Source organism: Suncus etruscus, chromosome 9 (genome assembly GCF_024139225.1).
Source record: "Suncus etruscus isolate mSunEtr1 chromosome 9, mSunEtr1.pri.cur, whole genome shotgun sequence".
NCBI lineage: Eukaryota > Metazoa > Chordata > Mammalia > Eulipotyphla > Soricidae > Suncus > Suncus etruscus.
In genome coordinates this window covers 69688357-69832535 of record NC_064856.1, presented here as the reverse complement: position 1 = coordinate 69832535, position 144179 = coordinate 69688357, and the positions used below count along the sequence as shown (strand labels likewise).

At 40.9% G+C, this 144179-nt stretch overlaps 2 protein-coding genes and 1 pseudogene across 2 annotated transcripts in view; 2 read left to right on the top strand and 1 right to left on the bottom strand.

Annotated features, from left to right (window-relative positions):
• Window positions 1-23634: 23634 nt before the first annotated feature.
• LOC126018574 (DNA polymerase epsilon subunit 2-like) lies at window positions 23635-53557 on the bottom strand (annotated as a pseudogene).
• A 21092-nt stretch (window positions 53558-74649) lies between these two features.
• Window positions 74650-93102, top strand: E2F8 (E2F transcription factor 8). Its single transcript, XM_049781011.1, has 12 exons — window positions 74650-74664; window positions 76865-77143; window positions 77532-77688; window positions 80534-80845; window positions 81074-81235; window positions 83574-83711; window positions 85444-85644; window positions 85942-86029; window positions 86484-87015; window positions 91761-91893; window positions 92034-92425; window positions 92920-93102. Exons 1-12 carry the CDS (start codon window positions 74650-74652, stop codon window positions 93100-93102), a joined length of 2592 nt encoding a protein of 863 aa, XP_049636968.1.
• A 40969-nt stretch (window positions 93103-134071) lies between these two features.
• CSRP3 (cysteine and glycine rich protein 3) overlaps window positions 134072-144179 on the top strand; it is a 10493-nt gene continuing 385 nt past the window's right edge. The window contains exons 1-4 of the mRNA XM_049781094.1: window positions 134072-134183; window positions 138385-138553; window positions 141106-141238; window positions 143007-143100. Coding sequence (XP_049637051.1) covers window positions 134072-134183; window positions 138385-138553; window positions 141106-141238; window positions 143007-143100 — 508 coding nt within the window. The remainder of the gene's footprint in view (window positions 134184-138384; window positions 138554-141105; window positions 141239-143006; window positions 143101-144179) is intronic.

Below are 144179 nucleotides of genomic sequence, written 5' to 3'. Positions count from 1 at the left end.
TGTGTTTCTTAATAGAAAGGTCTCTTACCAAGAAGTTATTTGTTCACATTTTTCTTAAAACCAACTCAGAACTGAATCTGATCAGTCTGGAAGCTTCTATTTTATTAACCCAGGCAACTCCTCCCCCATATACAAACTGTTGTAAGGCACAGTTAAGATCACAAAATGATTTACAAAACAGCTTTGACTGGCATTATGGTGCTCACAGTTGAATGATGAGAGTTTAAATTGTATTTTTACCCTTAAAGAATTTGAAAGAATTAAAACCCAACAGCAATCGCAGCAGTTTCCATTTGCATAAAACCCATCAGTATCATCAGAAGTGCACAGCAAACACTGTCACTAAGACTTTATGTCTCTGTGTTCCTCCTTATAATGTATTATTCTTGCTCATCTAATATTAGAGTTTGCAAACTTAATAAGGCATCAAGTTGCAAAGAGCCCTGATCAAGAGGTGGTTAAAAGCTCCTGCCTTACAAATGTGCCCTTGCATTTGAACCCAATGCCACACATATGCACAAAACACAGAGTCTGTCATCTGCAATCTGGGATCACATCTCCACTGCCCCACCTTCCCCCATTTTCACGACACAATTGAGCGTAAAATCTCAATGATAGCCTAGTGTGTGTGAGTACTGACACTAAAGTGTGCAACCTTAACAAGGAATAAGCTGAATGAAATATGTGTCCATCACAGCTAGGGGTACCACCAAGTGAGCATACACTGTGAAAAAGTATGTGCAAATCTGAGCCATGGAAGCAACAAAGCAAGAGAAGAAGGGGATTGGGGAAGGGAGAGAGAGATGGCAATCTGACAAAGGTCAAACACTAGTAAATATTTTATTTAAAAAAGTAAAAGCTTTATGTAACCATCCAAAATAAGGTGAATAAGAAATCAAGGAACAGAGAAGGTAAATAATATGTTAAGGAAATGCACATGAGGACTAAGAAGATGACTCAAAGGGCTAGAGCATGTGACTTGCATGTGGAGGCCCCAACCTTACACTCTGACACCAAGTAGTCTCTTAACACCAGGGGTATGTCTTTGATGTTTCACCCAAAATAGGGAGACCTCCCAAATATACATCAAAACACTAATTCAAAAGGATATATGCATTCATGTCATCAGTATTCAGATTACCAAGATAAGGAAATAGTTTGAGTACCTATGGATGAATAAGTGAATAAAGATGTGTTCAAATACTACTTTTAGGGATATGCCCTACGAACACAAAAATTCAATACAAAAATGTTTTCTGCAGGGACCAGAGTTGTGGCGCAAGTGTTAAAGCATCTGCCTTGCCCGCACTAGCTTAGGATGAACCTTGGTTCAAACCCCCATTGTCTCATATGGTCCCCCAAGCTAGGAGCGATTTCTGAGCACATAGCCAGGAGTAACCCCTGAGCATCACCGGGTATGCCCCCACCCCCCAAAAAAGCCTTGTGCATTTCTGTATTTGTTGCAGTACTATTTACAATAGCCAGAATCTTTAAACAACCCAAGTGCCCAAGAACAAATGACTGGCTAGAGAAGTTGTAGTACATGAATACAATGGAATACTATGCAATTATTAGAAAAAATGAAGTCATGAAATTTGCTTATACATAGATGGATATGGAGATTATTATGCTGAATAAAATGAGCCCAAGGGAGAGTTATAGACAGAATAATCTCACACATTTGTGATATAAGAAAAATAAAAGATAGTATAGTAATAATACCCAGAAACAATAGAGATGAGGATCAGGAAGACTTTCCACAGAGTGGTGAATGCAGGTAGGGTAGTGAATGGTTGACTGTGACAATGACAGTTGGAAGTGATCACTGAACAAGATCTGGGTGCTCAAAGGATAAAGTGATATGCATGGTACTCCTTTATTAGCAATAGTACAAATCACAGTGTCAAAAATGAAAAGAGAGAGAAGTAAAATGACTGCCCCAGAAGCAGATGGCAGAGGAAAAATGGGGACATTGGTGACAGAAAATGTGCATTGGTGAAGGGTGGTATAAATTCTGTGACTGAAATTCAACCATGAACAATTTCGTAACCACAGCGCTTAAATAAATTAATTATATAAAAATTAATTAATAAAAAAGTAGAGTTCCCCCCAAAAAAGATGTGCTACAAATATGCAAAGGAGTACTACTAGAAATGAGAAAGACAAAACCTTACCATCTGTGATAAGAAAGAAGAAACTTAAGGAATTGTGCTAAATTAAATAGCTCAAATATTTATCATATGATTTCATATCTGAAAAAATAATAAACAAAGTAAACTAAAAAACAATACAAAAGCAAAACCTTACATCCCGATAACAAAGGACTGGTTACAATGAAGGGGAACAGGCTGTGTCAATGAATCAAAATGGTAAATTGTATGCTGATGAGTGAAAACTACACTTTTGGTGAGAATAATAATATAGAAAATATGGATGTTGAATTATAATGCTCTATTTTGAACATCTAAATCTGTCTAATGTGATAAACTAAAATTACTTCAAGACAGTAAAAGGAAAAAATAAAAGAACAAAATGTGTACAGGAGACACATGTCACAGTTAGAAGAGCAGGCCCTGTTAGGATAAAAAAAACCTTACCTTTGAGATGGATTAACACATGAACTAATGTTCACAGTCCTAAGAAGGACGAGGTAAGAGTAAACACAGAACTACCACTGCAAGTCCATTAGGTCACCAACCAGTACCAGCTTAGAACTGCTGACAGAGTGGCTAGAAAGACTACACTCCTCCATTCAACTTGCAAAAGTCATCCCAGGAATGGAGAACTCCAGGGAAGACTCCCCCTCTATTCTTGGTGAGGACACCTATGACTCTCCCCATGGGGGCAGCTATATTACCCCTCTGGTAACTGGTAGGGTATAAGCTTGTTACTCAGGGAAAGAACATATTTGTTTAAACTATCATGGATGTGTCCAGCACCATTTACCGTGTACCAAAAGGAGACCTTGTATAACAACCATTGAGCTAGATCTCTAATGACCATTTTAACCAAAGAATAAATAAATTGAGCCTAGAATGCCAGGCTCAAGATGAATTTAGATTCTAGCAGTTGGAAGCAGTGGCAGATAATATGCCGAAAATCACCTCTTGGGAATACTCACTGATACAATTCTAACTCTTCTTCACCAAGGATGCAAGACCAAGTAAGTTTCACTTACTTAGGAATGCCCACTTGCTATGGAACCCCAGTTTCTTTGCTCTTGTTCTGAACTGACCCAAAGGTCCTGAATTCCCGAAATCAGTCCATGTCTTATAGGCTGACAGCAGCAACTAAATAATTTCATCTTACAGAGCTCAATAGCAAACAGGAGCCACATTTTCTTTAAATGTGAGATGATTCTTGTTCACTGGGTAGCACAGATTCATACATTTGCCTGTCTCTCCTGATCACTTGACATCTGTCATTACAGCACTCCAGGCTGTTGGTTGATAGGAGTTGAAAACAGAATTCAAAATCCTGCTGACTCTGAATTAGGTTTGCTATCTCCTACTTAAGCCATCAAGTTAGAGCTAAGGACATGTCTCAGTGGAAAATCATCTCTCCTTAAAGAGTGTAAGAGCAGGAGCCCATATATGGCTAAAACAGACAGCAATGAAAATTCTACATATGAGGTGGGAAAGGGTATGGTTTTCCCATGATTCCTTCCTTGGAAGTGTACAAACACTACGTTGGGGGCTTCTAAATAACACATACTAATTTCCATGAGGCTAAATGAGTCTAAATTTTTTTTGATGGGTCTCGTGTGCTGTCATCGCTGGCTGAAAATCACTATCCCAGTCAACCAAAATATTGACCTAACCAGCCAATGGCTCTAAAAATAAAGAAATAAATATAAAATGATTCCTAAATGCAAAGCCGTCTGTGGCGAAAGGCATAAGTCATGCATAGTGATGAAAGAAAATTCCATTTCAACTTGTTTCAGAAAGGCATCTTGGGAGTAGAATTCTGAAGGCCAATGTTGTCAAAGACAGATAAGGAGGGGGAAGAGCACTCTAGATCTCACCAAATAAACTCTGAAACGCCTTTTCTTTATTGTCCCATGAGTCCTATATTCTTTTGGCTTGATCTAAAATGATTTTAATATCAGAGCTTAATTCTTTGTTCTTGTAAAAAAAATCACTCTAGAATAGGAATCAGATGAAAGTTTAAAAATGACAGATTTATGAGAGAATTTTAAAGCACTTTTATATAAAGCTTTTTTATTTGTTCCTAGAAAGGGCAAAAGAACTATAACCAGCAGTTTGCAAAGGAAGTCAGGAGTTTCTGAAGGCCAGTTATTCGTTCTGCTTACCCTGGCATGACTTCCCCAGGGAATACAAAGCTTAGTCGCTTTAGAAATATAAAGAAAAATGCTACAGCATACCCTCGCCCAGGCTCAAGAGACAAAGATAGAAATCGCCTGTGTATAGTAGACTTTCACATCTGTTCATTAAACTAGACTAAAACCACACCTAAAGTAAAATTGAACCCATGGCAGCTAAATAAGTGGAGAATCACATTAATCTGTAGAATCTCTGTGTCTTAAACCACAGGAATGATCAACGCAATATACATACCAAAGATAATTAGTCAACCATCTTAATTGATGGTTTTAAGGAAATTTTATTCATCTAGAAAAATACTTTCTCTGTACTTTCAAATAAAATTAGATATGAGTTGATAACATTAAGAATTAATTTAGTCCAAGGGGCCGGCGAAATGGTGCTAGAGGTAAGGTGTCTGCCTTGCGAGCGCTAGCCAAGGAAGGACCGCGGTTCAATCCCCTGGCGTCCCATATGGTCCCCCCAAGCCAGGGGCAATTTATGAGCGCTTAGCCAGGAGTAACCCCTGAGCATCAAATGGGTGTGCCCACCCCCCCAAAAAATGCAGGTCTTAAGAATTAATTTAGTCTTGGGGCTGGAGCAGTGGCTCAGTGGTAGGACGTTTGCCTCTCATGCAGCTAACATAGGACGCACAGAAGTTTGATTCCCCAGCGTCTCATATGGTCCCCCAAGCCAGGAGCTCTTTCTGAGTGAATAGCCAGGAGTAACCCCTGAGCATCACTGGGTGTGACCCAAAAACAAACAAACAAAAGAATTAATTTAGTCTTTCAACAAATGTGCTAGACACTGTTCTGGATAGTATATAATTAGTGGTGGAAAAATACAAAGTTTACCTTTTGTCCTTTTCTATAAGGGAAGAGAGACAATAGTCACATAAATAAGGGAAACACAGAGGGTGTCAAATAGTGTTAAGTACATTTAAAAGAAATGAATCAAGAAAAGACTGATAGGGGCTAAAGAGAAAGCACAGGGATTAAGGTGCATGTTTTATATGCATGCAACTTTGATTCAACTCCCAGAAACATATAGTCCCATGAGCATTACTAAGTATGTCCCAGAGTTGTATTTTCAGAGTTGCTCGGGCAATTGCCTGTACCATAGAGCTCAAGCAGCACAGCATCCTTGGACACTTACATTGAACAGCCAGTCTAGTTGGCCAAGAATGTGTTCTCAGGCTTTCTGAATAACTTTGGAGGCACACCCAAGAAGAAAGGAAAGAAAATAGGGAGGGAGATAGGGAGGGAGGAAGGAAGGAAGGGATAAATGAAGGAAGGAGAGGGAAGGAAGAAAAAGAAAGGAAGAGAAAGGAAGGAATAAAAGAGAAGAAAGGGAATGATAGCAGAATAGTCTTCATTTATGCTTAATGTGTTTTTTAACACATATTGTTACAATTAGAAGGCTACATTATTCAGTCACAAGAGTGGCTGAATTAAGAGTTGAGGTTGGCTCATAACTTGAACCCCCAGCTGAGATTCACTTATGTGATTCTGTTGGTGACAAGTGGACAGATGTCTTCTTGCTAGGTGGGGAAGACAGATGCAGGCAAACGGAAGCAGGCACCTGGCCCTGGGTGACCCAGGGGACTGGGCCAATCTTAAGGTTGACTTGGTTCAAGAATGTGACATCTGTGTTCTTAGAATTAGGGCAGTACTTACAAGCAGCCCCAGTCTCAGCCCCACCCCAAAATTATCAAATGTAGAAGCTGGAGTGGTGGTACAGCGGTAGGTCATTTGCCTTGCATGCAGCTGACCTAGGACAGACCATGGTTTGATCACTTGGCATCCCATATGGTCCCCCAAGCCAGTAGTGATTTCTGAGCACATAGCCAGAGTAACCCCTGAGCTTCACTTGGTGTGGCCCAAAAACAAACAAAAAAAATTATCAAATGTATTTGTATTTGTGCTTTGCTAAGCAAGATCAGGCCTAATCTCTGAGCCAGAATAGAAATAAGCACCTGTATAGACCTGAGGGGTGTGTGTGTGTGTGTGTGTGTGTGTGTGTGTGCGTATTAGTAGACAGTTCTAACCCAGGCTCTTGACTGGTACCATTAATACTATAAAGTTCCATGTATCTCTCTATGATCTTCCTACATGTCTTCTTCTGGGGTTGTCTTTCATCTTAGTTTTGTTCCATATCTAACAGGTGAGTAACATAGGCCACTGGGCCCAAATAGAAGCCCAAAGTCTGGGAAACATAGAGCACAAATAAGCAATTTAAATGGGGCTGATACTAAAAGAGGGTTGAAAGTTTGAGAGATAGTATAGGGGTTAAAGCTTGTCCTGCATGTTGTTGACTCTAGTTCAATCCCTGGCATCTATACGGTCCCCCAAAACATTCTAGGAGTGATCCCTGAATGCAGAGCTAGAGCTAGGAATAACAACCTGAGAATACCTAGCATGGCCCAAAACACCAAAAAACAAATTGGGGTGGGGGTTGAGAGATGACTGATCCAGCCCATATGCTTCCTTGGACCAGCCCACAGTTGGCCTTTGACTCCCTGTCTTACCTTGCTACAAGAGCTTCATAAGGTGGACATATGTCCCCAGACTTTATGAGAAATTCAGTTTACTGAGACATTTCACCTCTATACCCATCATTAGGGGAAACTAAAGCAGTGCTGCTTCTGATTTTCCCCTGCCAGGGATGATCTATAAACATATGATTCATGAGTTGGCTGGAAATGGAGAGAGAATGAGGAATGAGAAAACAACTGTTCCAGGAGTTCACATTTGCCTTCTCCTAGGACATCCTCAGGCCCAGTACCCTCCCTGTCTCCTTCTTCGAAGGACATCATAACACAGAGACAGACAAAAGTCCATATTTTAGCTTAGCATCTCAACAGTGTGATCTTGGACAAGTTGCTTAACCATGCTCAACTCTGTCTTTCATTCATCATTAGAGATTTGCTTGCCTCCGAAGTTTTGGGGAGAATTAAAAGATAGAGCACCCCAGAGGGTAAATGATATCTATCTCTCTTTTCATTATTCTGCTCCTATTCTCAGAGCAGCTGAGCATCCAGCAAAGGCTGTTCTCTACCTAAATCCTAGAAGTCCCCCTCCCTCTGGCCTTTCTTGCTGTGCAGTGAGCCATAACACTTGTTTGGATTACTCTCTTAACAATGTAAGTGCATGGGATGTGCTTAACAGGGGAGAAGAGTCTAAGAATTGTTTATATATATATATAATTACTTTATTTAAATACCATGGTTATAAAATTATTCATGGTTGAGTTTCAGTCATAGAATGTACACCACCATTCACCAGTGCACATTTCCTACCACTAATGTTCTCAGTTCTTTCTTCTTCTTCTTCTTCTTCTTCTTCTTCTTCTTCTTCTTCTTCTTCTTCTTCTTCTTCTTCTTCTTCTTCTTCTTCTTCTTCTTCTTCTTCTTTTTCTTCTTCTTCTTCTTCTTCTTCTGCTGCTGCTGCTGCTTCTCCTCCTCCTCCTCCTCCTTCTTCTTCCTTCTTCCTTCTTTTTTTCCTCCTCCTCCTCCTCCTTCTCCTTCTTCTTCGACACTGTGGTTTGCACTATTGCTAATGAAAGGATACTGTGCATATCACTTTATCCCCTTTAAACACCCAGTTCTTGGGTAATCACCCAGAGTGATCAGAATTGGGTCTGTCCCCACCCCATCCCCCATTCCCATTTGGGGTTATCCAAGACATACTGACTCTTCTCTGCTCTCTAATACCCCCTGTTGTACAGAATATGAAGACCCAATTGCCCTATTAAACTACCTTTTATGTACCCTATTTTCCGGCGTATAAGACAACTTTTGAAACAAAAAAGTCAACCGAAAATCGAGGGTCATCTTATATGCCGAGTATATCCCGAAAAATGTTTCAATATGCCACTAAAGGAAATTTGTCTGAATATTGCCACAAAACGAATTTTCCAACTCGATCCTGCACCAATCACTGCAAGGCTGCTCGGACCGCCTCTCAAACTCAGCCAATCCAAGCAGGCTTTATAACCTTTGGACCTTTGCTTGTTGTGATTGGCTCACTGTGGAAGATACACTTGCAGCAAGGAACATTCTGTCTTATACAGCAAATATAGGCCTAAACCTATGTTTTAACTATAAAATTAGCAGGTTGTCTTATACGCCTGGTTGTCTTATACGCCAGAAAATACGGTAGATAAAGATGGAAAGGCAGCAAGTAGATTAACAATTTCTGTTATTGAAGCATACTAACCCATATATGATATGAGTTTTAATCTTTTTTTGTGTGTGTGTTTTTTTTTCGGTCATACCCAAATGATATCTATCCCTCAGTGCTCAGGGGTTACTCCTGGCTCCATGCTCAGAAATTGCTCCTGGCAGGCACGGGGGACCATATGGGATGCCGGGATTCGAACCGATGACCTTCTGCATGAAAGGCAAACGCCTTACCTCCATGCTATCTCTCCGGCCCCATGAGTTTTAATCTTGACTCAAGATTTAAAAATATGACCTCTTTGGGACTTGAAAGCACCACTGAGCCTAAGAATAGCAGATTAAAAAATGTAGATGGGGGAAGAGAGATAATATAGTGGGTATTATGCTTGCTTTGCATGCATGCAGCCATCCCAGATTCTATCCCTGGTACCACATATGATGAACCAAATCCCTGGAGCCCTACTAGGAGTAATGACAGCATAGAGAACAGGAAAAAGCCTTGAAAACAGCTGGCTGAATGTGGTCCAAACACCATAAGCCCCCCCAAAAACCAAGGTAGATGTACAAAATGAACTGAATGTATAAAATGAACCCCTAATATAGCTGGGAACTCCCTTTCTGGAAGTTTCTAAATTGGACCACAAAGTCCCTGGATTTATTTAACCACATAGAGCACTAAGTTCTTTACACAGCCAAGTCTGGCCTTATAAGCATGCGTAATCTGACTGTCCAAGACACATCATACCTAGAATCTCTTTCTACAGAGCAGGAGGAATCAGGGCTTGTGGCCTGCCCTTTGCCTACATGCTCAGCAGGGCACCATGAAAGACAGGCCTCCAGCTGCCAGCCAGGGGGCAGTAGATCCAAATCTGAGTGTCTTGATACCAGTTTACCTGCCTATTGGTACAGGGCTAGCGCCCAACCTGAAGAAGCTCCTCAAAGTAATGCTTAGTTCTGGGCTCCTCCAGGGTCCATTGGATCAAACACATCTCTGGGGGGGAGTCCCTGGATTTAACACTGCTTAAATCCTCCCCTCTATAAACTGAGCCTCACCATCTGGTTTTCATCTGCAATTGCCCTTCTGTCCTTTTTTTTGAGTTTCTAAAAGTAAATCCTTGTCCCCACACAACAAAAAGGACATGCCCTTTATGTGAACTGACCTTACTGGGATATGCTTGCCTGAATCAGTGTGTGTACAGTGGCCAGAACAGGAAGCGGGATCTCTAAGCACTGTCTGTCACAAGACCCTCGAGAAGGAGAGGCCACAGAAGAAGCATGTGTCAGTTAGTCCTCCTGCCAAGACCTGTTCATCCATTCAAAGTTTCTTCATTCCCTAGGTTAGAAAGCTGGATGCCTGCATAAAGAGAAGAAAAGGGAAGACCTGGGCTCTGAAGGGCTCTAGTTGGTGCCTGAATTGCCTGCCCCCAAACTGAAAAAAAAAAAAAAAAAAATCATTGGCGTTTCCTTGGGAACTACTAACAATGAAAAATACCTCAGACTGTGGGAGTCTTACAAGTGAGGTCATCAAGTGTACCAGCTGTGAGACTGTTTCAACTGAGCACTGAAGTTCCCTGTCTAGGAAAACCCTTGATCTCAGGCAATCGTAGATGAAGGGACTCTCCACCAAGATAAATGCAAATCTCATCTTTCCTGCCCTCCACCACAAACCCTCGGCTGATCTCGTAGCATAGCAACCAGGAGATACACTCCTCTCTGGAAAGAAGCAGGAGCTGGAAGTCCATAAAGGGCCTGTCACTGGGGACATTCAATAGCTTTCTCATCAATTAATGACCTAAAATCCTAAGGACTTTTTATTCCCAATGTTTCCTTGTGGATGGCTAGAACTGGAGACAATCTGTAGAAGGAAGTTTTGCTATAGAAGAAGTAATGGGGGACCGTGCTGAAATTTCCTTTGGGGATTGCTGTCCTTCATAGCCCATCCCTGTTCCAGCAAACAAAAGCTGGGAGCTAGCATGCAAACAGCAAATAATGATGGACTCAGGTCACAGAGTAAAAATAAAGGCCCCAGATGCCCTAGTCCTGGTTCCGACCAACATCCCTCCTACTCTCAGAGAGAACAGCTTCATTCTACCTCTCCTTTCTCTAGCTCTGCACTTCAGTAAGGAAAACAAAACAAAACAAAACACTTTTATTGTTTGCTTTCACCCAGTAAACCACCTGAATGTTCTCAGGAGCACAAGAGACTTTCTGTGTCACTGGTAAAGAAGCAAATATTCTTCCTTGCTTGTTTCTAATAAATGCATGATATATACACAATGAATACCATTTAGCTATAAGAAAAGATTAAATTGTTCAATTTGCTACTGTGAGGATGAATTTAAAGACTATCATGCTGACTATCAGTCAGAGGAAAGAGACAGACACAAATATCAAACACAAATATCTCTTATATGTGATATGTAAAGAAATAGTAAGAGATAACAAATGCTCAAGGGCAACTGAGTCAAAGAACTGGTCTTCACAAGGAAGCTGACCACACAGGAAGACCAAGGTATAGGATAGGTGGGAGGACACTGGGATAATAGTGGAGGGAAGTAAACATTCTGGGAGAGAATGTGGCATTGGAATATTGTATGCATAAAACCCTACACTAACAGTATTTACAAATCATGATATGCCTAAAATTAAAAATAATTTTTTTTTGGTGGAGGGCTTTGGGTTTTGGGTCACACCTGGCAGTGCTCAGGGGTTACTCCTGGCTCTACGCTCAGAAATCACTCCTGGCAGGCTCAGGGGACCATATGGGATGCTGGGATTCGAACCACTGACCTGCATGCAAGGCAAATGCACTATCTCCATGCTATCTCTCCAGCCCCAAATAAATTTCTTTTGAAAAAGAACTTTTCAAAGTCAAGAAGAAAAGGAAGAAGGGAGAGAGCAGGGTACAGAGTAAAATCACTTACATGGGTCAGACATTCAAAACTATTCATGCAAAGGAGAGGAGGAAATTGGAATGAAAATGCGACTCCTGGATTGCATCCTTCCTGCCTTGAAACTTGCTAGGAAGAATCTTCCCTTGCACTCCGCTCTGTGGGCTTGTGGTGACATCTGTCAACTTGGGAGTTTAATTGTTGGTAATAGTATTTCCTTGTTATTCAGGCACCACACAAATAGCATAAATATGATTTAACCACCCTTGCCAGCAATCACATATTCTGTGTCGTGCATGCTGAACACTGAGGCTGATTAGCACAAAATTTAATTTTCGTTAATATCAGCCCAAGACAAGTCGAGCATGAAATTAACCTGATGTGTTAATATTGTGCTTCACAGTTCCAACTGTATCCTGTAGCTGCTCTTGCTGGAGTCCGTGCCCTTGTGCTTGGGGAAGAATTCTCATCATCAGCCTGTCTGGGGGAGAAAGAGCTGGCCTAGGAGGTGATATCCCCCCTTGTCCCCACTTTCCAGCTGCAGGAACAGAAGGCATGCATGTCATTAATTGGCAAATAGAGACCATCATTTTGGTTTTTGTTTTTAATTTTGGGTTAGGGGGATTGAAGGGAATACTCTGGTGGTACTCAGGACCAACTCTTTGCTCTGAGTTCCAGGATCACTCAGGACACCATACGCATTACTGGGCATGGAACCCAGGTCTGCTGCATACAAGGCAAGTGCCCTACTCATTGTACAAACCCTCCAGCTTGCAACTGGACATTATGGTGAGAATGAAGAGCAAGCAGGTAACCTCTGAGATTCTAGCTAATCCTGGGGTTCTAAGAGTTTAAATTTTAGAAAAACTCCTGCAGATGAGATGTTATCTAAGATAGGGATCATCAAACAAGTTAAATCTAGCCTGTTGCCTGACTTTTCATTGCCTATGAGCTAAGAATAGTTTTAAATGTCTTTAAATCATGGAGAAAGGTAAAAAAGTTGGATACTATGTTGTAATGTAAAAGCTATAGGTAGCTAAAAGTTTAGTGATATAAATAAACTCAGCCATGTCCTTCATTATATTTTTTAATACTATTTGTTTATAGCTGAATTGGGGCACCCACTGTTGTCATTGGAACAGAGACGAAATGAACATGAAATATCTAAATATCTCATGTGCTGGCTCAGTACTAGAAAAATGTACCAGTCTCTATTCTAAGACAATAATTATTTTCAAATTTTATTTATTTATTTATTTATTTTTGGTTTTTGGGTCATACCCAGCAGCGCTCAGGGGTTACTTTTGGCTCTACACTCAGAAATCGCTCCTGCAGGCTGGGGGGACAATATAGGATGCCGGGGTTTGAACCATCGTCCTTCTGCATGCAAGGCAAATGCCCTGCCTCCACACTATCTCTCTGGCCCCCAGATGCTATTTCTGTAAAAGGATCCAAAGACTTCAAAAGAAGATTGGCTCCAACATTTAGCTCTTTATTAGTTATATGTAATATACTTTTCTTTGACAAAAGTGATTATATTCTATCAAAATTTAGAACAATCAATATTTCAAAAGGTATTGAAATTCCCCTTGGAGTTTTTTTCTTTCTTTCTTTCTTCTTTATCTTTTTTTGGGGGGGGTGTTTTTTGTTTGCTTGTTTTTTTTTTGGTTGGGGGAGTCATATCTTGCAGTGCTCAGGGGTTACTCCTGGCTCTAAGGTCAGAAATTGCTTCTGACAGGCATATGGGATGCCGGAATCAAACCAATGTCCTTCTGCATGGAAGGCAAATGCCCTACCTCCATGCTATCTCTCCAGCCCCCTCTTGGAGTTTCTTGTTATATTCTGTGAATGGTGAACTGAAGATGGTTCCATTTCTCCAGATGATCCCAGATTAGGGCAAGTACAGTTGCAGAAACTAAAAGTGTGTGTGTGTGTGTGTGTGTGTGTGTGTGTGTGTGTGTGTGTGTGTGTGCATGAATATACAATCAAGGGGTTTTCTGCCTGGCAAATGTGTAGGAAAAATACATTATAAACTTAATTCATGGATCACATTGTAGCACTTCTTTATATAAATTATTCTCTATAAATAAATGAACTCATATATTATTCATTCCATAAAGGATTTGAAGTAAACTACTATCTACATCAAATTCCCAGAATCTTTGAATGCTACCTTATTTTTTAAGGGTCTGTACAGATTAACTAAGTCATGGAACTTGAGATAAGGTGATAATGCTGGAACACTGGGTTTGGCCTTGCCATCCCAAGTGACACACAGAGGAGAAGCCAATTTGACAAAAGTGACAGCTATTGCACTGGCATGTTCATAAGAACAGGAATACCACAACAGCTACTCACAGCTGGAAGAGGCAAGGAGTGGACTCGTTTCTAGAATGTTCAGGGAAATGGTTCAAAGACCAAGAATTTGCTCTGCAAGTGGGAGGGAGGCCAGGAACTGCACCCTGGTGTCTAGCATGCACCAAATACTAAGAGTCCTCGAACACCTCAAACCATCTGCAGCCACACCACAGATGTGGATGTGTAAACACCACAACTAAAAGGATGTGACCTCCATGAGCACAACTAAACAATGGTATTAGTACCACATCAAAATGAAGCATGTGCCTGAGCTCTGCAGTCAAACATGTACGACTCTGGTTATTGCATCAATATCAACAAAGGGAAGGGAAAAAAAGGGAAAGAAATAAAGTATGATTAACAACCCTGGGTTCAGACTTCTAGCCCCCCAAAACATTAGAGAATAAATTGTTGTTACATTTGGCCTTCCAGTTTGGGTGAGTTCATCACAACAGCCTCTGAAAACAAATACTCCTTTATAAACAGAGTTTATTGCAAATGATTTCTTCCATACTCCTAACTCTTGTGTTGAATCTCTTTGTAACACTCCAAAGCTTTCCTTTCCTATAATCAGTGATACGTTATGTGAATTGCTTGTGGGGTTAAGTCAGGTAACATTTTAAAGCACCTGTTACATCCATACTCCTCTCTAGATGGAAAATTATTTTCTCTCAACAGAATCTGCTGCTGCTCCCTTGGTGATCCCAGGGCAATCCCTATTTAATTGAAGTAACACTTTCCTTTCTCAATTATACTTTTGGACTTCCATGTAAGTCATTCTTTACCTACCACTTGTGGATTCTAAACTTCTGGGGGTCAATGAGCATATTCATCTACTTTTCTCTATATTTACTTTTGTTGAGGTTTAACTTATAGTCAAGTCATTAACTTTCAGGATAACTTGCAATAAAGTTGCCATATTTTATGTGTATAGTTAAAGACCATTACAGACATTTACCTCTGGGTAGCAACCACCAAATCAAGATATAAAGCACTCTAGCAATTATCCTATGTCCCCTGCCACCCAAATGAAACTTTCCCATAAGACCAGTCACTGTTCTGATTTCTATTAACATAGGTTAACTTTAATTGGTTTTTTGAACAGCACATACATGATGACACAGAGCATACCCCTGACAGATCTGATGATTTTCACACATGTGGTGTTGATGACTTTTTGTTTTGCTTTGTTTTAGGTTCACACTTGATGATGGTTGAGGTGATTTCTGTCTCTGTATTCAGAGATCACTTCTGCTTGGCTCAGGGGACCATGTGGGATGCTGGGGATAACCCAGGCCAACCACATGCAAGGCAAAAGCCTTATCCACTCTACTATCATTCCACCCCTGGTGTTGATGATTTTTATCCTTGCTGCTGTGTGTAGCAATTCACATTCTTTATGACCATTTTCTTGTAGATAAACAGTAAGAGTAAGTTTGAAGCTATTCCAACTTAGTAATATTGAGAAATTAATGCCTACATACAACATTAGAAAAATGATTCATTTCTCTTGAGCATTTGAAGGGGAACTTCTGGATTATACAGAAAATTTGTGCAGCTTTTGCAGCAACTGCTGAATAGTTTTCTAAGAACTTGTACACTTTTCATTTTGTGTTTGTTTTGTTTGTTTGGGGACCACAACTGGTGATGCTCAAGGGTTATTCCTGGCTATGTGTTCAGAAATTGTTTCTGGCTTGGGGGACCATATGGGACACTGGGAATCGAACCGTGGTTCGTCCTAGGTCAGCCGCTTGCAAGGCAAATGCCCTGCTGCTGCGCCACCACTCAGGCCCCAAACTTGTACAGTTTTCATCTACTTCAATAATGTATAAAGCTTAGAACCATATACCAAATTTTAAACAAACTTTGGCATCTTTTTATATTTTTTCCATTCTAATGCAGCTTTTCTTTTTAGCTTTATTTAGGTAGAATAGATATAAAAATTACAAGATATTCAAATTGTTCAATATGATGATTTGACATATACGTCATAGATATGGCAAAGTGCACATATATAGGAGGACTTTACCATCTAGTTAATGAGCCATCTATCAACTCATATATATTTAGGTTTTATTTTCTATATTTGGTGATAAAATAAGTCCTCACATTTAAGTTCCACTTTCTTAGCAAATGTCATTATATAATGCAAGGTTTTTGTTTTTTGTTTTATTGGTTCTTTTGGGTTTTGGGCCACACCCAGTGATGCTCAGGGGTTACTCCTGGCTTTGCGCTCAGAAATCACTCCTGGCTAGGGGGACCATATGGGATACTGGGGATAGAACCAGGTCCATCTTGAATCAACCACGTGCAAGGCAAACGTCCTACCACTGTACTGTCACTCCAACCCCTAAAATGCAGTATTATTGCTGGAGAGATTGCATGGAGGTAAGGCATTTGCCTTGCATGCAGAAGGACAGTGGTTCAAATCCCAGCATTCCATATGGTTCCCCGAGCCTGCCAGGAGCGATTTCTGAGTGTAGAGCCAGGAGTAACCCCTGAGCACTGCTGGCTGTGACCTCCCCCGCCAAAAAAATAAATAAAATGCAGTATTATCAACTATAATCACTATGTACCTAGATGTATATTAATAACTTCATACTTTAGATCTCAAAACTGATAATAGGTATTCTTTTACAAATTTTACCTAGTTTATCCACTCCAGTCCTTGGCAACCACCATTTCTGTTTCTATGTTATTGGCTTTTGTTTATCAAGATTCCACATTTAAGTGGTACCTTGCAGTATTATTCCATTTTAATTCATCTTTCTTCATAACTTTCATGTATACTAAGCCAAAATGTGTTCTATGTGACTCCAAATTCTTTCTTTGCCAATAGTGAGTAGGTAAACCATAAGTCAGTATGGATTGATATTAGTTTGCATAAAAAAATAAGACCAATGAAATTAACTCCTTCAGAGGATCTCATAAATTAAAGCAACAAAGCAAAGAGACCTGATCTGTTTTTAACAACAGTCTTGAATGAGAACAAATAATGAGAATCTGAATACAATAAATACAATACAATAAATTAATACAATAAAAAGTTAAAAGAAAACAAGAAAACAATAACAGAGATAATATATAGAGGAGGGGAGGATGTTAAGGTCAAGACAGAAAGAAGCAGGTTCTGTGAAATTAACAGTGAACCAGAGCACAGAGTCCAGGGTGGGTAGAATCACAAAGCACCCACCATCCCTTGCACCATTATCAAGTAGCACAAGGTAGGTGTGGGCCTGTTTATAAATCATCATTTCTTTTTACAATAAATATTCTTTACAAAAACCTCCTCACTTCAGTTGAACTAATCTAAATGAGCCTTTTTCTCTTGCAAACAAAAATTCTTACACACCACATCTGGTATGTAGCATCATGGTATGCTGGTATGTATTCAATAACCAATTTTCTGATGATAAAAGGGTTTGCCAGTAACTATGGAGTAAATACTCCCCTAAGGGTTAATTTCTTTTTTTTCTTTTTTCTTTTGGGTTTTAGGTCACGCCCAGCAGTGCTCCGGGGTTACTTCTGGCTCTATGCTCAGAAATCGCTCCTGGCAGGCTCGGGGGACCATATGGGAAGCTGGGATTCAAACCACCATCCTTCTGCATGCGAGGCAAATGCTCTACTTCCAAGCTATCTCTCCAGCCCCATCTAAAGGTTAATTTCAATGTACTTAACACAGATGGAAAGAGAGGGGACTAACACAACATAATATAGTATATGTACCAGAATTACCATACAGATGCAGCAACAAATGTAAATAAACTGAGGAGCATAGAATTAAATGATTTCTGTGTAATTATAATACACTGTATATAGATTGAGTCTTTTTACTTTTAATATCACTTAATTGTAAGTCTAACAATTTAAATATTAAGTTTAATCTGAAACCAATTTTAAATTTTAAAATAACTGCTTAATTGGCTCTCAAATTTCATCATAGATCCAACTCTGTTTCACATCAGCATAATATTTAATTCTTTTCCTGCTTTATGTGCAAGCTGTGTGACAGCAGGTTCTCAATGCACAGGATTCAGTTCTCAGGCTCCTCTGTCAGTGGCGTATCCAAACATGAGCAAAACACATCATGTGATGAAACTGTTGTATTCAATTTTCCGCTGAAGATTTCCACTGCTGATATGCTAAACCATGGAAATAAACATGACATGGCTATATTTATTCAGTCAAAAGTGCTGTAGCCTCTTGGTTTAGAAGTTATTTTATTTTGTTTTTGTTTTGTTTAACAGCAGAACACAGCAAGAGTGCTGCATGCATGATCAGTGGTCACAAGAACTCTTGATACACCTGGATCAAAAAATCAGAAAATCTCTAAACTCCTTCCAATGCCTACCACCATGTGAATATAAAAAGTCTTTCATTCTAACCTTAGAAGACTTTCAGCAAAAATGATGCAAAATATGAGAGGTGACGTTTTATGTGATTACTTTATGAAAAGATTCTTTTCCAAGTGCTTTTTGTAACTTAACTCAATCAAGCATCCCTTTCTGGAAGGAACTATATTATGCTCCCTACCTAAAAAAAAATAAAACTAGAAAGGCCAAATAGAACTCTAAAGTTAAATATAGGAATCTATGCCAAGCAGGTGGCTCAGAAATAGAGCACATGTCTTACATAGATGAGGCCGTGGATTTGATCCTGATGCTCCCAACACACATGTTAAAAGATGTAAACCCTGAGGCTGGAGAGATAGCACAGCGGTGTTTGCCTTGCAAGCAGCTGATCCAGGACCTAAGGTGGTTGGTTTGAATCCCGGCATCCCATATGGTTCCCCGTGCCTGCCAGGAGCTATTTCTGAGCAGATAGCCAGGAGTAACCCCTGAGCGCTGCCAGGTGTGGCCCAAAAACCGGGGGGAAAAAATTGTGGACTTTCAACAAAAAGAAATTAATTCTGTCAGGAAATGATCAGGTCATGTTAAAAGAGGTGAAAACACAAACAAGGTACTGTCTCAGACTGAAAAGGTGTGGGTGCAGACAGTATCAGTCTTAAAAACTGCCACAGATGCTGGAGTTTACATGTATAAAAATTGGATACTATATTTGGGTTTACACACACACACACACACACACACACACACACACACACATATATATATATATGTAAACCCAAATATAGTATCCAATTGCATTAGAATGAGATAAGGAGGTTGAAAGTATAAATTGGATCATTCCCAGAGATTAAATGCTCTTTTATTGAAAATACGACTGGGGTGAGAGAAAGGAAGTTAAAAGATAGGACAGTGGTATGGCTAACCACCTAAATAGAGACTCAATAGCACTGAAAACTTGAGATCTAAGCTACAATCACCAAATTTTGCAATGTACCTTCCAAGATGGCAGATAAGGAGTGTTAGAAGGGTATTATAGAGTATGGGAGCACTTTAGAGTTTTATTTGGCCCCTCTAGTTTTATTTTTTAGTTTGGAAGTATAACATAGTTCATTCCAGAAAGAGATGCTTGATTGAGTTTAACTACAAAAAACATTTAGGGGGCCGGAGAGATAGCATGGAGGTAAGGCATTTACCTTTCATGCAGAAGGTCATCAGTTCAAATCCCAGCGTCCCATATGGTCCCCCGTGCCTGCCAGGAGCAATTTCTGAGCACAGAGCCAGGAAAAACCCCTGAGCACTGCCGGGTGTGACCCAAAATCCACCAAAAAAAAAACCAAAAAACATTTAGAAAAGAATTTTGTCAAGTTGAAGGGAGTTGAAATGGTAATAGGATTGGTGTTAAAATATAGGCCTAAAGCTCAACCTTCAATAACTATGTAAACCACTATTCTTTAACTAAATTATAATAAAATGTTTAATCAAAATAAAAGATAGACTTGAAGGATCAACAGGACTTGGATAGATTGAATTAATGAAGTGAGTAACTTTGGGGGGAAAAAAAAGAGCCTAAGAAGAAGAACATGCACACTGATAGGATAAGTAAGGGCAGGGTAAGTAAGGGCAGAGGCAGGTGTGTCCAAAGTAGTGGGAGAGGAGGCAGATTGAGGCCAGATATCAAAAGGGAAGGATCAAGAGTGAGCATAAGGATTCACTTAGGAAATGACTATGTGTGCTGTGATGTTTGAAGTGATGATAGCACAAATGACCACATAGGCAAAGACATTCTTACTTATCTGATTGCACAGCTAAGAACATACCATGTTCAATTATACTGCAGTTGTTCTGCTTTAAAACAAACCACAAAGGCTACATACTATGTGTTTTAACGTATAGAAGATTCTGTATAAAGCAAAATTAGGCTCCCCACCCCCATCCAAAAAATCTCTTGGATAATAACTGCCAGGCACCTGAGAGGAAAGTTACCAACAATGGAGAAAGAGTGAATTTAGGGGAATAGGATGATAAAAATGTCCACATCTGTGTTCTGTATCATGACTACAGTGGAGATGATATGATCATACACTTGTCAATACTCAGAACTGTATAAGGTTGGCAAGATAGTATAGTGAATAAAGCACTTGCCTTGCATACAGTGGGCAAACACTGCATATGTTCCCAGAAACTGCCAGAAACTATCCCTGAACACAAATACAGGAGTAAGATCTAAGCATCACTAGATGTGGCCCAAAACAGATTTAAAAGGTGAATTTTACTTCATGTAATATTTAACAATATATCTGACTCTTGGGAAACAGAAACATGGAACTGGAGAGATATTACATATAGCAGGTAAGGCGCTCACTTTGCACACAGCAGTCCTGAGTTTGATTCCTGGCACCACATCTGGTCTCCACACACTACCAGAAGTAATACCTAAGCATAAAGTCAGGAGTAAGCATTGAAGTGTATGGCTCCAAAACAAAATAAGCAATAAGAGAATTAATTTCTAAGTCAAGGACAAGAGCATTTCTGCTCCCAAATCAGGGCTACTTGGTGCTAGGCCTACCCAAATCCACTAGGAGAAGCTGCCCTCACTCTGAGGCCATCTACCTCATCCCCCATACCTCAGCTCATTGAACTTAAGGAAAAGGTATTCTGGCTATGTAGGGGTTCAAATATGTAGGGCTATTCTGGCTATGTAGGGGGTCAAAGGGCAATTACAGCCTCCTCTGCAGCTCTCTTGATGCCTCACTGATGGGTAGATTTGAGTTAGGCAGGACCACACCACAGATGTGCTATGGTGGGGGGGGGGTCTCTTCTGAAAACATGGAATTTTCAGGGTTCTCTGAATAAAAAATAAAGACGTATTTTGTGTATGTTTTGTGTGAATGAGTGAGAAAAAGACAGACAGATACAATGAGACAAACCATAACAAGTCCTGAGCGAGAAGGTTATGGAGAGTGACCTGAGACAGGCTTCTGGAAATAATCTCTCAGCAGGGAGGCAGCAAGTCCTTTTGGAAACCAATGAAGCAGCAAAGTGGTGTTGACCAATCTTTTGTGCACATTTGTTTTATTATGTGTAAATAAATGAAAGGCTATGCTGCCCGATGGTACCTTAGTGACACTATAGGTCTTTCTCACCCCCTGACTTTCCCAGCCCCAGTCTCTGTCATCCTTTGAGGACTAGCTTTGCACCTGGCTCTCTGTCTCACCTGCATCTTCCACTGAAACCTTTTTTTTTTATTTTTTTTAACTTCTGTTGGGTTACCACAGTTCTCTCCTCTTCATTTTTCTCCTTTCCCCTTATTTTTTCCTGGCCCATCTGAAAAGAACATTTCACTTCTCAAACATGGCCACTCTGGGGGCATTGGTGGCCTGGAAAACCCAGTCTTAATTGTCATGGCCAAAGGGATCCAGTCCCAGGTGCTCTTGTCAAGACTGTACAGGATATCAGAAAATACTCTGACTCCCTCCATTCAGACCCATGACCCACTCAAAAACTTGTTAATTTCCTTCCCAGTTAACTCATTAAAGAAGAGCAAAATGTGTGTGCATGTGGTATGGGGCAGGGCCCATTCAAGAAACAGAAGCCACATCAGTTAATTTAACAGAGAGAGTCTGAAAAACTTCACTAAGAGAAAGCAAAAAAAAGAAAACTGATGTCTTGGTAATATAATTGCAGGCAGAAGCTATGTTTCTCCCATTAAAATCTGGGGAACAAGGGGAAATGAGGCAGAGAGGAGTGAAAAACCCAGACCTCTGAGAAAGGCCAACTGGCCTAGGATTGGGACAGCCTCCCAGTAGCAATTTCTGAGAGCAGAGCCCTGAGTAACTCCTGAGTGTGCCTTTGAATTGGACTCAAAAACAACAATAATTAATAAGTAATTAGCAATATGTCAATAGAAACAGAGAAGAAAGGAGGGATTTAAGTATGAGTGATATCAGTAGTATCTCTAAGTTTGATTATAACCATTTAAGTGAGCAAGTTCTCTATTTCTTACAAAAGCATAATGTTTATTAAGAGCTTTCTAGATATAAGTAATCCTAATTCTTCACATCATTAATCGAAAGCAGTGCTAAGATTCCAAGAAGATAGATATCAGAAGAACTTTCATTTTAGAGACAAGGAAATCAAGGTTTAGAAAGGTTAAGTAGTTTACTTATAATGTTCAGAAAGTAGTTGTTTTAAGATCAGAAGCCATGCATCTCTCAGGTATCACCTCTTTCATATTGGGTACCATTGCTTCTGATATTTCTCCTGCCTCACTGACATTGTCTCTGACATATAAAGATTAAAGAATATTATGAACTGACATGGTAAGATTAAAAGCAGCTCATGTTAATAAGGAACAAATTCCCATGTCCCGTTCTCTAAGTACAATGTTATGGGACTTTTTTATATAAACATATAAGATCATGTATATTATCATGCCCATTTTGCAGAAGTGAAAACTGAGACAGTGAAGTTAGATAACTTGTCCAATATCACACAGTTAGACAAGCACAGGTTCAGGATATAAAGCAAGGCAATAGAACTCAGAGGGGCATCCTTGTGATTCTAGGCTGAGTCTCAGCACTGCTGAATCCTTGGCAGTCACTTCTACACTCCACAAATCACCACTATGTCAATGGCCCAACTTCATTGTTTCACAATTAATCTTTGCAGAAACCAAACAGACAACAACTTTGGATATACCATTTGAGGGCTATAAACTCCGTGATCTTCTCAAACTGGAGGCAGGCAACCTGTCCTGTCTCCTCTGGACTTTTGGAAGCCCCAGCATTCACATCCAGCTCCCACAGCCAATGCCATATCAACCTATTGGCCTAGCATTCTAAATAAAACGATTTGGTCTCTCACAACATCCAATATTTCACTACTGGATCACATTGTGGCAGAAGCTATGATATTATCTCTTTTCATCCATAATATTCTCTCCAACTTTCCCAAGTAATGCATCGCTCCACAGATCCTGGAGTGCATGCCCCATATGTGGCTGCACAACAGTTCCAAATTCTTCAATACTGACACTTCAGTAAGGACATACCAAAGTAGATAGGAATGTAATGTAGCACAGAAGAAATCTAATCTCCACAAACAAAACCAATAACACAGAATGCTCAACTAGAAACAATTGCTTAATAAACCTAACAATGAAAACATTGTCTTAGTAAACCAGACAATGAATAAATGACCCCATTGTGGATACAATTTTTACAAATATCATTTTATTGAAGTTTTATTTTAAGTTTACTATAATTTGAGTGCTAGAGCAATAGCTCAGCAGGTTGGATATTTGCTTTGCATGCAGCTGACCCGGGTTCAATCACCATCATCCCATATGGTCCCCCAAGCATGCCAAAATGATTTCTGAGGGCAGTCAGAAATCTGAGAACTGCTGGATGTGTCCCCAAAACAAAATAATAAATTACCATAATTTTATTGTAACTTAATACCAAAATTACATCAAATAGCACATCAAGCAGAAAAAAAATCAGTGAAATTTATTTTTTCAAGTGATCCACACAAATTTAAAAACATTGAAGCTTATTCTCTTCTGCTGTCTTATTGAAAGAATAAAAAGCTTTGAATGAAAATCCACTTCTTGGAAATAAGACAGTTTATGCAAAGTATTGGTCAAAGTATTGGTCAAAGTGAAAGTACCATGTTTGTCTATAATGACAAGTAGATTAGGCACATTTATATTCTCATATACTCCAATATACTGGGCACACATATAGAGGCAGAAGAATGAGGTGTATATAGGCAAGGATGGTTTTTACAAAATGATTAGGAATATCCAAATTGTTTCCAGGAAAACAAACACAGTTTCTGCACATTTTATTTACTAAATCTTTACCAAAAATAATAACTTATGTGCATAATATTGAATTCTGTGGAAATTAGTAGTAAAAACTAAAAATGATTAGTTTGAATTTAGTACTGAATCAGTGATCTTGATTACTGAACTTATTAATGATACTTTCAGCAAGTGGTGGCCTTGGTAGGAGAGAACCAAATTCAGGATCCTCTAAGCCAGGAACAAATACAAAATGGCTACTTTTGTGAATATTTGTTTATTAATGTATCTAGCAAAATTTTTTTTTGTTTTTTTGTTTTTTGTTTTTTGTTTTTTTTTTTGGTTTTTGGTCCACACCCGGCGGTGCTCAGGGGTTACTCCTGGCTGTCTGCTCAGAAATAGCTCCTGGCAGGCTTGGGGGACCATATGGGACACCGGGATTCGAACCAACCACCTGCGGTTCTGGATCTGCTGCTTGCAAGGCAAATGCCGCTGTGCTATCTCTCCAGGCCCCGTATCTAGCAAAGTTTTTAGGAAATCTTTCAAAATTTAAATTTAGTTTTTCTCATATGGTACAAATGAAAAATCACCACAAAGTATAAATCAGGTCAGAGGTGCTGGTAAATTGCCAGTAAATATGGTGTGAAAATTTTCCAATACTTCCACTTGGTCTAACCAAACATCAGAAAGAAAAATAAACATGATGTCTTTCTTCTCATCTTCCAGTTGTTTGAGTTTTGCAGGACTTTTCACAGATGTATTAGAAGGCCCTCCAAAAAATATTTCCACAGTAAGCCCTTCTGCTAAGACAAAGCACAACTGTGTAGAAAACACTACGAAACTGAGCTTTACTGAGATCTACTAGTAGCACTGTTCTCGTTGGATCTTCCAGAAAATATTTGCCTTCCTTTAACAGAACAATCACATTTCCATTGGTTGTACTGCCCGATAGGGTTTCTACTGATTTAAGCTGGTATTTGCTTCTGCTTTCATCAGTGTGAGGAGTATCATAAGAGGAATAAGCAATTCAAGTCTGTGTGTCCTCAATAGGGCTTCAGTCAATTGGAAAATGGAAGACTTGTCATTTCCGTTTTGGATGTAGGAAGTTCTCTATTCTGGGTGCCACTGTTGGTGGCAAATAGCTTTCCCCAATCTCTGGCTGTCTATGACTTTGTGACATTATATCTCTATTTTAAATGTATACATATTTTTCTAGGGGTGGGGGTGGGGGGACAGTGGTTGGGTCACTCAGTGTTGTTCAAGGGCTATTCCAGGCTCTGTGCTTAAAATTTACTCCCAGGTGGTCACTCAGAAAACCATATGATGTGCAGAGGATTCTAACTGGGAAGGTAACCACTGTACTCTCTCTTTTGTTGTTTATTTTTATTGGGGGACACACTCAGTGAACTGGTGATGCTGGTACTATGACATGTATAAGACATGTGTTCTACCTTGAACCATCTCTCTGGCCCCTTCATAATTTTCTTCATGGTCAATGATGGGTCTTTAGATATATCATTTGTTACCTATTCTAAGGTAATATTATTTTCCTCTCTGAGTTGTTTTTTTTCCTTTAGATCACTTATCATCTGTTTTATGCAGTATATATGTGTGTGGGTATATAATCTAATTTTGTTTGTTTGTTTGTTTGTTTTGGTTTTGGTTTCTTTGGGGGTCACACCCAGCAGTGCTCAGGGGTTACTCCCGGCTCCACACTCAGAAATCACTCCTGGCAGGCTGGGGGGGGGGGGGACCATATGGGATGCTGGGATTTGAACCAGTGACCTTCTGCATGAAAGGCAAATGCCTTACCTCCATGCTATCTCTCCAGCCCCATAATCTAATTTTATTTTACTTTAGATATGGACAATCCATTGCCAATAGACACTTTCAAAAGTTGTGATGAGCCAGAGAGATAACTCAATGGATTGAGTATTGGCTTTGCATTCAGAGTTGCTGGGTTTGATACCTGGTGTAAAATGATGTAATGTTCACAAAACAGCTCACTTTATCTCTTGATATTTTAAAATAAAAAAGTGGGTAATGGTTAGTCAGTAATAGAGGAAGAAATTTTTCCTGGTCTGCTGCGTCCATCACAGATCATTCAATCATGTTTGATGAAAGAGCTGCTTTTCAACTGCATCAATAATCTTTTTCAGTGCATCCTCAAGTTCCACTTCATTGATACACTAGAGAGCTTCTAGTACTTAGTAACTTAGTAACGTCACTCCAGAGCAGAAAGCCTAAGGCATTCTCTTACAGAAGTTTTTCAACAATTTATTACCTTTTAGTTGTAACAAGTAATATAAAGTAAATTACTTTGTGCCTGCCAAGAGGGCAGGCTTGGGAGTGGGTGGAAAGCCTGTGAATATGGAAGAAAATGTTACACTGATGGTGGGACTGGTGTTTGTACATTGAATGCAGAAACAACTGTATTATGGACACCTTTGAAAACCATAGTGTTTAAAAAAAGTAGTAAAGTTTATTGTTTTTTTTGTTTGTTTGTTTTGGTTTTTTTTTGGTTTTTGGGTCACACCCGGCGGTGCTCAGTGGTTACTCCTGGCTGTCTGCTCAAAAATAGCTCCTGGCAGGCACGGGGGACCATATGGGACACCGGGATTCGAACCAACCACCTTTGGTCCTGGATCGGCTGCTTGCAAGGCAAACACCGCTGTACTATCTCTCCGGGCCCAGTAATAAAGTTTTTTATAAAAAAAGCCTGAAGCACATAATGTCTGACCTAGTTGAATATAAACAATTTATAATATACTATTTAATTCAAAAGAAATCAGGTTATGGTATATCTAATATGATATTGAATTTTCTGTATCATATATGTATGTGTACACCATTTTTATTATTTTTGGATTTTGGGTCACTTTCAGCTTGGTGTTCAAGTAACCATGTCGTGTTAAGGATATAACCTGGGGCTATGATATGCAAAGCATGTGCTCAACCCTTTAAGTTATCCCCCAGCAGCACATTTTTAAAGTTTTATTTCAAAAGGGATATTCCAGATGGATTTATAATAAATTATTGATAATGACTATTTCAGAGTAGTGGTTTGAGTTTTTTACTTTCTTGTCTGTAAATAACTCATATTCTCTGGGCTATCTACAACTCTTCTTGTAATAAATATTCTAAGTTTTATTTTTTTTAGGAAATAGATGTGATTTGGTTGAAGGAATCTGGATATTAGAACAGCTTCCTAATATGTTGAATGACTAAGGAAAGGAAACTTGGGATCTGATCCCTCTAGACATGTATGATAGAAAAATGATTTAAGAGCATTAACATCATCCTTAAGCAGTAATAAAGCATCTCCCATATTACCCCATATCCAAATAAAACAAGGAGCCAGGTCCCAGGCAGTGTTTTCAGCTTGTTTCCTGTCTCCACTGCTCTGTAGGGAGGGTTTGCAAATTTACTAAACACAAGCATGTTTGTTCCACTTTGAATCTCTTGCCACCCATATTCTAAACAAAATGATGCTATCCCTCAGAACATCCAACATTTGAGTGCTGGATTGCATTGTTGCAGAAGCTGTGATATTATTCCTTTGCATTGAGACTATTCTCTTCAATTTCCCCAAGCCATATGTTGCCTTGGAAACAACATGATTCTCATGGAGATCTAAGCAAAGGAAAATAATAAAAATAATAAAATCTTACAGTTGAAGTCTATCTTTCATGCCACTGAGGCGCCTTGCTAAACCCTTCCCCAAGACAAAAAGGCAACTGGGCAGAGTCGCTCCTACAATGTGTCATCCTGATAATTAACAATTAGAGAAAACACATTGATCTCTGTTCTCTGGCTAATTCAGGTCAAAGCAGTTTGCACCTGAATTAAACAAATTGCCAAAGCCAACAATTTCATGCACAGGAAGATTTAGTCGCATATCTAAAGGCTCTGGCATGAAAGAGTCCTTTGAGTTGGTAAACAACAAAGCCTCTTCCATTCTGGCAGGAACCCAAGTCAATGAAAGGTTTGACAGAATCCAGGAAATCTTCCCTTTAGAGCAAAGGTGACAAACTTTTCTAAAAAGCGTCAAGCAATTTGCAGGTCAATATAGTCTTTGTTTCTACTCCATGCTGCCACTGGAGGATGAAATCAGTAGGTAATACAGAACAGAACAAGCATTTCTGTGTTCCAATAAAACTTTATTCATAGGATCAAGGAGATTGCTTAAAGTAGAGTGTGTACCTTGCAAGCACAAAGTCATGAGTTTTATTCTTGCCACTGTGTGTCTCCATAAACACTGCTAGGGCAACCCTACTGGCTACAGACCACCAAAACTGAACAGCATTATATTGACCAAGCATAAGGTCAAAGTTTGCCAGATGTGGCACCAGCATTGCTCAAGAGTCTTGTTGAAATAAAACTTCATTTATAAGGGGCCAGAGAGATAGCATGGAGGTAGGGCATATTTGTTGCATACAGAAGGACAGTAGTTTGAATCCTGGCATCCAATATGGTCCCCTGAGCCTGCCAGCAGCCAGGAGCGATTTCTAAGTGTGGAGCCAGAAGTAACCCCTAAGCGCTGCTGGTGTGACCCAAAAGCCAAAAAAAAAAAAAAAAAAAAAAAAAAGAATTTCAGTGAATAAAAGCACAGAGGGGAAAAAGAAAAATTTAAATGAATGAATGCATGAATCTCCAAGGTGAAGGATTGATACCTTGTAAGCCCAACACAATGAAAGGCACTAGAATATCTTAGAGTGAAATTCTAAACCACAGAAATAAAAATGAAACCCTAAAACTTTGAGAGAGAAACAGAGCATACTTATAAAATACTAAAATCAAACCCATGCAAGAATTTCTCAAAAACTCTATTATATATTAAAACAATGCTTCAGAAAATAAATAGCAAAATATTTTTTTCTGTCCTCAAACTGTCACTGACTATACTAAAGTACAAGATTACTAAAAAATTAAATTCTAAAAAATATATAAATGAATAATAAATTTATTAACTTCCATAGGATACATTATGAAACAACTTTCAGTAAATCATGTAGTCAAAATCTTATATAATCTTTGAAATGTTAACTATTTCTTATCATAGATGAATGACAAATATCTTGTGCAATGACACTGGTCCGTGGATGATACTTTGAGTGGAAGAGAGGTCATCAAGATTCCAGATCTCAGCCCAGAATTCTATGCCCAAACTATCAGTCATGCTGAGCACTTGGTCACAGAAGACTGAAATTTGCAAAAATTAAGATGATTTATCTTCTTGAAACCTGTGCTAGGCAATTACTAACAGACATTCAAGCCTATGGAAAGAGCAAATCAAGAAAATGTAAGATTAATTCCAACAAGTAGTTATTGAGAAATCCAATCTACATAGGAGGTGGGCCTCTGGTATGAAGGGTCCTTCAGCAGAGTTCCTCTGCCCAGCTCTTAACAAACACTTCACCCTTTCAAGTTTGCACTCAAGGTGGGAAGCTACCATGGGGTTGCACTATATATAGACTTATGTCAGAGATTAATACAACAACCCAATAACACAGCAATGAAAATACCAGGAAAAGAAGGTCCAGACATCACCTGCCTTTTCTATCTGGTCTTTCTAATTTACTTGCATCTATTCAATGAGTCTATTGGGCTTCCATCCTTCCTCCATAGTCTCAGGTTAGCATGGGACCAAAAGTAGATATGCATCATCCTCCCTGATGGTCTCTTCCCAGTTTGTTGAGGCATCTTTCTTTCTTTGCTTTCCACTTGGGTGGTCCTGAAGACTAATATAAAACCTAAAATATTTGCATTCCATTCGAGTTAACACTACACTTTCTGTAATTATCCCCACTGCTGACATCATTTTCTTGTGTGCTTTTTGAGCAAGAAGAAAGTGAAAGGGAGGGGGGCAAATTAACTCCTTAGCAACAAAAATCTAATTAATCAAAGACTCCTCTTACTCATTCAGTGCCTCTTCAGCCTTGAAAACAGCAGGCAAAAAGGAACAAGAGCTCTCAACTTGGTGATTGGGGAAAAAAAATCAGATAATCCTCGAACCAGCAGTTTTTATGAATGTTCAGGTGAAAGCAGATAGCAAAAAAAAAAAAAAAAAAAGCCCTTTAGAGTCAGGCTGAAATGAACTTGCATTCAAACTCTATCACTTCATGGCTGCAGAACTTTGAGTAAATTCCTGTCTCTTTGGTCCTTAGCGCTTCCATTAGTAAAATGGAGATAATTATACTCTTTCCTAGGGTTGGGGTCATGGAGAAAAAGATTCACTGAGATAGTGAGACAGTGCCCATAAAGCCTTTATAGTATCATAAGAAGAATATTAAGTGTTGGTGATTTATTGGTATTCTCAAGCACTGCTGCTCTTACAAAGTTTTAGAAGATAGTTTATTTCAGCTTTTCAAAGGTCTTTAAATACATTCAATAAAAGAGATTCTATTTCTAGAAATATATGCTAAAGAAATCATAAAAGATGCCCAAAGACACTTTATTATAGAAATGTCTACCTCACTGCTGATTCCAATAGAAGAAAATCCGAATGCTCTAAAATCGGAATTAATAGGAAAAAAAAAGTCACGGTACTTCCATGAAATAAATTTACTCTTCAAAGTGGATTACAAAGGGAAATGTTTACTGATAAAAATATGGAGGGGAATTTGGAAGATATAAAAGCCAGCTGTAAATTAAGAGCACTGATTATTTGGTAACTCTAGATAGATTAATTGACGATGATAGATGGTCAGGGTTTTGTGTCTATTGTTTTGCACTTGTTTTCTTCTTATGACCACATGCATTTAAATTTTTTAAATACTGAGCATATTTCTAGTGATCTAAGCATTTTGAAATTTTACTTTACTTGTTAAAAAGGAAATCATAGATTCCTCTAATTCCTGTCAACCTCCTAGTTCTCTGGATGTGACTGCTAAATGATATATTTAGTTTTCAATTTTCATTGAGGCCAAAATTTATAACCCTCTTAAAATAGTGTCAGGCATGCAATGTTCCAACTTTAGCCCCACCACCAAAGTATCAGAGTCCCTCCACCAATGTCTAAGGGTCACTCCCAGTCCTGTTCCATCACAGAATCCTTTTTTATAGGTTGGTGCTCAGAATCTGCTGCAATTGGCCAATTGTTACTCTCCTATTTTGTTTCTTTATATCCCACATATGAGAGATAAGAGTGCATCTTCCCCTCTCCCTCGGACTGATTCCACATGATTCCCTCATGTTTTATCCATGTAGTAGCAAATTGCAAGATTCTGTCTTTTCTTACAATCAAGTATTGTGCATATGCCAGTTTCTTTGTCCACGCATCTATTCTTGGGCACTTATGTTATTTCCAACTCTTTCCTTCTGTGAACAGCACTACAATGAACATATTGCAAATATTTCAATACAGTGCTTGATGGTCTGGAGATATGTAAAGCCAGCCTGGCAACTCTGTCAACAAAAAAGATGCCAGTTCTGTTATCAGGGATCCCCTATTGCCAGCATGGCTCACCCCTGGGTTCTATAAAAGCTTCAGTGCTGTCCAGGCCTCCTGGTGAATAGGCTTCTTGCCCATGAAAAGGATAATTCCACCTGATTGTTAACTGCTATTCCCAGCAATGGGGTGATATGGGGTTTATTTGCTGAGCCACATCTGTCAGCTTTTGTCTTCTTGAGTGAGAAGGTTCAAAGCAGTTTTCCTGCACTTTGCTTATTTTTGTACCTCTAAAAATGGTATGGGCTCACTGTCACCTGTGTCCTTGACTACCACCTGACTACATGAGCCTACTCTGCTAGAAAGCTACAGTCCCTGCTCCCTCTAGCACCCTTCATCCAGTGCACTAAAAGTGCATTATGCCTTTACCTTTCACCCCTGCCCCATTCCTGGAAGGGATGGACAGACAAATCCGATCAGTTATAGGACAAGCTTCAACACTATGATATTAGGCTCCCTGTTGCCTTGTATAAATAGTCTATGAAAAGTGCAAGAGAGGACCAGGAAGCAGGCTGTGAGCATGATTGTGCAAAGCAGAGGACAATGCTGTCTATAGAGTGAAAAGTTCTGGTGAAAGTTTGAACTTAGTTTTTTGACTAGAGGTTTTAGTTCACCTCGCAACTCCCTTCATATTCTAATTTGTAAAAATAGGAAAGGATACCTACCAGCTTCCTCCCTACCACTGTCAGATGTAAAGATTGAAGGAGACCTTAGATAAAAGAGAGACTTTGTGAATTACAAAGGTGCCTTTGAGGCCTTCAAGAGCCCTCCCCATATACTCCTACAAATCAAGAAACCCTGGCCCTGATTAAAAGGCTCCTGATTAAATCTCTTATGTGGAAGTAAAACACCTTAGTGAGGGCCAGATTCCCCTTTCTGAATGAAACCACAGCAATCCAGCACCATACCCTAGACCCGCCAACAATAAAAGCCCAGTTCCACAATTTAAGCTTATCAAACTGCCAAGCCACCAAAATCTGTCTCAGTTCTATAGATCCTGGATGGCATGACACCTCAAAATTTCACAGTAGTATCAGCCCACTGTGGGTTGGGAGTGGTGATGTTATGCAACGAGGAAGGCAGAATTAGTTCCTGAATAGAGTTCAAGGACAAATTCATATGTAAAGAAATTGAGGTCCCCCACCTCTAGTGGAGTCAGCCTCCACTAGAGACTTGGGCATGAATAAACATACTTTCAGTTTTCTAGCTGACTCTAGGCACAGCACTGTGGAACCAAGGACTCTGAATGTTTAAGTGAGCACAAGAAAACATTGTCTTAGACTACCACATTTTAAAGAAATGTGTTGCTCTGCTATAACAGCAACTTCTTAGTGTCCTGCATGGAGCCTTGGGAGACCTACTCTTAAATCATAGCCCTGCCTTTCGCAGCTGAGGGATGCTTACTAACTTACTCTATGTCTTGCTTATAAAGTGACTTATAATCCTGTCTACGTCTAACTCATTTTTCTTCTCTGCAAAATAGAAATGTTATTCATCTACATCACCAATATGCTTTGAAAAATAAATGCCAGAGTGGATAAAACAGTTAGTCTGGCACTGTCAGACCATAGAGAAACTGCAGTGAGCTGGCTGAATGTTGGGTTGTCAAACATCATCGAAAGAGCCAAGGTGGAGGGAGGGACTACAGAGCATGAAAACCGGCTAAGCTTTGCAAAAGCCGGCTCCCTGTGTGTGACACCAGGCGGGGAAAATCCGCGAAAGTACACCGGCCCAGTGGGGCCCAACTGTGGAAAACTGTGAGTGTGACCTGTCTATGTCTGTCTACTGTCCTCTTGCGTGAAACTCTTGCGAGTGGGGCAAAAAGAGGCTCCAGAAACCTTGCTCGCCCAGACGCCATTTTCAGGGAGGGACTACAGAGCATGAAAACCAGCTAAGCTTTGCAAAAGCTGGCTCCATGTATGTGACACCAGGCAGGGAAAATCTGCGAAAGTACACCAGCCCAGTGGGGCCCAACTGTGAAAAACTGTGAGTGTGACCTGTCTATGTCTGTCTACTGTCCTCTTGCGTGAAACTCTTGCGAGTGGGGCAAAAAGAGGCTCCAGAAACCTTGCTCGCCCAGACGCCATTTTCAGGGAGGGACTACAGAGCATGAAAACCAGCTAAGCTTTGCAAAAGCTGGCTCCCTGTGTGTGACACCAGATGGGGAAAATCCGCGAAAGTACACCGGCCCAGTGGGGCCCAACTGTGAAAAACTGTGAGTGTGACCTGTCTATGTCTGTCTACTGTCCTCTTGAGTGAAACTCTTGCGAGTGGGGCAAAAAGAGGCTCCGGCGGAGCACGGCAGCTCTGCTTCGCTACGCGGCCGTGCACTCTTTCTAAGGAAAGAACTCCATTGCAACAAGAAGGAAAAATCACACTAAGAACTGTGCTATATCACAGAAGCAAGCATTTCTCTCTGGACTGTCTTCTCTGTTGCATGCTCGGGCCTAAGATTTGACCCAGTGTGAGGCTTCATCCACGGAGGACTCCCCTCCTTTAGAGGCAAGTCAGCCCATCCAGAAAGGAGGAGCCAGAGGAGTGTGCTGCCTGCATCATATAGACAATGAATACAACCACAACACGTAGAAAAACCCACAATACAAGTGTGACAATGGGGAAACAACGCAGGCCAGCATCAGACATAGAGAATGAAGATGACAATTCTGAGGACCAGATAATGACCAACCAACTAATCAACCTCTCAGATAAGGACTTTAGACTAGCAATATGGAAGATGCTCAACGGACTCCAAGAAACCATGGATCGAGTTGAACAGAACACTAATAAGAACCAAGAAAATATGAAGACAGAAATCACAAAACTCCAAACTGAAATAACATGTCAACTAACAGGACTGAAAAAGTCAGTAAACGAAGTGAATGACAAAATGGATAAGCTCTGGGACAGGGTATCAGAAGCTGAGAATAGACTTGGTGCAGTGGAAGATGAGATACATAACAATTCCATACAGCAGGAGAGATTGGACAAAAAACTTGAAGCAAATGAGCAGACAATGGAAAAATTAGTCAAAGAATGGGAACAGATGAAAATAGAAGTCTATGATAAGATCAACAGAAACAACTTAAAAATCATTGGAGTCCCAGACACCCAGGAAGAAAATTTCCAGGAAGAATCAACTGTCAAGAACATCATTAAAGAGAAACTTCCAGAGCTAAAGAATTTATGTGATCAAATCCTGCATGCCCGAAGAGTACCAACCAAAAGAGACCCCAGAAAAACCACCCCAAGACACATCCTAGTCACAATGACAAATCCCACAGATAGAGACAGAATTCTAAAAACAGCAAGATCAAAAGGGGAAATCACGTTCAAGCAAGCTTCCCTGAGATTTACAGCAGACCTGTCACCAGAAACACTCAATGCCAGAAAGCAGTGGTGGGATATTGTGACAAGACTGAATGAAATGAATGCTTCACCCAGAATACTATACCCAGCAAAACTCACTTTCCGGTTTGACGGAAGAATACATGGTTTCACAGACAAAAAACAGCTCAGAAACTTCACAGACACAAAACCAGTCTTAAGAGAAAAACTGAAAGACCTAATCTAAGACAAGACTACCCAAAAGACTCACCAAATTTTGAAATAAAGATGGCGTTAAATTCCAGGACAATTCTTTCTCTCAACGTCAATGGACTAAATGCACCAGTTAAGAGACACAGAGTGGCTAAATGGATCAAAAAACTCAATCCAACCTTCTGCTGCCTACAAGAAACGCACCTGAATAGTCAGAACAAACATAGACTCAAAATAAAAGGCTGGAGAAAAATTATCCAAGCAAACAACACCCATAAAAAAGCTGGAGTGGCCATACTAATATCAGATAATGCAAACTTTATACTCAGGAAGGTTGTAAGGGACAAAGATGGACATTTTATATTAATCAAGGGGTACGTAGAGCAGGAAGAATTCACTCTCCTAAACATATATGCACCAAATGAGGGGCCAGCAAAATATTTAATACAACTGTTGACAAATCTGAAAAATAATATCAACAACAACACAATAATTGTGGGGGACCTTAACACGGCTTTGTCAACACTGGATAGGTCAACCAGACTGAAACCCAACAAGAATATACTAGACCTGAGGAGAGAAATGGAAGAAAGAGGCCTAGTGGATATATATAGGACACTCCATCCCCAGAAACCTGGATACACATTCTTCTCCAATGTACATGGGACATTCTCCAGGATAGACTACATGCTGGCACATAAAACATACCTCCATAAGATCAAGAGGATAGAAATTTTGCAGACTACCTTCACTGACCACAAGGCTCTGAAATTATTTGTGAACTCCAAAGGGACTCAGAAGAAACACTTTAACACCTGGAAGTTAAACAGCCTCATGCTCAATAACCAGTGGGTCCTAGATGAAATCAAGGAGGAAATCAAAAGGTTCCTGGAAACAAATGACAATAAAGACACAAACTATCAGAACTTGTGGGACACAGCAAAAGCAGTACTGAGAGGAAAATTTATAGCTTTGCAAGCACACATCAGGAAGGAAGAAGGAGCTTACCTGAGTAGCTTAATGACACAGCTAATAGAACTAGAAAATGCTCAACAAAAGGACCCAAGAATAGGAAGACAGAAGGAAATAACAAAGCTGAGAGCAGAAATCAACGAAGTGGAAACTCAAAAAACAATCCGAAAGATCAACGAAAGCAGAAGTTGGTTCTTTGAAAAAATAAACAAGATTGATAGACCACTGGCAAACCTAACAAAGAAAGAGAGAGAGAGAAACTTGATAACTCGTATCAGGAATGAAAAAGGAGAGATCACTACTGATATGACAGAGATTCAAAGGGTAATCAGAAACTACTTTGAAAAACTCTACGCCACTAAAAATGAGAACCTGGAAGAAATGGATAAATTCTTGAACTCTTATAATCTTCCACAGTTGAAGGAAGAGGATGTAGCATATCTAAACACCCCCATCACCATTGATGAAATTAAAACAGTAATCAAATGTCTGCCGAAAAACAAAAGCCCAGGTCCAGATGGATTCACTAATGAATTCTATCAAACTTTCCAAGAGGAACTACTGCCAATCTTGTCAAGACTCTTTCATGAAATTGAACAAACAGAAACACTTCCAAATAGCTTTTATGAAGCCAACATCACCTTGATACCTAAACCAGACAGAGACGCTACCAAAAAAGAAAATTACAGACCAATATCACTGATGAATGCAGATGCAAAGATCCTCAACAAAATCCTGGCAAATAGGATTCAATGCCTCGTTAAAAAGATCATCCACTACGATCAAGTAGGTTTCATCCCAGGAATGCAAGGCTGGTTTAACATCCGTAAATCTATCAACATAATACACAACATCAATAACAAGAAAAATTAAAATCACATGATCATATCAATAGATGTAGAGAAAGCATTTGATAAGGTCCAACACCCATTCTTGATCAAAACTCTCAGCAAGATGGGAATGGAGGGAACCTTTCTCAATATAGTGAAGGCCATCTACCACAAGCCAGTGGCAAATATTATCCTCAATGGAGAAAAACTGAAAGCCTTCCCTCTAAATTCTGGCACAAGACAAGGCTGTCCTCTCTCACCACTCCTATTCAACATAGCACTGGAAGTACTTGCTATAGCGATTAGGCAAGAAAAGGATATCAAGGGAATCCAGATAGGAAAGGAAGAAGTCAAGCTCTCACTGTTTGCAGATGACATGATACTCTACTTAGAAAACCCTAAAGACTCTATCAAAAAGCTTCTAGAAACAATAGACTCATATAGCAAGGTGGCAGGCTACAAAATTAACACACAAAAATCAATGGCCTTTCTATACACCAATAGTAATAAGGATGAAATGGACATTAAGAAAACAACCCCATTCACAATAGTGCCACACAAACTCAAATATCTTGGAATCAACTTGACTAAATATGTGAAGGACCTATACAAAGAAAACTATAAAACTCTGCTCCAAGAAATAAGAGAGGACACACGGAAATGGAAACGCATACCCTGCTCATGGATTGGCAGGATTAACATCATCAAAATGTCAATACTCCCCAAGGCATTATACAGATTTAATGCTATCCCTCTAAAGATACCCATGACATTCTTCAAAGAAGTGGATCAGACACTTTTGAAATTCATTTGGAACAATAAACACCCTCGAATAGCTAAAGCAATCATTGGGAAAAAGAATATGGGAGGAATTACTTTCCCCAACTTTAAACTGTACTGCAAAGCAACAGTTATCAAAACAGCATGGTATTGGAATAAGGATAGGTCCTCAGATCAGTGGAATAGCCTTGACTACTCAGAAAATGTTCCCCAGACATACAACCACCTAATTTTTGATAAAGGAGCAGGAAATCCTAAATGGAGCAGGGAAAGCCTCTTCAACAAGTGGTGTTGGCACAATTGGATAGCCGCTTGCAAAAAATTGAACTTAGACCCCCAGCTAACATCATGTACGAAGGTAAAATCCAAATGGATTAAAGACCTTGATATCAGCCCCAAAACCATAAGATATATAGAACAGCACATAGGCAAAACACTCCAGGACATTACAGGCATCTTCAAGGAGGAAACTGCACTCTCCAAGCAAGTGAAAGCAGAGATTAACAGATGGGAATATATTAAGCTGAGAAGCTTCTGCACCTCAAAGGAAATAGTGCCCAGGATACAAGAGCCACCCACTGAGTGGGAGAAACTATTCACCCAATACCCATCAGATAAGGGGCTAATCTCCAAAATATACAAGGCACTGACAGAACTTTACAAGAAAAAAACATCTAACCCCATCAAAAAATGGGGAGAAGAAATGAACAGACACTTTGACAAAGAAGAAATACACATGGCCAAAAGACACATGAAAAAATGTTCCACATCACTAATCATCAGGGAGATGCAAATCAAAACAACGATGAGATACCACCTCACACCACAGAGAATGGCACACATCACAAAGAATGAGAATAAACAGTGTTGGCGGGGATGTGGAGAGAAAGGAACTCTTATCCACTGCTGGTGGGAATGCCGTCTAGTTCAACCTTTATGGAAAGCGATATGGAGATTCCTCCAAAAACTGGAAATCGAGCTCCCATACGATCCAGCTATACCACTCCTAGGAATATACCCTAAGAACACAAAAATACAATACAAAAACCCCTTCCTTACACCTATATTCATTGCAGCACTATTTACCATAGCAAGACTCTGGAAACAACCAAGATGCCCTTCAACAGACGAATGGCTAAAGAAACTGTGGTACATATACACAATGGAATATTATACAGCTGTCAGGAGAGATGAAGTCATGAAATTTTCCTATACATGGATGTACACGGAATCTATTATGCTGAGTGAAATAAGTCAGAGAGAGAAAAACGCAGAATGGTCTCACTCATCTATGGGTTTTAAGAAAAATGAAAGACACCCTTGTAATAATAATTTTCAGACACAAAAGAGAAAAGAGCTGGAAGTTCCAGCTCACCTCAGGAAGCTCACCACAAAGAGTGATGAGTTTAGTTAGGGAAATAACTACATTTTGAACTGTCCTAATAATGAGAATGTATGAGGAAAATGGAGAGCCTGTCTAGAGTACAGGCGGGGGTCGGGTGGGGAGGAGGGAGACTTGGGACATTGGTGGTGGGAATGTTGCACTGGTGATGGGTGGTGTTCTTTACATGACTGAAACCCAAACACAATCATGTATGTAATTAAGGTGTTTAAATAAATTTAAAAAAATATATAAAAAAAAAAGAAAGAGCCAAGGTGAACAAAATCTTGACATAACTATAAATGAGCTGGGGTGAGAGCTAAAATGTCTGGTGTGCATGGTCTTGGGTATGTGAGGTCCCTAAATTTGATCTTTAGCATCATATGGCTCCCTGAGCACTGCCCATTCAGTAGAATCTGGTGGAATCCAGCACCTCTGGTCTCAAGCATTGAATGTATCTGACCCAAGGGCCCCTGAGCATCGGCTTAGTATAACCTCTCCCCAAAGGAAAATTCTAGACAGAAGAATGAGGGTCAGGCTTCCAACTGGACCCTAAGAGTGATCTCTCAGGAGCCACTCTCATTGAAAATAGGACTGGATAAACTTGCCCTGCAACCTGCTCACCCCACCCCAGCCCAGCCCTGCAGTCTCTGATCTACAACTAGTTAACAGCCATCTGGATTTTTTGCTTTGTTCTTGAAACAATTCTGACCTGAGGCAGGGGCAGAGCAATTTATGTGCCCCAGATCCTGCTCACGTTTTTTATCCACCCCACTTCAACCCCACCTCTGAAACTGCAGAAAAAATTCTGATTGCCTAGATAAAGCCTGGATACTCCACAAATCATTGATGTCCTGCTTGCTCTGAGCTGTGTCCCACTTTCAGTCTCTGCCTGCTTTCCGCTTGTGTGGAAGCAATTTGATTTTCCCCCAGTAGAACTTAGCATTGCCTAGAGGACTGGTTGTGTCTGTCTATCTAAACTCCACAAACAGCCTAACCATACTACTACGATAATTACCACCACTACTCTACCACCACCATGACTGTCACCACCACAACTTCATCATTATTACTACCATCACTATCATAGCATTACCACTACCACTATCTCAATTTACCACTACAATTGCTAGCACCTCCACTACTACTATTAGTGCCTCTACTACTGCTGCTACTAACCAACTACCATTTATTGAGCTCCCACTTCAATCACTTCCTCATTCTCTCAAGTAAACCACAATTCTTTCAGGTGGGAGCCACAGTTCCACTTAGGCTGAGAACATGCAAGCCACTGGAGAAATCAATCACTAGCCACAAACATCAATATACTGAGGCTCCAGAATCCCTAACATTTGCTTATTCTAAACTCTATACAAGTTACCTTTAGCTATGTGGATTCATCCCCATGCCTCCACCCATCCTTCTAGGCTAGAGTCTTTTGCTGAGATCTAAAAGACACACAGACCTCCTGCAGCCACCAAAACAACCCTGAGGTAATGCAGGTACTTGAAGTAGATGAGTTACAGGTGATTGAGAGATGAGCTGAGATAAGGGCAATGCTGGTATCTGAGGAATGTAGATAAAAGGCCCTCCAGGTAGATTGCCCCCACCCAGGTTTTTCTGGGATGTCAATCCAGAGATTCCCAAACTACAGATTTGGCTCCAGCCTCAGAACCACCTTCACCAGGAGTGAAGAATGAAAGTGTCCCTAACTTTTCAGATAGTCCTTCTCACTAATGATCACAGCAACTGTTAAACTGTTTACCAAAACACCCTCTGCCTCTAGTATGACAAGCTGAAAGGAAATAAGGAACTGTGTCAACTAGACAAAGGCAACGGGCTGGGAACTCAGTTAATATCTGAATAAATGTATAGAAGACAAGTTGAACTGCAAGTTCCATGAAGACTGGTGTCAAGTCTACTTTGCCTGTCAAATTTTTTAGGGTGGGGATTAATGAGGAACTGAGCCTCAGGGGAAGTAGACTGATGGGACAGGTGAATGAGATCCTGGGAAGAAAAACTTGGCAGATCAAATGACAAATTTGTTGTGGAGGGTGGAGCAAAGAGAAATAGACTCTGAGGTTCCCCATGTCCTGGAGCTTGGGACACCAGAAGGCTCATGATGCTCTGGCAAAGCAGGTTATGGAAGAATGGGGATGATAACTGGAAGGATGACTCCAGGGAGTGAAGAAATGTGGCCAAGAAGGGAAGAAGGCATGCTGAGCTCATGGAATTGGAAGGATTGTCATAGACAGGAGCTGGCTAGACAGGAGTCACCCTTTGGATAGGCATTATCCGAGGCTATAATGGAGGCTGGTAGAGAAGGGAAAGGCATAGGAGGAAGTTCCTGCTACAGTGGGGTTGTTGTGTTCAGGTGCCTGGCATGTTGGACAAAGAGTTAAGTCATCTGCAGCTAGTGGAAGGATTTGCTAAGTGAGGAGGGTCATGATGATGCATTTGTGGTCATTCACCAATCCCAGAGACACAGATATTTTTTTTCTTTAAAAATTTTTTGAAGTGGGGCTGGAGTGATAACACAGCAACAAAGCATTTGCCTTGCATGCAGTTGACTCTGAACGGACCTGGGTTTGATCCCCAGAACCTTATATGGTCCCTGAACCTGCCAGGAGTGATTTCTGAGTGCAGAGCCTGGAGTAACCCCTGAACGCCATGGGGTGTGGCTCAAAAACAAAAAAAAAATTGTTTTAAGAGCCTGATTTACAAAGTTATTGATAGTTGTGTTTTTAAGTATATAATATTTCAACAATAATTCCACCACCAGTGTCAACTCCCATCACCAGTGTTCTTATACTCCATCATCCTGCCTACTACCTGACAGACACATTACAAAGTTTAGTGGTTACAGCTTAGATCTCATGTTTTCTTATTGTTGAGATTAAGAGGCAGCAATTCTTTCTCTTTTTTCTTTTCTTTTTGTTTTTTGTTTTTTTGGGGGCCACACCCGGCAGTGTTCAGGGGTTACTCCTGGCTCTCTGCTCAGAAATCAGTCCTGGCAAGCACGGGGGACCATAAGGGATGCCAGGATTTGAAATACCTTTAGTTCTGGATCAGCCACTTGCAAGGCAAATGTGCTATCTCTTTGGTCCCAAGAGGCAGCAATTCTAACTGAAGCTGCAAGAACATCAAGACTACAGGAGCAGAGATTTTTGGGAGAAATCAGATGGCAGGAGAGAGGGGTGGCAGAGAGCACTAATGAGAGAGTAGTAATTCTGTCTTGGCAGTGATTTTCCTTCACTTTAGCTTATTCTATTTCTTAAGACTGAGTCACTGGGTCCAGCCACACCCAGGGTGGAAACTGGACTGACTACAGTAGTCCTCGCTACATACCCCTTCTCCCACCCATCCCAAAGGCACCACCACCATGGCAAGAACCTTTCCACCTGATTCACCCACCAGCCTTAGTGTGTAGCACATAAAAAAGATATTCAACACCTGTTCTAATGTGAACAAGGTAAACCATATGTCTATGAGTATACAGTGTGTTCACTGTAGAATATAGGTTCAAGGTGGAAGCAATAGTTTAAGAGGTGGGGCCTTTTTCGAACCCTGCCAACCTATGTTTAATCTCTGGCATCTCATAAGGTTCCTGAGAATTACCTGAGATAAGAGACAGGATTAACCCCTGAGCATCATAGGCAGTGGCCCCCCCCCAAAACAAAACAAAACAAAACAAAACAAAAAAAACTATATATGATTGTGTAATTGATTAATTATTAATTATCTGAATGCATCACACAGGTAAATTTTTGCTATACCTATAAAACTATTAAACATTAATTGAGGGAGCAATAGTACATCAGGTAGGGCATTTGCCTTGCATCAATTGAGCCAGGTTCAATTCTCAGCATCCCATATGGTCTCTTGAGCATCATCAGGAGTGATCCCTGATTATAGAATCAAACGTAAGCCCTGAGCACATCTGATGATGCTCACAAAAACAAACCCTCCCCCCAAATTAAGAGGGGTTAGAAAAACAGCATAGTGATAAAGGCATGGACCTTGCACATAACTGACCCTAATTTGATCTCCAGAACTGCATATGGTCACTAAGTCATCACCAGAAGTGATGCCTGATCACAGAGCCAAGAGTAAGCTCTGAGCACAACGGGGTGTGCCACCCCCAAATTAATTGGGTTGACAGTCCCTACCATCACATATATGCCTCCGTCCCCCACCTTCAGCACTGCCAAAAATGATTTCTGGCATAGAGCTAGAAGTGAGTTGTGCATATCACTAGGTGTAGTCCAAAAGCCTAAAAAATATTTTTAATAAAATTAATTTAATAACTACAATGTGGCCTCAGTGAAAGAGAACCTGCATTTCTGCCATGAAGTTCTAAAGTCAATCTCTAGTATCTCTGTCTCCACCACAGCACATAAATAAACATGTGAAACTGGGAATGCAGATTAGGGGGTACACAAAGAATCATGTTTTTCTAGGCTGATTTCCCAATCACTCAAGAATCCTGTTTGCCAAGCATGCAATTGAGAGACCATATTCTCAAAAAAAAAAAAATGGGAACCCATCTGGAAGATATGTAGTGAAAAGGGCTAGGGAAGGAAGGGGAGCATTTTCTTCCCTTGCCGGGTTGGGCCGGAACTGAGGAGTTTCCACTCACAGCACTGTTTTCCCTGGACAGAACCCCCTCCCCACTAAAGCTGCCATCTTGGAGATGCTTTTCCTGGGGTGGCAAGTGCACTGTCAACACAAATCAGATCTGCGTGCCAAGTCCTTGGATGGGCAGGACTATTGAAGCACAAAGAAAGCCCCAAATGAGCAACTTTGAGTTCCTGCAAGAGGAGGCTGGTAAGAACACGTCCTCCCCCCCCTCTCCCACCAGGCCTGTTAATTGCGTGGAGGAACCTCGATAAATTCTATCGAAAACAGAGAAACAACTTGCCTGTGTTTATTAAAGAAACAGCACATGGCACTATGCCAGAGGAATAAGCTTCACTGTAATCAGTGTATTTATTTCACTGAAAAAAGGGCCTGTCTGGGCTCCTTTTTAAGCCTGATAAACTCGTTATGCTGAGTTTCAGCCGCCGTAGAAGGAAGGCTTTTCTATAAGTTAATTTATTTTAGTAAATGATTATTCTATTTGGCTAAGGGAATGCATGCCTTTATAATTTAATAATTGGGATGGTTAGTGCATGTGATTAATAGAAATCATAAACTGACAACTGAGAATCTAATAAACAAGGTTGGTGGGGAGTTGGGAATGTCCCCTAGTCTAACTCTTTTCTCCTCTGCTAGAGTTAGAAATTTGGTTTTTAGAAGAGCTTGTCTTTTCTACCTGAGACCAGTTCATTTTTGTTGTTTGTTTGGTTTAGTTTTGGGCTACACCCATGTTTCTTGGGTGTTTAGTTCTGGCTCTGGACTCAGGACAGGCTCACAGAACATATGGGATAGCAGAGATTAAACCCAGGTCAACTGTGTACAAGGCAAGTGTCTTTCCTGCTGTACAATCTCTCCATTCCCCTGAGACCCAATACTAGCACATGGCCTTCTTATCTTTGGAGCTTCGTGTCTGCTTGACAGATGTGAGGAAAAAAAGTTGAGAGAACAAAGAAAGTAGAGAAAGGCAGAGAGATAAAAAAGGACGCAGAGACTTGAGAGCCTGATTTTTCCTGGGGTACCCATTGGACCCCCAATCTGACTTTTCAAATCTGATCAGTTGAGAACAGAGATAGTGCAGTGAGCAATGTGCTTGCCTTGCACAGTTAAAATGTGTAGTGTCCCCTTTCCTTCCTCCACCAAACCCCTGCCAGGAGAGACCCCTGAGTGGTTGGTATAAGCCATGAACAGTCAAGTGTGGCCCCAAAACCAAATCAAATAAAACAAGTTCATCAGGGGCCGAAGTGATAGCACAGCAGTAGAACATTTGCCTTGCATACGGCCAACTCGGGACTGAACTGCGTTCCATCCCTGGCATACCATATGGTCCTCCGAGCCTTCCAGGAGCAATTTCTGAACGTAGAGCCAGGATTAACCCATGAGTGCCGCCGCCTGGTATGGCCCCAAAACAAAACAATAACAACAAAGAAGAAAAAGAAAAAAAAAAAATAAGAACAGTGCAGTGGCTTTTCCAGAGATAAAATGTACATGATTCTTCTTTGAAATTTGTCCTTTTCTGTGATTGGAGTGTCTAAAATGTTTTCTGATATTAGAGTGGTTGGTCCTAACTTCTTCCATCTTTTCACTTAGAAAGGTAAATAGCTAGAAAAATTTTTTTTACCTTCTTCCACTAAGATTTATTTTTTTTTATATTTTATTTACAAATGTCCCAGTTTGGGAAGCCCCAAAGTCTAAGAACTTTATAGAGTCCCTTTGACCTCGAGAGTAAAGACATCTTGGGGCCAGACCTCCAAATCTGAATTTCCTAAGTGGCTTTTTTGTTTATTAAATGATAAGGCTGATTAACCTATATATAAATCCAGCAATTCAAAAATATTAATTGAGCACTGACCAAGTGACAAGCACTATTTTTAGCACAGATGATAAAGACACTGGTGTGTTTTAGTAAATAGTTTATCAGTACACTGGAAAGAGTACTATTATTTTTTAAATTGAGGGAATTTACTCTGTGGTACTCAGATAATAACCACAGTGGTCATTTTTGAGTAGGGACCAATATCTATTTGCTGGCTTCATGAGTCAAACTGGAACTGTTTACAGTTGTCCTGAGATCAGAGATGTAAAATTATTTTTGACATTTTTAATCATTGTTGCTGCCAATGCTTTTTTTTTTTTTAAACCAAGAAACAGACTGTTAGAGAACAGCCATGGTCAGCTGGGAAGCACTAGGGAGCCATGTAAACAAATACCTACATGCTGGAAACCGATCACCCTAACTTGGACTGGACTGCTAACATCTTGCTTCTACAACCCCCCTCCCCCCCCACCCCACCCCCTCACACACACCTCTGGCCTTTATAACTGTCATTGTGACCCAGCCTCTGTTGGTCCTGACTTTGTGCACCCCTAAACACCCTCATCTGCTCTGGGTGTTCACACTCAGCCTTAGGGTGCATCTCACACTGCCCCACCCAGAATCTGTTGCCCAGATTTGGATATATTGTTTTGGATAGAGGGTGTAGGACAGGAATGCCTCCTGGAAAAAAAAATGCTCCTCCTCTCTAAAAGGCAGCCAGAGGATTGAATAACCTCAAGGTAGGCTGCGGTGAGCTCAGTCACTGCTGTTTCCTTGACAATGATACACTGAGAAGTTGCAGAGAGATTAACGCTTCCAAGTGCCTTCATTCATTCATTCATTCATTCAGTAAAGACATTAAGTTGTGTGCACTGAACCCATTTATTAGATTCTCAGTAGTCTTATGATTACTATTAATCACACTTAATATTCCTCCCCAATTATTAAATTAAATGTTCCCAGTTTCTCCTCCCCACCTTGAACCCTAGCTTGCCTTCTTTACAAGCACCATTTTTTTTTCTTTTAGCTTTTGGGCCACCCTTGCAGTACTCAGGGCAGAGGGCTCACACCTGAAGGAATTCAGGGAACCACATAGGATGCCAGGAATTGAACTCAGGTCAGTCTTGTGTAAAGCAAGTGTCCTGCCCTCTGCACTATTTCTATGGCTCCTTAAATTTTAAAATAAAATAAAATCAATGTCTGGTTTCCATCATTCAGACAAGTAAGTGTTTGTGGGCTGGGCATGTCATGATACCCATTTTGGCCCCAATTTCTTTATCTTTAAGCTAAGCATAATATCCTGGGTCTGTCAGCTCAACAAGCAATTGCTGGGCTGAGGACAGAGTTCAGTAGTAGAGTATGTGTCATGCCTATGTGTAAGGCTCTGAGTTCTAGCTCTGGCATTGCAAAAACTCGATGTTATTTCTGAAACTAAATGCAGTGGTAGCTCTGAACTAAAAAGCATCAAGGATCCACAATGTAGGACTTTAGGAGGTCTGAGTTCTTTATTCTAAACCCCACAATGTGCAAGTTTAGGATAAAGAAGTATATTAACCAACATCACCAGGTAACCCCTAACTGCTATAAGAGTCCTTAATTGTATGTTTGCTCACTGAAAGCAAGGTCACAGACCTGGTCCTGCCCCCTTTTGTGGTTGTTAATTTGTCAAGTGAGACATCATTTCCCTCATAAGTTAGCCAGGCTGTCAGGAGGGCAGGATGCCAATGAAATGAAGCCTTGACTTCAGCAGGGTTGGAAGTGTTTTCAAACTCCTTATATGTTCTTGTATGAAATATAGGTTTGATTTTCTTTGTAAGTACTTTGCTAAATGAAATTTGATGTCAGAGGAGAGGGCAACTTCAGTTCAGATGGAAATTTTAACAGATAGCAGATGCTTAGGTTCAGTTTAAGCTCTAAACAAGGAGAGGGGGGCATGGTTGTTTGCGTTTGTGCGGATATAGAGTCTGATACATTTGGGGTTCCCTAGCACTTTGTAGTGAGGTTTGGCTGAGCAAGTGGCATTCATCCCACTGTACTTTTTCAGTATACTTGCAAGTCAAATTCATTTGAGAGATGACGTTCAGATTTGGCTCTAAGTACTCACTCAGTACATTGGCACAGCAGCTTACTCAGACTCACAGAGGACGTATCCACCCCCTGATTCATTCATTTTCACATTCATTCATCTATCAAGCACTTATTAGCCTCACACCATGCAAAGGCCTCTCCCTGATGCTGAGGAAATGAAGATCAGTTGTAGTCTCTGATATCAAAACCCTGATCAGTGAAACAGTAGCCTACAGAGAAATAGATCACAACAAATCAAGGGCTACAGTCCAGGCCTATCCATGGTTAGGACAAGACCAAAGAGTCAGTGCCTGCTGGGGAAATATCATGGAAAAAGTGGCTTTGGTCCAAACTTCAGAAGATGAGAAGTCCATCAGTTGTCCACATGACACTGCTTTTTTTGTTGTTTGTGTTTTTGGTCTTTTGGGTTTTTTGTTTTGTTTTGGTTGGGTCACACTCGGCAGCACTCAGAAGTTACTCCTAGCTCTACACTCAGAAATCGCTCCTGGCAGGTTTGGGGGACCATATGGGATGCTGTGGATTTGAACCACCATCCTTCTGCATGCAAGGCAAATGCCCTGCCTCCATGCTCTCTCTCCAGCCCCCACATGACACTCTTTATTTTCTAGACGGTATGTTTATTTCTGTACAAGTTTGTCTGTAATGGGCCACTAGCACATCAGCACAGTAACTCAGGTACCTTATATTGTGTTCTGTTAAAATCTCAGCTTCTTGAATAATGGATGGCTCATGTCTATTAATTGAATGACAAAAGAAGGAGATAGTCCTATCAAAGAGCTCAACAGCTTCAATATGCTCAATGAAGAATCACCAAATTAAGACAGAGATCACTCTGAACAAGAAGGCTGAAAGGAGGTAAAGTGATATGCATGATACTAATCGCATAACAATATATTAACCACAGTGCCTAAAAGGAAGGGAGACAGAGACAGAGAGAGTATCTACAGGCAGGAGGGAGGTTGGAGGGCAGGAGGGAAACTGAAGGCATTGGTGATGGGAAATGTGGCTAGGATGTTGGAACATTGTATAACTGAAACTCAATCATAAACAACTTTTTAACTATGTATTTTATGGTGATTCATTTAAACTTATTTTATTTATTTATTTATTTTTGTTTTTTCGGGTCATACCCGTTTAATGCTCAGGGGTTACTCCTGGCTAAGCGTTCAGAAACTGCCCCTGGCTTGGGGGGATCATATGGGACGCAGGGGGATCGAACCGCGGTCCTTCCTTGGCTAGCGCTTGCAAGGCAGACACCTTACCTCTAGCGCCACCTCGCCGGCCCCTTCATTTAAACTTATTAATTAAAAAGAAGATGGACATAATAGTGATACATTATTCCCAATCTTAAAGATTTTAAGAGAATATTATATATATAAAGAAGATAGAGTACAGAGCCACGAGTAAGGCCTGAGGATTGCCAGGTATAGGTTCCTATGAAAATAAAAATAGCATTTTTTATAATATAAGATCCTACTACTTATTTGTGTGTATATTTATGTCCTACTCTAATTTTCCTTCTGTTACAATAATTAGGGGTCATGCATGCTTGATTGTGGTACTTGCTGGGGATCACATATAAAATTGCAATACTCCAACATGTAACTGCAATGCTCACTGAGGATGACACATCTTTTTTTTTTCTTCTTTATTTGAACATCTTGATTACATAAATGATTGTGATTAGGTTTCAGTCATGTAAACAACACCCCCCTCACCAGTGCAACATTCCCACCACCAATGTCCCAAATCTCCCTCCATCCCACCCCACCCCCACCTGTACTCCAGACAGGCTTTCCAGTTCCCTCATTCATTCACTTGATTATGGTAGTTCTCTGTGTAGTTATTTCTATAGCTGCACTCACCACTCTTTGTGGTGAGCTTCATGGAGTGAGCTGGTGTTCCAGCCCTCCTCTCATTGTCTCTGAGGATTGTTACAAAAATGACTTTTATTTTTCTTAAAACCCATAGATGAGTGAGACTATTCTGCGTCTCTCTCTCCCCCTCTGACTTATTTCACTCAGCATGATAAATTCCATGTACATCCAGACACATCTTTTTTTTTCTGGTACTTGTACATACTTGACTGTAGAGGGAAACTTCTGTGGTTATGGGGACTCCATGGGGATTACAGATAGTCAAGCGGCCAGGATCACAGTTGGCACATATAGGAAGGACATACAAAGAATCCATTGATCCTTGTGTTTGTAAGGTAAAAGTTTAGTCACTGAACTATCTCCCAGTGCCCAGATTTTATTCCTTATTTTGTTTTTAGGCTATATTCACTAGTGTTCAAGGACTACTCCCAGTTTTGTGCTAGAGAGACCATATAGTGCCAGATTCTCTGCATGTAAAACATGTGTTCAGTGCATTGAGCTCTCTCTCTCTCTCTCTCTCTCTCTCTCTCTCTCTCTCTCCTCTCTCTCTCCTCTCTCCTCTCTCTCTCTCTCTCTCTCTCTCTCTCTCTCTCTCTCTCTCTCTCTCTCTCTCTCTCTCTCTCTCTCTCTCCAGCCCATGGGCTGTATGTTTTGAAAGGATTTGGTGCCCCCTACCCTATGTCATTCCCTCCTATACTCAACTTCGGCACCAAATTTACCTGGAAATAGAGAAGACTGAAAACAGTCAAGGAGGCAAAAAGGATTAACCAGCTTGGGCTCTAGGACCACCTCAGGTGACAAATTCAGACCTGGGGTGGCCAGGCCATCTCAGATATCTGCCACTTTGGATGTGGAAAAAGGATCAAAGAAAGTTTATTTCAGATTCTTTGGGCTCATGACGAGGTCTTATGAAAGCCAGAAATCAGATTGCAATTTCAGGACCATGCTATCCATATGAACAGGGCCATAGAGGTATTTGACCCATAAAGTCACATTTGACCATGCCTAGGATTACAGAGCATGAAGTACTACTGACTGTGAGCTTGATTTTCTTGGGATGAGAAGGAAGGAAAAGAGGTAACTCTGTTCTCCCAGGAGAGACCAGTTACTGTTGGCTACAACTGCAGCACTTGGCCACCCAGGACACAGAGAAAGGAGGAACTGATCTAAATGTCCAAAGTGCTGGCAGTTCCCCTGTGAAAAGCTCATTTGCTAAGGCTTTAGGAAAGACATCAGTAAGAAGGAGTACCAAGAAGGAAAGAGAAGAGAGGACAGGAGATGTTGTGTGCTACTGAGTCCACAAAGATGAAACAAAGAATCTCTAGTCAGAAAGCAAGGCTCTGTAGACAGTGACAGTAAGAACAGTGACATTTAGAAACAGTAAAGCACTAAGGACCTATGTCAAGATGAACTGATAGATTTCACTGATGGATTTGAAGATACTTTACTATGTAAATGTGGTCCCATAACTCCCAACCTACCACTCCTACTCTTTCTTTTTCTGTTTTTTTTTTTTTTTTTGGGGGGGGGGGGAGACACCTGGTGATGCTCAGAGGTTACTTCTGGCTATGTTCTCAGAAATCACTCCTGGCTTAGGGGACCATATGGGGCACCAAGGGATTAAACTGTGGTCTGTCCTAGTTCAGTCGCGTGCAAGACAAATGCCCTACCGCTGCACCACAACTTCGGCCCCTCCTACTCTTTCTTTTGCATCGCTACATCTGGCAGGTTCTTGCCAGCAACTTCTTCATCCGATGACAAGACCCAAGTGTTGGAAGGTGGGGGAGTCCTCCCTCTCACCAGCAACTGATCCCTCAGCCCAAAGGACAATTCTGAGACTGAGGTCACCTTACATTCTAAAAATAAAACGAGTGATATAAAAAGGTGTGATGAGAAGACACTAGTTACTGATTTCATTAAGTATGGGTACTCACAACTTCCAGTACCACAACACCTGGAGCCAACTGTGTCACCCCAGAAAAGCCTGGCACAGAACTGGTACCTGGCAAAGATCCTCCTGGTGGCAGTTTCCTTGTGAGCCTAAGAAAATCCTCTGATAAAGTTATTGGTCAAATGCAGCACTGGACTGGCTCCCTGCTTGGACCATGATTCTGAAGAACTTCCAGCCTCTCTCCTCTCACAAATGACTCCATGAACTTTGCTCTGAGGATAAAGTGAAGAGACACCTTCATCAAAAACATAAATTAGATATTCTTTATATCAAGTGAGAACTCTTTTTAGAAAGATACTATTTAATGCCACAAGGTGGTATAAAAAGGCATTCTTAAATCCTGTTATTAACAGTGTACGGTGAGTATGCTTTTCTGGAAAAGTTTGACCTCATAAAATCAATTCTTGTTATTCCCGGGAGTTAAACATTTTATCAAGTCACTACAAACACTGAATTAATGAAGAGAGAAGAACCATTGATCTTAGGGGACATATGGGGCCAGGTTATTGTGAGCCTCTGTTATAACATTGTCATCCATGAATCAATACAGAGCTCGTCCTCTGTGTGCTTCTGTTTAAAAATGCCTCATTAAAGATGCTGCCTGTTGTTAGCTGGTTATTTAACATAGAACCAGTAGCCTACAGCACAACAACCCAGACTTGAAGGTAGCTTAATCCATCAAGAATTTTCACCATCAGACCCACCATGTCTTCCTTGGGTTTAGAAACATCAGACGGGCATTTGAGCACAATGCTTCCAAGATTATCATTAACAAAGTTACCCAGGATAAAAAGCACAGAAAATCTCAGAGACTGAAAAAAGACATGGGATTACAAAAATACTAAAACAAGGAGGCAGGACATCAGCTGGTTTTGCCTCAGCTTAAAACGTGCCTGACTGCAGACACATTTTTCTTTTCACTCCTCGTGTCAGAGAATGGCCAAGAATGTGCAGCCAAGTATTGATTTACAGGTAAATCTGCTTGATTACAGGTTTACCTGCCTGATTACAGGTTTACCTGCTTGCTTTAGCAAGTAGACACATTTGCAAATACACAACCAGCCCTCAAATGAGAATTGATTTTGCCTGCTAAGAACCTACAAAGCTCATGCTGTTTGAAAGGGATAGCTGATACTCACAGACTTGATTTCATACATGCCTCATGCACTGGTCCTATTTCTGCTGAAAAACTTGCAGTCCCAAATGTAGGTTCCAGAATGGGAAAGAAAACATGTGCTTTGCAGGCAGAGAAAGGCAATGAGGAGAGTTCAGGGACTGCTTCCACCTCACTAACACAGGGTGGATGGGGTGATGGAGTGTAAAGTCGCTTAGAGGCTCCACCACCTTCATGGACCCAAGACATTAATGCCTTTAATGCCTCAGAAAGGCATTCCTGTCAAGAGCCAAGCTTGCATGCAGAGTGTTAGCAGGAGGTGAACATTCCTGCTCAGAGTGATCTGCTGTCCAACCACCCCAATTTACCTACTTCTATCATTCCCGCCTTTTTACTGGTCCCTTGAGCATGCCAGGTAGATCCCATTCCCCAAACCTCCACACTAGACTGTCTTTATCACCTTGAATACTTTTTCATCTAATCAATGGGTGCCCCTTACCTCTCTCTCCACTCTACGAGAACTGTGAGGGGGCTTTTCTGCTCGCACCCCCCCCCCCATTTTTCCTTATTTTCTTGTCTCTGCAACATGTATCTTCATCTGACATCACTTTATTTATTGTACTTCTCACCCCACAGGAGCTAAAAAGGAAGTGATTTTTCCCCCTAATTACCCTTTCCAATAAGGCAGCCTAACATTTTAGTTGGCTACTAAGTACTGTAGTTTCAATCCAAAGGGATGGACACATAAATGAATGTTAGCTCCTAGGAATAATAGGAAGGAATGGTGTGGCCCTGTTCACTGTGCTCACTCCACCACATTGCCATTGCGAAGTCTAGTCAGGTGGGCACTGTTTTGTCCATTGGAAGGTTCAGACAATGAGGCACAAGGTGAGAATGCAATTTCATTAGGTCATCCAGTTAGTGAGCAATTGAGAGGTAAGTCCTAGTATGTTACAGCACTCAAGCTGCTATACCAGACCTTCTCAGGCTAGCTGTAGAATGGATCTTCTCTCTTTATATTGCATACTCCAGAGAAACAGATAGCTTTTCGGTCACCCCCTTACATCTGGAACTTAGACTGAAGGACTTGCTGGAGGAAAGCAATAAAGAAATAGAAACACAGTGATTAATACATTACCTAAGGTCAAAGGCAGGGCCTGGAAATCAAACCCACTTAGTTGTTCAACAGAAGGCTTGAGACATTTATGGACATTAATGTCCATTGAGACATTTATGGAGCTGGACTTGGGAATAATGATGAAAGAGGACACAAACTTTAAGATCCTGCCCAACTGGGCTCAGGGGTGCTCATCCCAAACCTCAGGCCCTGCTTTTTGCCTTTCAGGCCTGCCTTGGTTTCCCTCAATCTATACTCCCCTGCCTAGAACACTCTCCCACTAACAATTGGGTTATGTAATTGTGTATTATACATACATACATACATACATACATACATACATACATACATACATACATAACACCAGAGATGGTCTGATTTTTTTTTGATGGTCTGATTTTTTAAAACTCCCTTCATGCCATTCTGTTTTATGAAAGACCTGCATTAGTACTTGTTTTCCACTAACTGAAAGACAAATTTTGTTTTGTGAAGAAGCTGAAAGCAAAAGCAGTGCTCACAATTGTTTTGCAGCAGCTGGTTCTGATATGTGGCTGTGGAAAGACTTTTCCCAGGACCAAGTACACATAGGTTGTTTAACATACCATCCCTGTTTTAACCATAGGGTATTGTTGCTTTAAGTTTTCTGTGTTACTGGGTATGATTTGATTGGGTTGTTATTTTTTAATCTGGGCATGCTCAAAAATTTTTTCCATATCATTAATGATCCTTGACTCTTTGCTTCATGTCATTTACTCATCTGAAAAGTAGCACTAAGCTTGTTTCAAGTGCAGGTGGGACCTGTTTTTAGGACTGCCAGATAAAAATACAATTACATTTGAATTGCAAATAAACATTGATTAATACCTTAGTAAGCATACCCTGTGCAATATTCAGGACATAGTTATTCTAAGAAATTATTCATTGTTTATCTAAATTTCAAAATTAACTAGATGTTTTGGTTTACATTTTTACTTTAAAGCTAACGATGTGACATGGTTTTCTTTGGAGGGGGGGTGTTGGGGCCACACCTGGCAGCACTCAGAGATTATTTCTGGCAGGCTCAGGGGACCATATGGAATTTCAGGAATCGATCCCACGTCAGTCACAAGCAAGGCAAACCTCTTCCCACTGTGCTATTGTTTTAACCCAATAATGTGACATGTTTATAAGTATGAAAACTGAGGCTCAGTGAGAATAAAAATTTGAGGGCCAGAGAGATAGCATGGATGTAAGGCATGCCTTGCATGCAGAAGGATGGTGGTTCAAATCCCAGCATCCCTTATGGTCCCCCAAGCCTGTCAGGAGCGATTTCTGAGCATAGAGCCAGGAGAAGCCCCTGAGCGCTGCTGGTATGACCCAAAAACTAAAAAATAAAATAAAATAAAATAAATTTGAAGTCTCTAGTTGGAAGGACACATCTTCAAGGATTGTCCAATGGGAGATCCAGAACTCCCTTAGCCCTGGCTTAGCAATTAGCCAATTCCTGATAGCCCCCTCTCTCAACACAGTATGCTGCACCCACGCCTTGTATGCTTGTTTTTAACTTGGGAGCTTTCCCTGCAGTGCTCAGTTCTTGCTTCTAACTCTGCACAGAGATCACTTCAGGAAATCATATGGGATCTTGGGAAGGATAATATGTGGCCCCTGAGATTGAATCTGGGTCCACAATGTGCAAGGCAAATGCCCGACTAACTGTACTGTTAATATGGTGCTGTTTTTAGTATACTTTTGTCTGTAAATAAACGTGCATACCTGACCAAATAAAAAATGCATACCTGCTATATATTCATATGAAGAAACACCAATGAAAAAGAGCAATATTATGCTACATACACCAACTAACCAGATTGTGAATTTTTTTTGTTGTTGTTGTTGTTTTGGGGTCACACCCGGCTGCGCTCAGGGGTTACTTCTGGCTCTAAGCTCAGAAATCACTCCTGGCAGGCTCAGGGGACCATATGGGATGCCGAGATCCAAACCACCATCCTTCTGCATGCAAGGTAAACACCCTACCTCCATGCTCTCTCTCCAGCCCTAGATTGTGAGATTTAATGTGTTTAGACACATCAATGTAAACATTGAACAAGAATCCAAACATAGAAGACTTCCTATATGACAACATATATATGAAATTCAAAAATAAGCAAAAAATCTCCTTGTAATAGAAAAGTGATTTCTGGGGCTGGAATAAAAAAGTACAGTAAGGGTCCAGAGAAATAGCACAGCAGTAGGATGTTTGCTTTGCATGCAGCTGATCCAGAACAGACCTCGGTTTGATTCCCAGTATCCCATATGGTCCCCCAAGCCTGCTAGGAGCAATTTCTGAGCACAGAGCCAGGAGTAACCCCTGCACATTGCCAGGTGTGGTCCCAAACAAAACGTATAGTGGGTATACTATACTATATACATGTGTATATATAGTGTATATATATATGTATATATATAGTATAGTGTACTATACTATATAATGGGTAAGGTGTTTGCCTTGCATGTAGTCAACCCAGGTTTGATCTCTAACATAACATGTAGATCCCTTCCCCAAACTGTCACTACTGGGTGTGGGCCAAAAAAATGGAAAAAGAATGAAAGGTGGGGGCCAGAGAGATAGCATGGAGGTAAGGCATTTGTCTTGCATGCAGAAGGCCGGTGGTTCCAATCCCGGCATCCCATAGGGTCCCCTGAGCCTGCCAGGAGCGATTTTTGCGCCTAGAGCCAGGAGTAACCCCTGAGTGCTGCTGGGTGTGACCCAAAAACAAAACAAAACAAAACAAAAAAAGAATGAAAGGTGATTTCTAGAGAGAGAGGATGTATTGAAGAAAAACCCAAGGGAAATCTGAGGGTCTTTCATAATGTATATCTTGGGGTGTGTGAAGGTTTCTGATTTTTTATAAATATGTAAGTTCTAAATGTTTAAGATTTCCATATTTTTCCATTAGTAGTATATATTTTGATGAAAAACAAAAAACAAACAGTAAACAAACAGTAAAATAATACATGTTCACAGTAAAAAATAAATATACAGACAAGTGTTTAAAATATCTGCATCTTCATGAACTGAAAGAGATCATCTTAGAATGTTTCTTTTCAGATATTTTCCCACTACCATTGACTTTTCATAAATGTTTCTTTTAAAATTTCTGTAACTAACTAATAATTTTTATTTAATTAAAGAATCTTGATGTTAAAAATTGAAAGTTGAGTTTTAGGCATATAATATCAACACCAAACCCACCACCAATGTCAACTTTCATCACTAGTGTTCCCATCATCCCATCGCCCCCGTACCCTGCCTGCCACTTTAACAAGCAGAATTACTGAAGGCAGGAATCAGGACCTCATACCACTCTAGGTGCTAATTTATTTAGGAGCCTGGATTTCTGGACATGTTTTTTCACTTACCCAGAAAGCCCTAACACGATGAAATTTAATTTGAACATTTTTAGAAGAAGGGGGAACAATTAACAGCAAATAGTTGGAATTAAAATCAAATTGGATACAGTCTTTCAATGATATGGCTTAGAATTCGATTTTAAGAACAGTAATGAATAGAAAATGAAAGCTTGGCTTGAAAGACTGAATCAGCTCTTGAGCCTCCTGGGACCCAGAGTGCCACCTACTGGTTAAGGCCTACAATGACGTTCCGTTACCCCATTATCTGAGAGCTGGGCTCTCCCACTTAGCAACTCCAAATATGACACCTCCTTTTATGTTATCTCTCTCCAGAAGGTTTCCCAGACATCATTGTCCCCCCAGTGCTTTTCAGCGTTCCTAGAACATAGAGATATCTTGGTAGATATTTATTGAATGAGTAAAGGAAAGGATGAATAAACGATTGGGCAAACATATTCTTATATACTACATTGAAAAACACTGTACAGCTAAAACTCAACTATCAAAGACTTTGCTAATCACACTTCAGTAATTAAAATTTTATTTTAAAAAAGAAAAGTGATAGCACAGCAGTAGAGCGTTTTTTCTGCATGCTGCTGACCAGAGTCGGACCCAGGTTTGATCCCCAGCATTTCATATGTTCCACAGAGCCTGCCAGTAGCGATTTCTTTCTTCTTTCTTCCTTTCTTTCTTCTTCTTCTCTCTCTCTTCCTTCTTCTTCCTTCTTTCCTTCCTTCCTTCCTTTTCTTTTTTTTTTGGGGGGGGGTTTGGCCACAGCCGTGACTCTCAGGGGTTTCTCCTGGCTATGCGCTCAGAAATTGCTCCTGGCTTGGGGGACCATATGGGACGCCAGGGGATCCAACCGCGGTCCATCCTAGGCTAGCGCTTACAGATCCTTGCTACTGCTCCAGCCCCCAGGAGCGATTTCTGAGGATAGAGCCAGGAGTAACCCCTGAGCGCTGCCGGGTGTGGCCCAAAAAACAAAACAAATAAAAAAGAAAAAAAGAAAAATGAGAATAACTGCTCTATCCATCTCACCAGGTTTTCTGCCTTTTTTTTTTGGTTTATAATAAAACATTATTGAAAGTAATAATAATAAAAGCTATTTATATTCATGGTGAAACGAACACAGTTGAGATAATTAAGTATCTGCTCACATACTAACTTGTTGTGATAAAAAAAAAACACCTTAATTCTATTATTAATTTTTTTTTGAGGCCACACCTGGTGGTGTTCATTGGTTTATTCTGGCTCTGCATTGGGAATAATTCTGGTAGGCTTAGGGAGGCCATTTGGGATGCCAAGGGGCAAACCTGGATTGGCCACATGCAAGGCAAGCACCCTACCCACAGTACTACCTCTCTGGCCTGAATTCTAAACTCAAATCCATTTTCGAGGATGCAGTCCAGTATCTATCATTGAGTTTCACCCTGGTGCTTTACACAGCATTTCTATAGTCATAACTATGACTCTGACCTCTTCAACATCTCCCCACTTCTCCCCTTTTCTAGTAACCACCACCCTGCATTCTACTTCTAGGAAGTTGACATTTTTAGACTCCACAGATAGCTGTGATCTTGAGTTTTGTTTTGTTTGTCTGTTTGTTTTGGAGGTTTTCAGGGCAAGCTTTTACTGAAAATTGGCAAGATTAGCTTTTTGGTTTTGGACCACACCCAACAGTGCGAGGTTACTCCTAGCTCTGCATTGGGAAATCATTCCTGGTATACTCAAGAGAGGGCCATATGGAATGCCAGGGGCTGAACCCGGATCAGCTGCATACAAGGCAAATGCCCTACCCATTGTGCTATCGATCCAGGCCCTAAAAGTTGGCAAGATTAGGACTGAAGAGCTATTACAGTGCATAGGATGCTTGTCTTGAATGAGGCTAACTCTGGTTCAATGCAGGTAACCCTTGCACCCCATAATAATGGTTTCCTGAGCACCACCAGAAATGATCACTGAGCACAGAGTCAGTAGTCCTGAGCACTGCCAGGTGTGGCCCAAAATCAACAACAACAAAATAAAAATAAAAGTTGGAAAGGTGAGTAAGGTGAGAGGGCAGGTGGCACGTAGGACTCTGATGACTCACCACATTGGGGGGTGAGTGGCTGAGTCATTTGAGACCAGGACTGAGTAGGCAGCTGTAGAACCAAATGCTGAATCCAAGACCAGAAAAATCAACAGTTGTGAAATCTCTGCAGCCAGACACTTATTGACAGATGTTGGTCTTCTTCCATTTTGCTTCCTCCTTTGCAATCCAACTGGCAAGTTCTTTGTGTAGGATCTGAAGCATTAAGAATGAAGATCCATTCTTTCCTGCTTACTCAGTGGTGAAGTGGTGTTCACCATTTTGTCTGTTGTCACTTTTGAAGTGGGTCTGGGTTACTGGGCTGGCAAATGTGAGCTGGCCCATTAGTGACCTCCCAGAGTTAGAAAAAGTGGTTTGGGCGACATGGCTGTCAGGTTGCCTGATGGCAAGGTACCCATCTGAGCATGTCTGTGACTGACAGCGCTGACAAGCATCCTGCTGGCCTTGCTCTCCGCTGCAGCACAATGGGGCCTCCCGGCTGTGTAAAGGCAGCATGAAGCAGCCGGGAGGGTACGGGCAGAGGTCAGAGGCTAGGCTCTGCCACTTGCTGGCTAGGTGACCTTGAGCAAATTGGCTTGCCCTTGCCAATACAGAAATCATCTCGTTAGTGTAACAAAATCATGCCCAGAAATGCATTTTACAAAGGAAGCTTGGGACCCAGGTTTATTCATGAACTGCCAGAAGAACATCATCCCCCAGATGTGACCTCACACTCTACAGGGAATATCACAAGCCCCCATCTGGACACCAGCTTTTGTCTATAGAATTTAACCCTGTTTTAGCAGCTATGCACAATCTTATTTTCTGTTGAGTTTATGCCCCCTCAGACTTATCCCCTAACTGCTGATGTTTTTTTTTTTTCTTTAACTGGAGTATCACCCAATCTTCAAGTAATCTATTTTTACTAATCTAAATATTTTATAAAATTTACAACATTTCTAAAACAAATTTTTATATTTTTATTATATCAAAAATACATAACAAAGTTTTGAATACTTTGTTATATATTTTATATATGAATTTAATCTCATAGCTCTGGTCCATTCATATAGGCTATGCAGATATTTTTTAATATTACTTTGGCCATTCCAAATGCTCTCCCTCTTCTGACTTGATGAGTTGCCTGTGTCTATGTCATACAATACATGCACCCACTCATTCAATATACATTTACTGAGTACCTCCCATCACCTAGAAAAGTAATACGTATAACAGGTAGCTCTGACATAGGGTAGCAAGTGTTATGTAAAAGTGCTAATTGATTTGGGCTAGAGAAGTTCTTCCTAACATTCCTATATCCCTTACAGCTCTGCCTTCCTTTTTTTGTTTTGTTTTGTTTATTTGTTTGGGGGTCATATCCAGCTATAATCAGCTCTTGATCCTGGCTCTGTGTGGTGGCAGGGGTCAAACCAGGGTTGAAATTGTGCAAGGCAGGCACCCTACCCACTGTACTACTGCTCTATCCTCTTGCTTTCTTTTCTTATCCTTGTGATCACACACTGGGCCCAGTGAAGTAACCTGCCAATTGCAACCTGCCAATTCCATCTGTACCAGCAGCAGTGAGACCAGTTCCCAGTTCCAAAGGCCAACTAACAAGCATCTCCACTCCTTTCTGTATATATCACTGAACAGTATTTGCCAACTCTGATTCTCAGTGGCTCCACGTTAGTAATGGGAGGATGAAGAGATGAGTTCTTGTATTCCAAGTGAGGAAGCTACAGGTGACAACAGCTAACATGTTATTTCATGCTACAACTTTTCTAGCCCTAGAACGGCATGTCCTTTCGTAGACAACAAACACTCCACAAATAACAGGAGGCCAGAGACCAGCTTCACTGTACTGAGCCCAAGTGCATTTTCTTAGATTCTCTTTGAGTCAAAGATCTCCACAGTGAACAGATACTTTCTCTGTGAGGGTGATGGGTGGGGATTGTCCCTTTTCATCTAAACGCATTCTAGGTCTAGATCTACGGCTCTAAACAATAAGCTAACGTAACAGTAAGCATCCCTCTGTAAAGGTGATGAGAAATGAAGAGAAGTAAAGAGAAATCTTGTTCTTTTGGTTTCCTCATTGGCAGGAGAAAATTCTCAGCTGTAAATAAAGAGATGTGTCCCATCTGTGACCAACCATTTTTGACTTTACATGAGCCCCATGTCTTTACATATGTGCCCTGTGACTTCACTGTAAAACATTTGGAGTAGCTTAGTGCTTTGAGTTCCCACTCACCTCTAATACATTGAGTCTTTTGATCCTAATTCCTGGATGAATCTGCCACTTTCTTCTCTTTTATTTCTCTTCAAGAGAAATAAAAATTCTTACCTGTGACTCCACCCCGGATATTATGTGCATCTTTACCTGCAAGACCCTGCCCATTCCTTTGACCCAAGGGATTAAGGTCTTTTGCCAGGATGGAGGTTGGAGGAGACATGGATGAAAGAAGTTAAGATGCAGGGCTAGCTAAGAATAGCAAATGCTTAAATAGGTTTATGATATAGGCCACACATATGTTGGCCAGGACAATAAAGATGATATCTCTCATGAAGCCTGTCTGAGTCTGATTCCCGCCACGATCACCTGAAGATGATGACCTGCTGGTTAATGGGGGATAGAGGCACGTGGCTAGGGCCTAAGGACAAAGGCCTCCATCTCCACCATCCAAAACCATCCTAAGGGCTGTTTTTCTACACTTACCCCCAAAAAAGGCTGAAGAAGAGACACATAGAGCCAGTTTTTCTTGTCATGAACCATTTGCTGGTGACCAGCACTCTGAAGATGATAAATAATCGCCAAAGGCAATAACTTCAATGTATCCTCAGATATTTCTTAGCCCATAATCTAATTTCTTTTAGGCCCCATCCAATGTCATCTGGATACAAGTTCTGTGCTGTCAAGATGGGCTTGAATTATTCACAAGATTTCCACACTGGCATGGTTTGGCAGATGAATTCATCCTTTCATGTCTTCAGGAGCTCTTATCAATTTGCTGTCTAGATAGGCAAGTCCCTTCACTGCCTTTGGGTCTCTGTAAACAAGGAAGATAGTTCGTCCCAGCTCTTGAATGCCTCTGACTTTATCATGGCAGGTATCTCAGCTGGTGACTCCACACACCATTCACAACCAGCAGTGAACTACGTGGACAAAATTTAAAACAAGTTTAAATGAAATAAAATGAAGAATGCCATCTGACAATTCAAATGCAAAATGAATTATGTAATTAGCAAAGGATGTTGATCATGGAACATGTGACTAAATTATAGCACATGCAAATGTTTACTAAATGAGATAAATACGGGTTGTTGTTGCTCTGGTGCACAGATTGAGTTGTGAAGTTATGGAAAATATAAAAGTTCATTATGAGATGGGAGTGAGTAATAAACAGTGTGTGTGCACCGGGTCGATTAGGATTATTAGTGGAGTAATCATCTCACACCGAAAACGGAGTCCCAGGCCCCTAATCTGGCTGCTAATGTAATTAAGTCAACACATGGCAGAGGGAATGGAACACAGGTTTCATTTTCACAAAACACCTGTCACCTGGAGAACCCCAGAATTTGAGGCTCGTTATATTGGCTCATCAAATTGTCCAGAATAGTTGCTGCACTGGGAAAGGTTTCAGGTATTGGTTTTGAGAAGAAATGTTGGATCTGAACCATTCTCCACTCTGCTGACCATGCTGCAAATGATATATCTCTGTGCTTGGGAAACTGGCCTTCTGCCAGTGCTCTAATCACCCACTGGACCTTCTGTGGAAAGGCAGCATTTTGAAAAGGTGGTCATGAGAAAGCCCAAGTCCTGGAGGCAGAGTGCTCAGATTTCAATGCTGGATCCAACACAAATTCATTGATGATTTAACTCTTTGAGTCTGGTCTCCTTATCTCCATCATAGGAACAATACCATTTCCCTCTTGGGGTTGCTGCAAGGATTAAAGGAATGAACAGTACATTTGCTCTACATGAAATCAACCTGGGTTTAATCTCTGACACTCCATATGGTCCCTTAAGCCCCACTGGAAGTCATTCTTGAGCACTGAGCCAGGAGTAAGCCCTGAGAATAATTGGGTGTGACCCCAAAACAAACAAAGGAATGGAAAAACTATAAAAAGCATTAAGAATACAGATACATAATAAGTGACTTGTCTCAAATCCTTTTTCTCTGTGAGTTCATTCATTCAATGAGGCCCTGTATATCCAAGGAACCCCATGCTAATGACAACCCACCCAAGTTACTGGCTACACACACTGGGGTCCAGACTTACATAGACATGTGGAGAAGGGTATGTTGGCACACAAATAAGTGAAGTGAAGCAACCTGAGAAGCACTTTTTTTCCTTATTTCTGGGTGGTGGGGGTGAGAATGAACTACATAAAGTGGTGTTCAGGATCGCCACCAGTGGTGTTTAAGGGGCCATGTGGTTGTCTGAATCAAACTGGAGTCAGCTGTTTGCAAGGTAAGTGCCTTAACCCTTATGCCATATTTTCAGTCCCAAAGCACACTTTAAGTGTTAAAAACACTTAAGGGGACATCATTTCTGGTGGGTAGTTGGGGAAAGTATCACTGAAATCAAGCTACTTCCATTTGGCCAGGATGCATTTTGAACAAAGCAGTAGTCTAGGCATTATGAGCAGAGGCTGATGTTAGAAAATCCAAGACAACCTCAAATTATTATTGGAGGTAATGAGCATATAGACATGGCAGAAAAGGAAGCTTTGAAGTCAAAAGTGGTTAGTGTTAAGTCTGGGGGCTTGATATCAAGCTCTGAATAGTGACTTTATTTTGTGAGCCACAACTTCTGAAACAATTTTAAATGAAGCATTTTAGGGCAAAGCATTGTGAAAGAAAGATGAATAAATCAGCCTAGGTTAAAGGAAACAGAAAAGACTGCTAAAAAAAAGGTGAGAGGAAGGCTTTGCAATAGCCTAAGGGTGTATAAAAAAAGGTAAAAAAAAAAAAAAAAGAAGCAGAGGAGGGGCTGGAGCAGTGGTGCAGCAGTAGGGCATTTGCCTTGCACACAGCTGACCTAGGACTGTGGTTCAATCCTCGGCGTCCCATATGGTCCCCAAGCCAGGAGCAATTTCTGAGTATATAGCCAGAGTAACCCCTGAGCGTCACCGGGTGTGGCTCCAAACCAAAACAAAAAAGAAGCAGAGGAGCTAAGAGACAGTACAGTGGGTGGGATGCTTGCCCTACATGCAGCCGACTAGATTTGGATCTCCACACCACATATGGTTCACTGAGCACTGCAAGGAATGCTGCCTGAATAAAAGGCCAAGAGTAGGCCCTGAGTACAGCTGGGATACAGGAGATGATAGGAAAGAATGACTAAGATGATGAAAATGAGATGCAGAACAAGGACAGAAAAGACTATATTAGAGAGGAGGACTACTTGAACTTGGAGATCATGAACCATGAAGGATGCTTGCTAGTTGGCCAGAGATTCTGATTCCAAGTTACCCACAGATTTCCCTATAAGCAAAGGCTTCAAAGTGGGATGACTCAGTGTCCCCACTTTGATACCTGTTATCTCCCTCTTAAGATCTCCCAGAGCCGTCATTTCCTCTGCAAAACAGGGACCAAATACTTACCAGAATGGAACTATTAAATAAGAAGATTGGAATAATTGTATAAATCACCTGCAAACTGCCAGGGAGCACTCAGAAAAGACTACACACACATACACTCATACACAATGTCCATAAGTAGAGAATGCAAGAAAGAAAACAGCATGCATATATCTCTCTGGTATATAATTGATTCATGGTGTGTCAATTCAGAAGCTCTTTCTGGACCTTGCAGAGTCACCAGCATCCCCAGTACACTGTCACTCAGCTGAAACCCACAAGCACCAGTTGGCCTCTTTCCAAGACAGAACAATCTGGCTCCCTAGACAGCTTCTGAGCCAGGAGAGAGGGCAGTGAGCAGCAAGCCCAGATCTCAGTGATGGGATTGGATGGATCAGCAGCCTGGTCAACTTTTCCCATATTTCCTCAAGGACCCCATCATTTCCCTTCTCTTGTGTCCACAGAAAGGGTAGCTTCTACCTGCGTTTCCTTACTTCTTGTGAAAAGAAGATGTGGAGATGACCCCAGGCCAATCAGCTGGTGTGTGCAGACACCAAAGGCCTGTTGACACAGCTGCTTAACCCTTTGCCAGAAGGGGAAGGGCTCAGAGGGAGGAGGGGATGGAGAGTAAAGGATGGAGCCCATTGGAAATGCTTTAGCCACATCTTGAGAGCTGCAGGAACAACCCATGGGGACAAGCAAACCATCCAGGTTCTTGCAGTTATTTAGTCCAAAACAATTCAATAGAAAAAAATGTCAAATGGTCTGCTGGCTATTTGGAAATGTTGGGCCTTAATCTTGTTCTGATCCACTTCCTGAACCTATGGAGTTTGGTCCAAAGCTGATCACCTCCTGTAGGCAAAACTGCTTTTCAGCAAGCTGCTGCTATATTTCAGACACCCAGAATTCTCTGAGACAATCCTGTGAGGGATTTCTGGAGAAAGACAAAAAGACAGCAAGCTGTGAAGTGGGGACTTACACTTCAACGTCTGTGCTTTTGCTAGTTTCCAGCAAAAGCTTGGCAAGCAGCCTCAAATGTTGCACTGATAGGAAATTTGAGTAGTCAAGTCCTTCTCCCCTTATCACAGCCCAGTGGTGGGAGAGGGGAATGACAATGGCTCAAAAAACTTAAGTGATTAGTCTGAGCTGGTACAACCCAGGAGAAATCCTCCTGGGGAAATGAAAAACTTAGTCCAAGATCTGATCCTATAACTACTTCCTAATAATCAAGCAGTGAACAATGATATAAGATCTTACTTTATCTTTATGTTGCCTTCTTTTGTTACACACCATCAGAGAAATCTTTATGCTATAGATATCACCAGGACTTTTCGCCAAGGAATAAACAGAAATTCAGTGAGCTAAATAGTGAAACCTAGAAAGCAGAGCTGGCAAGTGCCTCTATCAGGAATGGAGCTGAATCCTTATATTTTCAGTAAATTGAGAAGCCGAACTGAATCCAGCTCAAATCCAGCCCTGTGCTGAAAACAAAGAGCCAGAAAGGTGATATGTACCAAGGAGACTGATATATTAGATAGCAAACCTATGTCATGATGTACAGTTATGACAAGATTACTAATACTACCAAGTGATAAGTTGGAATATTTTTTGATGTATTTTCTCAAGCATTTCTGCACATTAATTCCTATGGTGAGGAAGTAGAGGGGGAGGACAAAGTAGGCCTCTAGTTATTAGAAATCTTTAGACTTCCAAATATCCTGGACCTTGCACACCCTCCCAGCTGAATACTGGGCTCAGTGCAACTGTTTCAAGGGGCAGAGATGAGAGGAAGGAGGAAGCGGGGAAGATTTCAGTTATCATTCTAGGAGAAGCTGGACAGCTCCCACATCTCTGAAACAGCAATTCAAAGACTCAAATGTTTGTCTAAATGAAGCCAGGATCCCTGGAAGAGAAGAAAGGAAGAAGGTGATGAGTTAGTGAAAGGTTGGCTTTGTGACTGTGCAGATCCAAGGGCAGTCACTAGGTCCTGGAGCTGGTGCTATAAATCTTTGAACATAGAACAAATGACAGTATATTCGGGCTGAACAAGAAAAGAACTTTGGTTCTTATCTACAGAGAATATTTTAAAAAGTATTACAGAGGTTGGACACTAAAATGTTAGGGCTTGGAATCATAGTACAGAGGGCTAAGCACTGCCTTACACATGACTGACCTAGGTTCTATCCCTGGCACTCCCTAATGGATCCTTAAGCCCTTCTAGGATTGACCTCCTAAGCACAGAATGCAAGTAAGCTCTGAGCACTGCCAGGTGTGGTTAAATAACAACAATAAAAATGTTGAGCTAGAGTGATAGTACAAGGGTTAAGGAACTAACCTTGCATACAGTCAAACCTGATTCAATTGCTGTCACAGCATACAGTCCTTGAGCACTGAGAAGAGTTATCCCTAAACACAGTGCCAGGAGTAAGCTCTGAGCACAGATAGGTATGGTCTCCAAACACAAATATTGATTAACTGACTTACAGTAGAAATTTCTCATATTTTAGGAGTACAAAATTACGTGCAGATGATAGTAACCTTCACAGTTAACACTTTGTGGCAGGCACGCCCCAACTGTCAATTCTAAAAGACTTTGCACCTTTTAATCATCAGTTCCAGATCAGAAATTTAGGGCCTTATTAGACATTCAGGATACTGTTTTAGTGAAGGAATAAATAAACTAGAAGTCATAGTGCAGGGATAAAAATAGTGCTCAGTAAGGGCCCAAAAATATAATGCAGAAAAGTCCTCTATATACTATGTTCATTGTAGCAGCAATTAATAGCCAGAATCTGGAAACAACCCACATGCCAAAGAATAGATGAGTGAATAAAAACAAACAAACAAACAAACAGGGGCCAGAGAGATAGCATGGAGGTAAGGCATTTGCCTTTCTTTTTTTTTTTTTTTTTTTTGGTTTTTGGTTTTTGGGCCACACCCGGCGGTGCTCAGGGGTTACTCCTGGCTGTCTGCTCAGAAATAGCTCCTAGCAGGCTCGGGGGACCATATGGGACACCGGGATTCGAACCAACCACCTTTGGTCCTGGATCGGCTGCTTGCAAGGCAAACACCACTGTGCTATCTCTCCGGGCCCAGGCATTTGCCTTTCATGCAGAAGGTCGGTGGTTCAAATCCTGGCGTTCCATATGGTCCCCTCAGCACGCCAGGAGTGATTTCTGAGCATAGAGCCAGGAGTAACCTCTGAGTGCTGCTGGGTGTGACCCAAAAAAACAAAACAAAACAAAAAACAACAAAAACAAACAAAAAAACTGTGGTACATCTACACAATGGAACATGAAGTTATGAAAGACATGGATGAATATGAAAAGTATTATACTGAGCAAAATGAATCAGAGAAAGAAAGACAGACACAGAATGATTGCACTCATCTGTGAGATGTAAAAAAAAAAGTAAGGTAATAATATCCAAGGACAATAGAGATGAGGGCCAGGAGGATCAGTTTATGGTAGAAGCTTGCCACAAATAGTGGGAAAGTGCAGTTAGGGCAGGAAAGGGAGCACTATGATAGTTGAAAATGATCACTCTGGTTAAGAACTGGGTGCTAAAAGGAGGTAAAATGATAGGCATGATACCCCTTCAATAACAATAATGCAAACCACAATGTCTAAAAGGTAAAAAGAGAGAGAGAAAGAAACAGAGCTAGTGAGAGAGAGAGAAGAAAAATGAGAAAGAAGAAACCTGTCTGCAGGCAGAGGAGAGGACAGTGAGAGGGAAGGGGAATTGGAGGACATTGTATTGGTGAAGGGTTTTATTTGTACTTTGTAAGACAAACTCAATCATGAGCAGCTTTGTGATTTTGTATCTTACGGTGATTCAACTAAAGATTTCTTTAAAAAAAAATAGTGCTTAGTGAAAAAAGAAGAGATATCAACTGACAGGCTGATAGGTATGTGGAGCAGGGTTGCAAGTACAAGGTTAGGATCAAGACTTGGAGTAGGGGACTCGCCTGAAGAGAGCCAGCCCCACTGCTTTTTATGCTCCAATTCTCTGTCTCTCTCTCTCTCTCTCTCTCTCTCTCTCTCTCTCTCTCTCTCTTTCTTTCTCTCTCTCTCTCTTTCTTTCTCTCTCTCTCTCTCTTTCTCTCTCTCTCCCTCTCCCTCTCTTTCACTCTTCTCTCTCTCTCCCTCTCCTTCTCCCTCTTTCTCTCTTCTCTCTCTCTCTCTCTCTCTCTCTCTCTCTCTCTCTCTCTCTCTTTCACACACACACACACACACACACACACACACACCCCACCCAAGGAAACTGCTAATATGCATTCCTTTTAATATTCTGGAGTCTGGAAAAATAAATTCTTTTAATCCACAGAGAAACACTAAACCTTCATGATCCTCAGAATAGTCATTTTGTTTTGTTTTGTTTTGGTTTTTGGGCCACACCCAGCGGCGCTCAGGGGTTACTCCTGGCTATCTGCTCAGAAATAGCTTCTGGCAGGCATGGGGGACCATATGGGACACTGGGATTCGAACCAACCACCTTTGGTTCTGGATTGGCTGCTTGCAAGGCAAACACCGCTGTGCTATCTCTCCGGGCCCCAGAATAGTCATTTTAAGGCCCAGTGACATGACCATTTAATAAAGGCGATACTCAGACTCTAATTCTATATTTAAAAAAAAGGATTCTCACTATTTTCTGTTCTATTATCCCACAAGCATTTAAAACATTCAGAGGCACTAATTGCTCAATAAATAGCAGCAACTGTTGCTGCAGCTGAGTCCAGCGCTTCTGATCTCCATCAGTCCTGGGCATTTCCTCACAGGAAGTCACAGGGGAACTAGGGAGTTGGGGGGTGGGAGGGACTTCACAGGAAGCCTGGCAGCCACTCTGGGCAAAAACTCCCACAAGTCTAGCTCCAGAGTCAGTACAGACATGCTCTCAGCAATCCCACCTCCTGGCTCCCCTGTTGTCTTTCTATCCACTTTAGCCTCTGCCCAGACTGGATTCTGCACAATTCCCATTAGGGCAGAATAACCAAAGGACCTGGGATGGCTGCAACCTGAGACAGCTGAGACCTGATTGTGAGCAGCTGCAGTGGAACCTAGTACATGGGGATTTATGCAATTTAAAGCTCTAGACAGCTGTTTTTTGGTGGCTGTGCCAACCCGTGCTGCAAAGAAAGAAAGAAAAGCACAATCTATTATTTCCCCCTTGGCTCAGGAACATGAGCAGCAGAAGCACTAGGGAAATGGGGAGGGGAGGATGCGATGAGGGTGCAAGATGAAAAGGACTAGCTAGTGCAGTCCCCTTCTCCCTTCCTTGCATCCACTTAGCTAGAAGGAGCTACTCTTTAAACCCGTATCAGCTCTGGTGAGGATGACAAGGCATATGGTTTCCGAAGTGCCCAAAATGGCTTTCTAATCTAGATAGGGCACCCGTTTTCCCACTTACCCGCTCCAACATCATTTATTCACCACTGGATGTCACACAACATCTCAGCCCACCCATTGTGCAAGCCCTAAAGGTGGCTGCAAGAGTGGAAAAGCTGGTCTAACTTCAGTGAAACATACACAAATCATTCAACTCAGTGAGCTAAAGCTAGAAGTAAGTGCACGCATATATCCCTTTGGATTATATAGCTACTAACTGGAAAATATGTTTGATGGCAGGGAAAAAAAAATTGCAGACTTATGCCCTCATCCTTCCCTCTCAGTTGGGCACTGATCACAAAAGTTTTCAATACTCCTATCTTTCCTTCAGACTTAGGTTGAATTTCAAATCCACACACTAATACAGCGTTGACAATCATTTCAGCTCGCTTCCTTCTTCATTATCTTAACATGAAAGGTTTGCTAAGATGGTGAACGATATCATTTCACTCTGACTCGGACCCCTTTTCATCATAATCGGTGAGTTGGAGTCTAATTTCACACACTTGAGTCAGACATGATCATTGTCATTTGGACAAGAACTGCACAGTTCCCTTTTCTGTCTTTTTGTTCTATGAGATGAGGTAAATGGTGAAGGGGATTTCAAGGTGCAGAGCAGTTTTCAGAGAGAGTGGAATGGGAGACATAAACTGGGAGCGGTCGATTTGGGTTCTAAGGCAGATACTAGAGCTAATGCGACCCTCATCTAAACTCTGTGGAGGAGTTGTGTGTGTGTGTGTGTGTGTGTGTGTGTGTGCGCGCGCGCGCGCGCAAACGCCCCACTTTTCTCCATAAAACGAGGCACAGCTATGGCATGAAGGGAGAAAAAAAATAGTACCGGCTATGCAGTGAACATGGCTTTCTACTGAAAGACTTCAAATCCCACTGCAGGTCTCTTACCCTGTCACCTTGAGTTTGCTACTTAAAAATGTTCTATTTGGGGGGCTGGAGAGATAGATTGGAGGTAAGGCGATTGCCTTGCATGCAGAAGGACGGTGGTTCGAATCCTGGCATCCCATATGGTCCCCCGGAGCCTGCCAGCAGCGATTTCTGAGTGCAGAGCCAGGAGTGACCCCTGAGCGCTGCCAGGTGTGACCCAAAAACAACAACAGAAAAAAAAAGTTCTATTTTTGCTTTCACAACCTCCAGGCAACACCTGCACCAGGGTATGACATGAGATGCTATCTCTGAAATGTCAGGGGTGGCTGCTTCTTGCATTGCTTTACACGTGCTTGGCACTTAAAGTTCTGGGAGTGAATAAATAGCCTTGCACGTCACAGAGAGGAACAGCCTCTAAAACAGTAAGAGCATCAGATGCACCCATTCTAAGGAGTCCTTTTTAAAAAGTACTCCCATAGAGTATATACGGGTTGTGCCAAGACGTGGGGGAAGGGAAGTGCTTGTCTAATAAACACTGAAGGGAGTGGGGGGGGGGCAAAGGAGAGTCAAATCATCTGTGCACCCAGATGGGGGGGGGGCAAAAGTGGAAGCTGAAACTACCTACCTCTTGTCGATGCACTTACATTCATCCCCATCGTGCTCCAAGAAAGGCGCACCAGAGAGCAGTAAGACCCAGCTGCTGCTGTGGACCTCCCTGAAGATAAAGGGTGGTGGGTGAGAAGGGAAATCAGTGACTTCCCAGCTTTGTTTTAAACTTGAGAGGTATAAAAAGCAGCAGCGGACTTATGCGAGGCTAAGCTTCCCAGGATGACTGGCAGGAGGGAATTCTTGAGCAACCCTTGCCTGATGCTGAGCGGGCTCCTGCCCAGAAGTGGGGGCGAGGGTAATGCCAAGGAAGCGAAGGCACAGGCAGTTCGGGGCGACCACCTTATTGAGCCCTAACTTCCAGAAATGCGGGATGAAAAAAAAATCACCAGACATGGTGGCCTGCGTCCCTCTTCTCTCTGTCGCGGTGGATGCATCATTGACAGCATCCTGCTCTTCCTTCGTGTGCGGATGCAAGTTAGCACTAGGGTTGAGACTAGAGCAGAGACGGGGAGATCAGATCGGATCGTGGCCAGGGCTTTGCAAGCATTTAGAGACGCAGAAAGAATTACAAAAAGAGGAACAGCTTAAACCCAGCACCCGGGAGGTGGGCAACCCTGATCTAGACACAGTTGGGCCATCCGTAAAAACACGCGGTACCGCGATTCCAATGCGGGTCGCTGGAAAAGTAAGTGAATAAATAATGAAGGTGGGGTAGAAAGACATACACTTTAAGGCAGAGACTAGCGATGCGAGCCAAGACGAGCGCGAACAATTCAGACAGAAATCAGCGCTGCCGCCCCGGGCCTCGGTTTCCCCGATTGCAATAAACGAGTGTGCCCGACAGTCTGGGCTTCTTACTGTTCCTCCAGAGCGTTGCAATATTCCACGCTGAAGCTGTGGCAGACTCGGAAGCCAGCAAAAGAAAAAGGGAGGAAGGAAGAAGACTAGGGAAGAAAAAAAGGGAGGAGCTGAAAGGGAGGCACTGAGATGCCGGCGCCGGGAATGAAAACTTTGGCGCGTTTTCACCCTTTCTCAACCACACCTGAGTCTCCCAGGATTGGATCAAGATCCCCGCGCTCAGAGAGTCTGGGTGAAAATCGGGCCAATTTTCTTCTCTCCATACACCAATGTTTTTAGAGTCGTGGTGGACAACAATTCTTGCTAAAGGAGGGAAGATTCTTAATTGGGCTTGGCTCGGACCTGCAGGTGAGCAGATAGATCTGGGGTGATCGGGGGTGAGGTGACTTCAGGGTGGGATGATGCAAACCTTCCTAGTCCAGCTTGAACCTCCAGGGCTCCCCACAAACTTCATCCCCCTCCCCCAATTGCAATGGAGGAGAGGAATTATTTGCCCAAAAAAAAAAAAAAGAAAAAAAAGTTGCTTAACTTTCCCCAAACTTTCTAAAAGAGGCGGACCTCGGGGAGTGGGGTGGAGTGGCGCCTGCGGCCTGATTTGCTGCGGGGTCTAGTTAGGAGATTGCGATTGGCGCGCGGGGGGCCCGGGCGGCCGGGCAAGAGCGGGGCGGGCCTGGTGGTGGTGGGGGGGGCTGGGGAGCGGCCTTCCCCGCCCGCGGGATCTCGCCTCGCGCCGGGAGCGGGTTAATTTTCAAATCGGGGGCTTGACTGCTCCAGGACGGTCACTCAGGCTGACCTCTGGGCCCCGCCAAGTCCTGGCCCGGCCTAGAGCCTCCAGCGTTTGCTCTCCGGGACCCCCCTCTGCGCGGGGGGTCAAGACATCCCCAAAGACAGACCCAGACAGACAGATCGCGGGACCCTCGAGAGCTCCAGCGCCAGAAGCAGGGCAAAAGAAAAAAGTGTGTGGAGGGATTTCCCGCTCAGCGCACCCCAAGGTCAGGGTAAACTGACAGACAGGTCAGTGGGGACCCCGAGAGGCGCGATCTCTAGGAATAAGGTTGAGGCCGACACTGCCAGACGGCCGCGGCCGTTTCCCGCCTCTCGCTCTCTGCACTGGCGGGGGGTTCCGTGAGGGGAGGAGCCGAGTTCCCGCGCTCAGAGGGGAGGGGGTGCCGCCGCGGGGAGGGGTTGGGGGGCGGGGATGCCTTTTTTTTTTTTTTTTTTTTAGTTTCCGGGCGCGGCTTTGCCCGCCCGCGCTCTCCAAGCCCCGCGCGGCTACTGCAGGAGGCGGCCCGGCCCGCGCCGGCTTTTCGCGCCAAATTTTTAAATCCAAGGCGGAAGGTCCGGGACGGCCCGCCCCTAGAAGAACCGACCAATCGTAAGCTCGCGCGCTGCTCTCTGATTGGCTGGGGGAGTTGGTTGCCGTGACGACCCAACTTGCTTGCTTGGATGCTGTCTGGGAACTGCCAGGGCTTTGGGCAGCGCAACGCAGCGCGCGGACAGGGCTCTGGGGGAGGAGGAGCTTTTGGCGGGGCCGAGAGGGAAGTAAAGTGCGCGAAGAGCAGAGAGAAGCGCGCGGGCCGGGTGGTGCTGGTGATGGTGGTGACTGGATCTGATTTGCCTTTTTTTTTTTTTTTTTAAGCAAATGCAACCGGCCACTCTAATAGCGTGTATATAGCGCTTTGACTCTTTTTTTTTTAATATCTAAAAGTAATAATTAGTCCTTAGGCGCTCCTTAAATGCCCACATTATTATTGGAGCTGAGAACTTTGAAGAAAGTTGCAAGTTTCTTATTAAGCTCCTTGCTAAGATTGCACTGCTGAGCCTAGCTATGTGCGTATGTGGATGTGTTTGGGGGAGAAATCCAGGCATCTAGATGCAGACTTTTCTTCCTAGATTTGGGGTCGGATCTTCTCAAGCTGGAACCTAGCTCCCCCCGAGCACTGATCTGTTAACAGGTGGGTGCTTGTGCTTGCTTGCTTTCTTGCTTCTAAGTCCATTCGTTGGGGGTCCGGAGAACGGCCTCCTTTCTCTCTAAAGATGGGAAAGGGGTGTCCCTAGAAATTCCTCTGGGTTGCTAGAAGTCTCATGACAGCGGATCGGTTGAGTGAAGGAATTTACTGGGGTTTGATGGATTCCTCTCTCTCCCCAGGGACTCTATCTCTGATCTGGAACTGCATTACCGTGCTGTTGCTGTGTTTTTCGTTTTTTTTGTCTTTGTTACAGTAGTTCATGGTGTTGAGAAATTTCTAAGAGATGGCATGAGTTTATAATGTTTTTTTTTTTACTAACTTGCTTTTATTTTTTTCTCTTTAAGGATATTAAGATTTTTCGATATTCTTAATTGGACTGCTTAAATCATCAAGACTCTTGGGTGGAACTCCAGATTTTTCATTTTTAACGAAACTCTAAATGAAAGAGAAATTTACAGAATGGAGAACGAAAAGGTACCTTTTTAGATTTGCTATTCATTCTTGCAGCTTAAATATAATTATACTGCTAATTTAGCTCCATGATTCTTCCTTATATCGTTATAATACCATTTTAGGTAATCTCTTTTAGTTAGTCCTTTTTAGTTGGCCTCTGTTAAAACCCTAGATGAAAGGAAAATCCAGTTTTTGAAGAGAGGTATAGTTGTTCGGAGTTAATGTGTTTTTTTATTCAGAATGTTTTATTAAGGTCTCAAAAAGATGAGCAGAGGAAAAGATATTTAAAGAATAATAAAACTTGGTAATTAATATATTTCTAAGAATTTTGAACAGTTGGAATTAGAAAGGGCCTTTAATTTCTTTTTTGGTAAAATTTTTCTTTTTTGATCATTTTCTGCCAACTTATCAGCTTCCTTTTAACTATGTGGTTACAAACAATATCTGTTTGTGAAGGCAACATTTTATAAAATAACCCCAAAAGGATTTGGAGTGATAGTACAGTGGGTAGGGTATTTGCCTTGTATGCTGCTCACTCAGATTTGTTTCCCTGTGTTTCATATGGTTCCCTTAGCCCTGCCTGAAGTGATACCTGAGTGCAGAGCCAAGAGAGCCTGGAGCACAGCTGGGTGTGGCCCCACCAAAAAATATATATATGGCAAAAATAAAATAGTCAATAGGTATATCATGGTTGGGGTTCAACTACTGATAGGTTTAAAAGTAAAATATGCAAATTTCCTAAAAATTTTAGATTTTAGTCAAATAAGAGAATTGTTCTTGCTTTTGATCACCTGAGTAAAATAATCCCAAACATTTGGAAAATCTCATTCTTTGGTCAATCACTCATAAATGTACTGATTCCCAGCTGGCAACTATTGCCCATTGGATCCATCACATGGATTTCCATGTTACTGGACTGAGGACATCTCGGGTTACCAGTCTCAGCCGTGGTGTCCTTTCCTATAGAACAGGACTACTGCATTTAATGAAAATATAAAAGGAAAAGCACTGATAAATTCTGAAGTGTCACAGACATAAAATAATCCCATTCATCTTTATTGCTAAAATTATCAAGAAATTGGTAGTTCTTTCACTTATTACCATAAGCATTTCCTTTAAAAATAGCTGTAGAGGGGATCAAGTGATAATACAGTGCAAAGGGTTAGGGTGTTTAGTTTACACATGGCTGACCTGGGTTCAATCCCTGATGGCCATATGGTTCCTCAAGCCCTTCAGAAGTGAAGTGATCCCTGAGCACAGAGCTAGATAGTAAGCCCTGAGTACCACTCACTGTGACCCCAAAAAAGGCTACTGATAGAACAGTGAAATCCCAAGTGACCAAATGTAGAAGAAATAGTCTCCATTAGGCTTCCTGGTGAACTATGAGTAATTTACTATCTTATTTTATTCCTCCCTCTTTCACCATCTCTAAAGTAAAGGGGTTTTAATTCCAAAACATTAGAATTTTCTGGTTAAACATGAAGCTTTTAAGGCATCTTGCTTTCTACCAGATTTTGACCCTCTATGCTCTCACCCTTTGGCTCTCTGACTGGTGTTTTATTGAGCAATAACCACACACAGCTCTGATATTAGCTGGAGTGGGACATGATTTCTGAGTAGAGGGGCTAGTAGAACTGTATTTTAAGGATACTGCTTAGAGTTTAAGGTTACTTAAAATTATTACTCCTTTAGAGGAAGGTGAGTAAAAGAAAGATATTTTGAAATTATATTTTTGCAACTCTTCTGTAAATCTAAGAACTATTTCAGAATTAAAAGTTTAAATGTGGGGCCGGAGAGATAGCATGGAGGTAAGGCATTTGCCTTTCATGCAGGAGGTCATCGGTTCAAATCCCGGCATCCCATATGGTCCCCCGTGCCTGCCAGGAGCAATTTCTGAGCCTGGAGCCAGGAATCACCCCTGAGCACTGCTGGGTGTGACCCAAAAACCACAAAAAAAAAAAAAAAAAAAAAAAAAAAAGTTTAAATGTGAAGTCAAAAGGGTTTTCATTCTTAAAATGTTTAGATGAAAGCACCTTCATATTTTGAAGATATTCATATTTTATTACAAAATTTTACATGAATAAAAAGACTGAACAATACTTTATCATTGAAATAATTGCTACTTTAGTCAATTATGCGACTCTAATCTTCTGTTATACAGTAGAATATTAGCAATTCTGATTTATAATGGCTTTAATTTTCAACTTTCTTTTTAAAGCAGGAAAATCTCTTTTTTGAGCCTCATAAAAGAGGACTGTTGAAAACACCTCTGAAAGAGTCCACTTCAGCAAATATAGTGTTGGCAGAGATCCAGCCTGACCTTGGCCCTCTAACAACACCCACCAAACCCAAGGAAATTGCCCAGGGAGAACCCTGGACACCAACAGCCAACCTGAAAATGCTCATCAGTGCTGTAAGCCCAGAAATTCGTAACAGAGATCAGAAAAGGGGACTGTTTGACAATAGTAACGGATTACCTGAGGCCAAAGATTGTTTACATGTAGGTTGCTGAGAACTGGATATGGGGGGCGTATGGGGAGGGCAGCAGGTAGATCTGGGAAAAGTAGTAGCAGAAGTGCTAGCAATATAATCTCCATGCTCTACGTGATGAAGGCCTAACTACTGGAAGTTCTGAACATTTGACTTCTTTTTTCCCACCAGTAAAAAAATTTTTTTAATTTTTAAAATGGAATGTTTGATTTCTTTTCAATTGATGTTTCCATTTTAGATCTGCCAAGCAGTCTAGAGTGGCTCCTTACCTTTCTTTTTTCCTCAAACATATTTTTTCCTCAGCACATAGATGTAAGAGGTACTAGTCATCAAGTGTAGCTAGATAAGAAACCCTTGATAAGTCCATTTGTTGCCAAATAACATATTCTCCTTTTCAGGAACACTTATCTGGAGATGAATATGAGAAATCTCAACCAAGTCGAAAAGAGAAAAGTTTGGGATTATTATGTCATAAGTTCTTGGCAAGATATCCTAAATATCCTAACCCTGCTGTGAATAATGACATTTGTCTTGATGAAGTAGCCGAGGAACTTAGTAAGTATACAAAGAACTCACTAAAACGTCAGGTTAATAATTCAAGAAACTTGATGGGCTTATTTCTTCAGATCAACCTATCCAAAGCCAAGGTTCGGAGTTACATCACTAGGGTCAGGGTATTTTAACTCTTAAAGCCTCTGTATGTTAAGAGAGGTATATAGTTTCTTTTTTCAGTAGGTTTTACAACAGACACAAAACATTACATTGGAGGGACCAGAGCAATGACTAAGCCGTAGGATATTTGCCTTGCATGCAGCTGACCCAGGACCGGCTGCATTTCTATTCCCCAACGTCCCATATGGTTCCCCCAAGCCAGGGGTGATTTCTGAGCATCATCAGGTGTGGCCAAAAAAAAAAAAAAAAAGCTGCCTCCTGTTAAAGAAAAGCAACATTGTTTTTATGACTTCTTTCATAAACAGCTACAATTCTGAATTGCTTTCCTACTTCTTTAAAGAGCCAGACTGAAGAACAGATGTCTTGGTAGCTTCTGCTGGGATCAGGTTCTGTGGTGGAAATAGGGCTGTTGTGTTCACAACTTCTTCTTTTTTTTTTTTTTTTTGGTTTTTGGTTTTTGGTGTTTGGGTCACACCCGGCAGCGCTCAGGTGTTACTCCCATATGGATGCTGGGATTCGAACCACCATCCTTCTGCATGAAAGGCAAACGCCTTACCTCCATACTATCTCTCTGGCCCCATGTTCACAACTTCTAAGCCTAATTCTGAGAACCATGCACCCTGCCAGAGTGTTTGGTGTTTGGCAAAAATCACTAAGGTGATGGGACTGGAAATTCCAGAGTGCTGGGGATAAGTTGTTTGCCTTGCTGTGTATCTGACAGTTCCACAAGGGGTCACTTCTGACCAGCAATAGCCAGGAATAACTCATGAGCACCACCAGGTGGTTCCAACATCCCACCCACCTTTGCCTCCCCACAAAACGTCACTGGTGCCCTGTCCCTGCCTCTAGATAGTCTTTATAAACTTGTATCTGATTATAAATAAGAAGTCTCTGACAAAAGGTATTTTTGGAGTCATGAAGATATTAGATTATGAGTGGGTAACTTGCCCTTCAAGTGTCCAAACCCAATTCTGTCAACGTGTATGGTCCCTCAAGTCCCGTCGGTGTGACCGTTGAGTACAGAGATAGGAGTAAGCTCTAACACTATCAGGTATGGCCCAACACTCTCACCGCACACACAGACAAAAAACACACTAGGAAGAGATATGCTACATATTTTCAAATATAGCTATCACCCCATGCAGAAAGCTTTGACCTTATATCAATAAATAACAATTTTATTTCATGTTTTAAGAATAAGCCATTTGTGGGGTACAATGCAGGGTTTGGTATTGGTTTGGGGCCATACCTAGCAGTACTTAAAGATTACTCCTGGATCTGTGCTCAGGGATCATTTCTGGCAGCAGTCAGACAACTTTATGCAGGGTGAACTCAAATCAGCCATTTTTGCAAGGCAAGCCCTATTCATTAATATTATACATTTATTCACATGTACTTAATTGTCATATTTAGGATGTATTTTTTTCTCTCAGTACCCTTCGGAGATTGGCTCCAGGACCCTACAGATTCTATGTCGGACCCTACAGATTCTATGTCAAATAGAATGGCATAGTTTTTGCATATAACCCACACATATTCTCCTGTATAATTAAAAGTAATCTCTAGATTACTTATGATACCTAGCATAATCTGGGATACTATGTCAATTGTTGTTAAACTACATTGTTTAGGGAACCATGGCATGAAATAAACATCTGTAGGTTTTCTGTACTGACGCACCATGGTAGGTCTGATTACTTAGTACCTATTTTCATAGTACTCTAGGGTTAAGTTTGCAGATGCCAACCCCACAGATGACACGGACTATACTTCCATTCAGCAGATCAGTGTTGTTTACTTCCTATGTGCTAGGCAGCTTGGCAATAAATAAAAGGATAACATCTCTACTCGGTGGAACCTGCTGGTTAGTGGGATAATAGAACATGAAAAACCTAGTTGAATTAGGCTTCATTGAGAAGGTGCCATTTGAGCAAGGATTTGATATAATTGTGGGACAGAACTTTGAGAACATGTGGAAGAGGCATTTTAAGAGAAGAACTAGCCTAGCAAAAGACCTTTGGGAGCACTATCTGGAATGTTCCAGAAAGAGTAAGCAATCTCAGCTTTTAACTATGCTAGGACAACTGATGTGTTTATGTGTGTGTGGTATGTTTTAGAGAGCAATGTCAGAATTAGGTTTGAAATATGGGGCTTCGGGTTTTAAAGACTTGGTTGGGTGAGCTCTTTAGCCACCTCAGCCAGCCTCTATATCCTCATCTTAAAATTCAATAAGTAATACCTACCTCCCCAATTTAGGATAAAAATATCCCAAAGGGGGCCGGAGAGATGACATGGAGGTAGGGCATTTACCTTGCATGCAGAAGGATGGTGGTTCAAATCCCGGCATCCCATATGGTCCCCCGAGTCCGCCAGGAGCGATTTCTGAGCATAGAGCCAGGAGTAATTGAGCACTGCCAGGTGTGACCCCAAAACTATATATATATATACACATATATATAGGTATATATCTATACCTTATATGTATCTATATCTATATATATATATAAAGCTCTGAGACATTATAGTAGGCTTTCTTATTTGTATTTACATGATTTGTGCCCTAGGAGAGGGAGACCACATCTTTCTCATCTTCACACTGTGTTGGATGTAAAGAAAGTTTTATCATCTAGAGCTTATATGATCTAATAAATCAGGGAACTGCTCTACACACTCCAAAATAAAAAAAAAAAACTGCTCCTAGTTCTATATGATTTCTCATCCTTTGTAGATGTTGAACGGAGGCGCATTTATGATATTGTCAATGTCCTGGAGAGTTTACATATGGTGAGCCGATTGGCTAAAAACCGGTACACGTGGCATGGTAGACATAATCTCACCAAAACCCTTGGGACGCTGAAAAATGTCGGGGTGGAGAACAAGTATGCTGAGCAGATTATGATGATCAAGAAAAAAGAACTTGAACAAGAGTTTGACTTTAATAAGAGTTACACTATAGAGGATCATATCAAATCAAATTCTGGCTCAAATGGACACCCAGACATGTGTTTTGTCGAACTTCCTGGAATGGAATTTCGGGCAGGTAAGAGATGATATTGAAAAGCCCAAGGGGTGTGGGTGTGTTTGTATGTGTCATGGCACTTCTCAGATCTGAGCAAATGCTCCGTAGAGAACACTCCTCTACTGCCTAGCATTTAATTGCCTCAGTTGTCACTGAATGACCAAGTTGGAGTATTTTTAGCCGTGTTACTTTAGAAGTCACTTGTCCATTCATGAATTTTAATTCTCTAATCCTCATCCTTCTCCAAAGCTTCTGTAAACAGCCGCAAAGACAAGTCTTTGAGAGTCATGAGCCAGAAATTTGTGATGCTGTTTTTGGTGTCGACACCTCAAATAGTAAGCCTAGAAATTGCTGCCAAGATTTTAATTGGGGAGGACCATGTAGAAGACTTGGATAGAAGCAAATTTAAAAGTAAGTGTGGTGGTAGCCCTGGACTTTTGGACCTATTCTTAAATAACATCTCGGAAGCCAATTTTGAAATACACTTGCTATCTATTGGGTAATTCTGCTCTTGTAAATGCACCCCTCCCTTGGAAACCAGATCTGACTGTGAGCTAATTCGTATGAATCAAAGAGATGTATAAGACTACTCTGACTTACCTTATTTGTCTTTGGTTAATAATCATTTCCTTAAAAGTCACCTCATTTGGTACTGTAACATTGTTCCCCAGGAGCCTGATAGTCTGAGCAATAAATTACAAAGTAGCTCTGGAACCCATCTCACTGTTCTTTGTACTGATTCTCCTGTTGATATGAATAGCTCTTCTAAGATTATTCCCAGAAGTGTCCTATAGTACAGTTGGTTTGCCATTTATGTGTTGGCTTTTAGTTTTGGGGCCACACCCAGCCGTGCTCAGGGGTTACTCTTGGCTTTACATTTTGTAATTACTCTTGGCAGTGCCCAGGTAAACCATATCAGCTGCATGCAAGACAATACTACCTATCTGCTGTCATCTTTTTCCAGCCTCAAGATTTGTTATTTTGTAGCGGGCATACCCTCTTCAAGTTGCAATAAAAGGGCTGCAGATTGAAATCTGGTTCCTAATGCAGAGCTCTGCCGTGATTTCTGTGACAGACTTTACAGGAACCTGCATACAGAGGTGTAGAAAAGGGAAGAAATATTTATTTGTTACATGGGACATAGCCTGCTCTTGGCCATCTCTGTTCCATGTTAGCTGTATGCTATCAGGAAACTCCAAGTAGGGCCTGAGGCCACTCTAGACCTGGGATACCACCGACCCCAGCTGTAAGATGAGGAGGAACAACAGTAACAGCAGAGGATACTTGGAGGAGACTTGGATACAAGGATACTTGGCACCCCTTCCCAGCCCTTTAAAGCTCTTTTGGCCTCCTGAAATAATATTCAAACAGCACAGATTATGTTACTATTAAAGACAAAATTAAGTAAAAGAAATAATGTTGGTAACTGGCTTGAGAAAGCTGCAGTTTCCAAAACGTGCCAGTACTGTGGATGAGCGACCCCTCACCCCAACTTCTCTCCCTTCCCCCAACAGTTTTTCTAGTCCCCAGACAGTTTTCAGCTCTCCGTTTCACTGGTTAGTCATGGTGCTGGGAAGGATTCTAAGAACTGTAAGTGAGTCGTTTGCTAAATCTTCAGGGAATTCATTCCAAGTCTTCTGCTGTGGCTATGACTCAGAAGGAGCTTTAATATGTCATTTTATACTAGCAAATTTAAGAATACAGGTAGGGGGCCGGAGAAGTGGTGCTAGAGGTAAGGTGTCTGCCTTGCAAGCGTTAGCCAAGGAAGGACCACGGTTCGATCCCCCGGCGTCCCATATGGTCCCCCCAAGCCAGGAGCAATTTCTGAGCGCTTAGCCAGGAGTGACCCCTGAGCATCAAATGGGTGTGGCCCAAAAAGAACTAAAACAAAAAAAGAATACAGGTGGATTTGTAACAAAACCTTTTAGGCTATGTAAGATGTGTAGATTTAATAAATCTATGTATATAGTATAATAAAAATATGAAATTTTAGAAATTGTATTGGATATAGAAATTTTTGTGTCTAATGATATTAAATAAGTTTTGTTTTAAAGAATGACAAGCAGGAAAGTAATAAATACATCTGCCACTGATGCTTTGTTTCTATTTGTTTATAGCTTTGCAACCTCTTTAAAGAACTTGGCCAGCCATGTAATGTTTTATTCTTGTAAACTCATAAAGTCCTTTTACTTTTTGCATTTTTGTTTTTGGTTTTTTTGGGGGGGACACACCTGGTGACTCTCAGGGGTTACTCCTGGCTATGTGCTCAGAAATTGCTCCTGGCTCAGGGGACCATATGGAACGCTGGGGATTGAATCCAGGTCCGTGATGGGTCAGCCGCATGCTAGGCAAACGCCCTACTGCTGTGCTATCGCTCAGGCCCCGAAAGTCCTTTTACTTTTTTAATATTGGCTTTTGTCCTTTCAAAATTCAGTACCAGCAGTAATAACCTTTTAAGAATGTAAGCTGTCTTTTAAAATCTTAATCCAAGCTTTTATTTTTTGGTTTTTGGGTCACTCTTGGTGGTACTCAGGGGTTATTCCTGGCTCTGCGCTCAGGAATCGTTCCTAGCAGGCATGGGGGCCATATGGGATGCTGTGATCCAGGATGCATCCTGGATTGGCCGAATGCAAACAAACGTCCTACTGCTGTGCTATCTCTTCAGCCCTATACATGAAGTTCTATGAAGCTGAGTCCTTCACTCTTCCATTGTTACATTAAGTGTTATATATGTTTTTATTTCTCCCAGCAAAAATAAGGAGGTTGTATGATATAGCTAATGTTCTGAGTAGCTTGGATCTTATCAAGAAAGTTCATGTAACAGAGGAAAGAGGTCGAAAACCAGCTTTTAAATGGACAGGCCCAGAAATCAGTCTAAATCCTGGTGGTATGTTATTCTTTTCTTTCATTTTTTTGCTTCATTATTTTAATTAAATGTCCTTTTCTTTTTTAACCACACTCCTACATAGAAAGTATATATATAATATATATACATGTATATATTATATGTGTGTGTGTCTGTGTGTGTGTGTGTGTGTGTGTGTGTGTGTGTGTGGTTGAAGAGAACCAATAGAAAGAAGGAAAGTTTGGCTTTATCAGAAAGCCAGAGTCCATAACCACCTCCTGCCCTGTGACTAGGAGGTAATATCTTTATGAGAAAGAATTTGGAAAAGTGTCACCAGACAAGATATTAACATTATTATGACATAAAGTGATCATAACAGCCTGTGCACCTTGGAATGTGGTATGGATTCATCCTTGTCTGTATCTCATCTTGGACCAGAAGTATTACAAAAGGAGTCTTAGAGGCAGAGTGAAACTTGGGTTACTGTCTGATTTCAGCCTTTTATCAGCTGTGTGGCTTTGGACAACTTCTCTAACACTCAGCTTTGCCATCTGCAAAATTGAAAGAAAAAGGGTACCTTTGCAAAGTTATTGTGCCTTTGGACAACTTCAGAGAGAGATTCTTTGCTTCAGGGTTTGAGAGTTTATGTAGGTACTGGGAACAGACTAACCAGATTCACATCTCAGGCTCGCATTCTACTTGTTTCACAAATATACTATAAGTTTGGTGCTTAATGTCTCTGACTTAGAGATATATTTTTTTGGGAAATATCTATCTGGAGTTCCATAGACTGGTTGATTTATAGGCAACCAAATTTTATTTCTCAATTCTGAAGGTTAGGAAATCTAAGGTATTCAATGCCTAATGAGGGCCCACTTGGAAGGCAATTGTCTTGGTCATAACCTTATGTAGTGGAAGAGGACTAGGGAGCTCTGTGTATTTTCTTTTTTTCTTCTTTGGGAGCCATACCAGTGGTGTAGAGGATTTGCTCCTAGTTTTATGCTCTAGGACCACTCCAGGTGGTGCTAGAAATCGGATCTTGATTAGCTGTATGCAAGGCAAGTTCCCTGCCCATAGTGGTCTGTCTCACTGTGGTTTTCTTTCTTTCTTTTTTTGGTCTTTGGGTTACTCCTGGTAGCACTCAGGGGTTACTCCTTGCTCTGAACTCAGAAATTAATACTGGTAGGCTCAGGGGACCATATGGGATGCCAAGGATTGAACCCAAGGCAAACACCCTCCCTACTGTGCTATAGCTCTGGCTCCTCATTGTGGTATTTCTTAGAAGAGCATGCAGCCTATTTAAGGGGGTTCTATCCTCATCACCTAAGCATCCCCTTCCCCAAAGATCCTATCTCATTCCCTCACAGTGGTTATCAAGAGTTGTCATCAAATGTTCAACATAAGAATTTGGAGAGGGGACACTATTGAATTTGTAACTGTTCAGGTCACTATAGCACATCAACTCAAGATTTCATAGATAATAGAATGCAATATGTTGACATATCAATAAGAAAAAGATAACAAATTACGGTGAACACCACTGTTTATAAGACATAGTGGGCTGCAGAGATGTCAAAGGATGAAATGTTATCTCAAGATCCCTTTAACACAATAAGCAAGGCTGTTTTAGTTAAATTTTAAATCCAGGTATAGCGCATAGTCGAAACTATCATCGCAAAGCCCCTTAGAGAGCATCTTAGAATGATACTTGACTTCATAGTCCCAGAGCAAGCTGAATCAAAAGTACTAAATGTACTACCCTTTTTTATTTCAGGTCTCAGCCCAATCATCTCAGCCCCTGCAGATGTGGAAATCAAGCGGTCTTCAAAAGAGAATTGTGCCAAAAACCTCTTTTCCACCCGTGGGAAATCAAATTTTACCAGACACCCATCCCTTATCAAACTAGTAAAGAGCATTGAAAGTGATCGGAGAAAGATAAATTCTGCTCCCAGCAGCCCTATCAAGACCAGTAGAGGTATGTCCCATGAATGTCAAGTCTCTGCTCGACAGAATTCTTTTGTTTATCTGATCATATAGCTTACTTGATCTCAGTGGGACCAATTTTTAGAGAATTGTTTCAATATTCATATACACAAACTGTCTTAAAGCCTAATGCATGGCAAATTAAAGGATAATTAGTTAATGGTGTTTCTCATTTGTTGTGTGTATTTGCAGAGTGGGGAGTACATTCTTCTTATTCATTCCTTTGACTTCAAGGAAGCTTCATCTCTATTTATTCTTTGGCTTTGACCACCTTTCTCCTATTTTTCAGCTGAAAATTCTCAGAATTCTGTTCCGGTCCCAAGTAAAATGGCTCAGCTTGCAGCTATTTGTAAAATGCAATTAGAAGAGCAATCAAGGTACACGAAAATGCCCTTTGTTAATGGGTTGAGTTCCTTTTACACTGAAACCTTAACAGAACTTATTTTATGAAGGACAGACACCCTCCCTGGAATCTGACCAGGTTGTCTTTTCTATAACTCCTAATAGAGTTATTTCAGAAATTCTATTTGTTTAATAAAAGCATAGCGTTAGGGGCCGGCGAGGTGGCGCTAGAGGTAAGGTGTCTGCCTTGCAAGCGCTAGCCAAGGAAGGACCGAGGTTCGATCCATGTGTCCTATATGGTCCCCCCAAGCCAGGGGCAATTTCTGAGCGCTTAGCCAGGAGTAACCCCTGAGCATCAGACGGGTGTGGCCCGAAAAACCAAAAATAAAACAAAACAAAAAAAAACATAGCTTTAATATGATACTTTAAGTGTGGGGCTTTGAGAGAAAATCAGTTTTCATGAAGTTATGTTTACATTTTGTCTTGTAGTGAACCCAGAAAAAAAATGAAAGTCCAACTGATGAGATCTGGTCAGTGCAAGTCAGTGGCCCCTTTGGACACCCCAGCAGGTGCAGAGCTGGAGCTGACAGCACCATCCCTGATCCAGCCCCTAGGGGTAGTCCCCCTGATCCCGAGCCCACTATCATCAGCAGTGCCTGTGATCCTACCTCAGGCCCCTTCGGGTCCATCCTATGCAATCTACTTGCAACCTGCCCAGGCTCAAACTTTGACCTCACCCCACGGCCTGAGCCCAGCGATCTGTCCTACCCCTTCAGCTAAAGGTCTGAGATCAAACGACTCTTCAGAGTCCACCTCTGAGAAGTTGACCAATGATTCCTCTAAGTCCTATACCTCTGCCGGGCCTGGAAGCTTGCTGCTAGGACAAGAAAGACAGGCTGCAAAGTACCAAGACCAGGAGCCAGCTGGTGAAAAGGGCTCAAAGAGAGCAAGCCTGCCTGAGGACAGTGCTTCCAAAAAGAAATTTAGAGATGACCTGAAAGGACTTGAAAATGTTTCCACAGTGAGTACAGCCTTAAATTCTGGGACTCCCCATTTAATTATTGTAGGGTTTGGTGGCTTATGAAATTTGCCATAGCAAAGAACAGTCTCTCAGGAGACACAATACTGTTCCTTAGCTTCCTGTAATCCAAACAAGGCCCCATATCTAATCCCCTGGCTGCAATGATGGCAGGAACATTTTTAACCTTTGGAGGAAGGGATTATTTACTCTCTTTTTAAGCACCATAAGTGGTTGCCCTGGAGTCTATTTCTTCTTCACATACTGCAAACACCTGTCCATGAAAGTCTTAAGTAATTTATACACAGACATAGCCCCAAATGAATGCATTAACTCCCACTTTCTGAGTCATTTGCTTACGTGTTTGATGCAATCTGACTGGCATCTGTAACTAAGAAAGGTCAATTTTCCCTAGTTGGTACTTATTTTATTTTAACCAGCATTCCCATTTCATGTAAATAGAAACGTTACACCAATCTAGACAAATTAGAAGTACTCTTATCATTGATTACAGAGATTTTGGTACTCTGGGTAATTTTTTTGCCTTAACAGCTTAATTTGAGCATTTACAAGATGCCTACCAGCATAGCAGGTATCAGCAGCCCGGGACATTTCTCATTACATTTATCTCCTTTTGTCCCTTGGGACAATTAGAATGAAAGTATTATTACCAAATAAGCACCACTAAATGTGGAAGCAGAAGTTAATCTTATTTTTGTTGCTGCTGTTAACTCATGTTACTTTACTTCACATCATGCTGTTTCACATCTCTAAAGAATTTGTTCCACCAATTTTTCCTGAACATCTCTGGCTCTGAGCTCTGGATCAAATCAAATTTGGATCCTGCCCTTGGTGACAATTACTTTTGAATATTTGCCCAAGAGCCATATTATGTTTTTTGGTGAGTTTAAATGACTTTATTACAGGATGATTTTCATAAAGGTGTTCATGATCCTCTTAAGGTACTCTGAAAGTATGGAGGTTATTATCTTTAAGTTGTTTTCAGGAGCCTTTAGAGTTTTGTAAAATTATCCCTAAGGATGTCTTCATCGAAATCATCCAAAATACCTATTATCCTAACCTCTTATCATTTTACATTGAATATAATGACTGGGGAGGGGAGGGGGAATTATCAGGCTTTAGCATGATTCAATTTTCTTGGATGTTCCTAATCTCTCTCTGCCAATGGGTATGATTTTATAATGATTTGTTGTTCCATTGGTTATTCTGTATTAGGATTTTCAGTGGTTAAATTTCCATGTTCTAAGCTTCTTTGTCCATCTCTGTGATTTCATTTTACTGTTATTTTTAAACACAGACTGAGCAGAATAATGATAATGTGAAATTTATTCAACAAACCTTTACTGAGAAAATATGTACTTCTAGAGTGGCAGAGAAGACAGTTTATAGATAAACACAATGTGAGTGTTAGAGACTAAAGTGAAAATTAAACAGGATGAAATAAGAGGACGAATACTCATAGAGGCCAGATGAGCTGATGTTTCAATATCAAATAGGTCAACATCCTGCTGTCTTATTTTTTTTTTTTTTTTTTTTTTTTTTTGGTTTTTGGGCCACACCCGGCGATGCTCAGGGGTTACTCCTGGCTAAGCGCTCAGAAATTGCTCCTGGCAGGCACGGGGGACCATATGGGACACCGGGATTTGAACCAACCACCTTTGGTCCTGGATCGGCTGTTGGCAAGGCAAACGCCGCTGTGCTATCTCTCCAGGCCCAACATCCTGCTGTCTTAAAACTTCCTTTTAAATATGGGAGTTGGCATCATAGGTTAAACTATTTTATGATGAACGTAGTTTGTAACAAATTGAAAAAAAAAATTTATGAGAGGGTACAGTGGGTATGGTGTTTGCCTTGCATGCAGCTGACCCAGGCTTGATTCCTAACATCCTATAATTCCCCAGCTACCACCAGGAGTGATTCCTGAGGGCAGATCTGGGAGTACCCTAACCCCTGAGCACTGCCAGATATAACCCCAAAACAAGCAAAACTTAGTAAGTTATACTATGAAAGCATGTTGTTAAAGATTTTAAAGTACAATTACTTGTGAGATGCCTTAATCCCTTTAAAAACTGTCAGGGCCAGCAAATAACATAGCAATTAGGGACATGCCTAGCATGTACCTAAAGTGAGTTCTGTCTCCAGTATACATGGTCTCCTGAGCATCAATAGGTGCAGGACTAGAAGCTTCAGCATAGCCAGGACGTCATGGGTAATCCCCCAGCACTGCAGAGGATCAAATGGAACCTCCAACCCATTTGGCTGATAATCTCTGGTGGGACTCCCAGGCTTTGACTATCATTTGGAGATTCTTCCACTCTCCCGTTCAAAAAAGAATTCTTTATTTCGGGCCCAGAGAGATAGCACAGCGGCGTTTGCCTTGCCAGCAGCCAATCCAGGACCAAAGGTGGTTGGTTCGAATCCCGGTGTCCCATATGGTCCCCTGTGCCTGCCAGGAGCTATTTCTGAGCCGACAGCCAGGAGTAACCTCTGAGCAACGCCGGGTGTGGCCCAAAAACCAAAAAAAAAAAAAAAAAAAATTCTTTATTTCTAAACCTTTAAAGGAAACTTTACTAAAAGATACTGAACAGCACCAACCATCTAAGAAGTATAGTTTAATGCTTGCAGTATCTACTTTTAGCTTGTGGTTCCCGAATTTACTGGTTCCCAAGGAAAAAAACAGGAACCATAATGTCTACATCAAAGTGAAGGCTGTTGTTTTGACAAAGGAGAGAAGACAGATCTGGAGGGAAGATAAATGGGGGAGAGAGCCTGGTTTTAAGAGTTACTTTGACCTTTTGTCAGTCCTGCTTGTGATAAGACTAAGTGGGCTTTGCAAGCAGCTCAGCCACCCGTGTAGGTTTTCTCTTGTAGTAAAATGTTAGAATCTAGCAGGCATGGTAGGGATCACATATAGCCAACCCTCTAACTTGTTGTATTTGGAGTATAATATTGGGGAGCTAAGGCTATGAGTTGGGCCACACCTATCCAAGACATTTCTAGCTCCAGGCATAGGAGTCAGTCATTCATTCCTCACTGGCTAAGAAACACGTCTTGGTCAGCAATGTACAAGGCAAGCACTTTATCCACTGTACTATCTATCTGACCCTATGAATATGACATTATTACCTACAGCTTACTCCAAGATCAAGGATCTCTGATAAGAACAAACATGAGCTTTATTTTTTTAGAGATATAGTTAAAAAGCTTCTGCCCTGCCCTTTAGTTTATAATAATAGAGAATGTTTGTATGGTATAAGAATCCAAAGTGTTAGAAAGAAAACATTGCAGTATAGTAGTTCTTTTGTTCCCAAATCAGGAGTCATAAGGCTTTCCTATAATGAATCATAAACATGTTTGTCTTTGTTTGCCATATGGTCTTTCTTGCACCTTTTTGTTTTTTGGGTCACACCTGGCAGCACTCAGGGGTTACTCGTGGCTCTACACTCAGAAATAGCTCTGGGGACCATATGGGATGCCGTGATTCGAACCACCAACCTTCTGTATGCAAGGCAAATGCCTTACCTCCATGTAATCTCTCTGGCCCCCTTTTCTTGCACCTTTTTAACTCTGACTGTGAAAACATAGAATGCTGCCAGCGATGCTGCTCGAATGAAAGAGCAGGATTGTGTTCCAGTATAAAAACTGTTTACAAAACAACCAGGAGGCCAGAGATAGTACAAAGGTTAGAGAATTTTCCTAGTATGCTGCTCTGGCACCGAGCAGTGTGGCCCCTTAGCACAGAGCCCCTTAGACATAGCTGGGTGTGGCACCCCTCACCCTACCCCAAAAGAACAGGCAGGAAGCCAAAAAAAATTTGGCAATGCCAAATAGTTGGCCTATGATTTGGCAATGCATTTCTCCAGTTCTTAAAATGTTTTCCTTCAGTTCTTTTATGACCAAAATGTTATTGTCCATAACTTGTCAAATATTCTGTTCAGGCTACCACATACTTCCCAGTGCATACTGTCATTAAAGTCAGCCTGGAATTCACTGATGAAGGCACCACACCCCATAATTTAACTTCGCATTTCCCAAACAGTCAACCTGTTGATTTATAATCCAAGTATCCCACAGAACTAGGATCACTCACTACTCTGGGAAATACTATCCTACAAGATTCAAGAGCAATCACAGTATACCATCTGGGCTGCTACGGTGTCCTGTTACATGTAACCTTGTTCCAACAGTTAGCAGCACAACACGTCAACAAGCCTAACAATAGGATTTAGAGTAAGGAGTGGATTTCCAGTGAATCCTATCCATAAGCAGGCTCAGTACCATCTGCAGGGCATGCTTCCTAAGACTCCATGTGGCATTAAAGAAATGGTTTGGGCCAGAGAGATAGTAGAGGGTTTAAGGCTTACTTGCACACAGCCAGCCTGGATTCAATTCCCAGTACCACATATGGTTCCCTGAGCCTTGCCAAGTATGATCCCTGAGCTGAGAGCCAGGAACAGGCCCTGAGCTCTGCTAAATATGGCCTAAAAAAATTTTTTTTAATAACTACACACATAGTTTGTGTTGAGACAGCTGTTTGTGGAAGTGGGTAATATTGTGTTTTTATGGAGCCACAGAGCTGACCCATCCAAAGACCACTTGGTTTGAGGCTTTGACCTGATGAGGTAAAATCCCTACCATGGGTTTTTTATTAGTCCTTAAAGAGACATGTGGCTATTTTTTCATTCTGCATTTGTGTGTAAAATAAATGTTTCCTTCTTGCTTTCTAGACCTTATTCCCGTCAGGATACTTGATTCCTCTCACCCAGTGTTCATCCTTGGGGACAGAGTCCATTTTGTCTAGTAAAGAAAACTCAGGTAGCTTTTCCCCAAACCACAGAATCTACGGCTCCCCAATCACAGGTGAGTGCATGGGGAACCCTATTCAGACCTAAGTTTGTGTCGTGCTCACGTAAACCTTTTAAAGCATTTAAAAATAAATACAAGGCTTTTTTTTTTAGCCCAATGCTTCTGCTTTTAAGAGTCTCCCCTTTTCTTTTCAGGTGTCATTCCAGTGACATCATCTGAACTCACTGCTCTCAATTTTCCCTCTTTCCATGTAACACCATTGAAGCTAATGGTCTCACCAACTTCTGTGGCCACTGTACCTGTTGGCAACAGCCCGGCCCTCACTTCAAGCCATCCTGTTCCTGTCCAGAACCCGCCCAGCTCAGCCATAGTAAACTTCACACTGCAGCACTTGGGGCTTCTCTCCCCAAGTGTGCAGGTGACTGCCAGCCCCGTACCCATCCCCATGTCTCCCCGAGTAGAGGCCGTTAGTGTCGCTCTGGACAGTACAGGCATACAGCAAGGGAAGGCAACCATATCCAATTCACCAGTTGCAGGCCAGAGCCAACTTAGTGGACAATCTGTCTCTGGATCAGGTGCACAACAGGTAGGTTTGTCTCTGTGTCATTAGTTTTTATCCTTGGTGGCCAAGTGGTGAGACTTGCTGAGCTTTTCTTCTTTGGAGAGGGAAGGGATGGAAGTGAGGAGATTGAAGTCCTGATCTGCCTTTCCAACCCAAGATGAGGGGCTGCCCACGGAATCCAAGTGGATTATTTATGGGCTTTCTTTTGGAATTTTTTGCTTGGATAGGAGTGGGGGTGGTAATTGTTTTTTGTTTTGATTTTGGGGACAGCAGTACACAGGGGTTACTTCTGTCTGTCCTAGGGTTCACTCCTGATGGGCTCGGGGTCGAATCTGGGTTAGTTGCATGCAAGGTAAACATCGTACTTATTGTACTATTGCTCTGGTCCAGTTGTAGGCTTTCTGTTTTACCTTAAAATTAATGAAGACTATGAAATATGCACTCTGACAGGTTAGTCTCTAACCCTATCACCCAGCCTGTGTAGTTTTGACCTTTTTTTTTTTCCTGTTTCCACTCAGCCTGTTCCTGTGACACCTAAAGGGTCACAATTAGTGGCCGAAAGTTTCTTCCGTACCCCAGGTGGACCAACAAAGCCAAAGGGCTCCCCCTACGTGGACTTCGATGGTGCTAATAAAACCTCCATAGGAACACTCTTTGTTCCGCAGCGAAAACTGGAAGTCTCCACAGAGGATGTCCATTAATTGAATTATTTGGCTCTAATTTTCTGAAGAGCTTTTTGTCAGAAAAAGACTAATTTGGGGAATACATTCTCCAAAAATACTGTAAATTCGTTGGGAGTTTACTTAATATTAAAGCAGACACTTCTTTTGGTACAAAGACACTCATGCACACATCCACACCCCCACATATATAGAGCTAGAATCAGCCTTTAGGCCTACAAAAGTAAAATGTTGAACTAAAGTGTATCAACTTCCAGGCTGGGAGAATTTATTTTATTATTTCATCTGTAGCTATATTATTATGCTAAGTAACTGTATTAAAGTTTACTTCCCTTTGAGTGAATATGTGACAGCATCTCTTCCATTTTGCACAAAAAGAACCCAATCGCTGTGATGTATAACATTGTATTTTAAATAGGAGGATGATAGTTATATATATTTTTTGTATTTCATTGTGGTGCAGTATGTTTTTTGTAAAGTTCTCAGTAATCGCAATCAAGTCTATGGAAAAATTATTTATAAAATGTATTTTAAATCATAAGTTGTTCAAATTAAAACTTTTCTAAGATGTATTTAACATTTCATTTGGCCAAATAGGACACTCTTGTGGAGAAAATGAAAATCTTATCTGACATCAGAGGCAAACAAGGCAAATGCTTCCTGAGTTCCCGTCAGCAGTCAGGATTTTTAAAATGTTCATTCTTCCCCACTTTTGATCCTTCCAACTGACTTGTCTGTCACAGCAGTAAAAATGGCCTGGAGACACTGTTGTTTGTCCAGGAACAGCCAATTAAATCCCCTGTGCTTTCCTCTGTATTCTGGGAAATGAGAAATTGAAAGGCAGCAGAGTTCCTCACTTCCCTTCACTGGGCCCCTACACCTCCATTGTCCATCCTGGCCTCCAACTATGTAAAGAGAGGCTGAAGCTCTTCCTCTTCCCTCACTAAGTTCAATTAGCTCTGCACTAGTCTCTGAGGTTTGGAGTTTGTTTTTTTGTTTTGGGGCAGCAAAACAAAAAAGCAACAGCATTCAGGCATGGATTACTACTGGCTCTGTGCTCAGAAGTTACTCCTGGCAGGCTTTGGGGACTGTATGGGATGTCAGGATTTGAACCAGGGTCTGCTGCATGCAAGGCAAATGTCCTCCCAATTGTGCTATTCTGGCCCAGTTTAGAGATTTTTTTTTTTTTCAGTTTAGAGATTTTTAAACCCAGTTCAGGATCATGGTGTCATATAGACAAGGATTCCATACGCCTCTTGTCTCTATCAGCTGCCCTCTCTGCCTGCCCTACCATTTACACATATGACATATGACACACACACACACACACACACACACCGTGCATACCCATGCTCTAAAAAGAACCAAGCATATTTTGAATAATTGGGATTTCTAATGTCATAGCATCAAATATGTTTGATTTGCACAACCATGTCTATCGAAGTGAGCACATATAATCACTTATCAATAGACCATTCTTCATACTATTAGAAACCAATAACTGAATCTTTGGATCAATTCCTCTAAGGAACTTTGGCCTTTGCTTTAAACCCACCTAGAAGAGGGAGAAAGCATAAACACATGAACATAGAAGGCATTTCCATTCAATAAATTCAATAAGGAAAAGGCAGGCTTCCAAATGATACATACAAGGCCAGAGAGAGAGCACAGTGGTGGGGCTTTTGCCTTGCATGCAGCCAATCCATGATGGACGGTGGTTTGAATTTCGACATCCCATAGCATCCCCTGTGCCTGCCAGGAGCAATTTCTGAGTGCAGAGCCAGGAAGAAACCCTGAGCGCTGCTGGGTGTGGCTCCCAGACAAAAACAAACACAAAACAAATAAAGATACAGAGACAAAAAGTATTGCTCAGTAGGAACAGCTGGATTAATTTGCGCACACAGCTGTTAACTACTGTTAACTACAGTCACTAGCTCTGAGAAGGGGTACAGTTTTATTTGCACCCTAAAGGTTCTCATGAAGTTCTCCAGGAAGGAGGTTTGTAAATACTATATGCACAGAGTTCTGAGATTGACCCCTGTCCCATGTCCCATGCAGCTTATTTATACTGACAGATGTGCTCTTAATCACTCCGTGTTGTTGCTGGGATGCAAGACTGGCTTCTAATGGAATGTCTTCATGGTGCTGGGGTGGATGTTACTCTATTCAATGTTAAACTATTAAGAGGGGTTTGCTGGGGCTGGAAAGATAGCATGAAGGTAAGGCGTTTGCCTTTCATGCAGAAGGTCATCGGTTCGAATCCCGTGCCTGCCAGGAGCAATTTCTGAGCATGGAGTCAGGAATAACCCCTGAGCACTGTCAGGTGTGACCCCCCCCCCAAAAAAAAAAAACAAAAAAAAGGGGGGTTTGCTGCAGGGGTCTTGCTGGCTTTGAAGAAACCCAATATGGCAAGGAACTAGGCAACCATGCTGATCATGGACTACAGTCCATGAACCAATAGAACACTAAAATCGTCATTCCTGCATAGAGCAGTTAGGAACTGAAATCTGTCAGCAAACAGCTCCAGCCAGCAGATTTTCCCTCTAGTGTAGACGAGATTTTCACCATAACACCTTCATTTCAGTCTCATAGCACTCTAAACAGAAGTCAGCTAGGCCACTCCTGGACTGCTGAACCATGGAAATAGTGAGATAGCAAATTTGTTTAAAGAAGCTAAGTATGTAAAAACAGAATAAAACCATCATTGTACAATCACAGAATTATCATCTCTGGGATCACTCAACACTAGACTTCATAAATGTCTTCTCAGGGCCCAGGAACTTATCTTGCAGATATGAGGCCTCAAGTTGTTCACCCTTAATACCATCCATGTCAGCCAGTGTGATCCCTAGCCACACTGCCATTGATTCTTGATGCCATAACAAATGTGCACTGCACCAAGTATGTCCTCCCTGGACACCAATGACAAAGGAAATGAGGAAGATAGACTGGTCCTGACTCTGTCCTCAAGACTATTCCCTGGTGACTCTCAGAAAACCATATTCAGGGGTCTGGAGAGATAGCACAGCGGTACGGCATTTGCCTTGCACCTAGCCAATCCAGGATGGATGGTGGTTCAAATTCTAGCATCCTATATGGTCCCCCGAGTCTGCCAGGAGCAATTTCTCAGCACAGAGCCAGGAGTAACCCTTAAGCGCCTCTTGGTGTGACTGAGAGAGAGTGGGGGGGGGGGGGAGGAGAGAGGAGAGAAGAAAAAAGAAAAGAAAAAAGAAAAAGAACAAAGAAAACTGTTCAGTGTTGGATCAAATCAGGATGAGCAACATACAAGGTGTCTTCTTTCACTTTGTCTTCTGATATTGTTCATAGGTGTTTATAGATAAGTCATAGGAGCAGGTAGCACTGAGATGTGGTAACCTCAAAAGCTTTCAGGAAAATTCAAAACTCACCCAATTTTCTATTCTATAAACAACTTTTAAAATGCTGAGGGGTCAGATAGATAGCACAGGAGGTAGTCATTTGCCTTGCAGGCAGTCAACCTGATTCTCAGCATCTCATATGGTTCCTTGAGTACTGTTAGCAGTGATTTCTGAGGTCATAGCCAGGAGTAATGACTGAGCATTGCAAAGTGTGGCCCAAAACCAATCAAACAAAAATACCAAGCAGCAGCACATTTGTAGATTGAATGAAGATTCTTTTTGTAAACCACCAAGCAATTTTTATACCCAAACTACCTTCTGGTTTGTTAAGAAATTTATCAGGGGGCCGGAGAGATAGCATGAAGGTAAGGTGTTTGCCTTTCATGCAGAAGGTCGGTGGTTTGAATTCCAGCATCCCATATGGTCCCCTGAGCCTGCCAGGAGCGATTTCTGAGCTTAGAGTCAGGAGTAACCCTTGAGCACTGCCGGGTGTGACCAAAAAAACAAAAACAAAACAAAACAAAAAAAGGAAATTTCTCAGTGGTACCCTCATCCCTCAGCCACTGTCATATAAACTCTTTGGTCTAGGTCTATAGATCAATCACAATCTTGGAAGGGATAAAAAGCCAAGTAACTAAAATTCATGAGTAGATAGGTTTTCTGGCTGAAAACTCGTAGGCACCCTTGGGCGGGGGACAGGCTGTGCCAGAGCCCCAGTAGCTGTCCCCACATCCCACAGCCATTACCATACCAACAGCACAACTTCAATACATGATTAATCTCCTCAGAGAGACCAAACTGATGAAAATTCCAGGTATATTGGCTTTCTGGTTGAAAACTTGGGTCTTGGACTGAAGGCAAGCAGTCTCCTCCCACACCTTCCGACTGCCAGAAGCCCCTGCAGCCACACCCACATCCCACATCTGCCATGTAAACCCATGGATCCAGTTCTGTAGCTTCTATAATTCTTGCAGTGTGTGTCTGCTTATGCTATTGCACAATACCTTCTAATTTCACAATACTGACAGTCCAGTTAAAGCAGAACGAATTAAGTGGGAGAGTAGTAGGGAAGCCAACTAAACAAACAAACAAACAAACAAACAAAAAATAACAACTAGCAAGAACTAGCAACTACCAACAACTAGCAACTAAAAAAACAACAAGCAACAAATAGCTTAGTAAGCAAAAATAAATAAATAAATAAATAAACAAAAATGACAACTAGCAAGAACTAGCAACTACCAACAACTAGCAACTAAAAGAAAACAACTAGCAACAAATAGCTTAGTAAACAAAAATGACTTTATGACCCCCTGTAGATAACAATATTCACAAATTTTCTTTTGCTGAAACATTGTTCAGTAATTCCATTTGCCATTTAGTTGTCACAAGCTTTATGAAATAAATTGTTTTGTGCCTAAGAGGAAATATTTGGGGGGGTTGAAAAATAAAAACAATGGTGGAGGGAGGGTCACACTGGTGGTAGGATTGGTAGGAGATCGTTGAATGCCCAAAACAACTGTACTAAGAACAAAATTGTAAACTATGGTGTTTAAATAAAGTTTTTTTTTTAATAAAACTGTTTCTAAGTGGTGAAATTTTAAAAATACATAATGGTACAGTAATGGAGGATTATGATACAATATGATACAATAACTTTATAGACCAAAATTTAAAATGGTAATACTATTGTAACCAAAAATAAATAAAATATAATATATAAATCTAATAAATTATGATTAAATATAATTAAAATTAAATAACGACTGGAGCATATTGGGGTCACCGTACATATCCAGCAAGAGTGGGTTTATTATCCAGACAAGGCAGTCTCCCTGTACCAGATGCTCTACCCTAAAACAGTGGGATTTTCCCCATTCTGTTCCTGCTGCCAGACAGTTTTGGGGAGACCTGCTACCCAGTCTCCAAAGTCCAGGTACTAATTTTTAGTCACCCCCTAATTTAATGGCCCCTTGCTTTCTTCCAATAGGTTTTCCTTACTTATAAGAGCTAATCATGTCTGCATCTGGTAATCAAAGAATTTTTAACAAATCACAAAGGGAACCTTAGTGTCAAGGTTTCCCAGTTACCAGATCAGTTAATTCTTTGTTTTCTGGAGCAGATGAAAGTTGCTTCCAGCCAAAGTGAATTTCACTTCCAGCCAAAATGAATTGAAAGGGTCTTAAGAAATGCTGATCTCAGGCTGCTTTATCCCCAGCATCCAGGTCTGACTACCTCACAGAAGCAGAAGTAGCTCCTGGCATGGCCTGGTATGGCCCCAATTCAAAGCAAACAAAGCAAACCAGCTTTGTTTTTTATTTTATCTCACCAGAAAAATACAAATATCTCACCTATGTTCGAATGAAAGTAATGCACAATTTAGTTATCTAAAAATAAAAAGACAAGGGGCCGGGCGGTGGCGCTAAAGGTAAGGTGCCTGCCTTGCCTGCGCTAGCCTTGAACGGACCGCGGTTCGATCCCCCGGTGTCCCATATGGTCCCCCAAACCAGGAGCGACTTCTGAGCTCATAGCCAGGAGTAACCCCTGAGTGTTACCGGGTGTGGCCCAAAAACCAAAAAAAAAAAAAAAAAAAAAAAAAAAAAAAAAAAAAAAAAAAAAAAAAAAATAAAAAGACAAGAGACCCAATGGAATAAAAATAGAGCAATATAATCTGATTTCTTTTTTTTTTATGAAGCAGAGCGCTTAACCTATTTTACAATAAGTTCCTTCAGCTTTGTCCTTTTGGAGTGATTTGTGTTCTTGTAGATAAAGGATAAAGAGATTTTCAAAAGTTTAAGCAGATAAGCTGCCTGAGTAATCCTATTAATTATCTAGAAAAGAGTGGGTTGATTGCAGTTTCCTTGCTAGAGCTTTTCAAATCTTAAGGACCTGATAGAGCAGTTGCAAAGCAAAGCATCCCTACTTTCAGCTGGGAATGAAATCTTATAACCAACTTTTTAAAAAGGGGTTTACATCTCAATGTCTTCTTTGAGTGCATTTAGATCAATTACTTGCTTGCTCTGTGAGATCAGTAATGAAATGAAGATTTATTGAGATCACCAATATTTTTAGAAAAATATCAGTAGGGAATATATTATCAGTGTTCTCCAACACTAATTAAATTAATGTTGACATTAAATAATTAACTGCATTTCCAAAATGTACCAAAACACACTTCTCCATACCGTGCATCATGATCAGAATTTACTCAGTAGATTGCATCCTAAAATATTGATTCCAAGTTTGCCTTATACACAGCACCATGCTATGTAAAACATTGCCTATTGTCCTATTCTGGATAAAACAAAAACAAAAAACACTATAGGTGAACTTCTAGAAGTTTGTCTTTATTATTATTTCAGCTTACTTTTATTTTAGATACTAATAATTAAAAAACACGTTTAGGGGCCAGAGCAGTGGCCCTAGAGGTAAGGCTTCTGTCTTGTGAGTGCTTGTTGTGTATGTAAACATTTTAATGGGATTATTATGTTACTGACCCTCTCCTGATTGGTGATTGTGCCCTACCCTAGGGTGTGACCTGGCATTCTGCCCCACCCTAGGGTGGTACCTGATTCTGCTCCCACCATTGGGTGGTACCTGATTCTGGGGCATAAAAGCAAGGGTCTGTGGAAGGCGAGAGGCTTTTTTCCTGTGGCCTGTTCTTTTTGGCTTCGGCCTCTTCACGAAATAAAGAGCTGTTTTCTTCGGAAGCCTGACTGCCTGTTGGCTTTCTTCCCAGAAAGGCCTCATCCTCCATCCCTCCATCATTCAACCTCTTCAGGGGCTGACTTGCAACACGTGCTAGTCTATAATGGACAGCAGTTTGATTCCCTGGTGTCCCATATGGGCCCCCATGCCAGGAGCAATTTCTGAGCACATAGCCAGGAGTAACCCCAGAGCATCACCGGGTGTGGCCCAAAAAACCCAAAAATAAACAAATAAATTAATTAATAAAAAAAAACCTAAAATGATAAAACCCCCTCCCCTAAAATCTAAAAGTGGTATTTTAAGTGTAATGTAACCTTTTTCTTCATGTTTCAGAAACTCAGTGTACTGATGTTTTAAATTTAACGTATTGAATTAAACTCAAATTCAAAAATAAGAAATTTAGACCTTTCTACTATAGTCCAGGGTTATTCAGTATGGGTTTGTCTCCTAAAATGAATGACAATGAATATTATGTCTTTCCCTTTAAAAACTTTTTAAATTGGAATATCATGGGTTTATAAAGTCAGGCTTCAGGTCTATTGCTTTATAAATCAGTAAGAGAAAAGGTGAAACCTCAGAGATTTATTTTTAGCTTTATAGCTTATTTATAATTTTATTGTGTATCGACTATTAAATCTTTTTCAAAATAATGTTATGAAGCGGGAGCCAGAGGGATAGCACAACGAAAGGATTTTTTTTCTTGCACACATCTGACCCTGGATTGACCCAGGTTTGATTCCAAGCATCCCATATTGTCTGCAGAGCCTGCCAGGGGCGATTTCTGAGTTCAGAGCCAGGAGTAACCCCTGAGCGCTGCCGGGTGTGGCCCTAAAACAAAACAAACAAAACAAAAGACAATGTTATGAAGCAAATTCCATTGATTCCATTTTGCAAATGAGGATGATACTAACTTCAGAAAGCTTAAGGCACATGTATCAATATACAATGAGCATGCAGATACAGAACTTATTTGTGTATCTGGTGGTAAAGCCAGTGTTGATTCCAGATGCTTTAGAGTTCCTGCATACTAAAGCTGTCAGATGTTCTCAGAGTCAAGGTGCATAACCTGGTTGTTCCAGATCGTCCAGACTGTTCGTGTTGTTTATGACTAATGAGAAGAGAGTTTCTGGAGCAATAATCCCAGATCATGATGCCTATCATTGAGTCAGCCTCTCCTGTTAAAATGTATGAATCATGTGCCTCAGCCACTTTTCACAGAAACTCTTATTTTTGGTTGCACTTTTAAAATATTTATTTTATGTGGACCACAATGATCAGTGCTCTGGTGAAGGGCAGTATATGGTTTTGGGATCAAACTCAGGGCCTCAAGCATCCTTCCTATGTTCTGAGATCCTTGTGCTCTCTTTGAGATATCTATCACTCTGGACTGTGATTGTGGGTTTTGTGTGTGTGTGTGTGTGTGTGTGTGTGTGTGTGTGTACTGGCATACCTGGCACACACATACCTGGCAGCATACTCAGGGATTACTTCTATCTCTGCATTCAGAAATTACTCCAGGCAGGCTTTGGGAATCTTATGGGATAACAAAGATGGAACCTGGGCCAGCCACATGGTTTAATGGGCAAATGCCTTGCCCACTGTGCTATAACCCCAGCCCTGTGAATATGTTTTTTAATTGACAAAAAGAAGAATGTTTGACTTTTCAGACTGACCAGCATGGACTTCTCTGATCCTCTAACTCACTTTTTCAATATATAGTTCTTTATATCTTTCCACAATGGCACAGCATTTAAGTTTCCTAAGTCTAAATCCTACTGGGCCAGAGAGATACCACAGGAGGGCCCTGGCTTGGAAAGTCGTCACATCAGTTATGACTCTGGTTTGAATCCCAGCTCCACATATAATCCCTTTATGACTAGCCAGGCGCCCTGAACCCCCACTCCATTCCCCCAATAAATAGTTTTTTTTAATAGAGTTTTTTTTTCTTTTTGTTTGTTTTTTGGCTTTTTTGAGTCACACCCGGCAGCGCTCAAGGGTTACTCCTGGCTCTAGGCTCAGAAATCACTCCTGGCAGGCTCCAGGGACCATATGGGATGCTGGGATTCTAACCACCAACCTTCTGCATAAAAGGCAACGTCCTACCTCCATGCTATCTCTCTGGCTCCTAATAGATAGAGTTCTAAAATCACTATTTTCTAAAACAGAGAGCCTTCTGCTTTTCTAGTTCTACACTAAATATGTAGTACGTTGGCTCTTTTGAGAAACGAGGAGAAATGGGGATGAGGAGTTCCAGAAGTAAGCAAGGACTATCTTTTTCTTAGTACCCAGATAGAAAGCTAGAATGGCAATTTGCCACTTACCAAGTTATGGGTCATTTGGATTACCCATATACATATATATATATATATGGGGACATATATAATATATATATTGGTTTTTGGACCACACCCAGTAATGCTCAGGGGTTACTCCTGGCTATGTGCTCAAAAATCACTCCTGGCTTGGGGGACCAAATGGGATGCTGGGGGATCGAATCACAGTCTGTTAAGTTAGCTGTGTACAAAGCAACTTCCTCTTACACCACTGTTCCGGCCCCAAGGTTGCATATATATATATATATATATATATATGTATGTATGTATGTAAAGCCAGGAGTAACCCCTTAGTGCTTTGGGTCATGCTTGAAGCGCTAAGGGGTTACTTCTGGCTTTACACTCAGAATTTTCTCTTGGTAGGCACAGGGGACCATTTGGGATGCCAGGATTTGAACCACCATCCTTCTGCATGCAAGGCAAATACTCTACCTCCATGCTATCTCTCTGGCCCCTGCCCGTATTTTTATAGTCACAAATGCAGGTATTTGAACAGTCTTAGGTCAAAAGTCCTTTAAAAAAGCATTGCATTGGAACTAAGTCACAGTCCACTACATGACTTGGCTGAGCCAGAAAGAAAAAAATACATCCACAGGCCAAAGTCTGGTTTCTTCTATTTTTGGTTTCCTCTTTTCTTCTTCTTCTTTCTTCTTCTTCTTCTTCTTCTTCTTCTTCTTCTTCTTCTTCTTCTTCTTCTTCTTCTTCTTCTTCTTCTTCTTCTTCTTCTTCTTCTTCTTCTTCTTCCTTCTTCTTCTTCATTATTATTATTGTTATTATTATTATTATTGTTACTATTATTTGGTTTGGGGGCCACACCCGGTGATGTTCAGGGGTTACTTCTGGTTATGCACTCAGAAATCGCTCATGGCTTGGGGGATGCTGAGGGATCGAACCATACTCTGTCCTAGGTTAGCGCATGCAAGGCAAATGCCCTACTGCTTGTGCCACTACTCTGCCTCCTTTATTATTATTATTATTATTATTATTATGATGATGATGATGATGATGATGATGATGCTGTTGTTATAGTAGGAGGAGGAGAACGAGAAGGAGGAGGAGGAGGAGGAAGAGAAGGAATAAAAGAAGGAGGAGGAAAAGAGGAAGATGTGGAAGATGAGGAGGAGACTATGTCTGGCAATGCTCAGGGGTTACTTGTGACTCTGCTCTTAGAGATCACTCCTGGAAGGACTCAGGATCATATAGGGTGCCAGAAAAAGAACCTAGATTAACCACATGCTAACCTGGATTTACCATATGTACCTGCTGTATGTATTAGCTGTCCAGCCCCAAGTCTGGTTTCTAAGTCAAGCCCTAACCCCTAAATGATGGCCTTTACAAACTCAGCAGTCTGCTTTCCTTTCATTATTACAAAGAACTCAAGGAGATGATCTCTGAACTCAAGAAAATAATGTGCCTTAGAATTAAATTTTTTATGAAAAACAAATTTAAACTTATAGGTGATTCCCAGCATATAAGCAGAAACTATAGCCAACCCCCCCAAAAGAAGTTTGCCTAGTACAGAGAAAGGATTGATGCTATGGAGGAAAGGAAACACTGAGACAGATAATCAGACTTGAACATACCTGGATCGCCTTTTTTTTTAATTTTTTTATTTTGAATTATGAGAACAAAAGATGCAAAGAAAGAGGACAAGGTAAAGTTACAGTGGAAAGACAATCACCCATAACAAAATTCTCAGAAGAAGTCCCCTTGCTGATATCTTAACTTTGAACTTTCAGCCAAAGAACGTTAAGATAAATAAAACAGAATCCATGTACAATTACTTTGTCCCTCAAGTTCCCAGATTGTAGCACATTATAATATTTCTTAACAGCACACTAGGCAATCTAAAGTCATAAAACTTACGTAACTCCTTAAACATTAGAGGCATAGTATTTTTTACATTTCCATGTACATGCATATTAGCTTAAGTTAACCTCAAATTTTAAGTGGGTGCATTTTAAGGACTAGAGTCAAAGGAGCCCAGTAAAAACGGTAAGTTAACCTCAAATTTTAAGTAGGTGCATTTTAAGGATTAGAGTCAAAGGAGCACAGTAAAAACGGTGTTAGAGTGGCGAATGTTGTTTGCATAGGCCCACCAAAATATGAGAGGCATGGAAAGGAATAGCCTTGGCCTAAATACAAAGAGATCCTACCCCTGAAGTTTCCTGGTATAAGACCAACTCTAGGCTTCAGGCAAGTTATCCTCCGACCTGGATCGCCTTTTGGCTGATACCACATAATGCAGGTGGACAAAGTATTTCTGCTCCGATTGCAAGAAGTTATCTTTTTCATAAAATGAATCTTCCAGGATGAAAATCCATTTGTTCTTCTATCAATTTGAATATCGTGATCAAGCCATCAGTTCTACATTTTGTGTGCTCTGTGATATATCTGATATTTACCTCAAAGTTTGAAATAAAAGTTTGAGGTGAGTGAGCAGATCTCACTTCACTTACTGAACAGCTCATGAACGAGATAGTCTGATCAGCAGAAAGAACCACTGAGTTAAAAAAGATCTTGGAAATGATCACACCCAAGGACTCCTAATTAGTAAGGACTCTAGTGTTGGGGTTCACACAAGTGCCAGGTTGATTCTATCGAAAGCCAGTGGTGTCAGCTCCAAATACCCAAATTCTCAGGTACCCATCCCCACATGGATCTAATAAGATAGGGCTTTAGAATCTTGTTTTATCTATCTATCTATCTATCTATCTATCTATCTATCTATCTATCTATCTATCTATCTATCTATCTATCATCTATCTGTCTGTCTGTCTGTCTGTCTATCTATCTATTTATTGAGAGTAGAGAACCCAGCTGTACTCAAGGCTTACCCCTGCTCTGTGCACAAGGATCACTCCTGGCAGAGCTAAGGGCCTATATGTACTACAGGGAATCAAATCTGAGTTGGCTTGAACAAAACAAGAACCTTAGCAAGCTGTACTATCTCCCCAACCATCTCTCCTTTCATCTATCCCCCCTCCTTTTAAGTTTCTCAAGTTATACATATTTTTCTAGGTTTAAGAATCATCTGAGAGTATCATCATTTCCCTGGATGCTTTTCATATCTTTATAGAATCTTTGGTGCTAATGAGGACACAGACAACTCATTACGGTGTGTCTCTCTCATCAATTATGTTACAGCTCTAGACAGAATAAAAAAGCAACTAGACACTAGGGTCCTGAAAAGCAAACAGTACTGCGCAGGAGGAGAAATCGCTGTTTGAAGTACTGGCTTGACAGTGAATTCACTGAGTTTTTCTTCTTTCCCTAGTTTTGGCTTTCATTTAAGGTTGAACTTAGTCCTAGAATTCTGCTACAGGTATAGGCAGTAGAATTAGGAAAGAAGCCCCTTGCTAGCTCAAAGGTAAGGAAAGTGTCCTTGAAATTAAATAATATAAAAGGGTATCTCTTAATTTTGCTTTTTTTTTTTGTTTGTTTTTTCAGGCCACACCTGTTTGATGCTCAGGGGTTATTCCTGGCTAAGCGCTCAGAAATTGCCCCTGGCTTGGGGGGGGACCATATGGGACGCTGGGGGATCGAACCATGGTCCTTCCTTGGCTAGTACTTGCAAGGCAGACACCTTACCTCTAGCGCCACCTCACTGGTCCCTTAATTTTTCTATTTTTCACATTTTTCCAAGCCCTCTATGCCAGCACTAGTCTTAAAGCTGCAGTATCAAAGGACCAGTTAGTACAGGGCTTAAAACATTTGCCTTGAAGCCGGAGAGATAGCATGGAGGTAGGGTGTTTGCCTTTCATGCAGAAGGATGGTGGTTCAAATCCCAGCATCCCATATGGTCCCCTGAGCCTGCCAGGAGAGATTTCTGAGCACAGAGCCAGGAGTAACCCCTGAGCATTGCCTAAAAACCAACCAACCAAATAAACAAACAAAAAAAATATTTGCCTTGCCCCTGCTGATACCTGTTGAAGTCACAGATCCCTAAGCAGAGAGCCAGGATTATGCCCTGAGAACTTCTCCCTTGTCATCCCTCTAATGCTCTATTATCAAAGTGGTGACAGCAGTGGTATGGAGATTACCTATCAGTTCAAACACTGAGTAAAGGAGTCTGGGTGGTGCAGAGAGAACGGAAGAATCTTAGTACCACTTTCCACAACCTTTTCTGTTCTGGTTGCATGGTCTTGATGACACCCAGGTACTCAGAGCTGTATGCATATGCCTAGTAAGAATCTGGAAAAAAAAAGTCTAGACAGAGAGGTGAGGGAAATGTACCTTTGGGAGGCAGAAGATATTAGAGAAATTCTGAATGGGAGTAAACTTGGGAAAGAAAACTGAACTTCACATGTATGTGCTACCACTGAGCTCATTCACCTAGAATTGGGTACAAAGCAGACACAAGGAAGAACAGGAAATGCTTTGAGAATGGAGCTGTGACATAAAATAAGGCTCTTGTAACAGATTCACACATGGATGGCATACCTGTTGGGCATGGACAATGAAGCAAAGGCTTTGACAAGTGAACGGATAACACAATATTTAAATTTCCATTTGCGGGGGCCGGAGAGATAGCATGGAGGTAAGGCATTTGCCTTTCATGCAGAAGGTCATCGGTTCAAATCCCGGCATCCCATATGGTCCCCTGTGCCTGCCAGCAGCGATTTTTGAGTGTGGAGCCAGGAGTAACCCCTGAGCACTGCCGGGTGTGACCCAAAAACCAAAAATAAGTAAATAAATAAATAAATAAATAAATAAATAAATAAATAAGGGCCCGGAGAGATAGCACAGCGGCGTTTGCCTTGCAAGCAGCTGATTCAGGACCAAAGGTGGCTGGTTCGAATCCCGGTGTCCCATATGGTCCCCTGTGCCTGCCAGGAGCTATTTCTGAGCAGACAGCCAGGAGTAACCCCTGAGTACTGCCAGGTGTGGCCCAAAAAAACCAAATAAATAAATAAATAAATAAATAAATAAATAAATAAAATTCCATTTGCAAGGCAAATACCATACCCTTTGCGTGGTAGAAATATTTATATGACCGACAAGGTACATACTATTAAAGGCTAAGCATTATATACATATACAAATTTCTTATTTAACCTTTTTTTGTATTTATTAATCTATTTATTTAAGCACCATTATTACAAACATGTTTGTATTTGGTTTTCAGTCATAAAAATATATAGACCCTTTTACCAGTGCAACCATCCCACGACCAATGCCCCTCATCTTCCTTCTCCCACCCACTAACTATATTTGAGACAAGCATTCTATTTCTCTCACTCACTACCTTTATCATAATAGTTGTTGGTGTAGTTATTTCTCTAACTTGTGGTAAGCTTTATATTATGGGGTGGTCCTTCTGGCTCTCATCTCTATTGTTTCCGGGTATTACTACCTTGTAAGTAGCCAATTGACCCCCCTGGTTTGATCCTCAGTATTCCATATGGTCCCCAGAGCCTGCCAGGAGTAATTTCTGAGCACAGAGCAAGGAGTAACCTCTGAGCACAGAAGGATATGGCCTAAAAAACCAAAACAAAAGTTACCCCCCTAAAATAAATTATATTTTAACCCAGAAATTAAATTCTGATTGGCCACATGCAAGGCAAACCCCATATACACTGTACTATCACTCCAACCTTTTAGAATTTTTTGTTTGGTTTTTGGGTCATACCCAGTAGCATTTAAGAGTAACTCCTGGCCCTGAGTTCAGAAATATTTCTGGCAGGCTTGGGAGACCATATGGGATGTTGGGGTTCAAACCCAAACCATATGGGATGTTGGGGTTCAAACCCAGGTAGGCTGCATGAAAGGCAAATGCCCTACCCATTGTGTAATTGCTCTGGCCCCTAGATTATTTTTTTAAGTAGAAAATTGCACAATATCTGGCATACCTTATTATCCCCTGAGCACTTTCAGAAGTGATTCCTGAATACAGTCAAAAAAATGCTTTGAGCACAAAGAGGTGTGGCTTGAACTCCAAACCCAACCTCTCTTTACTCTCCCCTCACCATCACCACCCAAGAAAAGACATTTAAAGACCTATCTGGAAAAAAAAGAAATGTATTATATGGAATTAATAGCACAAACTAACATTTTTTCAATATTCAATTTTATTTATTTTTGGCTGTACCTAGCAGTGCTTGGGGACTACTTCCAACTCTGTGCTTGGGAATCTAATCTAATAAGATTTCCTTTGTGTGGGGTTGGAGAGAGAGCATGGAGGTAAGGCGTTTACCTTTCATGCAGAAGGTTGGTGGTTTGAATCCCAGCATCCCATATTGTCCCCTGAGCCTGCCAGGAGTGATTTCTGAGCATTGAGCCAGGAGTAACTCCTGAGTGCTGCTGGGTGTGACCCAAAAACCAAAAAAAAAAAAAAGATTTTCTTTGTGCAAAGCACTCCTTTAACAACCCCCCCCCCGAAATTTTAATAGCACAGAACAGTCAGAAAATAGATACCTGTAAAAATGATCAACAGATTCTTTTTTCACAAAGGTGCTAAAATATTTCAATGAATAAATGATAATATCACATGTAGAACAACTGGAGAATTATTAAAACAACTAGACATCAATATACAGTCAAGAAAGAACTTTAACAAATACCTCACACTTGACAAAAATTAAACTCAATAACATAATGTTTCTAAATATATACTATCAAACATTTATAAGAAAGCATAGAAGAATGTCTGCTATTTTGAGTTAGGCCAAAAGTTTTTGGATCCATGAAAACAGCAAAAATATGATCCATGTAAAAAAGTTACTAAACCATGCACACAATTTTTCATCATAAAGATTTGTACTCATAAATGACTTTAAAGTGTCTTATAAATAATAAGCCAGACACAGACTAGAGAAAAATATTTGCACATCACTTACATAACAAAGAACTAGCATCCAGAATGTATAAAGAACTCCCAAAATTCAATAAGAAAACAACCCAATTATTTAAATGAGTAAGATATTTGACAGTTTACTAAACAGGGGCATGAATAACACATGAAATGGCTCTCTTCATCATTCATTAGGGAAATATATAAACCAACCTAGAATGCCAGTTTAAAAAAAAGCAAAATTGCTTAAGTCTAAATAAGAAATTTGACCACTACACAGCAGGGAGGGCTGTGCCTTGCAAGTGGTCGACCTGTGTCCAGTCTGCCAGGAGTGATTTCTGAGTGCAAGGCCAAGAGTAATGCAAGGCCAAGAGTAAGTAAGCCCTGAGCACTTAAAAAAATTTTTTTTTAATACAATACAAAAACCCCTTCCTTACACCTATATTCATTGCAGCACTATTTACCATAGCAAGACTCTGGAAACAACCAAGATGCCCTTCAACAGATGAATGGCTAAAGAAACTGTGGTACATATACACAATGGAATATTATGCAGCTGTCAGGAGAGATGAAGTCATGAAATTTTCCTATACATGGATGTACACGGAATCTATTATGCTGAGTGAAATAAGTCAGAGAGAGAGAGAGAGAGAAAAACGCAGAATGGTGTCACTCATCTATGGGTTTTAAGAAAAATGAAAGACATTCTTGCAATAACAATTTTCAGACACAAAAGAGAAAAGAGCTAGAAGTTCCAGCTCACCTCAGGAAGCTCACCACAAAGAGTGATGAGTTTAGTTAGAGAAATAACTACATTTTGAACTGTCCTAATAGTGAGAATGTATGAGGGAAATGGAGAGCCTGTTTAGAGTACAGGTGGGGTTCGGGTGTGGAGGAGGGAGACTTGGGACATTGGTGATGGGAATGTTGCACTGGTGATGGGTGGTGTTCTTTACATGACTGAAACCCAAACACAATCATGTATGTAATCAAGGTGTTTAAATAAAAAAAAATAAATTAAAAAAATTTTTTTTGAACCACTCCAAAATGCTGGTGAGAATACTAAGTAATTGAAATTCTGCCTTTAATGGTGGGGCCATGCAAAACAAACAAACAAACAAACAAACAAACAAAAACCCAGTACATTTACTTTGAAAAAACAATTTCCTATGAAGTTAAATGTAGACTTGCTATAACCTAAAGTTTCATTCTGGTGGCCAAACCAATTGCACAGGGTAAGGCCTCACATGATCCCATATGGTTCTGAAGCAGTGCCAGGAGTGTTCCTGAGTCCAGGGCCAGGAATAAATCCTGAGAATTGTTGGGTGTGGACCCAAACCAAAGTAAAACAATCAAAACCAGAAATTCCATTCTGAGCTACATATTTTTGTGATATGGGGGTGGATGGAGAGGGTACACTGGTGGGGTCAGGCTTTATTCCTGGATCTGTATTCAGAGATTACTCCTGGCAGGGATCTGAGCATCATATGCAGTTCTGGGGATCCAACTGGAGTTGGCTATTTGCAAGGCTAGTGCCCTACCTGCTATACTCTGGCTCCAGCCCAAGCTACATATTTTTGAACATGAAGTTATGTTTATTCAAAAGCCTATATACTATTGTTTGTAGTATGTTTATTCTAGAAAAAAAAACTAGAAAAAATCTTGCATTTATATTGTTTGATAATATCCCAATTCTTAGGTCTGTGATTTAGTATTTGACATTAATTTTTGGAAAATCTGTTATCATTGCTTCAAATATTTTGTTCCATTTTTCTTTGGGGTATTCTCATAACTTATATATAAAACACCTTTTGTAATTCATTACACACTTCTTGTATATTATGTTTCTTTTTTCTGATTTGTTTCAATTTACTTTTAGTTTTAGAAAATTTAATTGCTATATCCTCAAATTCACTGATCCTTCCTTTAGTTCTGTCTAATTTATTAATAAGCTCATCAAAAGCATTTTTTATTTCTATTGTAGTATCTTTCATTTATAACATTGCTTCTTGATTCTAGAATTTTATCTCTGTGCTCATATGATATACTCTCTATGAATATTGTCTGTGATTTTTTGGGAAAGAAATCATTCTTTAGCATATTAATCACCTTTGTTTTACATTTCTGAACTGATAATTCCAGTATCCTTGCCTTATTTAAGAATGGAATGCTTACTGGCTCTCTAAACTGCTGTTTTGTTTTTTCTATCAATAGACTTTGCAAGATTCTTTTTGTTGTTGTTGTTGTTGTTGAAAGCTCAATATGAGATAGTAGGTAAAAGGAGCTTAGCACTGGTTCCTGTAGAGCTTTGTTCTGATAAGCTTCTGCTCTTGTAAATTTTGATTTTATGTATCTACTTGTTTCTTCAATTTGGGGATTAATCCGTGTGTTCTCAATTGTCTGATGGATCTAACAAAAGTGGTTGATTTTGAGTTAACTTTGCTTTTCACTTGTTAAAGATAGGACAACTTCTAAATTTTTTTATGCTTGACTAGAAGGGAGAAGTCCTCCATATATTCAAGTGTTGAATGGACAGGCTCTAAGGCAAGTACATACAATAGAATAGCAGATTCCAAGAAACAAACCATGGATAAGGCAACAATAGACATGAATGTCAAATAAACTGTGCAAAATGAAGGAAGCCTTATTCAGAACCTGGGCACTGTATGAGTCTATTTATATGACATTCCGGAAACTTTATAAATAAAAAACAGATCCATGATGGCTAGAGGCTAGGGATGGGGTATAGTAAAAGCAGTGGGAGTTTAACTATAAAGACAAGATATAAAAGAGTCTTGGCATGTGGTGGAATGTGTGTGTCTTGGTTGTGGTGAAGGTCATGCAAGTCTGTGCATTTGTGAGGACTCAGAACACTGTATGATGAAAAGTACATAAACTTCAAAGGCAATTTTTAAAAAATTCATTGCGGCAGCATCTCTATCCAGGAAACTGCCATAAAGGTTTCGTGTGATGGAGAATAGACTCATTTTAGAACTCATTGATTCTATTGCAGTTTCCCAGTCACTGTACTCTGAAGAGATTATGCATTGCCAAGATATTAAACATCCCAGCTTTCAGGCAATGAAAGTCACTATACTACTCTTTCCCACAATGAACTGTAAAAATTCTTTCATTTTCTAGCATTGCCATAAAGTGAAAAAGTATTACTATGTTATCAGATTGCCTGAAGGTTTTATTATATTTTGAAACAATATAAACGAATCTGTAGTGTGTATTCCTTAATCCTAGTTTTCCCCTTTCTTGCAATAATTTTATATCATTTGCTGTTATAACATACACATACTTCCTTATGTATATATGTATGTATGTGAGAGAGAGCACACTCAAGGAGAGCTCATCAGTTATCTGAACATTTGCTCTGTTTTCATTTCCCGCCATTACCAAGTCTTCTCTGAAAAAACATGGTGAATTCCTTTGACTGTGCCTCTCATGATATCCTTTTTAAGACATGTTATCACTTCCAGAACATGATACTGATTTTCAATATTTTTTTATTTTTTTCTATTCTCTATAATAGAAGATGGTATTTCATTTTTAGTCAGGATAGGATCTACAGGGAAAAATGTTTTTATTGAGGCCTGCCTTATGATTTCTGCTCTCATACTTCTAGCAGGGAATGCATAATACAATCTTTCTTGAAGATTTAAAAATTACAGTTTCGTGACTGTCAGGTGCTGTGGCCTAGCTATATTGGCTTTGTAGCCTAAATCTTCTTTGAACACTTTCAAATTCTAGCATTTGGGGATAACCACTTAAAGAAATGCATAGGCTTGAAACATTACCAAACCGATTAACAAAAATTGTCTCACAACCACTAACACCTTATCTTAGTATCTATAAAAGGACCCCATCTATAAAAAGACCCACAGTTGTCATGCACATACTTGGCCCCTCCAGTACTCGAACATTCTGTAATTAGGCTCCTTATTACTCTGACCATGTTCTCTCTCCAGAGGCAAAATCCTCCCATTTTCCAGGGAGCAGAAGGCATTTTTTAGACTCTGGCTAATCTCTCAGGATATTGTCCTCACTTACAAAGCATCTCACCACCTACTTGGTCCACATTCCAGTGGACAAATATTTACCATAATAGTATGTGTACTCTATGAGATAGACATTCTATCTTCTGTGTATTTATGGAACATAAATTATGTTATCTGGGCTATGATTTCAGATTTAGAAGAAGGAAGCTTAAAAAAACTTGAGTGAAGGTTTGAAGAGATAGTATAGAACTCCTCAATAAAAAATAGCTTAGCAAATAATGGGAAAGGACCTAAATGTAACTTCATCATAGAAGATACACAGGTGCTGGAGAGATAGTACAATGGGTAGGGTATACATATGGTCATATGTATATGACCAGTGTTAGTTTGATCCTCTGTGTCATATATGGTCCCTGAGCACTCCAGGGGTAGCCCCTGAGTATAGGGTCAAGAATGTCTTCATGGTACTGCTGGGTATGACCCAAAAACTAAATAAAGAGGAGATAAAAAAAATTAAAAAGAGGAAGAGGGAGAGAAAGAAGATGAGAAGGGCATAAGGAGGAGAAGGAGAAGCAGGAGGAAACAGGGAAGAAGGAAGAGAGAGATGGAAAGGGGAAGGAGGAGGAGGAGGAGGAGAAGACAAAGAAGAAAATGAAGAAGAAGAAGAAGAAAATAAATAGCAGCAGCGTGATACACAGCTATAAAATAAACATAAATAAATTCAACCAAAAAATCCAAATGACTACTAAGTGCCAACACCTAGGACACAAGGAAAAATAATATTCTTTCGGTTCCTTCAATAACAGAGTCAAAATGACATATGAATTTGCTATGAGGTATGTCCTTTGAGATGAGTGATGGTTATTAGGTTTTCTGTTCAGAGAGTTATGCATTCTACTTGGAAGAATTGGTTTGGAAGACATGCACCAAAGAGGTAATATGTGAATTGTTTTGGAAAAATAAGAAAGATTCTATCCTGAGAGACAAGAAATGAAAGCAGAAGGAGATACAAGCAGGGGATGAAGTGTGAGCAAAGCCAAGAAGCAAGAAAGAGCTGGCTATTTTGGGAGAACTTTGATTAGAATAGAGCGCTGGGTGAGCGCTGGGTGATAACGGGGGAGGAAAGTCAGTTAGTTAATTTGGGGTGAAATGAAGAAACCTGAAAGCCCATCAATATGTGTCTGGATTCCAAACATGCATGCATGCTATAGTTCCTTCAAGTTGTGAGGTGCCATTATCTAATCAGTTCCCAAAAATAAACTTTATGGGATGCTTGCACAAACAATGAGTATCTGGACCAAAGATAAAGAAGGATGAATGCAAGACAGTGTTTAATATTTAATATAAATATGAGTGAACAGTAGTATACTGTTCAGCTCATGGAAATATTTCCTAGAAACATGATCCTTTTAAAGAGCCATCCTCAGCAGTGCTCAAGAATGCTGAAGTGCAGAGTGCTGAAGAACCATGCAGTACCTGGTTCCTCTATGCAAAGCATGCACTCCTGCCCTTTGGGCCATATACCTGTCTAAGAACATGGTCCCTTTGATCTACCTTTGAAACTCTGAGAGCTGATTGGCATTTGTCAATTTACTGGCCCTATGATATATACATCAGGAGACTCTGCAGCTTTGGGCTTCTACTAAAGACTAAGCTGCAAATAAAATAGCTTTGTGATATACAATCTTAAACATTTTCCTTCATCAATAGAAAGGAGATAGATAATGTATCAAAGAAAAACTGTTACCATATTAATAAAAAAGCAGCCTCCAAATTTCAAAGAACTAACTCATACAAATAGACAAAGCACAGAGAAATTAATAAGAACTAAAAGAGGATAATGACACTCATTTATTCTCACCACTTGAGAGAATGAAATACAGATAAGGGGCAGAGTTATTACAAAAAGATAATAATCACAATCAAGATTCAAACACACGGTAGCACTTCTAAGCTAAAAAGCATTATGAAAAGAAAACTGTTTTCACTAGAATCAGCAAATGATGAATGACCATAAAACCAAGGACGTTTTCTTTCTTTTTTTTTTTTAATATGGATAAATCAAATATTTGTTTCACCAGGTCTCACTCAATTTCACTGTAGGTGACAATATTTGTTTTCATCTATTGAGGAAAAGATCCATTTTGACACATGTAAGTGTTGCTTTTCCCATTTCACTTTCACAAATGGGAGACATGGCCAGGAGCAACCTTTGAATGGCAGTTTAAAATTAATTCTTTCTTTGAAATAAGAGTCAATGACAAATGTCAGACCACTGGTGCATAGAAATAGTGAAAAGCCCTAGTTAATCCGAGAATGTGGCTGACATTGAATACATTACAGACCAATTATATTCTCTGCAGTGTGGTTTGGATGAGCAGATGGAAGACAAGGCTCACAGCACTGAGTACTGCATTCTTGATTTGTGGGGCATGGTTTGGAAGTCATGGTTCAGAGAAAGGAAGTGCTGTGCCTTGGGCAACATGTGGAAAACAATACTGCGTAGGAAAAAAAGATTGAAAAGTAATGTTCTATGTTTATATTTTTAGTGTGTGGTTTATATGATATAGTACAATCACACATATAGATATGTATAGTGAATGTGTATTGCTCAAAAATGTTTCCTGAAGAGACAAGAATGGAAAAATTTGAGAACTGTTGTTCTTAGGAGGGTTTTGTAGTTAAATGGGTTTGCAGTTCCTTATCACTTTAGGAATCTGCGTTAGTTAATTTTACATCTGTGTTCTCTTATTTTGGGTGGGGAAGGGGTACTGTTTGGGCTACATTTAGTAATGTTCAGGGTTTATTCCTGTCCATGCAAGGGATAATTTCTGGTAGTGTTCAGGGGACCATGTGCTGCATCAGGGACAAAATCAGGGTTGACTGTATGCAAGGCAAGTATCTTCCTTCTGCTGCTATGTCTCAAGCCCTGACTTTCAATGCTTCATAGTGTTTTCTAAGAGATTAGAGCAGGCCAGATCCAATATAATTGGTATCTTATAAGAAAAATAAATTAAAAATAAAGAGATAGTATACCTTTCTGATAGCCAACCGTAGTTTCATCCCAGCATTGCATTTGATTACCTGTGCATTACCAGCAATAGGCCCTGAACACTGCTGGATGTGATCCCCGAATGCAATTCCATTCCTCAGAGAAGAGATTAAGGCAGAGCTCAAGTTGGAGTAAGATCATGTGGAAACATTACTATTTGCAAGCCAAGGAGAGAAGCTTCAGAAATAAGCCCAGTTATAATTTGTATTTTTTGGGTGGGTGGCCACACCTAATGGCACTCAGGGATTACTCCTAGATCTGCTCTCAGAAATTACTTCTGGCAGACTCAGGAACCATATGGGATGCTGTGGATCAAACTCAGGTTAGTTTGGGGTCACCCACATGCAAGGCAAACACCTTGTCTGCTGTGCTATCACTCTGGTCCCACCAATTACAATTTTGCCACAGACTTTCATCATTCAGAATGGTGATGAAGTAAATTTCTGTTGCTTAAGCCTCCATGTATATGAAAAAATTTTAATAGTATTTCAAAACTTGAGAGACCATAGTAATAGTATAGTAGATGGGCACTTGCCTTGCATGCAGCCAATACAAGTTCAATCCCTGGCACTCTCGCACTCCATATGGATCCTCCGGGCTCAACAGAAATGAACACTGAGTGCTGAGCCAGTGTAATAAATAAACAAACACCGAGTACAGGTAGATGTGACCAAAAAAAATGCAACCTCTTTTTTTAAATTATGAGAATATTTAGTACCTTAACAACACTCCCTGATCAAGAATGTATTCTAGAGACCAGAGTGATAGCACAGCAGTAGGGCATTTGCCTTGCACATGGACAATCTAGGATAGACCTAGGTTCAATCCCTGGCATCCCATATGGTCCCCTGAGCCAGGAGCGATTTCTGAGCCCATAGCCAGGAGTAACCCCTGAGCATCACAAGATGTGGCCCAAAAAAAGCAAAAAAAAAAAAAAAAAAAAGAAAAGAAAAAGAATGTATTCTAGGGCTGGTGAGATAGTACAGTTGCTTATCTTGCATATTATATATGGTTCCCCTGCACTTCCAGAAGTGATCCTTGAGCTCAGAGCTAGGATGCTAGGATTAGGTCCTGAGCACTGTTGGGTTTGGCCCCCCAAAAAAACATAATACTAACAACAACATATTCTATCACATAAATACTCTAAAATCTAAGGAACAAAAAGTGTGAAGAGACAGGGGACTGTAGTTTTATGGAGAAGACAGTAACTATGTGTAAATAACCACTAATGCTCAACAAACAAAACCAATTATAATCTGGAACTTAAAGTCCATTTCATCTAGAAATGGAGGGGATGGGCTGATGGTGATAGTCAGAAAAGTGTGTTGAGATCCAAATATATAGAGAAAAAGAACACAATTTCCAATTAAAATTAAGTATAAGTTTGGGAGCAATAGAGCAGCGGTAGGGCATTTGCCTTGCATATGACTGACCCATGATGGACCTGGGTTCAATTCTAAGCATCCCATATGGGCCCCCAAGCCAGGAGCTATTTCTGAGCACATAGCCAGAAGTAACCCCGAGCATCACCGGGTGTGGCCCAAAAACCAAAAACCAAAAGAAAAAGTAAGTATAAGTTAGATATATATTTATTGTGATATTAGTTTTTAAATGAAAGCAAGAGAACCAATTCTGAATTACAAGAGAAAATTATGTCACACGAGAGATATTTAAAGAGAACTAATTTGGTACACTAGTTTTTTTGGTCTAAAAACTACGAAGTCTTCTCAGATCTAGGTTAAGCAACCTTTCTTACCTCCCACTCTCAGAAGCCCCAGCTGCCATACCCACATTCCCTGGCTGCTACCAGGAAACAATGACCCAATTTCACAGCATCACAACAAATCTTGGAAGAAATTCCAAATCAAGCCAGTATAATTCAAGGGTACATAATCTTTGAGTTAAAAACTCTGCCTGCCCCTTGGGAGGGTTGGTGGGCCAATAATTGTCCCAACTCTATAGATCCTAGAAATCCTGGAGCATACAGCCACAGACACTGCTTCATGACACCTCCAAATTCTGTGACACTGGCATCCCAGTAGGAACATAGTAAATTATATGGGAAAGCAACATAGAAGCCAACTAAGCTCAATGACCAAAAAACAATAATACAGAAGGCTGGACTAGCAACAAAGAGCACAATAAATCCTCAGACCATGACTTTAATAAACCCATTGTGAGATATAACAATTAAATTTTTTTCTTTTGCTAAGCTATTTTTCAAAAATTCCATTTGCCATTTTGTTGTAACAAGCAATATAAAATAAACTATGTTGTACCTGCTAAGGGAGCAGGCTTGGAGAGTGTGAAGGAAACTGGACACAATGATGTCACACAAGTTGGGGATGGTGATGGAATATTGAATACCTGAAAAAGTCATTCATGTATGAATGATTTTGTAAACCATGGTATTTAAATAAAGTTTAAAAGAAAAAAAAACTAAACTGGACAGGAGAGATAAGAGTGGGAAAGGCACTCACTTGCCTTGCATGTGACCAACCTGGATTTGATCCCTGGCACCTCTTATACAGCTCCCAAAGTCCTGCCTAAAGTAAAGCCTGAGCACCACAATATGGCCAAAAAGCAAAAAAAAAAGAATAAAGAGGAGCAGGATATAGCAGATAGGGCACTTGCTTTGCACACAGTTAACCTGGGTTTGATCCCTGGCATTCCATATGGTGCCCTGAGCTCTGCCACAGTGATACCTGAGCATAGTAATGTGTGATGCAAAAAGCAAAACACACACACACACACACACACACACACACACACACACACACACACACACACATGAAAGAGCTAACCTGTAGAGGTGATTCCATAATCACAAATGAAACTATTGCATTTACAACAAAGAAAAGAGGAATTTATCAACTATTCAAAATAAAGGCTGCAACAAACAAGTCCATAAATACCCCAGGTCAAAAATAAATAAATAAATAAATAAATAAATACTCCAGGTCACATTATTAGAATGGACTAAAAACTCATTGAAAGTAAAAAAATTTTTGATATTAGGAAAAGAGCTTATGTGGCAGAGACATGTTTTTCATGTGCAAGGCCCTGAACCTGATCACCAGTACCACATGGACCCCAAGTTCTGAAATCTAAAGCCAGATGACACTGAGCACAGCTAGCTGGAATATCATAGGCCATGTAAGTGAGGTTAGCTGGAAGTGACCCTAGGCTCCCAAGTACTGATGAGTATGGCTTAAGGCTGGAATCATAGTACAATGAGTAAGGCACTTGCCCACAGCTGACCTTGGTTCAATTCTGACCACTCCATATGGTCGCTAAGCCCAGCCAGAAATGATTCATGATCACAGAGCCAAAAGTAAGCCCAAAACACCACAGGTGTGGCCCTAAAACAAAAATAAATAAAGTTAAAATTCAAGCTAGATAAAAACCCAAATAATATTAGCTATTAATTCTGGGAATAGGAATATTCCTGGGAAGACATATTTTTTTTTTTTTTTTTGGTTTTTGGGCCACACCCGGTAACGCTCAGGGGTTACTCCTGGCTATGTGCTCAGAAGTTGCTCCTGGCTTGGGGGACCATATGGGACGCCGGGGGATCGAACCGCAGTCCGTCCAAGGCTAGCGCAGGCAAGGCAGGCACCTTACCTTCAGCGCCACCACCCGGCCCCGGGAAGACATATTTTATCCTAAATACATCCTTATATTTAAGCCTTTCACAATAAAAATACATTTCTGGGTTGTATCCAAAAACATATATTTAAAAGTCTGAAGCCTGAACTTGCTGATTTTAGAAATAGTTCTACTATGTGCAATGTACTTCCCCTTGGGCAAGTCAAATTTATTCTTTAGAACAGAATTTCTGTAGCTAGGAAATGAATGTGGTAGGCCACTTTCATTTGTGTCTTTTATATTTTGTTCAGGAGAAATATTTTAGAAGCTTTGCTCTGGAGATTCAGAGAGTGGGACTATGAGATTACCCATTTGTTTCAAGAAGTTTAAATCCCTCTTCTATCATTTTTGTGTATTATTATTCTATTTAAGAAATCTACAGAAAAAAAGACTGGAGAGAGAGAGCAGAGAAAATAGAGCATTGGTTTTGCATATGGCTGACCCAAGCTAAATTTCCAATACTGCATGTGGTCTTCTACCTCCAGCCCATCAGAAGTACTCAGAGCAAGGAATAAATTCTGAACAATGGAAGTGGTCACTCTCCCCGCCCCGAAAAAAAAAAAGCAGAAAAACTATCAGGCTTTCAAAACACACAAAATTTAGAAAGCAGCTATTCTAAAAGATTTCTAAAGTTCCCTCTAACTTGAGTAACTTGAACATTTTGAATATTTACCATTTCCCCATTTCTACTAAACTATATCCCCCCCCCCCATCCCATTGTTACTGCTCTTTTGATCAGGGGTCAGACATGCTTAACTGGTATGCATGAGGGTCACATTTCTGGTTGTGGTCCTTACACAATGAACTGAAGTTCCTCCTGGGGGTTGAGGTCTTTAGTTGCAGTGCTTGTCTAAGTGTTCTCTGAGAACCACTTATTTAGTTGTGGTGTTCACATATATGCTCTGGGACCAGGAAACTCCTGGCCACTGTATTCAAACATCTTGAGTTTCAATGCTCATGCCACTGAGTTGTAGGCTAGAAGTCACCAACAACCATATTATGTTGTAGTACTGGGGTCCCAGATTGTGTTCTGAGCTGAAAGCACCAGGAATTGAACTCATTCATTGCAATGCTGATGCTTCTAACCAAAGGCATCCCCCAAGGCCCAATAGACACATTGCATGAGAATACAGGCCAAGGGTATATATATCTCAAACAAGGTTGTGCTGTGACCATCTTTACAATTCCCTAAACTCTCTTTATTATAAAAATTTACCCAACTGTTTGGTGAGTATACAACTGAGACTCCTAAAGATGATCTGAAGGGATTGGGTATCATACACATCTTTGTTGGTATTACTTAACATCTCACCTCAACATCTAGGTCATTCTATAATGACATTCTATAATTTTGACATTCTCTAATTCATCTCTGATGCTTGATGCATACTAAAATATGTGTCAAGGGATGCTAACTCTCTGAAGATGTGGGGTTCATAGCGTCTTGATAAGAGTGCCATGATGACTGTATAGAAAGAGGAGGTACATGGGCCCGGAGAGATAGCACAGTGGTGTTTGCCTTGCAAGCAGCCGATCCAGGACCTAAGGTGGTTGGTTCGAATCCCGGTGTCCCATATGGTCCCCTGTGCCTGCCAGGAGCTATTTCTGAGCAGACAGCCAGGAGTAACCCCTGAGCAACGCCCCGGGTGTGGCCCAAAAACCAAAAAAAAAAGAAAGAAAAAAGAAAGAGGAGGTACAGTAAATGCACCCCATATACACCTCAACCCAGGTCCTTTGCCTGGGTGAATTGGAGGACAAAAAAAAAAAAAAAAAAAAAAAAAGAAGAGTGCCATGAATTAGATATACCACCAAGCTCATTCTTTTTTTTTTTTTTTTTTTTTTTCCTTTTTGGTTTTTGGGCCACATCCAGGGGTAAACCAGGGGTTACTCCTGGCTATGTGCTCAGAAATCGTTCCTGGTTTGAGGGACCATATGGGATTCCAGGGATTGAACCAAGGTCTGTCCTGGGTCAACCACGTGCAAGGCAAACACCCTACCACTGTGCCATCATTCAGGCCCAAGATCATTCCTTTTTTTAGCAGAAAAAGATGATGGACAAAGCCACTCACAACTTTTGAGAGGATACATTTTCTTCTTAGTATGGCAGGGATGGGAGTCACAGGACCCTGATGACTAGCTCCTGTTTTTCCAAGCTTCTTTGAGGAGATTATCTCAGTATGTTTCAGGCAGCCATCACTCTTATTTTTAGCTCTGAGTTCTCTTCACGAGTAAAGTGACCTGTGTCTCAGAGTTCCAGAGGACTCCAAGATAAGGCCCATGATTCATTTGCAGGTAACTTGCTTTGATTTCCAGTAAGGTAGGAGCCCAGGGGAATGATTTTAGACATACAGTTCTTCTGGGCTCCTGTTCTTGTCACTCTCATTTCATCAGGAATTGACAGTCCGCATACAAATTCCAAATGCAGTGGCCAAAGAGCCATTAAAACAGGATCTCAGGACATTGTTCTTCAAGTGCCTCACAGCTGGCGTGGGGAACAAAACTCAGGGCTTTGCTCACAGGCTATTTTCAGCCTCAGATAGCAGTTGTGCTGCTCACGTCTCATTTACCCTCTACCCTCGGCCTCCCTCCCATCCTGCCCTTTGCAGGCCAAGCCTCCATATATTTAAAGAGGACCAGAACCCCCCCTCACACAGTTGAGCCCCAGAGATCCAAAAGGCAGGTAAGTGGAGGCCAGCAGGCATTTGGCAAGGGGTGGGATGGCATGATGGCTGGTCAAAACTCCGAGTGTCCATGTCCCAAGTGCCAGAATCCCCTCTAGTTCTAGTGAGGAAACTCAGGATTATGCTCCATTATTGTTTGATTCTAGCAATTAAAAAAAATTCTAACATTGTGATCAACACTTGGGGGCTCAGGGGAGTTTCCCAGAGAAATATAGAAGGAATCATTTTGGTTGTATATTTTAGACTACTTTATGGTGGACTAATAATGTTTCTTGAAGTTTTAGTGGCAAACTTGCTTTCTATTCCTAGAACCACATTATGAATGATTGTATCTCTATGAAGAATTTCCTATCTGCAGTATCTTTTTCTCCTCTGTAAGAATTAGGATGGAAATGGCAGCTTTCTTGAATTTGTCAAATTTTATACTGTTATAAAGAGGTGTAGTATATTCAATATTGCAGAAGTCCTCTTTACAGTTATCCACATTCAAGGAACTGTGTTTTCCTGAAAAGGTGTAGGTAAGGGATTACATTTCTCTAGCTCAATCTTGTTTGTATATAGGAAATACCTAGAAATCTTTGCTGATCTAGCTTTAGAGGTAGGCACAGATTTTATAATCTAAGGACATTCAACAACAGGGCTGTTTCTTTTTTTAATAATTTAAAATAAAAATGGGGCCCCACAAAGACAGTGCTATATTTAAAATCTATTCCTCTATTATGTTGAGTGAAATAAGTCAGAGGGAGAGACACACAGAATAGTCTCACTCATCTATGGGTTTTAAGAAAAATAAAAGATATTATTGAAATTATTTCTAGAGATCAGGGCCAGATGGACTGGCTCACTATATAAAGCTCACCACTAAGAGTGGTGGTGAGAGCAGTTAGAGAAATAACTACACTAAAAACTATCATAACAATGTCAATGAGTGAAAAAAGTAGAAAGCCTGTCTTGAATATAGGAAGGAGATGGGGAGCATTGGTGATGGGATGTGGCACTAGTGAAGGGGGGTGTTCTACTTATGACCTAAACCCAACTACAATTATATTTGTAATCATGGTGTTTAAATAAAGATATTAAAAAAAATCAAATAAAATCTATTCCTAGCTCTAGAATCCAACCAAGTATGGGGAATTCCCAATGCTCGCTAGAGGTTTATATCAAGATTTGTTTTTGTATCCCAGGGAATGGCAGGCCTGAGAGTAGATAGATAAGATGGATAAGTGGCTTTGAGCTTTGTTTTGAGTGGAGTTGCTGCCTAAAGATCAAAGCTGCCGCCTTTAGTTTCTGGGCCCATCTACTCCCCTAGTGAGGTGTCATATGACAGCTGAGAGACAGAGCCCTCTGCAGTCCTCAGCATGATTTAATGAGTCCCAGGGGTCTGTCAGGACTGAGAGAGCAGCATGCATATAGCGGCAAAAAAGAATAAACTTAGGGCTGAAGACATAGATCCATGAACCAGAGTACATGCTTTGGATGATAAAGACCCAAGTTCAATCCCAAGCATTGAGCATGACTTCCTGAGTACTGCTGGGCGTCATTCCTGAGCACCAAGCCAGAAGTAGCCTCTGAGTACTACCACAAATGGACGAAATCCACCCCCTCTCCCAAATAGTGGGGAATTAGGCGAACCCATGCTATCAATGAACTTGAGGGACTAAATTTTTATGTTGGGGTAATCCAACTCACCACCTGGTCTGTGAAATTGCTTTATGACTAGGAAAATGTAAAGTATCTCTCTGGTTTAGCTTTCTTTGATTCTGAACAAGACAGGGGCAGAAAGAGTAGGAGAGACAGAAACCCAGAGGTCCAGAGACACTCAGCCAGCAAGAGCACATGCAGGAGAAACAGGAAGAAAGAACAACATCCTTCACCAGGCTTAGAGCAATAGTCTGCTTGTAAGAGAGACAGAATCTCGGTAGGATACAAATCCAGAAATCCTGGGATTCTGACTTAGAAGTTCAGAGAAAACAAGAAAATGTTGGTTGTAGAGCCAGGTCCAATTTATATTTTGGTTTTCTGGATCCCATAGCTGCAGCCCACACCATTATAGCAATAAAAATAGCAAAGTGACAAAATGGGTGAAATAAAATAAAACTTTTTATAAAGTAAGGGCCGGAGCAATACTGCAGCGGTAGGGCATTTGCCTTGTGCACAGCTGATCCTTATGCTCTGTTTGATCCCCTGGCATCCCATATGATCCCCCAAGCCAGGAGCGATTTCTGAGCTCATAGCCAGGAGTAACCCCCAAGCATCACTGTGTGTGGCCCCCCCCCAAAAAAAGAAAAAAATTTTAAAGTAAAATAATATGAATAACTTATTTTAGAAAAAGAGCAACAGAGACAAGAAAATAATATGTGGGACATACAACTTCCAAGGTTCCACTGGACAATGTGCTGCCCAAGACTTGGGGGTTTGGGGGTCAAAGAGGAATGTGATGCCTTCAAGTGGGGTCGCAGTAGCTCCTCATCACAGAGCTGTAAAGCAAGAGGGAAAGGACATTTGTAGGCACTGGGCTTTATCCTGGGAAAGGGTGGATCATCATTTGCCAGTTATTTACTTCTCTGACGGATGTAGGATAAGCTTTAGCTCATTTAACTGCTAACCAAAGGTCTTGCTAAACATTTTCATTCTTCACAGGAAGAAACGTAAGTTATAGCAGCAAAGTAATTAGAGTCACGGGGTAAGGCGGCAGCAGAGCCAAGATGTGGAGGGGAGGGTGATGAGGGCTTGAAATACAGATTTTAAAGGTCACAGTATAACAAAGTGTCTGAGACTAAAAGCCGTTCTTCAGAGAGAATTTCAGAAAAGGCATGATGATCCACAAGTTATAGCCTCAGTCTAATGGGCAGGCATGTCAAACAAATCTAGCTATGAACAAAATGAGAAGGCTGGAGAGATAGCCTGTGGGCTGGAGCAAATGCTTTGCATGCAGAAACCCTGGTGGGAATTAATACTTGTCACCACATGGTTCCCTTAATACTACCAGGTGTGGCCAATGAGCAAAGCAGGAAGCAAGCTTAAGCACCACCAGGTGTGGGTTTCCTAAAATAAAAAAAAAAAAAGGAAACAAAGACCAATTAGTATTACAGGTAAGGTGCTGGACTTGCAAGCAGAGGATGCGGTTCAATTTCCAGAACAGCATATGGTCCTCTAAACACAGCCAGAAGTAAGAACTGAACACCACTGAGCCCTCACCACTTTTAGACTCCCACTCCCAAAGAAAGAAGAGAAGAGACAATGAGAGCCAGAACAAGAGTTTACTCTGTGCTGAGAGAAAGCAGCCTCTGCTTCCCAACTGACCAGCTCTAGCATGGGGATCTCACCCGAACTGTGTTTGGAAATTTAGGAAGAAGTCACTGGCCTCCATGGCAGCAGAAGAACATATCCTCCATGGTCGTGGAGGACTGACTTTGCTGGGGTTCCCTGTTTCAGATCAAAGTCCAGCTCACAATGAAGTGAACTCATGCAGGTACCAGACTAGTGCCGAATTAGGGCAAATGCTGTCTCAGTCCTCACCTGCTTTCCAGCCCCTCACCTGGAGCAATTCAGTCTCACTATGTCTGTCACTCTGAAGACTCAGAAACAGGTAGTTTGTGGTCTGTTTCTAAAATACCATGGGACATAGGGAGAGATTTGCTTTAATGAGATTGAATATAGTTATGAAATAATAAAAATGATTGTTTGAATTAAATAAGTTAGAGTAATTAAACTCTTGTATAGTCAGCATTTTGTTTTGGGCACCGTGATTGGTAATGCTCAGGACATACTCCTGGCTCTGTGTTCAAGGGTCATTCCTGGCAGTACTTGGGGACCTTATATGCTGAGCACATGCAAAGCAAGCAAGAACCTTAACTCCCAGATTAAGCATTTATATGTGATACATTTATATGTAATAATTATTGTTATGATTTTACTTAATTTAAAAATCATTTTTTAACATGATCTTTTCTTTTAATTGCATGAGGACCCTGGGTTCAGAGACTTTGAGTAATTTGTTCAGAGATTTTGAGTAATTTGTATGGTTTGAATTTTGGTACTTTTCAAAGCCTGTGATCTTCCACTCTGCACTTGATCATACCCAAAAGACCAAGAAGCAATGCTTTTCCTTTCTGTTATGCTCTTTTACCTGCCTTGAGAGAAGAAAGAAGAGGCAGTTTTTGAGAGGGGGGCATGATATGGAGCTGCTTTTCTGTCAGGTCACTGTTCAGAGTCCTAAATCTGTCTGAAAAGTCTTTACTACATCACAGTCCATTCCCAGATGTCAGAGTGAGAAAGAACTCTTGCTACAAAGGAGCCCTTTGTATGTAGCACCAGCTCTTAGGAAGTCCTTCATGTTATTGTCCTGAATTCAGTCTTCCTGCTGCTTCCACCCTAGGTATGCTGTGTGTTCGTTCTATGGAGACAGTCTGGGTCAATCAGATCTTTTGTCTCCTCAGCTGGGAAGTCTGTCCACTGAACCCTTGACTATTGTGTCTTCTCAAATAAAGTGGAAACATGGGATTCAGCCAGTTTAACTGGGGTTTACACTTTTTTTGTTTGTTGGTTTTGGTTTGGGGGCCACACTTGGCAGTGCTCAGGGTTTTCTTCTGGCTCTTTGCTCAGGGTTCAATCTTGGCAGGACGTGGAGGCCATATGTGGTGCTTGGTGTTGGACCCACCACAAGCATTTACCCGGCTGTACTTTCCTGCTCTTAACTGGGGTTTAAATTACAACCAGCTGTTCATCCTCACGCAAGCCACTTAAATTGAATCTAAGTTTTCTCATCTGTAAACCCAGAATAATCAAAATTTTATCTGTAAGGCTGATGTATCATAAAATATCTATAACACAACAGTTATAGAATAAGCAATAAACCTCTTAGCTAATGTTAATATTTGAATGGTTTTGCAGTCAGATCTAAGTTTTAATATAGCTTTGTGATGCAAACTCATCACAGGATCTGGAAGCAATATGATTTCCCTAACGCTCCATTTACTCATTTCTAAAATAAAGTCTGGAATGGCACCTACCTGGGAGGGCAGTTGTGAAATTTATATGTTATGCTACAGTATTTGAACCAAGGACTGTTCTAGATTCTTTACCTCAGTAAGCAATATTATTAGTAATGACTAGTAAGATAACCCTTATCACTTGAGTTCTTTGCGCAAAGTCATGACCCTTATAGCTTCTCTAATGAATATTAAAAAAAAAAAACCCCAAATCATTAAATTATCATTTTTTTATTCCACTTTTTTTGAGTTTTCAAGTCTATAGCCTGACAGTAAAAAGAAAAGAGGAAAAAACAAATTTTGGGTCAAGGAAAACATGGTTACAATACACAGCTTGGTTATTCTCTTAAAAATTTAGGTTAATGTGTGACGACTTAGAGTTACTAATTAACTCTGACACGCTCATTTACAGAAGAATTTAATGCACTTGAACTGCCACCATTCTCCTAGGAAAAGTAAAACAGATGAGATGATGGTGCCTGTTTTAGGAGGACACTGAAATTCAGGGAGCTTGAAAGATTTTTGGAGATCACTCCAAGAAGATCAAAGAGATCTTGATCTCCAAGGAGATCACACTCTTGTATTGAAGCAAGATGAAATGAAAACTCTGGCCTCCTATATAAAAACCAGCACCTTCTCCAGCCCCCTCCACAGAACATTTTCAGAATAATCTCTTAGGAATAATTTCTTAGGAAGAATCACAGGGTAAAACTTCAGTGGAGTTTGCTTACCTACAAATGTGGAGCCCACTTTCTCACTAGTTGTAGCAGTAGGGCTTGCCCTCTACTGAATTCTTGTGAATTCCAATTTGTCCTCCATTTCAACATAACCCACAATTTCCTTTGTGACAACCCAGTCATCTCTGGAGCTGTTCCAGGGAATAGTGTCAGGTGGTGAGATGGATCAGGTAACAAATAGGTCTGAGTGATGGGCAAGCCTATATTTGGTGTCCATCTTCAGTGACCCTTGACTGTGCCAGGCAACACTGATAAACAAGTGGCCATCCCTTGGTCTTTCACCAACATCAACTCACATTCCAGCCTGGCTACAAGGGTGTTGATACACAGGAATTTCAAAGCAATGTGGGAGGCTGGAAATGTTACGTTTGCAAGCCAGGACCTAAATGCTTCCGAATCATAGCTGCTTAATTAGTAGATTGGTGCCATTTGAACAGCCTGAAATAAAGAGGGTAACCATGTTTTATCTTTTAATAGCTTCTCAATGTTGCTTTAACATCCATCTTATTTCCAGGACTCTCACAAAGGTCCTGAGAGGAAAGTGTAGGAGATACTTCAGCTGTCATTTTCTACCCAAATTCAAGGTCATGAGTTCAAGATTAAAATGTTAGCTTTCTTGGAAGAAATAGTCCAGCAGAAAGGGCACTGTGGTTTGATCCCTAGCATTCAATATGATACCCCATGTCTGCCAAGAGTGACTTCTAAAGAAGAGCCAGTAGTAATCTCTGAGTACTTCTGGGTGTGGCCCACCCCCAAAATAAAATAAAATAAAATAAAATAAAATCTTCCTGTGCATGTCTTCTAGTATTGTTAGCTTATAACCAATGCTTTGTGCATTGGAAAGTTATCTCACAGATAATAACATTCATTATCTCACAGATAATAACATTTTCTTTGCAGAAATAGCACTGAGAATCTGTGAAATACAGTATTCAAGGATTTCTATTCTGGATTGAGATCCTAATATATGTGTGCCAGCAATTTATGATCACTTAAAAACAACCAGTGAGAGAGCGGGGATGTGACCAAGAAGTAGAGCATTTACTTATGTGAGAATCTACTTTGATTCCAGGTAGCACCTTCTCCTATTGCACGGCTGAGAGTGGGCCTCTCAAGCACTGAGCTGTGAGAATCACCCAAACTCTACAGGAGGGATATGACTCCCAAACAAAAAGTCAATAGACAATAATAAAATGTGTGCTAAGATAAACTACCCTGTAAAGAAGATATATCTGTAATCTTATTTTCTCTTAGAAAGTATCACAGCTAAGTAATTGATCTCTTACTCTCTCGAACAACACATACACACAAACACACACTTACAAGCACACATCTGGAGGCATATTTCTTTTCTACTTTAAAGTAGGTCAACGACATCTTCACTGAAGATTTGAAATAAAAATTTGACCCAGAATTTTTTTTGAAAATTTCCACATCATTAATTTCACAAGCTCATAGTTTCAATCCTAGATCTATACCACATTTCTTCTCTATTTCATCTTATGTTGAAATTTAAAATTGAATGAATATAAGAAAAATTGTGTGATTTTACTTTCAAGAATTTATCATCTTTAATCAAGTAAGGATGAATTTAGGAGAAAAGTGTTAACAAATTACTCTAAAATATTGGTTTCTTATGACCCATCTTAGTTTTGCAATTAATAAATATTGATCAACCAACCTTAAAAGTCCTGAATTTATTTGTTTGTTTTTTCAGTGTTTTTGGTCCACACCCAGCAGCAGCAATCAGGGGTTACTCCTGGTGCTGCACTCAGAAATTGCCCCTGGCAGGCTTGAGGGACAACATGGGATGCCGGGAATCAAACCTGGGTTCATCCTGGGTTGGCCGCATGCAAGGCAAATGCCCTACGCTGTGCTATCACTCCCAACCAAAAAGTCATAAATTAATATTTTGATTTTGATTTTATATTATTTTATTTTTAATTGATAATATACCATTTTATTTATTTTAATTAGTTAATTAATTATTTCGGTTTTGGGGCCACACCCAGTGATGATCAGGAGGTTGCTCCTGGTGCTGCATTCAGAAATTGCTCCTGGCAGGCTCGAGGGACCATATGGGACACTAGGAATTGAACCCAAGTCTGTCTTGAGTTGGCTGTGTGCAAGGCAAACACCCTACTGCTGTGCTATCTCTCTGGCCCCAAATAGATTTAGAAATGAACCATTTGGCCTTTTTAGGGGATAAAGATGTGTTTGTGACTTTATGTATACCTCTTTGGGGGTGGCACTGTAGTTTTGCTATCAAGTGGATGGAGGTGGAGAGTATGAGTGCTTTTTCCTTTCCTCTGTGGGAAGTTTGGCTCTTACCCTTCAAAGTCCAATTGAATGAGATGTCTTTTGTGTATTGAGTGTTTGATCTGTATCAACCCTGACACTGAGACAAAATCATTCTTTATAGTCCAGATTTAAATTCAACTCAGAAGTTTGCTTGCCTGGCATGACATTGACCCTGGTTTAATCCCCAGCAACACATAGAATCCCCCAGGCATGTTTAAGACTGATTCCTAAGCACAGAGATAGAAAAATGCCTCGAACACAGATGGGCATGACACAACATCCTATCCCCATGACCCCAAAGACTAAGAGTTTTAAGACAATCTTAAAAGTTTAATAGACTGTTTCTTAAATTTTCTAATAGACATTGATATTATACCTTTAAAATACCTTTGTTCTTCTCAATTAAAAAAAATAGCAATTGGGGATGAGGTTCAGTTGTAAATCACATGCTTTACATGCCTGAGAACTGGATTGTCCTTGCCCCACAATGCACACTCACACATGCAAGATGAAAAGAAATAGTTGTGGGGCTGGACTAGCCTTGGATGGACCATGGTTCCATCCTCTGGCATCCCATATGGTTCCGAAAGCCAGGAGCACATAGCCAGGAGTAACTCCTGAGCATCACTGGGTGTGGCCCCAAAACAAACAAAACAAAAAAAGCTGCAACCAATGCGTGCCTATTCATTTGTCTTTTATATTTATTTAATTTTTTTTACATATACAAGTATGGAGAACATTCTACACAAATTTTAGACCACACCCAGCAAATATAAAAAGTTATAAAGATGATATGTTTAGAATAATTATTTTATAAAAAGAAACAAAGAACATTTCACTGCTTAATCTCAAATACAAATATGGGTTGCCATTTCTCGTTTTTCAGTTTGCACAGCACTTCTTGGGTTGGGTTCCCATATATCTTATTTGGATCAGTTTCTCACTGTTTTTTTTGTTGTTGTTGTTGTTGTTGTTTGGTTTTTGGGCCACACCCGGTAACGCTCAGGGGTTACTCCTGGCTATGTGCTCAGAAGTTGCTCCTGGCTTGGGGGACCATATAGGACACCGGGGGATCGAACCGAGGTCCGTCCGAGGCTAGCGCAGGCAAGGCAGGCACCCTACCTTTAGCGCCACTGCCCAGCCCCAGTTTTTCACTGTTAAGAAAAGAATTACTCATTTTTCTGAGCTGTTTTCCTGTGATCCATCATGAAGACTTAGTGCAATGCTTGACACATGATAGATGTTCATATATCATAAGAGAATAAAGGAGTGAATGAATTGAGGCTCAATTCCAAGCTTTTCCATTCAAAGTGCATCATTCTTCTCATTTACTAACCTTGAACTGGATGTGTAGCATTTTGAATATAATCTTGCTCCCTTTTGTTTAGTGTTTTCTTTTTTAAAGTTACTTTATAAAACTACTGAATAAAAAGAAGAACCTGCTTCTGGGAGAGGGAGGCTAGGATGTTTGTGGCTAACTGAAAACTATACATATGGGAAAGCTCTTTGAGAGACAATTAGGGCATGATATTTCCTTTAGTCTTAGTATCAGGTTCAGTGAACTGTTGGCTATTTACCTTCTGTTTCTTAGCAAAAATTGTCTTTGTTGTAAGGCTGAGAGACAAATCTGGACCAGTTGATTCTGGAGGATTTACTATTTAGTCACCAACTATTAAAAGAGGGTGACTAGCTGCCCAGAAGGTCAGAAGCAGCCACTTAGAATGGTTTGATAGGTCTGACAGTGCTTGGTGTCAATGAAAGATGATTTATCATGCTTTTTTTTTTTTTTTTTTTTTGGTTTTTGAGCCACACCCGGCGGTGCTCAGGGGTTACTCCTGGCTATCTGCTCAGAAATAGCTCCTGGCAGGCACGGGGGACCATATGGGGCACCGGGATTCGAACCAACCACCTTTGGTCCTGGATCGGCTGCTTGCAAGGCAAACGCCGATGTGCTATCTCTCCGGGCCCAGATTTATCATGCTTCTTAGAAACTAAAAGATCCCTAGGAAAAAAATCTAGTCATCTTAGGACTAGTGGGATTTTAAAAATTTCACTGAGTCTGAATTTTAGTTCTGCTCTCAGAATTGAAAACTGGTTTCAGACACAGAGGCACAGGAAAAAATGTCCCTTCTTGACTCTTATTTTCTAAATATAAACCCCTAATAATGGCTGGAAGTTGTGGCAGGCTCTTATCATAGAATATGCTAGAAATTTAAAGGAAGAATATACAACATTATCACCTGCCTTATAGAATCACAAAAGTAATATTAGGTAAACAAGATTGACCTCTTCATAGTACAGGTGAGAAAGTGGATGTAAAGAGAAACTAAGCAGAATAGTACAGCAGGTAAGGCATTTTTTAAAAGGCTTGCACACAGCTGACCCAGGTTTGATCCAGTACTCCCGAAATAGCTCCCCAAACTGGCCAGGAATGAACCCCTGAGAGCAGAGCCAGGAGAAAACCCTGAGCATTGCTGGGTGTGGTCCCAATACAGAACAAAAAACCAACAGAAATAAAGAGAAGCTAAGTCGTTTATATACACAGCACAATGTGAGAAGCCCTGAAAGCAGAAGGGATGGAGGTTTTCAGAACACAGATCTGGTCTAGTGCCAATTTGGCTGTTTGCCTGGGCTATACTTCTTAAAAAGAAATTACCTATGGGCCCCTGAACACTGCTGGGGGTCACTCCTCAGCATAGAGCCAGGAATAGCCCCCCCCCAATAAAAATGTATAAAGAATGCATAGAATGGGAGATTTTTATATACATATTTATATATTATAAGCAAGATTAGTTAAGGTTTTGCTGCCGAAAGGTGGCCTACTACTGGCAGCATCTGCACAGCCTGGAATCTGTTAGAAATGCAGAGTTTCTTTCTGGTTTCCACATCTGCCAAAACCAAATCCGCATGAGCCAGAACAACAATGAAGGAGAGAAACATGGAGTTAGATACGAAGATATTAGCATTTCATAGGTTATAGGCAATTTGGGTAGAATCATTTTTAAAATGCCAGATAGGTAATACTTGATATTTGTGTGTCCCTTTACATATACAAAATTAACTCATTCATTTCTTCTAAGAAGTATATAGGAGTAGGTACTATTACATTTCACAGAAGAGAAAGTCGAGTCTTAAGTGGTAAAGCAATTTGCTCTGAACCAAGTCTGAGATTATTCCATGACTGACTTAAGTACAGTAGTTTCTTATTGAATGACTACGTAGATGAACAAATGTGGGACTGATCTTTAGAGCACTTTTATTAGGAGTAACTTGCTCTTGAGATTCTCTAACTTTAGGACATTGGCTTTATTCTTTTTTTTTTTTTTTTTTTTGTTAGATTTGACTTTGCTCAGAGAGTCTTCAAAATGCCGAACTGGGGTGGAGGAGCTAAATGTGGAGCCTGTGAAAAGACAGTATATCATGCAGAAGAAATCCAGTGCAATGGAAGGAGTTTCCACAAGACCTGCTTCCTCTGCAGTGAGTAGGGTGAACTCCCCAAGCAGCCCTTAGCATCAAGAGGACACATTTATCCCAGTCTACAGTTATCTATAAATACCATCAATCAGTACTTTTCAAAGTACCACCAGGGGAGTAGCCACAGAATATAACTAGGGTTCCATCCAAAGAAGGGAAAATGCTCTCCTAAGTACTCCCTTTTTCCAATCGCATGCCCAAATAAGAGGCCATTTCTTTGGTACTCGAAGGCAGAACAAGCTGGCTTGTTCCTGCTTTTGGTGGTGAAAACCTCGACCCAATGGTGAAATGTACAAAATATAGCTTGGCCAAGGAAGGATGCTATTGCTAGTTTGAAGCCATTAAGCACCATATTTGTAGTTGAGTTACATTCATAAAATGTACACTCCCCCTTCACCAGTGAAACCTTCCCGCCACCAATGCTGCCTATCTTCCTCCTCCCCATCCTCTGCCTGTCTTCAAGACAGGCATTCTATTTCTGTCACTCATTATTAGCATTAACCAGTTGTCACTAAAGCCACTGTGATTGGTCTTTCCTCATCCACAATTTGTGTTAGGCAGGGGTCCACTGTGGGAAACAAAGAGAATCTTGATTATCTCCTGCTATGCTGATTCAAAAATCAGTATAAATCAGTCAAAATCAGCTTCTGGTATTCCTGGGGATCTGTCTTTGTCTGATGCATATGACTCAGATTAAAGCATTTCTCATCTTGATGCTCAGGTTACCAGCATTTGTAGCAGAGCCTGTGCTGGTACAAGCCAAGCCCAGTCACTGGAAAACTGCAGAATCCTTTGAAAGTTTCACATTTTCTAGGAGCTAGTCCTGATCTGGGAGGAATCATTTTAAACTACTTTCTTTCTTTGCTCTCTTCAAGTAGTTCTGCTTTAAAAGCTAGTCCAACTTCACTGGGCTTTTGATACTTCCAATCCAGAATTGCCCCCCACCCCCACTATTGTAATTCTGTTTAATCCAAGGGCAGCAAAATATCACACTGCCTCAAACAGTTTTACACAGCATTTTGAAGGTTTGAGTCATTAGGGCAAGGGATCCCCTTTCCCCAACCCCATCCTTAGCTGCCAGAATTAGTAATGTCTTTTGCTGCAGGAGTTTTCATTTGCTTTTACCTTCCACAGCAAGCATAATTATCTCCCCCAAACAGGGAGAAATGTTGATTGGGTTGGTATAGTTAATGATGGTTTGGACTTTAATGATAAACAGTTATTTTAAGTCATTATACACAATCATCAGATTCATACTTACTATTACAATTATCCAGCATTGCCCAAGGGAATTTATTCTATATCCTCTGGCTTTTGTCCAAAAAAATCATTTAAAAGGAATGAAATGAAATATAGGAAAGAACATTGGAACTGGAGTGCAAATAAGTAGGGTTTGAATGTGGATTCTTCCTCTACTATCTGACCTTAGGGAAGTCATTTTCCCACCAACCCCCTACTCCACACACTTCCCATCTATATAGTAGAAATGGTTATGCCAATTTCAAAGGTGTTACAAGAATAAATGTGTTGGGTTTTTTTGTTTGTTTATTTGTTTAGGCCACACCGGTGGTGCTCAGGGGTTATTCTTGGCTCTATGCTCAGAAATTGCTCCTTGCAGGCTCAGGGGATCATGGGGTATAAGGATTTGAACTGGGGTCCATCCCAGGTCGGCAGAGTGCAAGACAAACACCCTACTGTTGTGCTATTGCTCTGGCCCCAGAAAGGTGTAGTATTTGAGAGGAAAATTCAGCCTTATAGTTTTTGAAACTCTTTAGTCTGACTTTGATTTCTCAATGGCTCAGAACATGGGAGGGAAGCTTTTCCTGACAGATGAAGTCTCATCTTTCCTTGGAGCAAGACAATTTCTTTGTTCTATGAATCCTGTTCAGTGGGAAAAGGGATTGAACATTTGGTGCTATCACCCTTTTAATACTTTGATATATTTTTATTCAAAAGTGGGGGAACATAAACAATATAAATTCTATAGTGGTATATATAAGACTTTGTCTATCTAGAAGCATGTCTGTTTTTACTATTACCACTTTCTTGCTAGATGCTACTTTGTAGTTGGTGAAAATGTGTACAGAAGAGCAGAGATATCTTACCTTGGCTCAGGGCCAGTCATCTCTCAATTTAGCTGAAACCAGGATGGATGAAATATCTTTTATTTTGGTGAAAGGGGATACTGGGAGTGGGCCAAAACTTGTGATATTGGGGTTTACTCTTGACAAAATTCTGGGGACTCACAGTTGGCAGTGTTCAGGGTACCATAAAGTGCCAGAGCTGGAATCCAGGACTACCAAACAAAACATGCATTGCAACTCTTTGAATAATCTCCGAGGTCTTAATTTACTCAATTAAGCATGCTAAGTCTTAATTCTTTCTACCAATATTGTCCAAAAGAACTACAATGCAGGGAAGTGATAGTACAATGAACAGAATGCTTGCCATGTACATAGCCAACCTGGGCTTTATTGTCCCAGGCACTGTATATGATCCCTTGAGCCTGTTGGAGAGGTCCCTGAGCACAGCTGGGCATGGATTCTCCCCAAAATAAACAAAAATAAATACAGTACAAGCCACATTGGCAAATGTAATAATTTTAGTTACCTTAAAGGTATGCAACAATAATTTTACTTAGCCCCAAATTATTCGAATATATAATCATTAATAAATTAACACATTAATAAATACACATTTGTACTAATTTTTTGAGGGGCTTTGTGTCACATCTGAACTCAGAGCTTACTTCTGATGCTGTGTTCAGGTATCATTCCTGGCAGTGCTCAGGGTACCATATGTGGTACCAGGGATGAAACTTGGTTCAGTCATATCCAGGGCAAGCACCCTATCCTCTGTGTTATCTCTCCAGTATTTCATTTTCTTTTAAAATGGATTAAAATAGTTTTAATATGCACAACACTGAGCTCCAATTTTAATGAGTTCCCATATGCCGTCTGTCTGCTGCACCTCAAATAACCCAGCCACCATTTCCTCAGCAACAGCCTTATCTTGTCTCTCCCACTTCCCTATTTAATTGATTTATTTCCTAACAACAAAATACTAGTTGAGGATATCTTATTAGCTTGAAGAAAAAAAAAAGATCTTCCAATGTAGAATTGCTTATAGAGGCATTTGATGAAACTGGTTTAAAAAGAGAGGCAAATAATTGTAATATTTTTTTATTACTCCTTCCTGACCACCACGAAACGAACAACCTTTAAGTATCATTGTCACAAAACAATGAAATCAACTCTTAAGTTATAAAAACTCTACACATCTTTGAGAGAAGCCCTAATTTATAGGTACTTCTGGCTGAGCTTGAATGTCCAGAATGTTTAGAAACAAACAAAGCTGCCTCACAAACAAGGTGAGTGTGTGATGGACTTGCTAAATGGCTGGCCATAATCTCCCCTGGTGACTGTGGATGAGGGAAAAGCAAAGAAAGGCTGGCTAAAAGTGTTTCCTAGATTTGTGCCATATGAGGAAAAAGCAGCATCTCAAACTCAAAATGGTATTCATTTCTAGTTTAAATTAAATATCATGCCCCTGAAGGTATACCACACTCTTGCTTATCACCTTAAAAGTTAAATTTTTTTCAAGTTGGTAAAAAGAAAAATCATAATTTAAAACATATATTTACACTTAGGGAAAATGAGGCTTGCCTGAAATGCATTATGAGGGACAGTTTTCTGTCAGCTAAAATAAAAACCAATAGAAGCCTAAAGGTCTCATAGCATCTCCTCTATTTCAAGAACTAGATGAGAATTAGTTTCAGTGACCAGCAACTTGTGCTCTGCACAGACCAAGATAAGAGACACTATAATTTTGGTTCTGATGTGGTTAAGAAAAATATTAACTTCTCTCTTGCCTTATCCTCTATTTCCCCAAAGTCATGTGAGCTGGGAATTCTGGATTGTAGATTGTTTTGATTGGGAACTGTTCTTAGCCAGTCCAAAACCACATTCCTGCCTTCATGGCAGTTTCTATCTCTTTCAAGCTGAGTTCCAGTGGATTCAGTTTCTCCCTTGTCCTACTCTATGAAATTAGGACTTTTGGCGAATCTATAATTACAGACAGATGTTCTGGTTATGTTCTTAGTGGGAGGGTACCTTTGATGGGTCCTTTAGCTGGAGCAGCACTAGAGGTTGAGAGATGTGAGAGAAATCTCAGCCTACTCAGCCTCACTCCCTTTCTTCCACAGTGGCCTGCAGGAAGGCTCTTGACAGCACCACAGTGGCCGCACATGAGTCAGAGATCTACTGTAAGGTGTGCTATGGGCGCAAGTATGGTCCCAAGGGCATCGGATTCGGACAAGGTGCTGGCTGCCTCAGCACGGACACAGGCGAGCACCTGGGCCTCCAGTTTCAAGAGTGAGTTACCACCCTACCTCACCCAGCCCCAGAGGACTAAGTTCTCAGGATGGTTCCGTCCATTCCCATAGCAACAAGTTTCTGGAGGAGGGAGAATGGACCCTATTGTTGACTTGCCCAACAATAGAAAAACCAAGCTTTAAAAACGTGTCATTTCTTCCAAGACTCTCTAAATGATCTGCCTTTCTAAAAGGCAATTACTTTTTACACAGAGGCTCCTGGTTTGTATGTCAAAAGGAAACTTCCAATGTACAGACGTTCTATTGTTTGACCTTTGCAAAACCGTGTGGAGCCTCTTTGCATCCCTTGGAGCGTTCCTGTGTAAATCACATAAATATGGCAGAGAAGCAATGACCGCTCTCTGTAGGTTTGTCATTAAAGATTTCTTCCGGTGAGCCGTAAAGTGACTAATGTCCATGTGACTGCAGAGTTGGTCTTTGGGGATGGGTTGTGCCATCAGAGTAGACAAGCAATCGTTACTGTTGAATGCTTTTCTCTGGCTGCCTGTCACCAATTGTGCTGAGAGTTCCTCAAAACCACTGCAGGGAAGCTGGGAGAGCATGCTTTGCTTCCTCATCCATTAGATGCTGCCTCTTTCTTGATGATCAAGCTGATCTCCAGTCCAGAATTGAGCAAAGATGGATAGCACTGGACTCCAGCCTAGACCAATGGTATCTGGGCACAGATCCACAGTGGGATGGGGCAGAAAGGAATTGTGTCCATGGAAGACTCCCAGTTGGCAGTTAGTCCATCTGAAGAATCTTCTAGGGAGAGTGGTTCCTGGTAGAGCCTGGTAAAGAGGAGGCTGTTGTGGTCAATTGTTTGAATTTTACTCATTATTTAATCACATTCAGAGGCACATTTTATTTATTTTGGAGTTGGGGATACACTCAGTGGTACTCAACGCTTATCCCTGACTGTGTGCTTAGAGGTCATCTTGGTGTTTCTTGTTTTTGTGGTGTTTTTTTTTTTTGTTTTGTTTTTTTTTGTTTTGTTTTTTTGGGCCACACCTGGTGTTGCTCAGGGGTTACTCCTGGCTATCTGCTCAGAAATAGCTCCTGGCAGGCACGGGGGACCATATGGGACACCGGGATTTGAACCAACCACCTTTGGTCCTGGATCGGCTGCTTGCAAGGCAAACACCGCTGTGCTATCTCTCCGGGCCCCAGCTTGGTGGTTCTTAAAGGATCCTATGTGTTGATGCCAGGATTAAACCAAAGTTGACTATGTGCAAGGACCTTAATATCTCTACTATCTCTCCAGCCCATGAAGACTCTTAGGGAAAAAGTTAAAAAGCTAATACTAATTGTATTATCTGCTTTGCATTATCCAAAGCTCACTCTTCTGTTTAGGCTTTCTTGTGAGGCACAAAGGGGAAAGAGTGTATGGAGAGGAAACTGGTGCAGCCAGTGATGAGCTGCCTGACTGAGGCAGTGACCCTCAAACACATATTTTCCTCCAGAGCGTTCAGTCTTCTTGACAAGGGTAGGGAGAGGCCAACGTCAGGCAGCCCAGGCTTGAATCAGGTCAGGCTTATGTGCTTCACAGATATTGCCTTTTTCATAAGTTCCCCCACCAGCAAAAAGATTATGACTTGCTGAAAGCTTCAAAGATGGTTAGTGTGTTTTAGCTATAAAATCATTTTAATTAAAGTACATAAATTGTTTTTTAAGACCCGTCGTTTCTTGCACACTTAAAATAGACTATGGTAGAGTGTAAATAGAACTTTTATATGCATTGGGAAACTGAAAAACTCACATGACACGCTTTCTAGCAATATTCTCTTAATTGCAGCCATCTGGTATGGAACCTGCAGAATCTCTGAGGTATTGTACAAAGAACACCCCCAAACATATAAAAACAGTATCTCTTTATTATGAATGTTATTCTCATAGCAACGAGACCTTTGGCTGCAGGATTGAATTATAATAAAAACTCATCATCTACTCAGACTGCAATTTGTTTAGGTTTGTCAAGAGCCCATCCTTAGTTTATTCCTTCAGATTCTCAATAAAGGCAATCAGTGGCCATCATGATAGTTCAGAGAAAATGTAATGAAGTCCGTAGCAAAGGGATGGAGAGACAGTCCAACAGGCTGAGTACCGTGGGGAGTCCCAGTTTATTAACTGGCATCACATGATCCCTGAGCACTGGTTTGTATGGATTGTGACCTCCAATCACAAATGGGTGAAGCCTCAACTCCACAGCAATCAATACATTGCAATGATAATAGCACAAACTAAAATATATGGAAATCTATTGTGTATTTCAAAACAGAAAGGAAAGAGGTTTTTTTTTTTTTTTTTTTTTTTTTTTTGCCAGTGATAGTTGTCAGAGATGTATCAGTCCATTGTACATGTAGGCAGAGGTAGTCTGTGTGCTTTGCTCATTCTGCCTCATTTTAGTCTTTTAAAAACCCTGTGAGGAAGCCTCCAGGTTTATTTCCACTTTACAGAGAGGTGTCCCATACAAAGAGCAGTCAATTCACTTAGGTCATATAGATGCTGCCATGGAAGGGTAACAGGGGACATTTGTCTGTGTTTTACCACCAGGTCACCAAAGGTGGCACGCTCAGCCACCAGCAGCAATCCTTCAAAGTTCACTGCTAAATTTGGAGAATCAGAGAAGTGCCCTAGATGTGGAAAATCAGTCTATGCTGCTGAGAAGGTGATGGGTGGTGGCAAGGTAAGGAGTTTTATCCCAGCCAAAAGATCTGCTTGTGTTCCACAGAAGCAGGTGGGAGGAAGGCCAGAAGGAAGAAAATTTGGGTGGGTACAGGGCAAGCCCTTCAATCTCCTTAGCCTCTAGGAGCTACTTGAGGCACTATTCATATTCTTCCACTATGCCAAGTCGTGATCCAAACCTGCTATTCTCAAGTTACCCTTAGAAAGCAGAACTGATGCGATTCAATCCAATGCACATGGCAGTTAACTCAGAAGGTAAAAGTCACTGAGCTTGAAGCTCTGGAAGAGCAAAAAGGTATACGAATCTTCTATCCTCCGTGTCCACAGTCCTTCCAGAGATGAGTGAGCTCTGGGACCACATCATCACTACTTGACTCAACTTCCAACTGGCATCACTACTGGTGGATATAGCAAGTCCTGAATAACCACCAGATATAGCTAAATTCACTACCCAAAAAAACTCTTAGGAGAGTTGCTGAATATCTGAGATAGAAATACCTGCTTGCTACCTGGGTTCAATCCCTGACATCCCATATAGTCCACCCAAGCCTGCCAGGTGCAATATCTGAGCACAGAGCCAGAAGGAACCCCTGAGTGAGGCCGGGTGTGGCCCATGAACAAAAACAAACAAACAAACAAAAAAGAAGTGATCAATGATATCACTTCTTTAGGTATAATAAAGGCAATTATCTATTGGAAGTTAGGGATCTCCTAAGCAATAATACCCAGAGACCCCAGAATCAACTAGGCCAATGGCTTCAGTCTAGGGACTCCTTAGAGCCTGCAAGGGCCCTGCTAGGGAACTCCATGGCAATACTCAGTGATGCTCAAGGGTGCTGATGTGTTAGATGGACCGCGATTCGATCCCCCGGCGTCCCATATGGTCCCCCCAAGCCAGGAGCGATTTCTGAGCGCATAGCCAGGAGTGACCCCTGAGCGTCAATCGGTTGTGGCCCGAAAAAACAAAAACAAAAAAAAACAAAAACAAAAAAAAAGAAAAAGAAAAAGAATATGAACTCATACCCCAGCAAGACATATTGTGAACCCCTAACCTCTCAGCTATCTCCCTAGGCTCCCAGAAGGCCTTTCTTATACACTGTCAAAGATGGCGTCTCCAAAAAGAAAAAAAAATACCTGCTTGTGCTACAAACTCTGATTTAAGACTTAAAGGCAGCCAATGTTTCAAAGTATTAGAAAACTCCTATTTATAGGACATGAGGCAGTGAAGGGTGTGTGTGTGAAAAGGACATTGGAGACATCCTTCACCTATTTGGAAACCCATGAGAACCCTTAGCTGTGGCTTGATAGACATGCAGATATACACGTCATCTTACCTATGATCAAGTAATGGAGTCTCTTCCATCAGAGAATGAAGAATCAAAACAAGATTGAATTATCCACATAGTTGCCTTATCTCTTCACTTTTCTCTTCTTTAACTTTATGAGTGTAAATGTGATTTTAAGTCCTGTATTCAATTTCCTCTCTCCAGTTTATTTCTGGATCTTTAGAAAGGGAAACCCATTTCTATGTAGTATCTACTGAAGGAAAACTTTATACTTGTTTTTAAAGGAACTGAGAATTATTCAGTGAGTGCACAGCATCTCATTTTCTCCAAACCTCCAGAAAAAGTACTCTGGGGGTTGACTAGTGTTATGCATGTTTAAGACACTGGCCTTTCTCCACATGCTCTAGTCACAGGGACTTTCCATGGGAATGAATGTAGCCCAAAGCAGCAACTTTCTAACTTCCTCTTCTTTCTGGCTCTTAGCCTTGGCACAAGACCTGCTTCCGCTGTGCCATCTGTGGGAAGAGTCTAGAGTCCACAAATGTCACCGACAAAGATGGGGAACTTTATTGCAAAGGTGAGTGGTTCTGGGTCTCTCTTCAGATATTTTCCTGGGGTGGAGAAGAGAAGGGGCATCCATGCTTAGAGACTGGCATTTGTTCATGGCCTGATGGCTCAGCATGAGCAAGAGTGAGGTTCTTTAGAAGGAGTAAATCTACCTGAAGGAAAGAAATATCTATGCATCTCCCCCAGAGCATGGTGGGGAGAAGTCTGAGGCTTCCAGATGCACAGGGATTTCTGGCAGCTGGATACTTGGGGGAGAGTTGAGAAGAGGAGGAACTTGTACTGAGACTGGTCCTGAATGTCTTAGCCTGCAGGTAGGACAGTACAATTCTACCCCTACTCACTTGAGTGACAGATTAGGGAGCCTAAGGGAAGATGACAAGTTTGGCCTCTTTCTCTCTGTTGTTCCCTTCTTCCATCTGTTTCTGATATTGCATATCCCTTCATGTTTTCCAGGACAGAACTAATGATTTTTTTCCCCCCAGGATCTCAGAACTCTGGTCCTCACTGTTTTATAACCCACCTTGTATTGTGGAGAGAGAGCAGAGTCTGAGTCCCTTTCTCAAGCTACAGAAAATAAGGTTTATGACAGGGTCAAGGCAACATCTTCTCCAACACAAAACCTCTCCTGGGCCTATTCTGTTTTTTCAGTGGGGTCTTCCCATTCTATAAGTTACTGGCAGTATCTCAGAATCTCCAAATGTGTGCCCTAAAGTGGGGTAAAGGGAAGAGAGGTGAGGACTATAGGGAGGCCTTTCCCAATAGTTCCTGAAAGTTGCTTCAGCTTTTCCCAATATGTGACAAGATAGAAACCAACACCCTGATTGGCAGGGTTGCCTTCTCCAGGATGTAGGGACTACTCAGCACTAACATGTTGTTGCTGCCAGGAGGGAGACCAACGTGTAGACAAAAAATTGCATTTCCAGTGAAGAGAGAGAGTAGAGAGCCATCCATAATGCATAGAGAGATGAGTGGTAGAAATTAAGTGTTGATTAGAAAAGGCATCTCACAAGGCAGAATTCCTCCAGGTCTTTAAGAATGAAGCTGGGTGTGAAGGAGAAGATTGAGATGAGAGCTGTGAGAACTGAGGTA

What these genes read in the sequence shown, in the direction of transcription:
- E2F8 (XM_049781011.1), top strand. An exon ending in AGGCCAAAGATTGTTTACAT is followed by an intron (nt 77,144 to 77,531) that starts GTAGGTTGCTGA and finishes TCTCCTTTTCAG; the next exon opens with GAACACTTATCTGGAGATGA. An exon ending in CAATTAGAAGAGCAATCAAG is followed by an intron (nt 86,030 to 86,483) that starts GTACACGAAAAT and finishes TTTGTCTTGTAG; the next exon opens with TGAACCCAGAAAAAAAATGA.